The sequence below is a fragment of the Patiria miniata genome, unplaced genomic scaffold (genome assembly GCF_015706575.1).
Source record: "Patiria miniata isolate m_02_andy unplaced genomic scaffold, ASM1570657v1 HiC_scaffold_1, whole genome shotgun sequence".
In the NCBI taxonomy this organism is placed as follows: domain Eukaryota; kingdom Metazoa; phylum Echinodermata; class Asteroidea; order Valvatida; family Asterinidae; genus Patiria; species Patiria miniata.
The window spans coordinates 35,006,492-35,110,239 of record NW_024037047.1 but is presented as its reverse complement, the minus strand read 5'-3'; the positions used below and the strand labels follow the sequence as shown (position 1 = coordinate 35,110,239).

The following is a 103,748-nucleotide window of genomic DNA, read 5'->3' as shown; positions in this document are numbered from 1 at the left end:
GGTGTGTGTGGTGGTGGTGGGTTGGTGGGGGGTGGCGGGGGGGGGGGGGCTGGGCTGGGGCTTGGGGGGTTGGCTAGGGGCTGGGGATTGGCTAGGGGCTGGGGATTGGCTGGGATGCTGGGGGCTGGGGGTGGCTGGGGGGTGTTATATATTACATGTTCAGTCAACACATAAAAATACCGATGTTTGAAGCAGTGAATCGAGATTTTTTTCAATATTGAGTGATGACGTAATTCAGGGAATTGGTCTCAAGTAAGGTCCAGCCTAGTCGTCTTCGACTGAATCGCTTTATCACTGACATTGGCCAACTAAGGATACCCCATTACCCAAACTGGGCTAAATTCGCCACGACACTGTGTATATAGTATGCATGAAAGGCACGTGGCGGATCTACGGGGTGGGGAGTTTAGGGGGTCTAATCATACAGAAAAAGTACATGCCTGCTACACCCCCCCCTCCGAGCTCAAGCTGGAATCGCCCCTTAAATGACTTCCAGTAAACAATCATTTTGATTCGATTGAATATAATTGTGTGCCCTCTGGGCCTGCTTTACTAGGCGTGTCTTGCCTTGTCTTGTTTCTTTTATGTAAATAATTACTGATGGCACTTGTCTGTCGGGGTGGGGGGGGGGGGGTGCCGATCCGCAATTGTGTTGAAGTATAGACTGAGCTGTCATGGGAACAAACACATGACGTTCTTTAACCAATACCTGCCGAAATTTCATGAATCTGCTTTGCACAGACCCCCCCCCCTCCCCGTATAATGTAATCTCTTTCACTTCACTTTATTAGAAGTCCTTTTCTGCTTACCAGCTCCGGGGATAAGGTTTCGGTTGGCAGTAGTCCAGGCCTACTTGAATTGTACAGCACTTGAAAAGTGCCATGGCCTATCGGTTAAAAACAGTGCACTAATGCTCTGGTGTTTCAGAGGCAACAGTGACGTGGGTTCGAGCCCGGGCCGGGACACTTGTGCCCTTAAGCAAGGCACTTGCTTCGTCCTTCGGATGGGACGTGACGCCGTAGGTCCCGTGTGTTGTAAAATGTACAATGCACGTTAAAGAACCCATACACTTATCGCTAAGAGAAGGGGTTCGGCCCGGTGTTTCTGGCAGTGCGATTATCTTCAGCACTTGTAAGGAAGAGGAAGTGTGAAACAAACAGCTCAGTGGAATTCCAGTTCCCAAGTTCCCATATTGAAGTTAGTTCTGCTTTTACTTTGTATTATACATGTAGTTTGCAGCTCCCGATCTCGTGCATAAAGTCATTAAGGTATTTAGCATAATGTCATATCAACAGCACTATATCAAAACTATTAGACACCAACGAATATACAAAACACATCCAGGAAATAAACATAATAGTCGCACAACGGATGTAGTATATGTGTGCTATCATTTTATCAATTTACTTTCACTCTTGATGTTAAATACAGATCTGCTGGTCTTTACTCGAGACGCCCACAAGTTCCTACCCGTGTGAACCAAAAAAAGCAGTACACGACCTGTATAGGCCTAGTCTGTATACAACTTTGTTTTAGCATGTGTGAGCTAGTGTCTCAGTAATAACCATCAGGAAAATGATGAATTTATCACTAATACACTTGAGCCAATTTGAAGTAGATCTGGGTGAACTTTCTTTGTGGAAAAAGAAATACACTCCTTACGTGGGAGAGACTGTCAAGTCTGAAGAATTCAAATTTCCAGAGCTGTTGCACACAATCACCTATTGAGTGGTATTATGTGGTAATCTTTTCAGAGGATTCGATTTTGGTTTCCCGCTTCTGGAGATAAACAATATGCTTTCCTTCGGCTGTGTTATCGTCATCATCTTGGCTGCCCATTTACCACAATCACAGTAAGTTGTTCCGTCCCAAGTGCGAAGAAAATTCTGATAATTTTCTCGATCAAATGTAAGACTCTGGAATTATTGTCAACCCCACTTCCACAGCGGCTGTACATCATTGGTTGGTCATTATATATGCGGTGATATTTTCTTAAATATCACAGCGATTCGATTTTGTTTCAGTGGAATTAGCAATGGTGTTTAAAGTAAGGAGAATTTAAAGTGAGACATTCTTGACGAAAACCTTAAAATAATTAACCGAATTACAAACCGTAATTAACAGAGTTGCGTCGGCTCAAAGTTGCAAAAGAGTGGTGTTAGAAATTCGTATTGTAACAAAACATTGCCGCTCAGAAGATGAGTGTACTGAAGTTACAAGATTACACATGGATTTACTAAAATATCCTCACTATTTTTCTTTTCATTTTGCTGTACGCAAATCTCAGTATTTCTGAAAATAAAAAAATGGACAAATAAAGTTTTGTTGTATTTCCTCTTCACCAGTGTTGTTAGACCACATTTAAGCCAGTGTTTCAACTGCTTTCTGGAAACTTCTATCTATACAAATATTCAAAGGTATAATATTTGTGATAAAAATGTGATAACCATAATTGACTGAAAATGACGTTATAAATTGTATACAAGGGGAACTGTCTGTGAATACGGATGCCCTCAGCGCTACTCAACGAAGTGTGGATTGTTTGGCTGGAAGCGCTGTGCAAGATACAGGTGAGCATGTAAATACGGTTGTCACGCGTGCTGATTATGTGATATCTGTAAAGCAAGCAAACTCGTCTCTGGATCTCTGGATTGTGACCGATTAAGGGGTGTGCGCTGATTAAAAACAACATGGCGCACATGCATGCTGTAAGGTTGGAGTACAGCAACCTCGCCCCCAGTGCTTACTATATTTCAACCTCGTTTCTAATAGTACGACAGTGGTGGGCGCGTACTGCTCAACACCCTGGGGCCGAGGTTGGGAGTACGGTTCTTTTTTTAGTTGCCTTTACAAAACGTGCCCGAATTTGTCTTTGAAATTGAAACGATGTATGTAGGGATCCATAACAGCTGACAATTGAATCAAAATCGTCAGCTGGTGGCTGTCGATCAATCAGTAGCACTTGTGTCGTTACAGATATTGCGTCTAGCATAAACTTTGGATGAGGAAATCTATTATTCAGACGTTCTCCAGTGGGCTCCGTATATTGAAAAACCCGCGTCATTATGACGGAACAACGTTTCATAAAATTGTGTGATTTCTTTTAATAGGACGTGACAGCAATACGCTTCATACGCTTTCATAATTCAAAAATTAGACAACAATTACACTTGATGTTGAACATCCTTGAAAAACAACGCTATTTATGATAGCGTGGCGTGTCCTTCAATATCTGAAAAATTGAAATTCGTAAACCAACGTTTGAATTTGCGAACTTAGACGAACATTTTATATTTTTCTTCGCAAGGCCTAAAGGTCTACAAAAATACGTGGGTGGAGGACAAAATCCAATGTAAAATCTTCCTGACGCAAATTCCATATGTAAAAAAATATTTTTTTTGGACACAACCATTGTTTGAATTTTGCCTAAAATATTTATCTTGAAGTCCGTAGTGATGGCGAGTTAGCGACACACTACACGTTTGAACACGGTTCACTCTTACAAGTTGTACGAGAGGGTCACCTAATATACCAGTAGTGCCAACGCGGGATTGTGAATTAAAAATATAACAAAGCGTGCGACCGGCCATGGAAAAGGGAATCTCCACATTCCATGTATGCATCACCTTTGACCGTACTGCGCATGTTGCTTCAGCGAATGGAACAAAAGAACGCACAGACAAAAAAAGACCGGTACAGAGTGCAGTCTCGCTGGGCAGATCATGTAAGCCCTATGGGGCTATACTGACGCCTGTTCTCATGTAACGATGAAACACCAGCAGAAGTTGCCGGACAACGAGCCCGCCTGACCTACTACAGGTAAAAAATCCTCAAGTATTCCCTTCTTTTTCGTGCGTATTTTTATTGTAAGAATTATTGCTAGTATTGTTTAGGACTAAATAATATGCAGGATAATATACGTGCTGATATATTTTGTAGATTTTATTTTTTTCGACAAAATTAACTTTAGGTTTTCCTGTCCAGTTTCATACCTTGCTCAGTCGGTTATGCAAAGCTTTAAAAAAAATTGCATGGAAATTCGATTTAAATTTTACAAAAGGAACTCAGTTATGTTCAAGAAAAGCAAAACATGACTTTTAGAAAGACTTATAAAGTAATGTATGGCTATTTCAAAGCAAACCACGAATGCTTGAGTAGGAAATATGAAATATGCATAACAAAACTGTCAAAGGTATAAAGCGTCTAAGTAAGAGAAGGGGCAATATGACTTTTTAAAAAATTATATGTAATAAAGATCAAACCAGTTTGTTAATTGGCGCATACGTGTAGATACAATGTCATCTATAAATAAAAGATATAATAAAAATCATATCAATTTCTTAACATTAAACTGATTTTCTCATCGCGAATACAATTGACGTTTAGTGAAATGTAAGTATCAAACTTAGTTGACTTCTGTACTCTGTAGTTCTATTGAACTCTTGTTGTAAATTGATACGCGAATTCAATGCGAACTCGAAAACCAACAAAATGGGATTTGCTTGCATGGACAATTTTGACAACTGGATTATTGGAAAAGTACGCGGAATTAAATGTTCTAACTGCGTATTGGAACTGTATTCGTGCCCGGATCTCTGAACTTGACTTCTTGAAATGGGATGAGCATTTTGTCTGATTGAGTGAAAAGTTGTGAAATTAGACGGGAATATTATGGTTATTTCAGGACGAATCGACTCTGCTTTGCCATCTTACTGGAGAACATCATGATTTTCGTCGGCTTTTTGTAATCCTTCTGGCTGTCAGTTTACCACTCTCACAGTAAGTGTCACTGAATATTTTATTCAGAGTACGCCCCCCCCCCATGAAATCAAACCGTCCGGTGTGATAATAATGAGGCGATTATAATCCACAATAAAATCCTCTTTTAGCTTTTTATATCGTCTCAAGTCCAGATTAATTCCAGTCAGATTTTCTAATTTTGAGGAGATTGACTATGTTGTAAAATAATAACACAGAGAAACGTGAGAAATGATTATTTTGCTTAAATACCCAATGAATGAATCGAAAAATGTTGGTTTGAGAAACACATGGTACTAGTACTATATTGTTGAAATTGTAACTGAGGATGTACTAGTCATTCAAAATGTCCTATAAATGTGCGTACATTCTGAAAGCAAGTACGAATATTTTAGAGTTTGTATTTTGCATGTATATCTTCCTTTCGCCAGTGTTCAGTGTTGAAGACCCTGGAAAGGCCAAAAATAAATAGTTCTGCTTCCCATTACATGACATTCGAAAACAGGTACAGGTAGGTAGGGATTCTTATTTTTTGTTGGTCACTTTTTTTTAATGTACGATCATGGAGGCATCTGCGTGTAGTCAAGAGTAAAAGGTAGAAATTGATGGTTTTGGGTTTTTCTTCTCATTTTCCCCATAAAACAATAAGGGTAGGGGCTGTCAGAATAGTGTAGGTAGGGAAACCGGAAGCAGAACTATTTCTTTTCGGCCTAAAGACCGATTACTTATACTCGGCGCGAAAGCGAACGTGAATTTGTGCAAATTCCGAAGTTGAACATAATTTCGCAGCGAATGTTAATGACGTCAAACTCGCTTTGCATTCGCATTAGGTATGAATAGGGCTTTAGACTAACTTTAGGACTACTCGCTGAAAACAACTCAGTCAAAATATTGACTGATTTTCCTATATAGTTACTGAAAATCGAATAGGAATTTAGTTAAAACATGCAAAGTTTCATGATATGACTAGAAAAACTAGTTGGATTTGATTCCAATTTTAGCTATATAGTCAATAGTATATAGTCAATAATACTGATTGGAAAAATATAGTCAGATTGACTGATTTTTCAGTTGCACCCAGCTGACCCTGAATAGCTAGTCAAATTTAACTGGTATGTAGTCAAATCTGACTTGTGCTTATATTGTGTTCCCCTTGTGTTTTTTAAAGGGGAGATGTATGTGGATACGGATGCTCTCAGCGCTACTCAACGTCGTGTGGATTTCTTGGCTGGGATCGCTGTACCAGACACAGGTAAGCATAATTGCCATGCATTCTCGGGATACACCTGCTATATCTATAGAGGGGACACATTTTCCGGTGGGCGGGGGGGGGGGGGGGTACATACCCTGGAGAGTGACACAAGGGTGGATCGGGGAAGGGGCAACGGGGGTCATCCCCCCCCCCCCCCCAAAAAAAAAACGAACCCAACTTCTTCTTTTTTAAGTGACCTAGCAAAACAGGCAGGCACTGCGTACACCACCATATTTTCTTCAAAACGATTTAGTTAAAGTGGTCAGAAATGGTCTCAGATCGCACCACAGAGCATCTACAATCCACACAAAAAATCGGGCCCCTTAAGCGGGCCCCGAACCCCATGCCGTAATGTTTGGGACCCACTTTTTGGGGGACCAAGCCCCCCCCCCCAAAAAAAAGGAAATTGTTTTCTTGATCCGCTCTTTGGGGACAACATTTAAAAGGTTACCCTGTCCCCGGGCAGATTTATAGAGTCGACGCAATGGACGACTCTAAGTAAATCTGTCCGGGGCAGATTTACGGGGGGTCGGAGGGGAGCAGAATAACCTTTTACAATACTGGCCTTGATTTTAAGTAGATCGATACGGGCACGCTATCAAAGCTACCATGAAGACCCCTTTTAGTGACGGAAGCATAAGGCCAAAAAAAAAAAGTCTCCGGTTTCTGGTATGGAGCTTGCCCCAAAAGTGGTGCGGCGACGCGGCTTTTTTTTTTTTACCTGTTTTTTTAGGGGGGGGGGGGCTTCAAATGTCGGCTGATGACTGCAAATGGTGCCCGACTAAACTTAGTGCAAATATATGGGAGTCCAGAGAGGCCACATAAATCTTATTCTCGATCATAACCCCATCTAAAAACACGTTAAAATTGTGCAGCAGCAGAATTCCAGTCAAACCAGTGAGTTTGGCGGTTTTGAAACATCATCTTGTATGGAAAAAAAAAACTTTTTCATTTTGCCGACGCGCATGGCTACGGCGACGCGCGCGCATACCAGAAACCGGAGACTTTTTTTTTGGCCTAATTGATATTAGCTGTTGTTGAGATATGTTTTCACCAAACGACAGCCACAAAATGATTTCAAAACTTTTTATCCGATGGTCGAGTACACCGAGTTTCACTAGTTCGCATAGATTTTCGGAAGGGAGAGGTCAGTTTTTCGCACGATATTTCTCTTTCACGTCACGTCAGGCAACTTATCAGTTTCCATATATTCATAAGCATAAGTTCTGAGAGCCATAACAGGAAGGAATTGAAGAGATATGGCAATGAACCTCCGGACTCGGGGCTTCCAATTCTGAGCATTTTGGATGATATTGGGCTCGATAGTGGCACTATTTTACCATGTTATGGAGGGATCGTTTTTCAAGATGGCTACTTTTCCGCTTTGAAGAAAATAGGGGTCGTATTCTTTGGGTGAGAATATCTCGAAAAGTCAATGGTCATCCCACCAAAAAAAAAAAAAAAGGAAAGATGACACATTGATCATCATTTTGTCTGTGCAACTTGAATACCTGTTAGAGTTCTGAGTATTTTTTTTTTTTTTATTTGAAGTATGCGCATTTAGCACTGGTGTCTATGGGATTTTTTTTTGCAGGGTTGCACCCTGTAAGCGCCGTGGACGGCTCCTACTAGACTGCGCATGTATGTTTCTCTGCGAGTCGCTCCCATTTTCCACCGGTGGAAAATGAGTGCGCCCTCTTGTGACTCAACAGTACAGTGACCGCGCTCCACGAAACTTGCAGCCAATCAGTGATAAGGCAAGGGAAAGGTCGAACAATCCAATCACATTTTAAAAAGGGGGCGGGGTTTTAGGACAACTAATTAGTGTAAGTGAGATAGTGTGAGTAATGCTAATCAGCACTAAGGGAGATTGGAATCAGCACTGTCGCCACTGACAGACCGGTGCTGATTGGCCAGGGGGATGCATCGGTAAAACCGCTCGGATGACAAAGGTCTGTAACAATACGTTATATTTTGGGGTTGCCTTTGCATCGGGGGGGGGGGGGGGAATACGCCTGTCATTTACTTTCAAAATCACAAATAATTCAAAATTTGTGACTTTAACATGCATAAATGTGGAATTTTTAGTTAGTTTGTTTAGATGTCTTATTTTAACTTCAGCACTTTAAAATCAAATTCTATGTTGGTTGAAATTTTGAAAATAATACAGGGAGAGCGTTTTCAACCGTGTGATAGTATGGTACGCTGACTAATTTTCACCAAACCCAATTACCATTCATAATAGCAAATTATAGCGTTCTAGACAAAACCGCTAGGGCCTAAACGGGAACATTTTTTGGAATGTGTTACAGGCGCAATTTTCCATTTTCCTGGATGTCATCCGTATCTTACTTATCCTTTTTTCCAGGGCCGCGGTATGTCCCTAAAGCAGCGGGTTATACGTCAACTTGTTGGACAATAACTTCTTTCTTTTCTTGCACCAAGTATACGCCTAGTACATGGCAGGTTTATTTTGCGACCCGCGCATTGTACATGCGACTCAAAATCTCGAGTGGATGAGCTGAATATGCTTTTGAGATCAGCTTGTTTATTCTTTTACCACAGTAAGAACAGTTCAGATGCCATCAGATTTTAGAAGTTTACTCCTTAGTTCGCTGACCAGATATCAAATCCATATTTGAATTTGAATTTGAATTTGTGTTATTCCGCATGAAACAATCTTGGGTGTTTGTACTCTTCGATATGCAGGCCCACCAGCACTATAACCTCTTGAACTGTTTAAATCTAATCGTTATATTTAAACCAAGGCTATTTTTGCTCTGTCGATCTTCGCATCATTCATGAAAATGTTTCAATTGTGTTACTCTTTGATAAGTTATTGAAGCTTGAAATTTAATCATTAATTGTATATGTATTGATACCCCTGTTTGCATGTGAACGTTTCACAATCTTCTTAATGTTTAAAACTCATGACATAATTACATTCATTTATTTCAAATAGCTATCGCGCCGTAAGGTTGTAAACAAAGTTGTTAACGTTAAAAAGTGTACACGTTTAACATTAGAGACACACTCTTTGAACAAAATTGGTTCGGTTAACTTATTCCTTATGATGGGACTTGCGGTTTGGCCGAAGTCAATTTAGCGTGATCGGCTGACTGATAAGGTTTACGCACAAAACCCCGATCCAACGAGGTTTTTGTATAGAAAGCTGCCGAACCACATTTTGCGAGAGTGTATCCGTAATGCTGAGCTGCCAAAGTTACCAATGGCATCCCTACATTTTCTCGCGAAAATAGGACCCATATTTGGACCCTAATTTTATCAAATCTGCTCTTAGATATTAGCCCAAAAGCTAGGGAGATGATCCTCGGCTATATTCGCACGATTCCACCGATTTTAAACTAGACGGTCTCGTTTTTTACAAAAAAATTGTGGGGGCACAAATTAACGACTCGCGTAGAAATGTTTGAAACCCTAATCAAAATTATTGCGCCCGCTGTCGGTTTTATTGCGCCACTTCTGATATATCTTCTGTCTAGCGCGCCCCCCCCCCAGCCACCCCCACCACCCCCCACCACCACCACATCGAAAAATATTAGTAATTAAATACTGTTTAAAAATTTGCTCGTTCATTCAGACATTCATGAAGCATATTCAAACTGATTGGATGTTTCCAAAGTGTCTTTCCCATTTGCAAATTGTTTTAAAGCCCATGGGGGCATGCAAATTGTGATTTGGCCGGCGTATGAAAATCGGGTCTTTTTATTGGACAATCTTAAAAGGTAGAACCTAGGAGCCTAGCAGATTTTTTTTATTTCCGTTTAAGAGTAAAGATTTCCCTTACAAAAACACCTAATTATTTTATATTCCCTGACGTGCCTTTTTGTGCGCACCCCGCCCCCCCCCCCATCGCCCATAAATAATAAAACGTCATTTCAGCCGGGTTTTGTTACTTTTGTAGTAGCTTGACCTCCCCCGCCAACAACTAAAACAAAAATAGGCAAAATACTAACAACCTTCCATGGATATCAAGTGTCTCACATCTTTCAAGTTTTATTTATTGTTTAATTCCTTAGTCTTATTGACATACAAATATTTAAACCAATTCATATAAACAAATACAAACGATTCCAAATGAGGAAAAAAGTTAGGCAGAAGGCCAATAAATTTGAGAAATTAATAATCACTTTATACTATCATAGATTATTACATAAGCAACGACTACATGACTGTACACGGTAAAGCCCGGTTTTTGTATTTCGCCATTTCGTGAATAAGATTTTAAAAAGGGAAGATAAAACTTGGGAATGCCCCCCCCCCTCCTAAAAAAATTCCTAGATTATTTTGAAACATTTCAGGACTATATTTTGTCTAATTAAGCTATTATGTGAAAAAAAATATTTGATGCGAGGCAAGTTCAACACTCGATATATATTGCGTTTATCCTTTTTGTGAGGTTAGTTAATTATTAATAAGAAAATGAAAAGACATGCAAAACCACCAAGAAAAAACAATTGTGCATACGAATTAAAAAAATAACAAGTAAAAAAGTGCAATGAAATAAATCACAAAAGGACAAACACAAATGTAATTTGAGTGTCACTTATACCTGTTGCAATGCATTTTGATGGATAGAAGTTCCTGAACAGTTTATTCTTTAAATTTTCCTAAAAATAAACGTTCTTGTGTTTTCTTATAAACATACAATGGAAAAAAGTCACGTTTTAGTTAAACTGACGTCTTGTTAATGACGTTAAATTTAAATAAAGTTACATTTCTTCAGTTTTTAAACAATAAATTAATCCTTTTTGAAATCTTTCAAAACTCTTATGACTTAAATTGGTTTCTAAAATATGCACTTTCAATATCAAATTAAATTTATAGAGCAAAATTCTCCATTGTCAACTGAACAAAAAGCAGATAGAAAACCTTAGGCGATACCTCATTTATAATTTACCGAGAAGATCCAATCGAACGCATTAAAGATAAGGAGTATGAAATTATTAACTAATTGAAGCAATAATTTTGGATGACCCAGGACCGATCAAAGGAATACCCCTTCTCCCAGACATGTCACTGCTTAAAAGCCAGTGACAAATTATTACCCTTACAATAATTTTCAGCAAGTTTCCATTATTGTCCATTGTTAACTGTCTGTTGCAGTATCCGGTTTAAGATTATTTTAGAGGCATAAATAATTTAATGAAATCAAAATTACTTTTCATTTTATTTTAGTGCTGTTGCCTTAGTGTATATGATTTATCATTTCATATTGTGCAAGCTAGTTTTTTTTTAACTCAAGTTTCCGACGAGGGCATCCTTGTCCAGTAGAGCAGCTTCGTCATTGTCCAGGCTCGTCCAAGCTTGGTGGTCCTCATGTCCTAAACATGACAAAATAAGCAAGCTAAATAAAAAAAAAATACATATATTAGAAAATCAAGCCCTGTGGATTTTGTAGGAGGGACAATCCTCATACCCTGGTCTTTTTTCGTTTTCAAAGTAAACTCACCTCAAGAATCAGTAATGGCCAGGCCAGCAGGCGGTGTCAGTCCATCGTCGGTCCTCCCAGCTTACGATGGCTTGAGGCAGGCTCATCCTCATCTCAGCAAGACAATTCCCTCATCAGTCAGTGGTCCTCATTTCTCTACAAGGATTCAAATGACGAAAAAAAATTCTGAAATATTATTAAGAAATATGTGCAAGGAGAAAGAAAACTTCGATTTTTACCCCAAAAAGCAACAACAGTCCACACCTTGCCTCTGTCTAACCACGTTGCTGCTGGGCTAGCCAATATTCTCATTAATGCATTATTCATGATCTCCAATCAATCATTAAACATAAACCCATTCGTGCTGCGTGTAAGATATTTTATCGTTCAGTCGATAAAATTGACTATACCAGCACTCGTTGTGGAAGAACACAGAAAAGCGCCAATCACCAATTTTGAGTTCTGTGGCTAAGAGGAAGCCTACATGTAAACTAACTTCAAGAATCAGTAATGGGAAGCCCAGCAAGCAGGTCATCCGTTCATCTGTCGGTCCTCCTCCCTGCTTCCGATTCCTCGAGTTTCTGTGTGATGAGGCTGTTGGAGCCTTGGAGGGTTGATTTTCGTCCAGACAAAGCAGCCTAGCTCATCCATGCAGTCTCAACTTTTAGATCATCAGTTTCTTTGAAGAAAGCTGCAACTCTTTCCTAAGTGAACAGGGTTACGAAAACACTGGGCCTAGCCCATTTGTTACTGAAGTGAAACATTCCAAAGCATTATGTCTAAGCCTACTTGTAATAAGGCCACTTGTTACCAAATAGAAACTAAACGATTCTACCCATGTTTCCACTATTTACTTTTAAAAACAGACATGATCTTTTTTTGTCATAATGCACACGAACATGTGCCGACACCGATAACGGCAGGTTGCCAATAAGTTGTACCCTTTCACAATGTACTTTTTTTTTTGGGGGGGGGGGGGGGCAATTAGGTCTTTTTGAAGGCACTTCTCGACAATGCCAACAAGATCGATGTTTTTGAAATGCCGCTGTATATAACTGAAATTCAGTCATTTTCTAAACAGATATTTTGTTCATTATGGTGTAATTTTTTTTCTCGTAATTTCGTCAATTTCATTTTCTTTCGCTGCCGTCATTTTCCCACCGTTTGCCAACATTCGCTTTCCGACTTTTTGAGGCAAGTACATGTACATGTATTTACTTCTCTCGTTGCGGATGATTAATTTTTATGCCGTTATTTTCTTCATTTTGATTGTTATTTCCATAACCCATTTTGTTTTCTTTGTAGCAAGAAAAATAATACTGATTTCGGGTATTTTTATTCTCACTAACGTTGTGATGTTTTCCTCGCGTTGTTTTCATCATTTTCCTAGCGTGTAGGCCTACACGTAGAAAGCGGAGTAATTTCTTTTTTCGGAAAAAAAAATTCGCTTACGATGTGATTTCCGATGTGGGTATTATTTATTCCAATACTGCCTAACATTTTAAAGTTGATTTCGTATTTTCGTCAATTTGAGATTTGCCTCTTCAAAACCGTAACATTTTTTGCCCGACGTATTGCAGTTGAGAAAAAATAACACTGATTTCAAGTATTATTCCTTTCAACATCTGCTTCGATTGTGCTTAACGATTTCACATTTTCGTAGCCGCAACGATTAATTTGATTTAAAAAAAAAATAATTTTGTCTATTGTCAGAGACAACAGACGGATACCATTAAAAAATCACACCACACAGAGAGCAATGCACACAAAGGCAAAAAATCAAACATACAACATTTACAATGAAACAAAATACAATCTGTTCTAAACAGAACAAAAACTACTTAGCAAGTTGATAACAGTGTTGGAGCAAAGGCTTTGACCCTCAAGGCCAAGGCCAAGGCCAAGGCTTTGACCCTCAAGGCCAAGGCCAAGGCCAAGGCTTTGACCCTCAAGCCTCGAGGCCAAGGCCAAGGCTTAACCCTCAAGGCCAAGGCCAAGGCCAAGGCCCTGTTTTATGAAATGACCACTGATATAGAACTAATTATAGTCACATGAGTGACACATCATCACGCAAGGGCGGATCCAGAACACAATGTTGGGGGGGGGGGGCAAAGAAATTTTGGTCCACCTCAAAAAAGTGGGTCAAAAAATTACGGCTTGGGCTTCGGGGCCCGCTTAAGGGCCCCGAAAAATTTTGGATTCGAGATGCTCTTGTGGTGCGATTTGAGGCAATTTCTGACCATTTTAACCGATGTTTTTTGAGGAAAAGATGGTGGTGTACTCATTGCCTGCCTTTATTACGACGTTACGGTTTTTTTGGGGGGGGGGGGGCATGGCCCCTTTTGGCCCCCTGGATCCGCCATTATCATCACGAATTGCTCGTTACGAAGAACAACATTTCTTTAATTGCAATCAACATGCTCGCATAGGCCTACACCGTTTTATGACTGCACTGTATCTATTAAAGTATAAGTTCAGGTCTTCAATATGGTTTAACTAAACAAAATAATGATTTACTTCTATATTGACACACAATTCTCTCAAGTGTAACAAAAGGGGGATCCAAGAAACTGATTTGGGAAATTTCTATTTGCTGGCCCAACATGGTCAGAAATATCAGCATTATCTGAAACAGATACATGCAAATCTTTAGCACTTATCAGGGAGATATATACAACCAATCAGATCGATTCCATAGTTATATGCAATTAAAGTGATCATCTCATTAGCCCCACAAGTGTATGGAATATTGTTGCATCAAATCTACTACAATGGTAACAAAGTGTGATGCTACAAAAGTGGAAGTGTGCCCAACACACAAATCTATAGGGTGCTTCCCTCCTCCATGGTAATACGATTAAAATGGTAACAGCAAAATTTCGAACAGATTTATCTGGAAAATGCAAAATTCTATGGGCCTTGAAGAGCCTTGACTCAAAATTGCAAGGCCCTGAACCCTCAAGGCCAAGGCCAAGGCCAAGGCTTTTGCCCTCAAGCCTCGAGGCCAAGGCCAAGGCCCTAAAATCCAGCCTTAGGCAGCCTTAAGGCCAAGGCCCAGCATCAAGGCACTACATCACTGGTTGATAATAAGCAGGACAAGTTCTTCTCAGAACTAATATCTTCTAAGCAGTAGTTATTACCACATGGTGTTACCGCAAAACCGAAACGATACCGATACCCCACCATGCAAAGCCTCAAATCTTATAAAAATACAATCTACTTTTGAGTTTTTTCCCCCAAAAGTCATTCTCTCTGTAAGCATTTTTTTACTCACAGATAAGTTTACCTTTAAATGCTTAATAATGAACCGAGCTTAAAAGTTCTTCACATAATAAAAATGTCTTTTATATAAATTTATGCAAAGTATAATTAACCAAAGTTATGACTTTTGATTTTACTACGATCATTAAAATATGGTCAACTGTCAACTGTGCCCTCACTGCTCACAGACTATAGCGAAGTATAGACAATGCGGCGCTTTTACTGACGCTGTTAATCCCAGATTTTTTTACCTTTTAGTGTTACTATAAGAGCGTATATGTCACCTTAACAGAGAGCTCATTTAGGAATTAGTGTTACTTGTTAACCAACAGTTTTCTCTGTATTAGACAACCAAATGAGTAACTCAAAGGAGAAATATATACTTGAGGAAAACATGTATCTATGCCGATCTTTCCAAATCGGACTCACATAAATGATGTAGATTAAGTTTAAACCTTTACAAAAACACGAAGAAATGTCGCATGCGATAGTAAATATGTCGCATGTCTTAAACAGCCATTTCCCTATCGCTTTGTTGATTACACTTAAGTTGTACCCTTTCACATGCATAACCTGGCTATTTCTGGCCTTTTTGAAGGCAAACTTCTTGACAATGTCACAAATTGCAGTTATTTCCGTGACGAATAATACTTAAAAGATGTGGTGTATGCCTAGAACTCGGGGGAATGCCTTTAACATTGCTGCTTTAATTGAAATTCAGTCATTTTCTTTACATCGATATAATGGAGTTTTTCCTTTATTTCCGTCATTTTTTTACCTTTTTTTTCTGCCGTCATTTTCCCCACCGTTTACCAAAATTCGCTTTCCGACTATTTTAAGCAGTGTAGTACCGTACCGGAAGTGGCTGCCGATTATAATTTGAATTTTTTTGTTAACATTATTTCGCGGGTCATTTTTCCTTAGCAAATTTTTGCACGACATAGGGCCTAGAAGTTTAGAAAATTACCGATTTTCAAATATTAATTTCTTTCGCTGCCGCTGTTAATCTTTTTACCGTAATTTTCGTCTCTTTAATTTCATTCTTCCGCAATCGAATTTTTTTTACTTTGTAGGTAAGAAAAATAACACTGATATCAAGTATTATTTCTCTCACTAACGCTGTGATTTTTTTAGCCGTGTAAAATATGTTTCGTCACTTCACTTATTTGCCGCGTTGTTTTTCGGTGTAATTTTCGTAATTTTCCTGTAACTACCTGTAGAAACAGAGTGCCGGGCTGCGAGAAGAAACTCCACGTACTATGTGATTTTCGTTGTAATTTATTAAGGCTGATTTGATTTTTGTTTCCACGTTTCGTCACACGCGTTTAGTCAACTATTTCGGGTAGGTATCGCAGTAAAGGTGAAAACAACACTGATTTCAGTTATTTTCGGCGTAAATTTCATCATTTTCTCAGCCACTTGTTGGAAGCGGAGAAGCATTTCTGTAAGTAGAAAATCCGCTCATGATTTGATTTTCACTGCAATGTATTTTACACACATTTGACTTTTTTTCTTCAATTTTCGTCGTATTCGTTGTCAAATATTTCGAGAATAGGTATCTCAGTAAAGTTAACCAGTAACAGTGATTTAAGCTATTATTTCTACCAATTATAGCGGTAACTTTGGCGTAAGAATTCGTATTTTCGTCGTTTTCATGTTTTATAATAATGCAAAATAATATGCAGTCTGATTTTAGATCCAATATTCCGCAATTTGGAAAGTGTCCGATGAGGGCATCCTTGTCCAGATAGAGCAGCTTCGTAATTGTCCAGTCTCATCCAAGCTTGGCGGTCCTCATCTTCTAAAACATGACAAAAAGAGTAAACTAGCATAATTTAGAATTAATATTTAAAGAGGAAATCAAGCATCGTAAGAGGTGACATAGTATTAAAGGAATAACAAATTTAAGTGTAGGCCTACATATCCCTGGTCTCTTTTCAAGTAAACATACCTTAAGAATCGGTAATGGCCAACCAAGCAGGCAGAGTCAGTCAACCGTCGGTCCTCCCAGCTTATGGCAGCTTGAGGCAGGCTCATCCATCATAGGGCAATTCCCTCACCAGTCAGTGGTCCTCATGTCTGTAAAAAGATTCAAATGACGAAAGACAATATCCGAATTATTAAGAAATATCTGAAAGGTAGAGCAAGGGGGGGGGGGGGAGAAGAAATTTTCGAATTAACCCCACAAAGCAGTACCCCACTACCAGCACTCTTTATTTGTGGAAGAACATAGAAGAGCGCTAATTCACCCATTTTGATTACGTGTTTCTGCTTATTCTTTCGGTACATGTAACTAAAAACTAACCTCAAGAATTAGTAATGGGAAGCCCAGCAAGCAGGTCATCCGTTCATCTGTCGGTCCTCCTCCCTGCTTCCGGTTCCTCGGGTTTCTGTTTGATGAGGCTGTCGGAGCCCTGACGATGTCTTGAGACAGGCTCATCCTCATCTCAGTAGAGCAATTCCCTCATCAGTCAGTGGTCCTCATTTTGCTGAAACGATTCAAATAACGAAAGGAAACATTTGAATTATTGAGCTGTATTCGTGCCAGGGCTCGAAAGGGGAAAGAAAACATTGAATTAACCCCACAAAGCAAAGCCCTGCTACCAGAACTCGTTTGTGGACGAACCTATAATATTAGACAGAGTCAGATCGCCCATTTAAATTAGTTCTGTGACTTGATTGTTTCTGTTATGGGGAGGCCTACATGTAAACTAACCTAATAATCAGGAATGGGAAGCCCAGCAAGCAGGTCATCCGTTCATCTGTCGGTCCTCCTCCCTGCTTCCGGTTCCTCATGTTTCTGTTTGATGAGGCTGTTGGAGCCCTGACGATATCTTGAGGCAGGCTCATCAATCCCAGTAGAGCAATTCCCTCATCAGTCAGTGGTCCTCATTTTTCTGCAAGGATTCAAATGACGAAAGAAAACATTTGATTTATTGAGCTGTAATTGTGCCAGGGCTAGAAAGGGGAAAGACAACATTGAATAAACCCACAAAGCAAAGCCCCGCTACCAGAACTCGTTGTTTGTGGACGAACATAAAAGAGCGCCAGATCGCCCATTTTGATTAGTTCTTGACTGTTTCTGTTTAGGTAGGCTACATGTACACAAACCTGATAGTCAGTAATGGGATGCCCAGCAAGCAGGTCATCCGTTCATCTGTCGGTCCTCCTCCCCGCTTCCGGTTCCTCGAGTTTGTGTGATAAGGCTGTTGGAGCCCTGACGATGTCTTGAGGCAGGCTCATCAATCTCAGTAAAGCAATTCCCTCATCAGTCAGTGGTCCTCATTTTTCTGAAAGGATACAAAAGAAAACATTTGAAATATTGAGCTGTATTCGTGCCAGGGCTAGAAAGGGGAAAGAAAACATTAAATTAACCCTACAAAGCAAAGCCTGATACCAGAACTCGTTGTTTGTCGAAGAACATTATAACAGAGTCAGATCGCCCATTTTGATGAGTTCTGTGACTTGATTGATTCCGCGAAGAGGAGGCCAACATGTAAACTAACCTCAAAAAAATAGTAATGGGTAGCCCAGCAAGCAGGTCATCCGTTGATCTGTCGGTCCTCCTCCCTGCTTCCGGTTCCTCGAGTTTCTGTGTGATGAGGCTGTTGGAGCCTTGGAGGGTTGATTTTCGTCCAGACAAAGCAGCCTAGCTCATCCATGCAGTCTCAACTTTTAGATCATCAGTTTCTTTGAAGAAAGCTGCAACTCTTTCCTAAGTGAACAGGGTTACGAAAACACTGGGCCTAGCCCATTTGTTACTGAAGTGAAACATTCCAAAGCATTATGTCTAAGCCTACTTGTAATAAGGCCACTTGTTACCAAATAGAAACTAAACGATTCTACCCATGTTTCCACTATTTACTTTTAAAAACAGACATGATCTTTTTTTGTCATAATGCACACGAACATGTGCCGACACCGATAACGGCAGGTTGCCAATAAGTTGTACCCTTTCACAATGTACTTTTGGGGGGGGGGGGGGCAATTAGGTCTTTTTGAAGGCACTTCTCGACAATGCCAACAATTTCGATGTTTTTGAAATGCCGCTGTATATAACTGAAATTCAGTCATTTTCTAAACAGATATTTTGTTCATTATGGTGTGATTTTTTTTCTCGTAATTTCGTCAATTTCATTTTCTTTTGCTGCCGTCATTTTCCCACCGTTTGCCAACATTCGCTTTCCGACTTTTTGAGGCAAGTACATGTACATGTATTTACTTCTATCGTTGCGGATGATTAATTGTTATGCCGTTATTTTCGTTATTTTGATTGTTATTTCCATAACCCATTTTGTTTACTTTGTGGCAAGATTTTTTTTACTGATTTCGGTATTTTTACTCTCAATAACGTTGTGATGTTTTCCTCGCGTTATTTTCATCATTTTCCTAGCGTGTAGGCCTACACGTAGAAAGCGGAGTAATTTCTTTTTCCGGAAAAAAAAATCGCTTAAGATGTGATTTCCACTACAATTTATTTTGGACCGATTTGAAGTTTGTTTTCAGTTTTCGTCATACGCGAAGTCAAGTAAATATCCGGGTGGGTATTATTTATTTCAATACTGCCTAACATTTTGAAGTTGATTTCGTATTTTCGTCAATTTGAGGTTTGCCTCTTCAAAACCGTAACATTTTTTTGCCCGACGTATTGCAGTTGAGAAAAAAATGACACTGATTTCAAGTATTTTTTTTTCTTCAACATCTGCTTCGATTTTGCTTAACGATTTGACATTTTCGTAGCCGCAACGATTAATTTGATTTAAATTATTTTTTAATTTTGTCTATTGTCAGAGACAACAGACGGATAGGCCTACCATTAAAAAATCACACCACACAGAGAGCAATGCACACAAAGGCAAAAAATCAAACATACAACATTTACAATGAAACAAAATACAATCTACTTTTGAGTTTTTTCCCCCAAAAGTCATTCTCTCTGTAAGCATTTTTTTACTCACAGATAAGTTTACCTTTAAATACTTAATAATGAACCGAGCTTAAAAGCTCTTCACATAATAAAAATGTCTTTTATATAAATTTATGCAAAGTATAATTAACCAAAGTTATGACTTTTGATTTTACTACGATCATTAAAATATGGTCAACTGTCAACTGTGCCCTCACTGCTCACAGACTAGCGAAGTATAGACAATGCGGCGCTTTTACAGACGCTGTTAATCCCAGATTTTTTGACCTTTTAGTGTTACTATAAGAGCGTATATGTCACCTTAACAGAGAGCTCATTTAGGAATAAGTGTTACTTGTTAACCAACAGTTTTCTCTGTATGGCTATTTAAGAAGTAACGTCCTTCCGTGTTTTTGTTAAATGGTTTAAGTTTTAATGTTCAAGTTCTTCTGAAGGAAGGGGCCTCTTGGAAATCGGCGCTACTAATATGCACCGAAGAGGGTATCCCTTACAAGTGACACTGCACCAGGCATGATCGCTGGCAATTGCCGATGGCCTAGATTTTATGAATCTTGTTTGGTCTTAAACATTTTATACAATAAAGAAATTATATCGTCGTTGGTGGACAACGCACCAGGCATTGCCACTTTCTGTAGTTGTTTTACTAACTTTGTTTAATTATTGTTTTGAGTAGGGCAGAGTACCAGCCAATGTCCGTATAGAGGGCAGCATTCCAGTTGATCAATAAAAAATCACAAATTACTCTCAATCAATTACAAAATCGACTTTAAATTTGCGAGTGAAGTTTCTTAATAGCGAAAATGAAATAAAATACACCAGTACTTTCAAGTTGAGGGGGACAGTGTTATTTATTAGACTGATTTTTGTTTGCATTTTCATCCTATTTTTTTTTTTTTTAAGAAAACTTCTAAAACTTCCCATCGCACTGCCTGCAGGCTCAATGTGCGCATGCTCGCAGCGGGCTGTGCTTGCTCCCTAATTTTCGTTTGCTTCATTTTCCCTAACACTGTTCATTGCACCGTGCTAAACAGTTCCCTAGATTTTATCACTTCGAAGTATGGTACACGAAATCGCGCGATTACGCAGGTACGCGGATATGCGGATACGCGGGTACGTGGGTACGAAGACCAAGAGGAGATGAACATATTGTTCTTATTTAGGGCCTACTACTATACATATGACAATCACAACGTACGTTCGTGATACATTTAATTTATCACATACGTACGTGATAATATAATATTACGTACTAACGCAATATTAGTATTATTCTTGCGTACATACCTGATAAATAAGTACATATTACGTACGTACATGTATTGCATATGTATTAAAGTGATAATACGTGTATCCTTAAACGAGTAAACGTTGTGCATACGTACTTAATAATTATCACGTGGGCCCTACGTACGTAATAATTATCACGTGGGCCCTACGTGATAATATTACCTACGTACGTGATAATATTCAAGTACGTGCGTGAGTTACGTATGTACGTGACAATAACACCTACGTAATAGTATTATGAAAAAACTAAATAACTCCCATGTCTTCGTACCAAACCGTCTCCGGTCTAGCCAAAAAAAAAAAATTAAAAAAAAAACCACGAGTTTGCCAAACATTACGTATGAATATACCTTATTATCGAACGGAAAAGCGATAGAACGCGGTGCGGAGGTTTCTAAACGCGTATGAGAATATTTCGCCGAATTTAAATGCCTATAACATTATCCTAACACTCCTACAGATCCAGCAGCTGCTTTGCTTTGCGGATGCTGCATAATGCACGCCTGCAGCGTCTGCACTCCTCCCAACTTGACCTACAAACAAAACTAATTAATTGTTTGCATCACTTGCACCAACGTTTTGCCCAGAATGTTGATTAGGTTTTTTTCTGAGACTGAGGTGGGGAACGTCTTTTAACCTTCTCCAGAAAGGGAGTTACATAAGACCTGAAAGTCAATGTGACAATGCAGGAGACACTGTCACAGGTTTATCATTGAAAATACTGGTGTAAATTAGCGAGTTTAATTATTCAGGGACAATTTGAAAGAAAAAAAAATTCCACTGGAATGCTACCCTTCAACTGTTCCACGTGCGAACGCAATGTCACTGCACGTATCAAATTCCTATGCAAATTAACTCACGTGCGAACACAATGTCACTGCACGTAATTATATATTCCTATATGCAAATTAACACACGTGCGAACACAATGTCACTGCACGTGATAAATTCCTATTGCCATTGCATTATTAAGGGAATAAATGTGTGCTCCGGAGGTTTTTATCACTCTGTTTAATACCACTTAGAGTCTGGGTGCTGATAATTACCCGAGCCGGAGGCGAGGGTAATTATCAGCACCCAGACTCTAAGTGGTATTAAACAGAGTGATAAATACCGACGGAGTACATATTTATTCCCATTCATAAATACCTTTTCGGTAAAAAAATAAAATATAATTCGTTCAAAACATCCCGATTTTGTTCAACAAATTCACTTTATGCTTTTTGAATCATCCCTCCTGCAAAATAATGGAGTGTTCAGCTGGCGAGTAAGATGAAAACAACCCTTTTATGGAGATTGACGCGCGCGTATCATGTTCTATGCGATGTCGCGCAGAACGCACCTGGCGCGTTGCGTTTTGAATTTAGAACTATAAAATTCTAACTCCCTGGTAGTGTTGCGCATGCCTACGTGAGGATTGTGAACGTTCAACCAATGAAACGATAAGAGGCACTGGATTTTTAGGAGTCCACATTTTATTGTGACACTGGAAAAGTGTTTAAGACCAGCTAGCCATGTCTTTATCATCCGTTTAATACCGGCCACGTGACGGGCTCTCGACCAATAGGAATGGCTAAACTGTCTGAGGTATTTATGAATATTGAATAAAATAATCATTTTCGTTCAACCTTAATTCTACTGTAATTTATCTTCCATGTAAACTTTTTTTTAACATCCAATGAAATTTAAGGAGTTCTCTGTTTCAGGTGACAAAACTCTCTACTTTTACCAGAGCTTATACACTTTATACACATGTACATTAATCAGAGACATGTAACGTACCTCTTTCTACTCTTGAAGACATTGCCCCTCTTGGTGTTGATCTTGTAGTAAATGGTAACGATGTCTTTGTTAGTATAAATTTGACACAATGCGCACATTCAATAAGAATAAACAATTTTATACCGAGCCAAAATGATAATTTTGAACAGTGTCATGAGTTGCATGCAGTGAGCGTGAGGAGCACAACGACAGTAATGAAGGCCTAGCCCAGCACCGAAACAACAGCTTAAGATAAAGCCCATGCACGCTAGGTCGCTGTACCATGGTGATCAGCGAGGCATGAATGTAACAATAGGGCTGGAGTCTGAGTGGAGATCTTCGAAACACGTTATTTGCATAATGTGCATTCAGCACAAGCCTGGGTTAGAAATGAGAATCGGATGGAATGCTAATGACGTAATCCCGATGGGCAGTTACATTTTGGTCACGAGACTTAATTAGAGGGGTGGCACAGTTTCATACCACTGATCAACCTGAGTTGAAAACAATTGCCTGTTTAAATAAATTTGTGAAGGACGAAAACAAAATGTACTCCACCCACTTTTGGGGTTGATTTTTTTGGACTGAGCGGTTACAGTCGCATCACCGGGGCTCTTGCTGAATAAAAGGCATCTTCCGTTGGTGTAGCAGCGTATCCAGCTTATTATTATTTTTTTTTGGGGGGGGGGGCACATCCGTGCTGAACTTGATGTCGACATGTTTTTTTCACCGGACACTTGGCCTCCGTAAAATCAAATGGGGGGGGGGGGGGGCTGTGCTGGTACTAAGTTTACAAAAATTGGAGCGCTCTTCGAAACCGGCCATTTTATTCCGGTTCTGTATCTGGTGGAATATACTGCATGCATAATCTAATAAGTAGGGATGTAATATGCAGACGCCATGGTGACCGTGCAGATATTTACATGAAGTTGTAGCGTTTTCAGATTATCAATTCTCAATCATCAATTCGTCTTAATGTTTAGTTAAATATCACACTTTAATTATCAATGTTCCTTTTGAACTGTATTAATGATTAATTCTCTTGAATGTATCGCTCATTGTTTTCCTTATATACACATACACCCACACAGAACCTATGCAATGTGTAGTCCCTATACTTTTATACGGAGCAAATGATCTTCACTGCCCACACACAAGTCTTTGGTCAGTTTCTTAGTACAACCAAGTTACTTTCAAGATCATTGTTTTAAGGAACTATATTACTCATTCCTAGTCATTTTTCTGAGACTCAAGGAAACCACGATATGACTAAGTTTCCCCATTCTTAAAGATTTCTTATTCTCAAGACTTCATGTTTCCACCAGTATATAAGTGCTGCTCCACAATTCCAACTCTGTTCCATTTCTATTCTAGTCTATTTCAGCTCACCCAGTTCTCTTTGTCTCAGTTCACTGTAACCGTAGTTCAATCAATCAATGTGTATTAAAATATTGTTGTGGGATAAACGGTCACAGTAAACACAGTCCTCAACCAAATTGTGTATCGACCTATCCATTCCGCAACAAAGTGGGGCCCCTGATGACGTCATCTATGTTAAGAGACAGAAATTCTGACTTGAAAATGCCAATGCTTGGTGCTTGACGTGTTTCCGGTTGAAATTTTTAATGTGCCCATTTCAAGGCCCATTGTAGAGGTTTTAAGGCTCGGGTTTCGATATTCCCCGCTCATATCAGAACTCTCAGGCTATACCATTTGGGAAAACAAATTATCCAAAATTTTAGAGCCAGTTTTGTTTTTATCTCGAGGGGGCCGGCACATTTTATGCTCAAGGGGGGCACATTTATGTCTGCAGGAGGGTGGAGTGTTACCCCGGTTTTGCCGCCCCTGGGCCCGAACTAGGGACAACTAAAACGTACTAAATAATTTATTTCACGACACTGGCGATGATCGCAATTTTTTTCTAGACATTGAAGTTCTACAACATCGTTTTTTTTTTGCGACATGAAATTCACGATAAATGTATGGTGGTGTACGATAATGATCATCGGGAATGCAACGAAATAAACGGAGTTTTTTTCTAATAAAGGTATACGGTGTGTGGGTGGACTATGCTTGACCGATCCAGTGAGCACCGCCCCATGGTGTTCTGACCAATCACAGCCGTGACCGTATATGTTCGATGTGCTCGCACAAAAGTCACGCGCGTATGATGCGCGCGGCAGGAAAATGCAGTGTGGCATTGGATAGGAGCACGAGTTAATTTGCCCGGTGCGCAGTGGGCGGGGTTTACTGAATCGGTCCATTAATCCGGTTCGCCTAAAACGTCATACACCATTAGAGACACACTCTTCGAAAAAGTGGTCCGATTAGGCCCCCAAAAAATAATAAGTCGGTCTCTGGTCAGCGCGTGCGTCGATTTTAATCATGCGCGTCAATCTTCTTTTTTTTCAAAATGTTCCGCGGTAGCTCCAACAGCGCCCTCTATTGCCGCACCTCCTCAAAATAAATAAACCAAAGAGTACCAAGGAATGGGAAATTGCACCAAGGCAAATGATCGAGAGCACCAAGGCAAATTAAGGAGGACACCAATGTACATGAAGACACCAACAAAGTAAAATAGTACCCCACCGGCCCTTGTCTGTTCAATCCAAGTTTGAAGAGAAAAAAAAAGCCGCATCGCCGCATCAATTCCGGAACTTTGGTCTGACCAGAGACCGAAATATATATATATATATATATATATATATATATATATATATATATATATATATATATATATATATATATATATATATATATATATATATATATATATATATATATATATATATATATATATATATATATATTTTTGGCCTTAGCATGGTTAACTTATTCCTTATGATGAGACTTGCGTTTTGGCCGGCCGAAGTCAATTGAGCGTGATCGGCTGACTGATAAGGTTTACGCACAAAACCCCGAGCCAACGAGGTTTTTGTATAGCTTCCGAACCACATTTTGCGAGAGATTGAATCCCGGGACATACCGTTATTTCGTTTTACCGTTTGGATTTCCTCCAAAACAAAAACAGTAAATGAACCATCGACCGTTTTGTCATTTTACAGTTTTATAAAAACAACAAGCGGTATTAAGATAAATGCGGTTTCTCCGTTTTATAAGTTTAGTAAAATTCATCATAGCATAACGATCAGTGATTTTTGTTTTACAGTTTTACACAAATAACTTTGAAAAACAGCAAAACGGTCAGTATTGAATACAGACTGTAAAGTTTCAGTCCGTGGTGCATTTTGTGGCAGATGGGCAAGGGGGTGGAGGGGACCGTGCTTTACACGAATAAGTACATGTACGTGTTACCTCGGCATACATGTAATTAATGTGTGGTATGATTCCTGGCGTGACCCTGACCCCCTTCTCATGCGATTCAGTTCGTGGGGCTTAAAGAGTTGCAAGGCAGAAAGGTGCTTGAAAACGTCAAGGGGACATTACTTTTAATGTGCCCGTAATGAACGATTGTTCGTTGACGCTGCGATTTCCGTCTTAATACAGCGCCCTCAAGCGGCATTTCACTTGACGAAAAGAAGTTCGCGAGAAGAGTTGCGTTTGTATTCTTACATGCTGAGACTGATGAGTGAGAATTACGAATCTTCCTAAATAAAAGTAAAGTATAATTAATGTAGTAGAGGATAGTTTACCAGTAGTAGCGTTTTGAGGTTAATGTTTGAACTTTGTCTGCATACGTTTTGAAAACTGTTGTATTTGCCATGAAGTTTGTCATATCATCTTTTCAGCTGAGCTCGCATTTAATGAAAACAAACAACCCAAAACAAAATAGCCTAGGCCTACTGCCAGTTTTCGTCAACGAATCAAATGCTTTTTTACTTGTTTCTGTAATAAATGTATAAATTGAAATTTGTATGTTTCTATTTTATTTTAATAAAAAGCGTACTTGTATTTACCTTGGACATCTCTGTAACCTTTGTTGCTTTTTTTCACAAAACTATGGTGGCCCTGAAGGGACATCGCATATCGCAAACGTGTGCGCACACGTGTGCGATGTCGCGAAATTTATCGCGAATGTGTGCGCACACGTATGCAATGTCGTGAAAAAATTCGCGAATATGTGCGCACACGTATGCGATGTCACGAAATTTATTGCGAATATATGCGCACACGTATGCGATGTCGTGAAATTAATCGCGAATATGTGTGCACACGTATGCGATGTCGTGAAACAATTCGCGAATATGTGCGCACACGTCGCATACCTTTCAGTAAAATTCCTAATGAACTGGGGAGTTGTAGCAGCTAGTCTGGAGTCTAGACGTACTGTTAGATATAAATAGGGTCTGACTAATAAACCTTCTCGCGCACGCTGTTCCTCGTGCAATCGTTACTACTAGTACTGTCGAGCGCAAACTTGCTACTTGCGCAAGTTTGAAATTTGCGCACGCAAGTTTCAAACTTGCGCGCGCAAATAAAATTCACGACATTGCAAACAAATTCGCATACGTGTGCGCACATATTCGCGATAAATTTCGCAACATCGCATATGTGTGCGCACACGTTTGCGATATGCGATGTCCCTTCAGGGCCACCATACAAAACAGATCCACCCTGTTTTGGGCTGCTGTTTAGTGTTGGCCTGCGAAGCAACTTTTACTAATTTGCAGCGCGAATACTTGCCACGACTGCTCCGCAGAGCGGAGCATCATTGTTCGGGGCCGTATCATAAGTCTGACGCCTCAAAGGTCCGACGCATAAGGCGTCGGACTAGTAATAAGGCATAACATTTATTTATTCAGCCTCATAGGTCCGACACCTCATACATGTAAGTCCGACACGTCATAAGTCCGACGTCGGAAAAACGAAGTGTATGAGGTGTCAGACCTATGAGGCATCACACTTATGAGGCACCGGACCTATGAGGTGTCGGACTATTAAATGGGCCTTTATTTGGTTGGGGGATGCGATTTTGTCGGACCTATTAGGCGGCGGACCTTATTGGACTTATGAGCGGACCCCCATAGTTCTAGGAGTATGGGGGATATGCCATGATGTCACAAATTCACATTCGCTTTTGCTTTTGCGCCGTGTATGAACCTGGCTAAAAGTTGACATTCCATAGCTTGACATGGACGTGAAGTGATTTTGTTGATGGATGTTTCATTCAAAAAGTGAACAACTAGGCCTATTGCTAGAAAAAAAAGTAATTTAAAAAAGGATGCATTTGTCAGGTTGAAACTTGAAAATGGCACTATCTATAAGGGAAATGGGGATCACAACTTAATTTGTACAGATCATCCCTATACCTAGTCCCAGTAACTGGGTCGCTAGAACTCCTTTTTTGACAATTGGGATGGTGGTCTGTCTGTACGACAGACCAACATCCCAAATGCCAAAAAAGGAGTTCTAGCGACCCAGTTAGTGCATGGGGCTACCCTATACCTAGGCCGAAAATTTGGGACTCTCAATATGTGTATCCATCAGATATCTTTAATTGTATGTGTATGACCCGGATATTCGTTTCTTGTACAAGTTTATTTTTACAGCAAGAAAAGGGTAGATGGGTAAGTACATGTTGAGCAAGGATGGGAAAGGATTGCTGAGCTTTGCTTCAGTGAATATCTTCTGTTATTATTTTAATTATTAGGACGATAGTTTAGAATGGAATGAACTGCTACATGTGTAGGAGCTGAGGCTGACCACACTGACCACAATGTAGGGCCTAAGACCCTCAGTGGGTGGTTGTTGCTAGGGGCAACCAGTGGGCCTTCCTTGTACCACTGATCTGATCTAATAAAGGGCAGTGCGCTGAAAGTGCCTGGTCAAACACAGTAGCTTTCAAATGCATGTAATGGTCAAAATAATATTCATGATTATTCCTATCATACAGGTCTGTAACCTGCTATCGGTGTTGCACAGGATGGACTGGAAGTACATCAAGTGGCTGCACAACCCGTAAGTTGACTTCTTGTTTCGATCAAGTTTTTCAGAAGATTTAGATTTTTTAATTTAATTGCCTCAGGTGTTATTACAGACAGGGCTCTGGAGTGCTCTGAAATGTGCAAAACTAGAAATGTGTAGTAAATTGAGACTAATTCCCAGTTCATGCCACATGTTTCTTAAATGCTTTTGGCATGGTTGATTTGATGCAGTACTGAAGCAGTGTTGGACTGGTTGTTTTAGGTACGTGCCAGTCTATTTTCTTGTTTTGCTTGTTTTCAATACCTAAAGTTTTGGGCCTCTCATACACGGTATTGAGAGTCCCAAATTTTCGGACTAGTGATATTATATGCTTTGGCTTTAAACAGCTCACACACAAATGTTCATCAAATCAATTATGCCTGTAAGTATCATACATTCATTGCATGTTTTTGTCTCATTTCTTTCTACTAAGCCATTTGCTTTGGCAATACTGATTGGTGTCCCAATGGAGGGGATTGCACAAGTCCTGACTACTGCAGCGACTGTAACCGAGGGTTCTACTCTCCACGATGCGATCGTAAGTTGTTATGACATCAAGACTTCTTGATATAACTTGAATACTTTGATCATAGACTACTGACATCAGCATGGGCGTCGCCAGGATTTTTTCTAGAGGGGGGCAAAACATTTTTTTGCCAAAAAGTGCTTGTATTTCTCAACACATTCTCGATTTATCAGTTTTAGAGGGGGGCAGGGACATTTTGCCCCCTCCCCCAACTCATTAAATTTACACCACTTTGTCTTCGCGCCTCTTTTTCTTTTCTTCTCTTTTTCTGTTCTTTTCTTCCTTTTTTTTTTTTTTTGCTTTTCCGGGGGGGGGGGGGGGGGGGGGGGGGGGGGGAAGTGCCCCCCCTTGCCCCCCCCCCTCGCAACGCCCATGGACATCAGACTCTTTTCTCAACGGGTAGGCCTATAATGAACAGCAAATCTCTGACAGCCATGCTGGGAGGATTCAACATGACCATTCAGGGAATGGAGGTAGCCAGCCAACTATCTCACTTTGGTTAAGTCAGTTGAGTGGGTATATATAAGGTGCACGTATCCACCAGGACCGGTGCTCAAGGCACTACATCATTATTACCCTGTTCATTGGGCTAATGAAACATTCAAATACCATCTCAGCTCCCTGGGGAGTATACAGCTCGATGCTGCCATTTTGGCCCAAAGCAGCTAAAATCAATCACAATAACCATCTCTGCCCTCACAGGCACCCATTTACTCCTGGGTGGAGAGAAGTAATGAGTGACAAAGTGCCTTGCTCAAGGGCAAACGCACCATGACCCCGGCTGGACTCGAACCCACAGCCTGCAGCTTTACCCGCAGACCACAAATCCAATGCCCTTTAACCCCATGTGTATGGGAAGCGGTCATGGCCGCGGCCGCTAATCCTCATTGGAATGCAGTTGCCAGCTGTGGTATGCCGTGGCACACAGCTAGTGGGTAGTTCCACAGCTGCTGCTTTTGTGCAGTCCCGCTCCCACACAAAGGCTGTGCAGTCATGCGGGCCACTTGCTCTATGTGTGGAGGAATGTCCCCATTACACCCCGTCCTTAAGGGGTTAATAACCATGAGGCCACAGCACTCCACAATATGTGGTGTGTTGATCACTAAAACCATAACTTAATATTCCCCAAACCTTAGCTTACTCCTACACAGGGTTTGGTTTTATATCTAGCTTCAGTATCATTTAAATTAGAACCCCCCTGTTCAAACCCAATGAAAATTAAGCCTGATGTAACTGTAAGATTCGATATCCTTGAGGCAGAACAAGTACCAGTTTTGAGCTTTAGTCTCTCAACTCAAGGGCATACAAATCTCCTCTAACCAAATTAGCCATAAATGGATTCAAGATTTGAAAACAAAGTGTGTTTTTTTAATATCTGAAAAATGTGTACTTGATTGTAAATTGAAATCAAGTCGATTTCAATTTACTGTCAAGTTTAAAGAGTGCCTAAAGAGGGGAAGTGCGGCCTAGCGGTTAGGGTTCGTGACTCATGATCAGAGGGTCCGGGGTTCGGATCCAGCTGCCGGCCCTAGTTGTGTCCTTGGGCAAGCCACCTCATCCCACTTGCCTCTCTCCACCCAGGAGAATAAATGGGTACCGGCATTAGCTGGGGTGTAACCTGCGATGGACTATCATCCCATCCAGGGGGAGTAGAAATATTCTCGGACATTCATGCCACTGAAACCGAAGATAAAGACCTGCCTGATGGGCCATATAGGCTTTTAATAGGCTTTTAAATTTTACTTATAAAGAGTGCCTTGCCCAGCGGCGTAGCCATTCAGGTAAGGCACTCTTAACTGGACAGCAAATTGAAATCAAGTACAAAAACCCTTCGCGTGCGATCGCAGCGAATGGGGTTGAATATATGGGGCCTTGATGTTATTGGGCCGGGGGGGGGGGGGGGGGGGGAGGGGGGGGCGTCCCCTACGGCCACCCTCCCCCTTGGCTTTGTTTCCCCCTGTTTAATCAGTGCATCTTTAATAAACCCATCTTGAATAAACCCACAACCATTGAAACTTATAGGCTAACAAATTTCCAGTGGGTGGGTGGACTGGGGGCAATTTTTTTCCCCCAAACGACATCCGCATATGGGGTGTACGCCATGGCGTTTTGGACTTTACTTCTCTAAAAACATGAGAAGAAAATATAAAATTAGAAAAAAAAAGAAATGAATTTGAATGTAACGAGATTCGGACTTTATTTCCCTTTAAAAAAAAACCCCTCCAAAGCCTCAGATTAGAAAAGAAAAATATTTCGGGTACAAAACTGTGACTCGAACCCACAACCTCGCAGTGCAAAATCATGACTCCATCGACTGAGCGATCGCACTGCTCTCCAAACCCTAGAAAAAAAAATTATATACCTGCGTACGTATCATAAAAGTATTGTAGAGGGCGCTAAACAACCATGTTTGTGGATATGTAGTTTGGGAAAAGAAAATTCACGGACTGCGAGGGGGTGGGGTAACGTTGCATGACCCCTGCGGGCCCCCCTCCCCCTTGGCTATGCTGATGACCTTTTCCTGTTGAGTCACTGCATCCGGAATAAACCCGTAGCCATGGTCACTAATGTAGGCTAACAAGTTGCCAGTGGGTGGGTGGACTGGGAGGGGGGTAACATGTTTTGGTGGGGGGGGGGGGCGTTCCATATGCCCCTCCCTCTCTGGCTACGCCGCTGGCCTTACCCTGTTTAATCACTCCATCTTGAATAAAATCTCACCCATTGTGGGGCGCTGTGGTCCAATGGTTACGGTGTTCGACTCGTGTGCCGTGGTACATGGGTTCGAATCCTGACCGTGGGAACATGGTGCTGGTGCTCTTGAGCAAGGCACTTTACCATTATTGCTTCGTCCTTTGGATGGGACGTAAAGCCGTAGGTCCCGTGTGTTGTGTAATGCACGTTAAAGAACCCAGTAACACTTGTCGCTAAGAGAAGGGGCTTGCCCCGGTGTTTCTGGCAGTGGCAGCAATATGCGCCGCAGCACCTAACAAAAAAGGTGCTACATAATGGGTCTCGTATGTTCATATACTTCATTACCTGTCTTTCATCTTTCGTCTCATAATTTGCGCCAGGAGTGTCATATGGACAGATATGGCGCGGTATAAATGTTCACTATTATGATTATTATTATTATTGCATCAGACTTGGGTGCATGTCTCGATGATTCAGGAACACAATTCTTTTTTTGGTGTTCATAGGGTGTACAGCCATCGCAAATTGCCTTGAAGTGTTCTGCAGCACATCCTCTGACCAGAAATGTGACCGATGTGATGGTGACTACGGCCCAGCGCATGGATCAGCCTACGTGAAGAGTGATGACATGAGACAATGCATAAGTATGTATGTCAACCATAGGTGGCTGTAGTAGAGAGAGGATTGGGGAATGGGGAACATTATTTGCTCCTTGAATTTGAATTCAGTTGAATATGTAGATTATTCGAAACAGACCAGACAAGCATTACATGTACTAGCCAGTTGGAAACTGGGACTAAAGCTTGATCGGGAATAAAGCTGGTCCACTGAATGAGATTTGCACGAACAATTAATGAGCTTTTGAATATTGTGATGGGCGTGAAATTACTGGTTCAAGTACTAAATGACTAGAGACTAGACAAGAATTCTGACTGCATGGAGAGATCGTGCTGTTCTTCAAAGAACAATAATGGTTGTCGGCACACGCTGTGCCTGATGCTTACAATCGAATGCCTCTCTAACGATGAGGTAGAGCACCAGTGTGCGTTGCAATCGAACGTTGAGTAAGACGCGCTCCTTATTCTAGGTGAAGTTCCTCACCGGGCCAGAACCAGTCACGATGTGATCACCGAGCCCTGACTGCATGGGCTCGTCTTTTGTAGCGTTTGGGCGCGTACATAGTGCAAGGAGCCAGCGCATCAATATAAATGTCTCTTGCAATGCTTGATTGGTCATAACCCATTAATCACGATACCCTAACGTCTTGACTTAGAAAGCTAACTCCCTAGGCCTTTTTGCTAGGAAGTAGCCTCAATCCTGCAAAATCCTCCAATTGGCCTCGTGGAAAAATAGCATATAACCTCAATCCTGCAAATTCCTCCGCTATTTCTTGAATACGGTCCATGGAGGGGTGACCACTGCCTGAATCCTGCAAAATCCTCCGGCTATGACTGTCAATAGGCTGAGGCAGAGGCAGTGACATCCTGGAGCAGTGCGGAGGATGTCAAGTATAATCAAGGACTAAATTTATGCACGGCTGAGCATAAACAACACAAGGTCGGGCCCAAGACCTTGACACAGTGCGTACTCCGAAATCAGCAACGCACTTTTGCCATGTAACCTCAATCCTGCAAATTCCTCCAATTTGCAAAAAGGATTTTGGAGGATTCAGGGTGGATAGGGTTAAACTTGTGTACTGGTAAGTCATTTCATTTAACAGTTGTTCTACCATTAGTTTATCATAGGCCCCATTATCAATATGTGGCCAACTGTATTGGCAATTCTTCTCAATGAAATACTAGTTGTTAACTGAGAACTTATTTCTTATCTTACACAAGTCCAATCAATTAAGGTATGAGAAAAGAACCTGCATTTTATCAGAGTGATTACTGGAAATTAATCATGACTGTTATTTTTGTTACAATATTAAGAACATGGTGTGTGCATCATTTTTAGAGCCTGTATATCAATTATTTCTCTTTTCTAAATGCCTATTTCCCAGAGCAATGTTCATGGAGGAGTGACAGCAATGCCTGCTACCCAGGATCCTGCACAAACGGCCAGTGCACATGCAGCAGTGGCTTCTCAGGAACTGACTGCAGAACATGTGAGTGAGAAATCAGTAGAGATTAACTGGTTAGATGGAAGTGGGATCGTGTCCAGCAATAAAATTCTTTTTCACTTTTATTTATTCATTTTGTATTTATTACTTTTGGTAAAGAAACCAAAGATTCTCCAAATAGCGCCCTAGGCACTGTAAGCTCGAAGGCCTGAAGAAACCTGTAGAGAGAAGTGAATGAGAAGAAATTACAGTTTTAGAGGTGGGAGGAAAAAACCCAGAAGAATATTCTGGGGAAAACCCACGGAATCGGGTAGGGACTGAAAACCCAATCTACATATTGGCCCGGGCGGGATTCGAACCCGGGTCACAGCGGTAGAATGCGAGGAAAGCACTGCTCTTGAAACAACCTGACTCCCAAGTTCAATCTCCTTCAATCTCCTTCAATTTCCTTTCAAAGACAGTCTTGAAGTCATTTCTTTATATCTGAGCCAAGGAAATATGTAACCGTCATACAGTAGACCAAGAATGCACTTTGCAGCAGAAAGTGAAGAACACTTTGCTGTCATTTTATGGACAAAAAGGGAGGACGCTTTGTTGCCACTTTTGATGGGACACACGCATGAGCACACTGGTTTATGTGCATATTGAAAAGCATGAGTGATTATATTCCAAATGTGCACAAAGGTTTCGTGTGAGCATCAGTTTTGGCAATGGGTTCTCTGCCAGTCTTGGCACTCTCCCTTTTTTTGCCATTGAGGGGGTACTTGTGCCCGGATCCCATTGCATTATCATCTGTGTTATACTTTACACTGGTATCAATAAGCCAGTTTGTATTCCCAAATAGTCTGGTGCACAGCAGGATTCGTCAATTTTTTTTTTCGGAATAACCGCGGCAGATAAATGCCGACACAAGTGTGAGCCAAATTTCGCACCATAAAATAAGGAGACACACAAATCAGGATGCGGTGGCAATTATGTACTTTAATAGAACAGGTCTGATTGGCATTACACGGTTTCACCAAAAAACCCTGTAAACAAAATACGAAAAATAAAATTAAACTTAAATAATAAAAATCAACAGAACTGCATATCACTTAGGAATTTCATTTTAACAATTGATCATTTACTGATCTCCCCGTTAAAATATAACATCAACACAAATCATGACTTCAATCCACCAGATACATGCACATGATTTTAGAAACAAAGAATCACTTTTCACTGGCCAAAGCAATATTCTGATAGTGCATCAAAGTAACAAAAACACCAGCTGAACAGTTTAAGTTTTTCACTGGGAGTCTTGTTCTCCACCACAATCTGGCATAAAGCACAATTTAGCATAAAACAAAGTAATAAGTACAGAGTACTCAATCAATCAGTCAGTAGACTAAACATACCCCATTCAGCCTCGAGGGGTACTTTAACAACCGTCCCAGGCCAGTGGCACCAAGGCCAAATGGCTGGCTCGCTCAGCTAGCCTGTCCTGCCCCAGGTTACTTCCCACCTGTTGTCTCAAGTCTCACCCTATTATAAGGTCAAAAGATTCACAGGCAAACCTCAATAAAGGTCTAGCTTTAACAAACAAAATACACCAAAATAACATATGACTGGCAAAATGAATCAACTTTACATTGATTTCTTCATCTGACCAATTCACTCAAATCTCTCAGGCAAAACACTCTTATATGACCCACCATGTAAATAGGTTAACTAAACACTTGTCATATTGAGTAAAATACTATGATATAAGAAAGCCACACAATTTAACTATAGCTACAAAGTATAAACCAATAACAACCAAAAGTACCTATCAAGTATCTATAGTCCAATATAGGAGAGAAAGAAAGAATTTCCACAGCAGTGATACTGGAATTCAACCACTGTTACACATATTGTGCCGTATAATCTTAATCACCGGCTTCACCGTAAGCACTTAAAAGCAACAATTATATTATAAACTAGAAAAACACTCTTCCTCCTCGCAATACTCTTATCTTCAGTGATCCAAATAACCATGACTTAAACTATACCGGTAGATAAATCATGAAAACAAAATGATTTCGGCTCTTATTTCTTTGTCGAACTATAAGAGAACTATCACTTATGAATCATCATTAATCTCACTACTGCTTCACTAATAAAACTAAGAGTATCAAAAGAATTTGACATTTACCTTATCGGTTGATTAACTTGGGAAAACCAAGAGCCCAGCGCTTAGCTTTGAAGAGGTGGTTCAAGAGCTGGAACAAGGTGCTTGCATATCAATGTCTGATCTGAAAGTGGCCTGCACAGTCTGGACTTATTGCCCACGCCCAGTAACAGAGGCAAAATCACCCCATAAGGTCTCCCACCCCACGTGACACCAGACCAGTGACCAAGGCTGCATGCTCATGAAATTTATGCCAACTGCGCAATCTTGTCAGCATCCAGGGATCTAGGCGAGACCCTGAGATTTTACAGAACACAACTGGGGTAGATGGGGAAACTCTGGTAGGGAGTGTTTTATCATGTCCAAAAAAAACCCAAGAAACTTCGAAGGTTAGTATGTTAGTAAGATATGGAAATGCAACAGAATATATGAGGGCTAACTACAAAAAAAAATAAATGAAATCAAAAAGGCCATCACATACAAGGAAGAACAAAAGGGAATAAAATACAAGGGGCTCTAATTCACCCGGTTACACAAGGCTATGGGGGACGTGGTAACCAAATCTGCAATCTGTGCACTATTTTTTGTGCAATCGAAAAGAGATGGAACTTTCATCCGCACAAACTTTTTGACACACAAGACACCTAAAAACACTTCGCTGTCCAAAGGTTTTTGCAAAATGTTATACTTCAGAACACGACGATCTTCAATTTTGCTGGTACCCCGCTATTTATGCTTTTGTACGCATACGATGAAATTGTTATCCCGAAAGAAAAATTGGCAAATCTTGATGTGCACATGCGCAGTTGGAATACCAAACTCGCTATTTAATGAACGTTACAAAAAACCCATATTTTGTGGGTAGCAATAAGGCTGTGTCACAGTGGCTACCGCCAGCAATCGTATATGGCTAACACAGCTGAATCCACTTCCCCTTGACCCCTGCATTATTGCTACAATTGTAGCCATAGCCACAGCCTAACTCTTGTCTTGCAGTGGGCAGTAGTCAAGCACCAGTCCTATCAATCATACAGGTGCCTATGGCAAGCAGCTGAAATCACTTCCCCTAGACCCCTGCATTATTGCTACATGTAGCCATAGCCACAGCCTAACTCTTGTCGTGCAGTGGGCAGTAGTCAAGCACCAGTCCTATCAATCATACAGGTGCCTATGGCAAGCAGCTGAATCCACTTCCCTAGACCCCTGCATTATTGCTACATATAGCCATAGCCACAGCCTAAATCGTGTCTTGCAGTGGGCAGCAGTCACGCACCAGAGACCTATGGCAAGCAGCTGAATCCACTTCCCCTAGACCCCTGCATTATTGCTACCGTACATATAGCCATAGCCACAGCCTAAATCTTGTCTTGCAGTGGGCAGCAGTCAAGCACCAGTCCTATCAATCATACAGGTGCCTATGGCAAGCAGCTGAATCCACTTCCCCTAGACCCCTGCATTATTGCCTCATGTAGCCATAGCCACAGCCTAAATCTTTCCTTGCAGTGGGCAGCAGTCAAGCACCAGACCTATCATACAGGTGCCTATGGCAAGCAGCTGAATCCACTTCCCCTAGACCCCTGCATTATCGCTACATGTAGCCATGCATAGCCACATCCTTAATCTTTCCTTGCAGTGGGCAGCAGTCACGCACCAGACCTATCATACAGGTGCCTATGGCAAGCAGCTGAATCCACTTAGCCTAGACCCTGCATTATTGCTACATGTCGCCATAGCCACATCCTTAATCTTGTCTTGCAGTGGGCAGCAGTCAAGCACCAGACCTATCAGAGCACCGTGCCACTTTGGCCGTAGGGACAATAACTCTGGAATCCCCCACAGTCCAGGGCAGTACAGACACTGTCTACACCAACGTACACAACTTTACAAACATCAGAACCAACTGGATAAGTTCGTACCAGCCTACAGGACTACCAGACCCTAGTGGTGGTGGACATCCATACATCCATAGCATTGGACTTGGTGTTGTAGAGGCTAGAGTGACAGCTGTTGTGAATCGTAAGTCAAGTTACAGTTCTCCATCAAACAAGTGCGAGAGCACGATAAGCTCTGGCCCTCTTGCATGAAAGTCTTGCATGAATTGATACAATTACTCACTTGGTCCTGATTGCCCTTTGAAATAAGGATTTCCCATTTTGTTGAAAGTCACAATGCAAAATAATAGTAACCTTCGTAATGCAAAGGTCTGTATCCTGAATCTTAACCCCTGGAGACTCATTAAACTGACACAGGGCCAGAGGCAGGGGTGATGTATAGTCACAGGTAGAAGCCCCTTTTAAAACTTTGTAAGTTCGAAGTGCACAAAAATACCATGTGACTATAACTTTACCACAATTATCTTGCCTCTAATCAGAAAAGTTCATAAACAATCTAATGTCACAAATTGTTACACAAAAGTTTCGGCAAGTATTTAATGTCTTTTGTTTGCTGTTTTGGACAGTTACAGTTTGGTACTTACAGGTTTGTGGGTGAGTTTGGGGGTTCGTTTTTGGTCAAATTTTTTTTTTTTGGGGGGGGGGGGACTGACCAACCGAAACCCGAGTGACTGGTAGAAGCTCTGTTGCCAGAGCTTAAAAATCCGATTCAGATCGAAAGTGATACACCCAGAGACACCTATTAAGTACATGTACCTTCTTTTGACTCATCACTCTCCATATTTGCAGAGTCAACAAAGTGGCATATCTAGGGTCCAGTTTTGCAGTAGGGTATTTGTTGGAGGGGTGGAAGACACACTGAATGGGTACTGATCATAATCAGCTTCAAATATACCAAAAAGGTTTTCTTCTCTTAAAGTCGAGTGACCAAAAAAAATCACACCGTGAAACCACATGGAGAATTTTATCACCACACTGTTTCTAGGTCAATAACCCCCTCATGCACAAGATATATAGGCAGGTCACATGGCCTTTGTGTGGGCCAGGATTGTTTACGACCTGCTCTGGGCGGCACAAGGGGTTGACACAGAGAGATCGGCGGCACAAATGGGTTGGCCACTAAGATATCCAATTACTGCACAAAGGCATTCCTATATGAATAAATTTACAAGCTATTGTTTAGGCCACACGGAAAGCATATTTTGTACAACCTTCACATTTTAATAAGGTTAATATTTTATCTTTAATCAATACCAGAAAATAATATTGTGATTTTATACAAATAATGAATGTTTGTGAGTGCAGTGGTAAGAATAATTTCATGAGGTGACAGATGAAATGTTGACTTTTAATAGCCAATTTATTCAGGTTAAAAACTGTCTGAAAGTTCATCATATTTAATTTATGCAAACTGTTCAACAGGTTGAGAACCATCATATTCAAGTAATCTCGATTTAAAACAGCGCCACCGCCAGCAGCGATGACACCGTGCAATGGAAGTTCTATTCACCGTGCAATGGAACTTCCATTGCACTGTGCGCTGCGCGCCGCGCGTGCGCGGTGCATTGGGACGAATAATTCAATAACATGTGATCAATGATCCACCAATCAGATGACGGGGATTTATTCAGGTGTTGTATAAAAATCAATATTAGGTTTTTGCAGTGTATAAACACTGTATATTCAAGTGTGTTACCTCCCGAGTGAAAGTTGGAAAAATCACTCGGATGGGACTCGAACCCACGACCGCCTGCTTTCTAGCGCAGACGTCTTACCACTCGACCACCGAGCATGCAGGATCGATGGCTGGTTTGAATCTGATGTATGTAGCAGAGGGTACCACAGTTAAACTATTCATAAGATGAATTTGCGTCAGGGTGATGTAAATCAATATTAGGTTTTTTTACCTTTGTGATTTTTTTCATGCATTAGGGGGTTACAGTGTGATATATTCAGTGGGCTCCCAGGATTGTACAACGTCGACAACTGGGAATTCTTTCAATCAAAACAATCCGGCAACAGACCTGGTATCCTGTCAGTTTACATTCAACTTGAACTACAACTCCTGGACACCAGCTACAGGAGATGTGTAAGCCCATTAGAAACACGCAGTGTGATCAGAATGCCAAACATTTTACTTAATGATAACAACTTTTTGCCTGTGCTGTGATGTTTAGAGCAACATTCACATGTTTTAGATAAAAAGTTGCATGAAAATAACCTTTGAAGTAAAGAGGTTTAGGACAGATCGTTGGGGTAAGAGAATACAGTGTATCTTGAAAAATCCAATTTTTTTTGATAATTTGAGTGTAAGGACTCAGCAAATTTCGTTAGCTGCAAAATTCAAAACGAATTTTTGTAATGCTTTAATTCATACAGGTTTATCAGTTGCATTATTATCAAATCTCCAGCCTGTAGAAATAGTTTTGTTCAGAAAGATATTATACATGATTAGGACAGTTTAGATTGTTTCAGAATATACAAGAATTACTCTGTTCAAACATGGAGCAAGGAATAGGAGTTAGAACTCTTCGGCGATTTACAGTTTTGACCATTAACATTCCAATCCCTCGGGAATGTCCGTAGCTACAGCACTGTGACCGCAATCCTGGACCATTCATTGCGTGACTGCAAGCAGCCTTTGAACACGATGATCGTCACCGCCTTTTCAGTTGGTAACCAACAACCTCCCTATATAGTCACGTCACGTCGCTGCTCTTTTAAATTTTTTTTAGATTTTAACAACTACGCAGTTGTTAGATGTGAGTAATGAAATCAAGTTATCGATGTGCAGTTGTTGGCCCTTGAATGCGCTATCTGTTTTTGTTATTTGAAGATAAATCAAATTATTTTCCCAATAAGTTATCGTGTCTTTTTGATTTTTTTATTGGCAATACATCACTTATGAAATATGACATTTTGGGAAATTTCCTAAGGTTTCCAACAGAAGGAATAGAGCATATTTTGTTTGTCATGAAATGATTGTTTCAGTAATGTTTACCACATTGTGGGCCAGTCTTTAGCCAACTCTGAACAAACAGTTTCAAAATCATTCAATTTTGGATGTATGACAATTAAGTGCGCCTGAGTAAAATACCATGGTGCTATCCACAACGCAATGCAAACTCTTTCTTCTAGCATTAATGAGCATGGATCTCAATAGGGTAGTGAGCAACTGAGTAAGCTGGCCGCCAGGTGCTTTCTATTGTTGCTTTCGAGCGCGGTGACGATCATAATCACTTTGAAGTAGGGGAGTTCTGACTCCTTCAGTTCCTTGCTCCGTTGTTCAAATGACAACATTGCAGTGCTAGAATCAGTTTCAATCAACCAAAGCGAGGCTGGAAGGAAAAATAGTCTGGTTCCTTTTTGCACAAAAACATTATCATTCAGTACTGTTATTGGATACAGGGAACATGAACAAAATGGTGGAAGCATGATAAAGGTCTATCATGATCAGCTGTTTTCTTCAGATTGTTATATTTTCATGTCTAAAGTATGTGTGTTTGTTTATATTTCTTCATTTGTATACTACAGCCTGAGGTATGATGTATATTCCACAAGTGGCGGGTACATAAAGCTCTATGATAGGGACAATTCAAACAGCATCATCACACGAAACTACAATGGCAGGACAACCTCCGACTCTTCAACTTTCACCTTTGACTTTGTTGACCCCTACCACTGTGTGGATGTTGGCAGTGGATGCAGAACCACTATGCTGTATGCAGGGAATGATGTTACATCACAGGTTAGTGTGGACCAAACATGATTTAAATCCTGAATGGATATATGGTATGATGGGTTTATGGCATAATAATAATGTAATACTAATGTGGTGCTTATACAGGGTGTTTCAATAGAAAGGAAACCCAACTTTGAAGAACCAGTATGGACAGACTAAATGTTTACTGGCTATAAAACTGGTATCATCTGAAAGCGTAATCTCTGTGGTTTTCAATGATACCTTTTTTACATTTCCAGGGTCATGCTTCACTGAGCGGCACTGTCATGAGATTTTGCTGCAAAATTGCAGTTGGTTCACTTTCATGTCAAACACAATAGGCATGAGAATAAGTATTCATGAAGAAGACACGAGTGTATAAAAAGAAACCAAAAAACCCAAGTCGGGTTGGTTTCAAAACTGGATTTTATTGTTTGTCTTGAATTTCTCGTTTTGACCAAGCCACGTTCAAAACAATGTGCCATTTTCCCGAGGATTAACACTCAAGCCATTTCACAGACATTTCCGTAACAATAGGCACACCGTGCCCATGCAGTGGTTGTTTTTTTTTTTTAAGTGAACCAAGTGCATTTTTGCATTCAGTTTTCAAGACAATGATGCTCAGTGATGCATGACTCAGAAAACCTAAACACGGTATCATTGAAAAGCATAGAGATGACACTTTCAGATGATACCAGTTTTATAGCCAGTAAACATATCGTCTGTCCATACTCGTTCTTTGAAGTTGGGTTTCCTTTTTTTTGAAACACCCTGTATAGTGCTTTATACCAAAGGTCTCAAAGCGCTTCACAATTATGACCACTTTTCATCAGGCCATGAGACCACTTTTTGCAGCAACTCGAGATCAATGCATTCTGGTCTCCACCTTCAAAGGTACCACATTTGTATTCCTGGGTGGAGAGTGGCAATTATAGTAAAGTGTCTTTCCCAAGAACACAAGCACCATGTTCCCTGCCAGCTAGGAACGTGGTGTTTATGCCCTTGGGCAAGACACTGAAAGGGAATGTACAACATTTGCTCTTGCTGCAATTTTCAGTAGTAAGTGGATTTTGGGGATTAGAATGTTATAGCACATATTGTTAAACTGACTTGTTTCACGTTTTGGGCTTGAAGATGCTGGAAAAAGTTAAACCAAGAATTTTTTTCCGATCTAGAGACGTTGATTTGAAGTTGATTTCCAAGGGTGCACGATACCCCCGTCTTCCCACCCAACTATCTTTAAGACCAGCCACGTGACAGGCTCTTGACCAAAGGGAATGGGTAAACTGTCTTAGGCATTAATGAATAAATGTTTGGTTTCATATTCTTCACAGGCAGAGATAATTGTCACCTGGCAAGGCTGGGCAGACAGTCTCGCTGGCATCAAGGAATACGAGCTGCAAGTACGTCAGCTATCTGGTAGCCATGGCAATCAGATGACGGAAGTCTTTGACACTCCAGCTGTTTATAGTGGAGTGACCAACTCTAGTCAGAACATCACTTTGCCCCATGTTGGTGCGTTAAGTTTTTGCAAATCAAGCGTTAAATTTCGCTACCTTGCTATAATATTTTCAAAATCCTTCACAAATAATAAAATTCAAGTTCATTTGAGCAAATCTTGTTAATTTTTATGTTTCAAAATGTACCTTGTACTTTTTTTTCACAACCTAGACCATGTATTGCATTTGGAAGGGCTATTTTGTATTAATCCTCTTTCAAGAAACGTGTTAAGGGAATAATTGTGTGCTTGGCCAGTTTTAAACACTATGTTTAGATAGCTTGGAGTTTGGATGCTGTTAATTACCCGAGCCGAACCATTCATTCATAAATACCTGTAAGGTCAAAAAATAAAAACTTTTCAATCCACAAGTCAAAACAAGTCAAAATTTATCAATTTAGCAACAGTTCTGTTCAATTTCCAACACTTTCAATACACCTTGTAAAGAAGAATATAAGACGAGCTGTATCTTTTCCTCTACATCTGTACAGGTGTGTACTCCATCGTCCTGAGTGTTGTTGACAATGCGGGCAATGTCAAACTCAGCAGACGCTTTGTGTTCTTTGATGACAATCCACACGATGTCACCCTTCAGGATGATTCCTCTCTGCGCGTTGTCTCCGCGACTGCAGAAACCAACTACGTGTGGATGACCAATCTAGACTCCAGTGGAGGGATGACATCCGTGCAGCTTGATTGGACAAACCGATTTATGAATGCACCTCATCACAACCAAGGATTGTTGAAACCAATTGGCTCCTATGTTGCTGGTACCATCGATTCTAGTGAGTTTATCACATTTAGCTTCGATGGTAGTTGGTAAACGTAGAAATTGTACTTGACATTTTTGAAATATTATCATTTAAATGGCGAGGGAAACTGATGATGACAAGGTAATTTAGTAATTTTGTTTATTTTAATTGAACCAAGTTGTTTGCCAATTCGGGCGATTCACAATTCTCAATACAGTGTGCCACCAAGAGTTTTTCATGGAGAGTTTATTATTCCTGGTTCATTGTGGGAGATGCGCGAAAAATTCGCAGCGCGGGACATATGAAATTTTTCGTTTTTCCGGTCAGTACTTTCGTAAGCATATGATTCGAGTGTCTGTTTGTTATAAGATGGAATTTTGCGTCGGGGTGATATAAATCAAATTAGGTTTTGCCCTTCACCGACGTTTAAACACTGTCGTCAGATTCGAACCAGCCAACCGATCCCGTTAGCTCGGTGGTCGAGTGGTAAGACATCTGCACTAGAAAGCAGGAGGTCGTGGGTTCGAGTCCCACCCGAGTGACTTTTTCCAACTTTCACTCGGGAGGTAACACACTGAGTATACAGTGTTTAAACGTCGGTGAAGGGCCAAACCTAATTTGATTTATCTGTTTGTTATTTTCTTTTCTTTTTATATCAATGTGATGTTTGTTTGTTAGACGGCAGATTGCTATATACCCTAATCTATAACAATTCACTTCAAGTTGTCTACTGGCATTTATTCTAATAAGCCATGTTTTGTCGACCATAAATTTGAGAAAAAAAATGGACTCTCCATGACAAACTCTTAGTGGCGCACTGCATTGTGAATCGCCCGAATTGGGAAAGTGCCAACACATACATGACACAGTAGCTCATCATATAATGTGATGCTGAGGTTTCTAGAAGTTGCTGGTTCAAATCTTGCCCTTGTCTGGTTTTTTTGGTCACCTCCTGTTGCACTTGAGGAGGTTGGGGAGGGGAGATGGTGTTCCTGCTTATAGTATGTTATAGTATGGTGGTGTTCCCTAACGTGGCGCACTTCGATGTTTACCCGACTTTCCTCGTGTAATGTTGCCAAACCGCTTTGGTGACAAACCTCAAATTCATGCAATGAAATACTAGTACTTTTACCTTATTAATGCTCGCGCTATTTAACCTCTGTGAACAATTTCGGTTTCATGAAATTTAATCCAAAATTCAAAAACGTTGGCGTCCGGAAATTGGGCACAAATTGGCGGAGTGTTCCCTAACGTGGCGCACTTGAATAAATCTCGGAAAATTCCAAATTGACATTTAAGAATTCCTGTAAAGTTGATAGATTCTGATAAACCATTATTATCTCTACTTACATACCCAAACAGAAGTTTGTCAGATTTTTTTCTTCTTATTTTTCGGGGCAATTTCAAAGGGTTCACTTTGCACTTTGCACAAATCGGAAAATCACGCCAAAATGGATTTTTCTTCTAACTCTCTAACAGGTAGATAAACTTGTGATTTATGAATGGGAGTGTTAAGAACTTTAATAAAATTTCCCTTTCTGTGAAATTTCAGTTAAAACTTTGGGGGCCGCGCCACGTAAGGGTACAACAACAATATTCAAGGGCTTCTAGCTTATGCAGTAAAAAATGCTACACCTGACTACATTTTCCTAGATTATGACCAGAATTTTGGGCGGCGTGGCCGTGCAGCTGTCCCTAACTCCCTCGGTGTGACAGAATTCCGCGTCGTACACGACATCGACCACAGCGGTGGCAGAACCACTGTCAACGTGAGTAACGACAACTCAGACCACTGGAGTAGTGAAGGTACAAACACACAGGCGACCTATGACCTGACCCTTGTGGACGGTGATTCCATTCGGTTCTGGGTGGAGGCCAGAGACTTGGCTGGTCACTTTGTGAGGGACAGTGTGTTGGTTCATGCTGATTCATCCCCGCCTGTGATTGAAAACTTCTGGCTGGTACGGGACGGGGAGGTGAATCTAGCCGTTCATAATTCAGAGGATCTGGATAAGATGAGGTAGGAATTCTATGTTATTTTTCATTAGGTGATGCTAAGATGATCTGTGATTGATAAAGCTATACCTAACAAAATACGAAAAACAATTACGCCCGAAAAATGTTTCAAAATATATGCACAGCTATGCTTAGATTTTACAAGCTTTCAAATTTTCCTTGATTGAGCCGATGCACATTAAGCAATACGTTTTCTAATATTCCTGAGATGATTGCACCCTTTTTTCACATGTGAACCTTCTGATAGGAGCCAGGTAGGTATGAGGGGCCCTACCTATATATAGGTTGCATAGAAAAGCACCTTATTACAAATAACCCAGAACGTCATTTTTTTCAGAGGGCTATTTTCTTTTCATTTTTCCTTAGCGTTGAATTCAGGACATATGACATTCACAGCGGTATACGAACCATCGAGTGGCTTCTCTTTGATAACCACACTGGCACAGAGATGGCACATGGCAGCCAGAATTTGGCGGCCAAGAAAATCAACACGGTAAAACAACTAACTCTTGAATGTAAAACTTTACAGTTGGTTAACAATAACATTGTAGTTTTGTATTTTGTGTCAGGCTCGTATTCCATTTGCAATTGTAAAATGACAGTGTTGTAGTCTAGTACTTTTTTCCGAGTACCGAGTAGGGCCTACTGCCAAGTACTTAGGTTGCCGAGTACAAGAACGAGTATGAGTACTTGTACCTCCGAGTACAAGGACAGGTCTCCGAGTACGAGTACTTGTACTTCCGAGTACCGAGTAGGGCCTACTGCCAAGTACTTAGGTTGCCGAGTACAAGAACGAGTATGAGTACTTGTACCTCCGAGTACAAGGACAGGTCTCCGAGTACGAGTACTTGTACTTCCGAGTACGAGTACAAGTACGAGTACTTGTACTTCCGAGTACGAATACTTGTATTTCCGATAATTGGCCCAGGCCCAGTCAGACCGATATACAGACTCACTCATGGCTAGCTGTTAAATGTGTTTGTCCGGACTTGCACAGAGGAAAATCACGAAACTTTGATTTCTCCACAAGCCAATCAACCATTTCAAACTGATAAAATAAGGCCGTGGTAAGTCAAGCTGTACCATTTTCCCCCCGAGTACTTCGCGCTATTCGAGTATGAGTACTTTGACGGTCAAGTACAATTTTGACATGTCGAGTGCGAGTACTTTTCTGCCCGAGTACGAATACGGTCATTGCGAGTACGAGTACTTTGACATTCGAGTACGAGTACAAGTACAAGTACTACTAAAAAAGTACTCCAGTAGTACTCGAATACGAGTACTGAGTACTACAACACTGTAAAATGATGACTTGGCGCAGGAAAGTTTGCTGTTATTGTTTGCTTTTTTACACAGGATACTGAGGATTGTGATCCCGTCAGCTGTAGGTGTGTCCCACTCGGTGATTGTTACGCAACAGACTATGGCTTCCACCCAACAATGCACATTGGTACCCATGACTATGATTACTACATCACCCTGACGGTGACCAACCAAGCAAGACTAGTTACTACTCGGACAATCAAGGTATGAATAATTTTTTTAAAAATCCAGAAATTCCAAAAGATTATTGTAATTTATTATTATTTATTTAAATTTTTTTCATTGCTCAATGGATATTCCTTTGTTTTCGTGTAGTTTCAAAAAAACTCATTTTACTCTAATTGTGAAAACTTTTTCAAACCAATTTTTTTTCTTATGATTCCCTTGAATGTTTCTCTTCATTTTGCGACGGTAAACCTAACCCCAAATGCCTCTAAACCTGTTTTGCAGAGAGGGGGAAACACTGTGTGGACGTGGGCACGTCCACACAAGGTATCTGAAACCTGGTTAATATGGACATCTGTTGTTCGGAAGTGCACACAGTGAATGTAATGCTTGTCCGGTTCAACATTAAAATGCAGTAATACATTTTCACATTGGATGAAATCACTAGGATTTGTATTTAAAACACTAAATTGCCCCTACAATGATTTAAAAATGACACTCAGAATGATTAAATTGAAAGGTCTTTAAAACGTTAAAGAAAATTGAAAGTGAGAGATCTCATCGAATAATGCAATTCAAACATCATGGGCACATGTGGTCTAGCGGTTGAGCACAGGATTCATAATCGTGAGGTTGTGGGTTTGAGCCCCGCCGTGGCCATGCGTGTTGCGCGCCCTTGAGTAAGGCACTTTACCTCAATTACTCCTCTCAACCCAGGTGTTAAATGGGTACCGGCATTCAATGCTGGGAAGGTAACAGACTCGCTGTGGAGGAGGTGTGGCGATCCCCCCACAGCAGCATATGAGTCTGGCCCAATCACTAACAAAAGAGAGATGGGCACTCCGTTCCTGTTAACACAGGTTCGTCCGCTTTACTTTGCAATCCAAACAATCAACTTGACCAAACCAAACTATCAACTGAACTCAAATCCTAATTGCTGATGAATCACAGATAACGGTGGATGCCTCTGCTCCTCAAGCTGGTGTGGTGCATGATGGGATACCTGGGTCCAGTGAGGTAGACTATCAGGAGGGCAGTGACCTCTCGGCTCATTGGGAGGGCTTCTTTGACAAGGAGAGTGGGGTCAAGTTCTATCAGTATCTGTTTGATTACTCCTGCAGGACCGGCAATACAACAGTCGGCAGTGCCATGAATGATGTAAGTTGCATGTGGGTTGGTGGTTTGTCCTTGATATAAGCAATACTCAGATCTTTAAAAAGGGAATAAATGTGTGCTTTGGAGGTTTTAAACACTCTGTTTAAGACCAAAGAGTCTGGATGCTGATAATTAGACTCCAATCATCTTGAAACGAAGTGTTTAATACCAACCATAAGTATATATTTATGTCCATTCATAAGTACCTTTTCGGTAAAAAAAAATAAAACTTTTTGGTGCAAAAGTCAAAACAAGTCAAGTTTTTCGATCAAAAAAGACCCCTCTAGCTATACAATGGTAAGGTCCTCTGGTAAACAGCATCTTATAGGGAGATGAACGAGCACGTCGCATGTACTGTGTGATGTGGCGCACAACGCAGATGTACTGATGTTGTGTGAATTTAGGACTATGAAATACTGACACACTTGTAGTATATTGCACATGCCTATCCGTGAGGATTGTGAACATTCAACAAATAAAACGGCACCAGATTTCATTGCAGTCAAAATTTCATGTGACACTGGAAAAGTGTTTCAGACCAGCTAGCCATGTCTTTATCATCCGTTTAAAACCGGCCACGTGACGGGCTCTGGACCAATAGGAATGGGTGAACTGTGTTAGGTATTTATGAATGTCCCATTGTGATTCACATTGCTGGGACTTCCAAATATTAATCTGTTACATTGGTTTGGGATAACTTTACAAATTATTCCTCTACTTCAGCAATAATACACTTTTAGATTTTGGGACCAGGTTTAAAAAAACAGTTTTACCAATAATTACGATATCCATCATTTCTTAAGATGACAAAGACAACCTCCACTCATGCCAGTTGGACAGCCCCCTCGCCTGGTCAGTACTACATCACTGTCATCGCTTACAACCGTGCCCTGGAACCCTCGGAGGCCGTCTGTTCTGACGGTGTCGTCATCGATACCAGCCCTCCAGAGCTGACCCAGATTGCTATCAGCTTTGCTCGGATGTGGCCTGGTCTGGCCAAGGATGCTGAGGGTCGGGTGTGGTTCATCAATGAGCATTGCAGGAAGATGGAGCTAATGAATGCGTCCAGTGACTGCAGGTAGGGACAAGACTGCATGAGACTGAAGCAGTTGAGTGTTCTGATAAGACTCACGCTGCTTAACACAATCAGCTATACTATATATTTTTATTATATTTTTTTAATTACTTCTGGTACTGAAACCAAGGATTCCCTAAATAGCGTCCTATGCACTGTAAGCTCGAAAGCCTGAAGAAACCTGTGGAGAGAAGCGAATGGGAAAAAATTTCAGTTTTAGAGGTGGAAGGAAAAACCAAGAAGAATAATCTGGGGGAAACCCACCGAATCACGCAGGGACTAAAAACCCAATCCACAATTGGCCCGGGTTGGATTCGAACCCGGGTAGAAGGCGAGGAAAGTACCACTACGCCAACCTGACTCCCATGTAATGGATGTACAGTCGAGTCTTGTTATAACAAACTTGTTCAGACCTAGCCAAATTGTTTGTTATATCAGAATTTTGTATTAAGAGGAACATCAGTCCCATTCATTGTGCACATAACGGCACAGTCGGGACCAAGGTTTTATGTTTGTTATAACCAGAATGTTGTATTAACAGAGTTTGTATTAACGAGAGTCGACTGTACTTGATAAGTTTACTTGACCTTATGTGTTCACATGAGTTTGGATTTTCTTGCGCACAGTTCCATGGCTGCTCTGGTAGATGATTTGTCAGTTTATCCTGAGATAGCTGGTAGCGACAACTCTTCAGCAATACTACAAGGAGACCAAGACTGTCTGTGGATTTCACCCATTGAGCAGAAGTCCTTCCTTCCGACGGACAAACACGTACGTTTCTCTGTTTCGGGCCTTAATTCATGAAGCTGATAAGCCTTAAAAAAATGGGTTTGCTGAGAACCAGTCACTAGCAGTACTAAGTGTATGACATTTTGGATGGGAACCTATAAAGCAAATAGCTTCTATGCTGAGCAAAACATATAATGTGCTAATTAAGCAGCTCCGAGACATTTGCCCCAGGTGGACACTTTAATACAGGTATCTGGATATTTCACAATGTGGGTGGTGTTAAAGTTCTCTGATGTAACATTCACATACCACGAAGATGAGGCTGATGTAAATATGGGCTCTGTGCCTCAACAAAGGAGGGCGCATTTTTACCACTTTTGAGAGCCCCTTGGACAGGACACCGCATGTGCGTACTGTACTGGTTCGCTCGCGAAGTATGCACGACTTTAGCCCAGGTTGGACTCCGTTGTGTACACGCAACGGAGTCCAGGGTATGAATCTCTCCTGCCATAGCGAAAAAAATTATAACACATTTTTTTCATATTTTTACCAGACGGAGGAAGCTGAAATGTCGCTTACATATTCCTTGTGTCCAGAATTGTGTCTGCGCTGGGTTTACAAAAGGCAAATATGTCCGCAGACGGCGTGTTTACCGAAAATAAACCGCAATTCCACGCTTTCGTTAAAAACATTTTTAGTACGAACTCCCTGTGTGAAGATTACGCGCGCGCGTGTGCATGCACACCTAGCACGCTGCCGCCACGGCAGCAAACAGCACGTGCGTGTACTTCACGCGGAGAGTTCGTACTGAAAATGTTTTCAACGAAAGCAATCTTGCGGTTTATTTTTCGGTAAACACGCAGCCCGCGGACTTATTTGCCTTTTCTAAACCCAGCGCAGGCACAATTCTGGACACAAGTAATATGTAAGCGAAATTTCAGCCTCCTCCGTCAGGTAAAAATATGAAAAAAATGTGTTAAAATTTTTTTTGCTATGGTGGTGGATTTTATACCCTGGACATCAGTCGTAATGCAATGAAGACGTCGTATAACGTGGGCTAGCACGACTTATTTATCCTGAATGTGCACAAAGCCAAGCCATAGCGTCTTCGTGTGTGAGTGTCGGGTATCGTCGGCACGCGAATACGTTCAAATTTATCTTGCGATGGTCTTCCAGACTAATCACCGCCCCAAATAACTTTGGATCATTCGAAATGCACAGTGGATGGACCGGGAACCAGTCTAGGTCTCCCCCAACTCTCCTTTTCTGGCCTTTGAAGGGGTGCTTGTGTGCAGACTAGGGCCCATAGTCAATGCAAAACAGTGTGTTGTAGTACTGTATGTGATATAGTACTGAACAGAAAAACTGTCATTACATGTAGTATTTTTGAATGGTATTGATGTCATGTTATCAATGGCAGGTGACCATCTCATGGACTGGAGGGGATACCGAGAGCGCCATGTACAACTATGAGATAGGTCTGAGCAGTGACCCCTCAAACCCGACCCCTGACCTGGTGACCTTCATGTCAACATCAGGTCATGATCACTTTGTGATGTACCATCCTCATATCAGCCAGGGAGCTGTGTTCTTTCTGGTTCTGAAGGCCATCAACAAGGCTCAGCTATCTACATCCAAGGTGTGAAATGGACTGAATGTAACAATTAGCCATAGGCTGAATTACTGGCTATGGCTTGTATAAAGTACAAACATGCCTATGGGAGTGGATTAAGCCACTTTCCATTTACACATAGCCGGTTAATTCAGACGCAACCAAGACTGAGTATGAAAGTTTAGTAGATGGACAAACAAACCTGTGGAGATTTACGGATCACTCCATTCATAGTTTTGATTGATAAACTTGTGCCACTCTTTGACTTTCCCTCTTCTTAGATTTTGGGTTGTCTGCTGATTGCTCAGATAAAAAGTCAACGTGTTGTGAAGTTCAATTGTTAGATTGCTGCTTTCTGTAATGACCCCAACTCCTTAGGCATTTTTGCCAGGATGTAACCTCAATCCTGCAAAATCCTCCAACTGCCTCCATGTAAAAATAGCATACGTACAGCCCCAATCCTGCAAAATCCTCCGTTATTTCTTGAATGTGGTCCTTGGAGGGGTGACCATTAATTGCCTCAATCCTGCAAAATCCTCTGGCAATGGTCACCCTGTTGAGGCAGAGCCAGTGGCATCCTGGAGCAGTGTGGAATATTTCAAGTAAAATCTAGGCCTAAATTTATGCACGGCTGAGCAAAAACAACACAAGGTCCGGCCTAAGACCTTGACACAGTGCATCTTCTGAACATGCTGCCACACACTTTTGCCATAGCCTCCATCCTGCAAAGTCCTCCCATTTTGCAAAGAGGATTTTGGTGGATTTGGGAAGGTTATGGGTTAAGGGCTGAGTTCTTAATACTTTGTATGCATACATGATATTGTAAACAGCTGCAAACAGCTGCAGAATTCTCCTATATGTAAAGAAGACTTCTTCCAGACTGAGACGTACAGCACTGACTTATCTAATTGTATTGTGACTTGTTTTCAAAGTTAGCTATATGAGTGTGTGATCCAGAACCAATTGTGTTTTTGTGAAGCGTATATTGAAAGGGAAGGAACCACGTTGGTTTGTCCAAGGAGCAGCAAGCAACAGTTTTAAAGATGACAAGAGAAGAGAGCATTTGACAATATGGATAACCATAGAATTGTTCAAATTTTGTTTCTTTGCATGCTGCAGGTGGTTGGTCCAATAGTAGTGGATACTACTCCACCCATGTTTGTTGGGCATATCTCTGTCCATGTGGAGGATGAGTATTTGATTGCTGAATGGGGAGATGGTGGCTTCATTGATGATGAGGATACCAGCCTGAGATACCAAGTTGCCATCGGTGAGTCAATCAAACCTAGGTAGTGTTGATTATTAGTCCATAGTGCCCCGCCCATGTTTTTGGGTGTGTCTCTGTCCATGTGGAGGATGAATACTTGATTGCTGAATGGGGAGATGGTGGCTTCATTGATGATGAGGATACCAGCCTGAGATACCAAGTTGCCATCGGTGAGTCAATCAAACCTAGATAATGTTGGTAATTGGTCCAAAGTGCCCCGCCCATGTTTTTGGGCGTGTCTCTGTCCATGTGGAGGATGAATACTTGATTACTGAATGGGGAGATGGTGGCTTCATTGATGATGAGGATACCAGCCTGAGATACCAAGTTGCCATCGGTGAGTCAATCAAACCTAGATAATGTTGAATATTGGTCCAAAATGCCCCGCCCATGTTTGTTGGGCGTGTCTCTGTCCATGTGGAGGATGAATACTTGATTGCTGAATGGGGAGATGGTGGCTTCATTGATGACGAGGATACCAGCCTGAGATACCAAGTTGCCATCGGTGAGTCAATCAAACCTAGATAGTGTTGATAATTGGTCCAAAGTGCCCTGCCCATGTTGTTGAATTTTTGCCCACGTTGTGCAATTTTCTGAATTAATTGATGATAATTATTGTATTTTGTTCCAGGGAGCAGCCCAGGTGGCACTGAAACTCTCGATTTCCAGAAGGAGAAAGCCTACAGAATTGGTCCATGTTTGTCCCGAACATCATGTGCTGCATTCTCATTGGATGACCTAGACTGGCATCTCCATGGTGATCATGAGTACTACGTGTCAGTCAGAGCACAGAATGGTGCTGGGTTAGCTACAGTGGGGACCTCATCTGTTTATAGACACATCGTGCAGTTGCCAGCTCTGGGTGTTGTATTGGATGTTGCACCCCCTGGCGAAGAGGTGCATGTGGATTTAGGGGTAATTATGACCAATTCAAAGCTACCTATCTTGATTCTTTACTTTACTTGTGAGTGTTTTTTTCACTCATTTGTTTCATTAGTTTACAATCATTTTTGTATTATCACTAAGTTGCCTCCAAAAATTTCTTGAGAATGCCTTAAACTCACTTTAGTCATAAAATCACAACTTCAAATAATTTATCTGAAAAATTGTATTCCTTTGTGTGCACTTGGAATATAAAGCATTAATTTAGCAACAATGCTTAGGAATGATGTGGCAGTCATTGGAGATGTAGTACATTTGTGGTATGTTTGTAATGACCACTTCAAACTAAATTGGAATTGAATTTGAAAAAAAAATCTGGTACACTTGCTCAAAATGCTTGGCCCATTTTAACTTTGACATCTCCAGACCAAAGATACTGTTGCTATGTATCAAATGAATTGGGGCAAGCTCTTGCACAGTTATGCAAGAGACGCTCAGCACCAATATATTGTTCACAATGGGTGAGAATGGCACTAAGACACCAGACCATTCTGGAGCTGGGGGATGCTAGCATAAGGCTTGCTCCGAATCACGTGATAAAGTAACAGTCTCTTTGGGGAGTGTGGCCTTGCGGTTAGGGTTCGTGACTCATTATCAGAGGTCAGAGGTTCGAATCCAGCTGCTTGTCATATATTGTGTCCTCGGGCAAGCCACTTCATCCCCACTTGCCTCTCTCCACCCAGGATAATAAATGGGTCCCTGCATTAGCTGGGGAGTAATCTGCGATGGACTAGCATCCCATCCAGGGGGAGTAGAAATATTCTCAGTCGTTTCATGCTAGTGAAACTGGAGATAAATGCCAGCCTGATGGGCCACATTGGCTCTTGACAGACATTACATTTTACTCTTTGGTCTGGAGAAAATGTGCCAAGCATTTGAGCAAGTCAGCTTACCAGATGTTATTTAAATTTATATAACCGACATACATATCCTTGTCATTTGATTGGTGGAACTCACATCACGTGACATTTGTTATTACTGCCATTCACGCCGGGGCTCAAAAAGTACTATTCGCCCATGGGGAATGGGAAATACTATTGAACAGTTAGGATCGATGCTTGTTCCATGACGCAGTATTTGTGTGCAAAGGCATGCTGGTGTGCGCGTTCAGCGTTGCGCGTAGCGCGTATTGTTCCAAAGATCCAGCTCTACGGGGTTGGGTTCAAACATTTTCGTGAAGGGGTGGTTTGGAAGAGAGATATAAATTTTCCACCAATTTTGTGTTGAAATAAAAGTTCAAATATCAAATGACAAAAGATATGTCAGTTATATAAAATAAATACTGAGTGGTAAAATCTGGGCTTTTCCAGTTCACTCGGCTTCGCCTCGTGAAATGGAAAAGTCCAGATTTTACCTTGCGATAATATTCCTCCCATTCCACGCTGAGCCACTCAATATTTATATATTAACTCGCAAATGGCTTGTGAATGGAGTTATGGCGTCAAATGAAATGATTTCATATTTATGAATAGCAACCTGAAAAGAAAAAAAGTTGGGAATTTAAATTCATTTCCTGTTACTGACTGCCAGCCTATTGTCTCAGTAACACAAATGTCTCCCATAACAGGTGGCCAAAGACATTGATGTTCAGATGAGCACCACAAGCATCTCAGCTCGTTGGTTTGGTTTTGAGCATCCTCATCTTGATATCAACTATGAGATTGCCATCGGATCAGAAGGAGGTGCCTCTGATGTCAGCGATGGTTTCATTGATGTCGGCAATGCAACCTTCTATCAACTGGATGGACTAGATCTCATTCCACTTATGGTAATTGGGACATGAATTCATAATAGTTCTAAATGCATTTTCCTGAAATATTTGGAATTTGAAGTTTCAGGCTCTGTTTTTATCCCCCTGGCTTTCAAGTCAAACGGGGGGATATTGTGATCGTGTATTCCTTCTGTGTGTCTGTGTGCATTTGTTTATGGTGTATCGAGGACACGCATGTGTAACATCATCCATGAATTGAGGACAGGAACCAAGTTGAGGACTCCTCGGCTAGAAAACATGTACAAAATCAAAGAGAGCTGTTGCAAAAACGTTGAATGTAAACGAAGGAAAAGGGAAGAGGAACAATAGAAAATTCTTGATTTACACCATAAACAAACGTGTGTGTGTGTGTTCCAGTTTGGTTAGGTTCACTGTAAGTTCAGTCGTCAATCTCAACCAAACTTGATATGTGGTTATTGCTCATGGTATCTGGTAAAGTCGTTAGACTCAGGCAACAGGTCTTGACTTCCAGGGTTACTCTACAGGCCATGATTTATGTCCATATCTTTCTCTGGTGTCGTGAAAGTTAAGTTTTGTATGTAAAAGACCACTTCATAGCTACACAGTTGTCACAACACTGCCTGACTAATACAGCTGCCCAACAATTTCTTTTGGTATAATCTGGAAACCTATGCAGTGAGTAGTACATTCTGTTCTCTTTCTTTCTGTATAATATAAAAACTGCGAGCATGCCAGGGGGATTGTGCAAGTTTCACTTGCAGTATTTTTTTTAATTTACCTTTGCAAGAGCCACTGACATCTCCTTATACCTTTTTTTGTTTGTTTCTGTTTTCTGTATACATTGAGGTATGTTTTTGTATATTACTGATAGACCTATTATGTGACCATCCGTGCTAACTCTGAAGCTGGTAGTGTCAATGTTACCTCAGACGGTGTCAAAGTCATTCAGGAGGGTCAGGTACTGGAGGGAGCTGTGATCAAAGATGGACTCGGCTGCGATCAAGATCAAAGTAAGACCCGTGGTTTTTATTTCTGTGGTGCGACATTTTTGCTGAAAGGATCTTGCAATGGCTAACATTTACTTGGATTTGAGCTTGATAGGACCTTTCGGATCCTCTCTCATTGCTAAATGTGTTTCTCTGTCCCTGATGTTGATTAACCATCTGAGTGTGATAAAACCCTCTCCAGAACTGTCATTCACAGTGTCTTGCCTCCTTCTTGCAGTGTCTTTGCCATCAGAATGGTGTCTTTGCCTCCAGGATTATCCTGGAGGCTATTGGTGTTTAAGCCTGTCAGGATGACATCACATACTAGTCATTAACCATGAGCATCTCAGGTTCTTATACCATCCCTCAACATCCCTCTCATTTATCTCTTAATCCACAGTTTCTTGCCGCCTTCTTGCAGAGTCTTTGCACCAGGATTATCTATAACTCATCTGTTGCTGTTCAACTCTGTCAGGATGACATCACCTACCAGTCATCTACCATAGGCATCTCAGCTTGTTATACCATCCGTCAACATCCCTCTCAACTATCTCTTAATTCACAGTTTTTTGCCCCTATCTTGCAGTGTCTCTGCCATCAGGATTATCCATCATTCATCTATTGCTGATCAACCCTGTCAGGATGACATCACCTACCAGTCATCTACCTTAGGCAACTCAGCTTGTTATACCATCCCTCAACATCCCTATTTACTCACAGTTTCTTGCCCGTGTCTTTGCCATTAGGATTATCCAATCACTCATCTGTTGCTGATCCATTCTGCCAGGATGACGATGACATCACCTACTGGTCATCTATGCCACTCGTCTCAGCTTGTTAGATTATCCCTCAACATCCCTCTTTGCTCACAGTTTATTGCCTCCTTCTTGCAGTGTCTGTGTCTCTTCACTCATCTGCTGCTCATCAACCCTGTCAGGATGACGTCACTTACCAGTCTTACCTCACTCATCTCAGCTCATTAGACCTTCCCTCGACATCCCTCTTCAATTTCATCAATCCTGTCAGGATGACATCACTTACCAGTCTTTCCCCACTCATCTCAGCTTGTTAGACCATTCAACATCCCTCTTTACTCACAGTTTCTTGCCTCCTCCTTGTAGTGTCTGCACCACCATGATTGTCTCATCACTCATCTGCTGCTCATCAACCCTGTCAGGATGACACCACCTACCTGTCTTACCTCACTCATCTCAGCTCGTTAGACCATCCAACATCTCTTTGTACTCACAGCTTCTTGCCTCCTTCTTGCAGTGTCTGTCCCACCAGGAGTATCTCATCACTCATCTGCTGCTCATCAACCCTGTCAGGATGACATCACATACCAGTCATCTTCCATAGGTATCTCAGCTTTTTATACCATCCCTGCACATCCCTCTTTACTCACAGTTTCTTGCCTCCTTCTTGCAGTGTCTGTTCAGCCAGGAGTATCCCATCACTCATCTGTTGCTGATCCATTCTGCCAGGATGACGATGACATCACCTACTGGTCTTCTATGCCACTCATCTCAGCTCGTTAGACCTTCCCTCGACATCCCTCTTTACTCACAGTTTCTTGCCTCCTTCTTGCATTGTCTGTGCCACCAGGATTATCTCATCACTCATCTGCTGCTCATCAACCCTGTCAGGATGACATCACTTACCAGTCTTCTACCTCAGACATCTCAGCTCGTTGGACCATCCCTGAGATGCTGCAACCCTTTGTGACTGGCGTCTTCTGGGCAGTTGAACAAGAAATTGAAATATACCTTGGTAAACCTGAAATCATATGCCTCTGAGTTTTACCACAAACGTGTTATCCTTACTGCTTTCATTCGATAGTGTTGGTAATGTACTTTGCCATGTTTTAAGGGAATTTTGGAGAGTTTAAGAATGTAGATCCGATAGAATTGATTTAGATATTCAAATTATTGATAATGTTATGAAGTTCAAAGCAAATTGTTAAATACCTTTTGTTGAATATTTTTTAAATTTATCATTCAGCCAAAAGAACCACTGTAAGCTACTGTTTTAAATTTGTGTCTTAACCTACAATCACTGATTTCGAAATTTATGTTACCTTTTTAAAACAAATTATATTTATTTCCCACAGATGACGAGAACACTACGATGGAATGGATCCCAGTGATTGATGATCAAGATCTTGGCATGGCATTCCAACATGTTGGAGCTGGGCTAGGGTTGCATGGTGGAGGTCATTACAGATCAAAGGTAAGAGTCAAATATCGTCATATTGAAACATGTTGGCATAAATCATCCTCAGCGAGGAGGAGGGGGGGGGGGGGGAGAGATGAGTGTCTGGCCAAATCCTGAAATGGCTCAGCCATGGAAATTCAGAAGGGGGGGGGGGCACTAGACACCATATGACTACCACATTTATATCTTGAACATTTCGTCACCATTTTCACGAAGAGGCGAATTTAGTATTTCACTGTCTGAACAAACATTCGAGATAATCGCGTTCAAAGTTGGTCCTTTTTTATTTGACAATTTGAAACTGAAAAATGCGTAAAATGTGCAAGATTTAGGTATTAGAGGAAAGAAGAGCTTCTAATCTTCCTAAATGTAGCAAACTTTAAGAAAAATAGGTGATTAGTTTTGCAGAATTAATCTATTAAGACCAATTAACAAATTCGCCCCTTCGTGAAAACGCTAAAGTGACTACGCGCAGATTTCGCCCTTCTGCAGTCTGAGTCAATGCATTTTTTGTACAGTACGTGCAGATTCTGCCCCACTGCGCATGTGCCTTGAAATTCGCCCCTTCGTGAAAACGTTTTATTGCACGCGCATGGAATTCACCCCTTCGTGATATACGCGCCATTGTATTACAATGTATTTATTTACTGAAAATGTATTAATACCATACAGTGCGGAACTTCGCCCCTTCGTGAAAACGCAAAACGGCACTTTTTGCAAATTCGCCCATTCGTTAATTAGGTTAATTAAGATTTTAATCAATTTTTTGAAAGTATAGCCTCACTAGGTTGTAGATATTGATATATTTATTCAGTTTCACCAAAAAACCAAATTTCGAAAAACAGACGATTTTCATGAAATTTGCCCCTTTGTGAAAACGGTGACGATTTATATCTTACGCAAACTTTTGTGCTTGCGTCTTTTACCCTTTTGACTGTTGAAAAGTTAAAAGAAACCTCAGAATCGACATTTCTTGGTTTTCTCACCACAGAGATATTGGGTGGTTTATTTAATGGCACACTCCCCCTCCCCTTTTTTTCAAAGGGGGGGGGGGGGGGGGTGGGGGGATATGCCCTCTTCCCGCATGGGAATTAAGTCCTTGGTGAGACATTGCAATGTGCGGTTGCTAAAAATCTCATATACGGTTGGGCATGACAAACCGTATTTAGGTGAAGTGTGAGATTCATTTTAAAAAAAATGATACATTTTAAAATAAATTTGGTCATATTCTGGCAATTTATTTGGCAGGTTCAGTTTTGCCACGTTAACGTTTGCTTCAAACCCGTTGTCACCGATGGATTCTGGGTATTATCCCAACCTCCTGAGGTCGGTCAGGTCACAGTCAGCGACGTTGAAGCTACGCCAGGCGGGACGGAGATCCGTGTGGTCTTCCAGCCTTTTGCCCACGATTTCGTCCGTCATGACGACCCGCGGGAACTGATGGATTTCTATGAGTGGAGCATTGCTGAGGATGGTAGCGATGGAGCCTTGCTGAGTCAGTGGACAAGAATCCAAGATTTGGTGGTGACTGGGGACGTGGTAAGTTCTTGTAGCAGAAGGGAGTGGCAGAGATTTACTGAACCCAAAGACAAAGAATATAATAGCTGATGCAGCAATCCTAGATAATAATAATATAATAATAATAATTCTGCTTATATAGCGCTTTCCATCGTATCGACGATCTGAAAGCGCTTTACAATTATGTACAGAAGAATCTGTTAAAGGAGGCCATGGTGCATGGTCACAAATTGAAATTAGTTTGACATTCATCAACTGAAGGCCGGGTTTACATGTATGTTGGATGACATGCATACACGCAAAGGGTTTGCGGTATTGGGAACGGATGATGGATAAATATGTAACGAGCGAGACCAGAAATATATGTCTGCAACCCGCTGGCAGCAAGAGAGGCCGGAAATATCTGGGTGTGCTACGCGCAGATGACGGCCTGAACCCGTCTGGCATCGAGGTTTGTGAAACAATCCCACGCCTGGGTCTGGTTAATGCCAAAATAATCCTGGCACGAGCTGGTTAATAGGTGATAGGGTGGGGTTCTTTGTGATTGTAGAGTGCCTCTTTTTTATGACAAGATGGCTCATAGATATTTGATTTTCGTTCAGGTGATGACGTGTCTGGAATTGTAAATTTTTTTAAAGGCCTGTTCCAAGTTCAGCATTTTCCAGTGGTCGACTGGTAGAATGCCATGGTCCAGTGGTTACGGCGTTTCGAAGGTGCGTGGGTTCAAAACCTGCCAGGAACATGGTGTTTGTGCCCTTAGGCAAGACACTTAACTACAATTGCCTCTCTCCACCCAGGAGTATGAATGGGTACCTGTGAGGGTCGAGGACCGATTGAGCGCTTGTATCAGCTGCCTCGGGTCCCATGGCCTGATGAACGGGGTAATAATTGTAAAGCGCTTTGAGATCGTTGATGCGATGGACAGCGCTATATAAGCACAATTATTATTATTATTTCAATGCAGTCATGTGCTTACTTTCAAATGAAATGAACTTTTTTTTCTTCATTAACACAAAATGTTTCACTACCCAACCTTAACTCTTGCATGTCTTGCTGAACAGGCACGCTTTACAGCATCTTACAGTGGATCCTTAGACCTAGATGTCTGTCTGCAGTTATCAGTGAGAGGCTACAATAAGGCTGGTCTGTCATCCATCGCTAGCACTGAGATTGTGGACTGTGATAACGTGCAGCTGATTGTCCCTCATACTGTCATTGATGCTGATCGTAAGTACAAATTGACTTACCCCCTGGTCTTTCTGCAAAACCAAAGGTTTTTTTAAGAAGTATTTCAAAGTACAGATTTGCAGCAGTTGATAAGTTATTAATTTACTGCTGAAAATGGTGAGGAAATCAGAACATGCATGAAGTCCATATTAGGGTCATTTTTTGGTCTCTGTGTGACATAAAATTGGGCTTGTCTGATTTTTGAAGCTTTACCCTTGCTAACTACACCTGATAGTACTTTCAATGACTCGTTAGGTTAGGAATTTTTAACTCCCTACCGCAGAGTTTAGTTTGTACTTGCACAAATTGTGTCAAAATATTAGGTAGGGTCATCAAAGTTTGGTCACGTGTGACATCAAACATAAAAACGTAATAATGTATTGGGCCCATATTGGGGAAATATACATGTACATGTATACACTTTTCTCCTAAGTTCTAAGGACACACACACAACAATACTAATTTATCTTTTGTGATTTACAGAATGCATAAACAATGTACATACTTTGCTTAAGTGGGAACTGTTCAGTGGTCGCGTTTGTGACATTTTGATCGGTCACGTGTGTGACATTTTGTTATTGATATATATTGTATGTTTAATGATTTTACATCATTGTAAAATTACGTTTGAATTCATACCATATAGGGTTTACTTTTCTAGTATGTTTGACGTAATTGATATGTTTATTTTTTCTAGTGCCTTGTATGTCGTTGTTGTAATTTATCACAAAAGTGATCCAGGCTTGGTAACAATTTGGGCTCTCTCGGTGGATCTGTATCGTCGATTGTGCCATCGGTTAATCACTGTTTCTTGTTAAGGACATGTGGAGGATTGTTTTCAGAAAGAGAAGTAAAGTCTGTGATTTCATACGAGATTGACCAATTGTGCAAATGCAATTCTGTGTGATAGAGTGATAGCACAAGTCCACCGATTGCACCTAACAATAACATTAGGCCAAAATGTGGATATCGCAATTTAAGGAAGTCCTAAAGACTTGTTACCTACCAACAACCTGTTACTTTGTAACTTTTAAACAGATGAAGTCAACATGGAGCAGAATGCCATATGGCCGGAACCAGACAAGAACTACATCTCATCTACGTCCTCATTATCCGCAGTCTGGCCCACATTACGTCATAGGGCCTACGTCTGGGCAGCCATTGAAGACACTGGATCATTTGAAAACTTGGATGATGGTCTGCAGTATCCTTGTGATCACCCAAGGAGCATCACCTGTGGAAGTACAGGTAGGAAAGATTACAAAACAGTGAAACCGTGGATTCAATATAAAGTGCACCAAGGACACAACTAAATAAGACCAAGAAACCAGGGTTTGAAATTAGCGGTAGCCTGTTAGCCAAATGCTAGTCAAAACAGCAGCGAGCTTGTCAAAAAAAATCATTGGGATACGGCAAAGTTGAAAGGACAAGAAGAAATAAATCATGAAATTTAGAAAGCAAACCTGTGAATTTGTGTATAAGTTTATCAACTGTTTTAAGGATTAAATTATTAGATCTTTTTTTTTTATAAAACACTGACAGAATTGCCTCAGAATAAATGAAAAATCAGTTGGAAATGGGTAAAAAACGAAATTTACTTCGACCTATTTTCGTTCCAAGGTCTCCTTGTTGGATCATGTCTGTTTTCACATCACGTACATGTGTGACAACGAAAATGATAACGACGCGAAGGTGTACCTATATACCTACATCCGATGGATCACGTTATGATACAGTTCTTATCAAAGGTCATTTAAGATAAGTTTGTAAATGAAAATAAATCCTTGAAGATTATTAAAAAAAATTGTCCGTCCAAAAAGACATTTCAGTCTCCTGTTTAAGCTTAAATTTTTTCCCAAGTGATCCAGTTCCACGAGTCCACACGGAAGTTTTCAGAAATTAGAGGTCAATTTTTGGCAAATATTTCTCTTTCACGTCATGCAATTTTTCAGTTTCCATAAAACCCGAGGGTGATTTTCTTGAGAAATCATTTCTTAAGAAATCAATGCAGCAAAACTATTTAAAAAACTCTGGCTTTGACACGTTAATTTTCCTTTTCGAGGGGCCTGAAGCACGTCACCAGAGGTCAACTTTCACGCTCTATACACGTTTTACTTGTATGCACATTGTTGTTTATGAGACACTCTGTAAATGACAAAAAAAACAAGGGGGCTAGAGTCTGTTTTAGTAGCCCAGCTAGCTAGTGAAAAAAAAGTTATTAGGTCGAACCCTGCCAAGAAACATAAGTTTTTAAGGTAAAAGGTGGGAAAACACAAGACACATTGTCAATTAGAAAAGCAAAGTTATCCTCGTGCAATATGGCTATTTTCTCTGATGCGAAAAGTGATAGTTTTGTTACACCTGTATATCTTGTAGATAAAGAGTTTGTCAACGTTCCTGATTTGGTCCTGCATCATGGCAAGCGTTATCGCATTTGCATCCATGCTGATGAAGTGACATTAGAGCATGAGCTTTGGAATGAACTGTTGCCTGCTGTGTCCAGGTGTAGCGATGGTGTTGTCATAGATACGACCCCACCGACCCCTGGCTCTGTATGGATTGGATGGGACCAGCATCAAACCTATCAAGTAATTTCTGTAATCATTTTTTCCTCTTTGTTTTTATCGCTCCAGCTTTTAAGCCAGAAAGAGGGATATTGGGATAGCGTATTCCGTCTGTGTGTTTGTGAACATGTATAGCTTTACGATAGAAGACAGACACACAAAGGGAGAACAAAAGATCCTTTCAGTCCTCGAGCGTTGGGTCTTTGTTGAAAACGGTCCTTGATCGTACGGTTATGTGCTTTGTCTATTGGAGACTGTTATATTACAGAGAAAAAAGGAAACACAAAGCATTGTCCTCGAGTGTATAGAAATTCACGACTGTGTGTCTGTACATGTGTGTTTCATTTTGGTTAGGTATAAAACTGAAAAGTGCTGTCATATGAAAAGTCAGACTTCACTCTCAACCAAACTTGGTGACAATAATCTTTGGGTAGGGGGACTTCAGATGACTTGAGACATTTCAGGTCAAAGGTCATCTGGGGGTCAAATGAGGTCATCGTTGATTTCGGTAAGGTACACTGAAAAGTGTGCTTACTAACCGACTGTAGAAATATAGGAAATCCACCTTCTGACCAGTATATGTCAGACAATTCCAACTTTTTGACTGGGTTACCTTTTAGGAAACTGACGTTTACTTATTGCTGACATCACACGTATTTGAAAAAGTTCTAGGTATAAATGCTGGGTATTTTTTTTAGCACTGTTCATTTTTTTGAAAGAGATTTTTGAGGAACCATAATCTTTCTTTGATTTTAAACCTTACCTTTCTATGTTGTGTGTTTTCAACAGAGTTCCAGCTCAGAGTTAGTCCTACAGTGGGAGTCCTTCACTGACATTGAGGAACATGGTTTGGCTAGTCATCACTCAGGGGTCAAGTACTATGAATATGCCATTGGTAGGAGCATACATCCACAATCGTTTCATTCTGTATTTTGTGGTTTTTGCACCTGACTGTGGGGATATCACTGCGATAAATGCTCTTGGGCCAATTGCGATATTTTCATGGCAGCTCTGGACCCTCTGTTCTACTTTTTATTTCCAAAAGTCACTTTCATCTTAGGTTTATTATTAATATTATTATTATTTATTCGGCCAAGATTTGCAACAAACATATGCAGAGAATATGACAATGTAACTCTAGAGGAGACAAGATTACAAGTATAAGAAGTCATGAAACAATACAAGTAAGTGTAAACAAAAGCAAGGAGCTATGAATAAAGGCAGCAATGATAAAAGGCAAGGTTGCTTCAAAAGAAGAAAAAACAAGAACAGAACAAAACCCGAATTAAGATGGCCAGGATTAATAAAAGTGAACTTAGACACACTATGTCTTGAAAGCCTATCAATCCAATCCTAAAAGGGCACACGGAATAAATATTATGAAATCTGTGAACAGAGCAATAGTTAATAAAACAACACACATTCATAAGTACATAAAAATACAAAACTAACAAATTTAGGGCAAGTTTGGCAGTGGCAGAATTAACCACTTAAAAGCATGGAACAAAAAAGCTCTAAATAAAATAAAAGGTTTAGTTTATCCGTGTGAAAATTACTTTTAATTCTTTCTTTGTAACGTTACACAATTGATATGTTGCAGGTTCGATGCGAGGTGGCAGTGATGTGATAGAATTCACTCGTGTTGGAATCACTAACAGCGTTATCGTACACAACTTGAGATTACAGAATGGACACGCATACTTTGCCACTGTTAGAGGTAAACATTCAATACACGTCTTCTCCAAAGGAGGAAAGATGGGCATAGGTGCTTTGATTTTAATGTGTTGTTCATGTTGTGTGTGATTCAAGTCAATTTCAGATCTTTCAGGTCAGGCGTCATAAGATCTAAATCTTTCTGGTGAAGTGTTATATATCTGTGGTAACATGATCATGGTCACAACCAATCAAAAATTAAATCTATCTGGTAAGGTTTTGCACGTTTGTAACAAATACGTTTTTTTGTACACTGGCATGTCACGTACATTATTCCTTTTGGCCAATGTTTCTTTCCTTTATACGTTTCTTTTGACTGATGTTTAATTTTCCAATCAGCGACTGACTTTGTTGGTCTGTCATCACACGCCATGTCAGACTCAATCACCATTGATATGTCGCCTCCTGTCTTCAGTGCTGATCACTCACTGGACATTGGAGGCAGCTTCATCCGGTCTACAACTTCCATCTCAGCAAGGTAGAGTAAGACATTCTCGTTTCGTCACCCTTCTTAAGAGACAGGCATGTCGATTATGAAACAAAAATGAAGAATATTGCAGGACAAGTTCTTCTTAGTTTAAAAATGTGAAAAGTACATTACAATAATTAGGGATATAGCTTCAGTTTGCGGTAACACCATGTAGTTGTGTGTACTTTCACTGAGAAGAATAGTTACGATAAGAATTGTCGTGCTAGTTCAAAAGGAACTTGTCCTGCTTATTATCTACTTTCGCTAAGGCCAAACAAAAAAAATGGTGTGTTTACGGTAACCCGACCGACCTGGAATTTTTTTGGCCAAATTGCCGACCTCAAACTTTTTATTTCCATTTTGAAGGTTGATAATTGACAAATTTCAAACATTTCAAGTACTTTTAAAACAAAAAACATTGTCCACACTTGAATCTGACCATGATTTGACACAAACATACCTGTGTTAAACGTATGAAAATCGCGACGATCTCAAAACTTGAATTCTCAAACTACGAAGTACGATTATTTTTGCACAAACGCATCGGGGTAAGCCTGGCTGGCCGACGGACGGCATGGTTCTCCCCGGCCCCACGTACAAACGTGCGTACTGCGTATTGTCCCGATACGCTGGAATAGCGGCTGGCACGATACGCCGACAAGAAAATGCCAATCACATTTTTTAGCCCCTGATACGCACAATATAATTATCATACACGCCATTAAAATGCACAATTTGATCGTCACATACGCCATTATTTCAAAATCTTGACCAAAATCCTGTTTTTCCGATGCATGTGTGATCAAATTGCACACGATGACGTGTTCTGTCGACCACCAGCAGCACCCAGCCAACATACAGCATGGTACACTGGTTCCCTTCGCCAGCTAACGGAATCAATGCTATGATGAAGGACCGGAACCAGTGACTACTGCCTCTCTTCGGTCCATACTTCGGAGCATACAGCATGATGATGTAGTGGGCCGAAGTTGGATCGTAAAAATATTACCAAACAAACATCGCTGGAGAAAGAGAATTTCTGCGAATTAATTCACAGAACGTGATCTTTACTTTCTGTGTATGTGTTTTCCATTAAAATGACGAGATTGCAAAGCTCGAACTTGTGGCGAAACATCGTAGCGTGTTTCTGCAGTAGTGCAAGATTTTCGGCCACGTGGGCCGTGAGCACGGCGCAATGTTCGGCCAGCCAGGCGGAATGTTGGTGGTGCCAGCGGCCGTGATGTATGTTTTAAGCATAAAATGGAATCACCGACCTTAAATATATTTTTAATTAGGTGAGGCAAGTTTTAATCAAAATTATCAAGAGATAGCCAGTCTTGATAATTTTCGTGGCGCAAATGAAAATAATCCAGGCACAAAATAAACATGATTCCTTGCTCTATAATTAGTACGAATGATGCTCCATTAATCAGCACCCCAAAAAAATTGACGAAATAATTTTTCGACCTACTAACGCTATTTTGAAAGGCATGTAATCGGAAGCAAAAGTTGTTTTTTTCTCCACCTTAATTTCTTAATTTGAAACTTACATGTAAATGTAATTCATACTTTTCTAGTTAGGAAGCAATGAAACACAGGTTGTGAAATGTTAATTTTTTTTAAGTTAACAATTTTGATTTTTTTTCTTTAATTACAAAAATATTAGTGACCTACAAGATCTCCTCTGAAATTCAAGGACAAATCTTAAGATAAAGACCCCCAGATTTGCTCTAAAATGCAACAGAGAGCTTCTAAAGTTCAAACATTTTCGGGTTGTTGAATCACAGCAAATGTTTGAAAAAATCCTGGGGAGAACCCTGGCCGACGATACAAATTAATTTGGATTGAAATGTATCGATTGAATATCTTCAATGCTTGAATAGTGGTTTTATACAATTTTTTGCGAAAGAACACGCATGGGCATGCAGAACTGAAATGAAAATAAAATTACAAAACAAAATTATTTCCCTACCTACCTACCTACCTGGATTTTTTTCAGGCCGTTACCGTAAACACACCATTTTTTTTTGTTTGGCCTAAGTACATTGGAAGGTGGTGGGACTTCTCGCAATTATCTTCACTGAGGCCGAGTGAGATAAGTTTGCTGGTCTCAACGTTGCAACCGGCCTGCTCTTGGCAAAAGTAGATAATTCGTCACCATCACAACGAAGTGACACTAACATCTAAAAATCTGTATTTTGCGATTTCAATTTTTTTTTCTAATTGGTGATTATTTACACATAATCTGTCACCTCAAGAAGTTACTATTCACAGAGTTAATTATTTTTGTCAAAATAGTAATTAACATTAATTAACATTTGTAACTTAATGGGTCAAAACCGGAAAATGCGTTTTCACGACGTGCACTATACCATTCATTCGCGTGTAAACAGCCTGCACACTACGCGTCAAAAACGGATTTTGCGTTTTTACGATATCTGTAATATCGTGATATCTGTGACTCACTTCTGGAATTTTCACAAACTAACACTAAGCCCATAGCTAATACACACGGGTGGCTTCACTTCGTGAAAACTCGAACACAGCGTTATCTGATTTTTGAGTTTTCAGGAAGTGTACTGATGACTAATTAGTCTGATAACTCATTAAAAGTTATTTTGTTCAATCAAAATCAGACATTAACGTGCTACTCAAGATCCCAGCTTTCAGACAATGCAAATAATTAATTTTCAGGCTAAAACGATATTTCAAAACATCAACTTAAGTCACTTGTATCTCGAAACACACATTTTCCACTTTGCGTGGGTTAAGGTCACTTTGTGGTGACGGTGACGAATAAGCAGGACAAGTTCCTTTTGAACTAGCAGGACAGTTCTTATCGGAACTATTCTACTGAGCGAATGTACACACAACTACATGGTGTTACCGAAGCAATATTGATACTCCACCGTGCAAAGCCTAAAATCTTAAAATAATAATAATAAGGCAGTAAAAACCCATCACATGACTCGGTGAGAGGTATACCCTTTGTGACCCTAGCAATTATCATAAACACAGTGGCAGTAAGCCAAAATGAAGTAGTTAAAGGGAAGATACAACATTTGCAAACATCACAAAACGAAATGATCAAATTATCGCGAAATACCTTACTTGATTGTTAGGAAATGATTGTCTAAAACATCCTGTAAAATCGTGGCTCCTGGTGTGCTGACATTTTCAAGAAAAATGGTATTTTTCCAACGCTGGTCGGCCGACCAGTGTTGGAGAAAACTGGCTATTTTTCAAAAATTGCTCCGAATTTTTCATAATTCGCTATTCCGTATTTTCTTTGCAATTGATTACACTGTGAAGAGGTACAAGTCTGCTAGACTAATTTTCTGATCTTACAATTCCCCAAGTCTATTAATTGCTCCGTTTCATCTTAAGTGGGGTCAGAGAACCAGACTGCAAGAACATGATTGGTTTTCTTGGTTATTCCAGCAACTACAAGCCCAAACGTGAAAAAAAGTCATTTTAACAATATTTGCTGCAACATACCAATCCTCCAAATCCATTTATTTCTGAAAATTGCAGCAAAAGCAAATGTTGTACATTCCCTTTAAGGATGCATTCCCGGTGTGCTCGTTTCGAGAGTCACCTCGAAAAATAGATTTGTTTGTTCGATTACAATTTTCTTAACATTATAAAAGTATCTGTTACTTTTGAATGATATATTCAATGAAGAAAATCCACCGATGCTTATTTATTAAATTATTTCTTCACATAAGTTGCATTTTCACACCAGTTTACTTCTTTTATTTCTTTCAGTTGGAAGAATGTCTTCTCAGACAAGGAGAGTGGTGTAGCATATTATGAGTGGGCTGTGGGTTCACATCCAGGTCATGCAGACATCATGCCATTTACTAGAGAGAATACAGAGATAGGGGTCAGTGACCCTTCACGACCTTTGCACCTTCAAGAAGGTCACTCATACTTCATTTCTGTGAAGGTAAACTGTCAGAGATTTTATTGTTTGTGTTGGCCTAATACAAGGGTGATAACAGATCTAGATTTGCAATGTATATTCATAATCACAACTACAGTGGTTTTTCGAAGTCCGTGGTTTATGTGATTGTTCTTTTTTTTAGGCCATCAATACTGTAGGCCTGATCACACTGAAGAGTTACGGAGCATTTACAGTTGATGCAAGCCCGCCATTGGCTGGCCATGTCTTTGATGGGAACCCAGCGGAAGCCCCGGCCAATCACAGAGACCGAGACTTCCAGGAGGATCGCAGAGTGATCAGGGCATTCTGGGAAGGGTTTCATGACCCGCACAGCGCTATTGTTGGTTATTCCTGGAGAGCTGGGATGTGTCCAGGGTGTAGCGATGTTGTGACTGAGCAGCATGTGGGATTGGACACTGGTAAGTATTGAATAATATTTGTTTAAGTAAAGATTGACGAGGCTTTGTCTCTGCTTTGCCACTTGTCAGCCATGTTGCAGGGGATCAACCGTGACTGTAAACAACCTGCCAGTGTTGTACCGGTAGTCGAGTACTTTTTTCTGAGTACCGAGTACTGCCGAGTACTTAGGTTGCCGAGTACAAGTACGAGTATGAGTACTTGTACCTCCGAGTACAAGGACAGGTCTCCGAGTACGAGTACTTGTACTTCCGAGTATGAGTACGAGTACTTGTATTTCCGATAATTGGCCCAGGCCCAGTCAGACCGATATACAGACTCACACTCACGGCTAGCTGTTAAATGTGTTTGTTCGGACATGCACAGCGGAGAAAAATCATGAAACTTCGATTTCTCCACAAGCCAATCAACCATTTCAAACTGATAAAATAAGCCCGTGGTAAGTCAAGCTGTACCATTTTTCCCACAAGTACTGCTATTCGAGTACGAGTACTTTGACGGTCGAGTACAATTTTGAAATTTCGAGTGCTAGTACTTTGCTGCCCGAGTACGAGTACCGTCATTTCGAGTACGAGTACTTTGACATTCGAGTACGAGTACTACTAAAAAAGTACTCGAGTAGTACTTGAGTGCGAGTACCGAGTATGAGTACTGCAACCTGCGCACACACACACGCGTTCTTTGTCTTCAATCATAGACCCCCTGCTGTCCCTCTTTTGTTTGTACTTCACATTTTTAGGAAGACCTCCCATATGTTATGTACACGCACATCAAAAGTGGACCTTCAGTCAATCATGGACCCTATTTTGTCCTCTATTGTTCAAGGTCCACGATTTGAATGTGTTTACATGTTGACCCGCATATACAGAAAGGGTTTATGGGACACTTGTATTGTTCTCCGTTTATCCCTATTTAGACTTTACCTTGTAGAGCATCGGTAGACCCCTTTGTGCAAGTACCCAATAAGGGCACTTATAAAAACATACACTATGCTACCTTTGAATGTCATCCTATTCAATTCTCATCCAATGGAATGTGTACCAATGGACTTGGATTTATGTAGTCTAGAAATAATGATAACCCATCTAAACATTGATGTCCATATATTTCTTCGCAGATGTCCTTGCTGAAAACCTGAACCTAGTGCCTGGTCTGACCTACTACGTGACAGTGACGGCCTGTAATGCTGCTAGCCTTTGTACCTCAGTGACCTCTGATGGTGTCACGGTGGATGACTCTCCCCCATTGCAGGGGCGTGTCTATGATGGTGGTCCTGGGGGTGACGATATCAGCTACCAATCGTCAAGGTGAGCCACAAATACAAAAACTTTCTAAACTGGAGAAACCCCAATTGCCCAAATCATTGAAAGTCACAGTGCTTAAAGCAAGAAACAATACTGATGCAGGCTGCAAGGCGGGGGCAACCAGTTGTTTCGATTGAATTAGGATGCTCGATTGAAACATGTTCATCTAGATAGCTCCACTTCAATTTAAACTCATTCAACTGAAATTGATCAAGTCCCATGTTAGCAGTCTCCTTGTAAGTCCATCAGTTCTGGACAGGGATAGGTGGTTAGTGGTTCATTTGAGTTTTATTTTAAGAATTTGGACAAGTGTTGGATTTGAACCTGTGACCGACGGGATTCTGTACTGGTTGTTTGCTGCCCTTTTTGGTAGCTTTTTAAATTGTAGTGTGCTGTTTAGGATCTGAAGGAGTAAATTACGATATGTTTGCATTATCAACATTTCATTACTTGAGGTGTTGTTATGATGTGTTCCGTGTTCTTGTATTGCATGATTCATTAGGCGTCAGTTGCAAGCCCATTGGTGGGGCTTCCATGACCCTCACTCGGGCCTCTCCCACTACGAATGGCGCGCTGGCACAACTGCAGGAGCTGCAGACATTCTCCCCTCTACACGCATCGAGCTGTCAGAAGATGCTCTGATATTCCTGTCAGCAGCTGACCAGATGCCAGTTGGCACTGATATCTACATCACAGTCCGTGCCTATAACCGGCTTGGTATGTGGAGTCAGGCTACATCTAATGGGTTCCGTGTGGACTCTAGCCCTCCTGATGTAGTGGATGCACCCGCTGTGGATGAGACTCAGGGGATGGCTGTCACAAACACTCAAGTAAGAAACCAAAATGATTCACAATTAAAAACGGCCATTTTGTTTTATTCTTCACCTGAGACGACCCTGTACGTGCATTGAATTGAATAGACTATTAAACCATTCGCGCTGAAGGCCTTGTATGTACGCAAAAGTTTTGTTGTATTCGGAACGGATGACGGATAAACATGCAGGGAGTGAGGCTGGAAGTTTCTGTCTGCGACCCGCTCACAGCGAGCAAGGCCGGAAATATGAGTGCGCGCTGCCCGAGGGTGATGGTTTCAACCCCCCTGGCTTGAGGTCGAGTGAAAATACATCCCGCACCTCGTTCCGTTCTTGTCAAAATAATCCTGGCGTGAACTGGTTAAGTAGAAAATAAGCAGAAGGAACATGTAGCAGGGGAAGTGGCGTTTGCTCTCAATTTTTGACAATTTTAGATCTCCATGATAAAATTTAGCAATAGAAACTGACAGATATTAACCATACCTAAGTACACAAGAATGTCCATAAGTTATCCTTCCTTTTGACATGTTTCCATTTAAAAAAAAATTGAACAAAATTTGGAGCAGGTTTGAACCTGCAATCGTCAAATTGCTATTCGGTGCTCTACCAACTGAGCAATCTTGCCCTATATTGGTGGTTCCCCATTTTCCCAATATCTTTGTTCAAAGGGGGCTTGTCAGAAGCCATAAACCAGTATATGCCATGTTGCCAGGGATCACACCAAATGTCATGATGCTAGCAACATTAGCAATGCTGCAAACATGGGAAATATATGGGCATAACTCAGAGAGGATGCAGCTTGTTATAACAAATATTCAAAAAACCATAATTGGGTATTTCTCCATGATAACTAACTCTAGACTCATGGGACTGAAGGATTTCCATGCCCCCTATTTTCAGAGACATATTCTGCATACAAGAGAGGATAAAATTAGAAACCTTTTGTGTTTATGTTTAACCAGTTAGTGCCAGAGGATGTGTAGGCCTATACACGCAAAAGTTTTCCAAAATTCAGATTGGATGACAGATAAACCCGCAACAAGCAAGGCCGGAAATATCTGTCAGCGACCCGAGGCCGAAAAATATCAGGGTGTGCTACCTGCACATTTGGCCTGAACCCGTCTGGCATCGAGGTTCGTGAGAAGTAATCCCGCGCCTGGGTCTGTCACTGTCAAAATAAACCCGGCTTCAAACTGGTTAAACAAGATTAGTCCTGCATTTATCCGTGATAAAATTGCTTTTGGGTTTTTTGCGATTTCAAATCTCTGTTTGAAATTAACCTGTACAATTCTTTGTTTAGGTTCTGCGGGATCTGATTCACTTTTCCTGGAAGTTCAGTGACCCCGAAAGTGGTATTAAAGACCAGTATGTATCAGTCAGCACACATCACAATGGAGATGTGAATATTCCATCAATAAAGGTAAAGTTCTTATCGGTAAAAAAATATTTATGGGTTGAGATGGGAGAGGTGAAAATGAAAGTACAAAGAGTGAGCTAAGTTTACCAAATAAACCAACATAAGGGACCGTGACCATTCAGCCCCGGTATGAAAAGGGCCCCCCGGTAAGCTCGTCCCCTCCCAAGAAGTAATTTCGCACCGTCCCAGCTACCGGCCCAGGAGCTGATCCGGTTGCTAATCAGGAACTCCTCTATCCTGGGGTCTATTGTTTGCAAGTATTGACACATGTAATATATCCCAGAAGAAACCCGCTTGTGGTTTTCATCTCTCAGCGCGAAACAATAGAACACTTTCGTCTGCACAGATCCCTGCCATGCGGTGTCGCGCACAATGGGACCATAAATTACCAAGGCGTTTGGAAGGATTTTATCTTTAATCGGGTAAGTCTGCTATTGTTCTGCTCTGGAGGTTCTCTGGAGGGCAATAAATTGATGCGCCTGACTGACTTCAAAACTTCTGGTCAGACAGGACCATGTACCGGACGAGACTGGGCTGAAGACCGGACTGGCTCTGGACCAGACGAGGTACCGGGGGGCCCTTTTCATACCAGGGCTGAATTGAATGGTCACGGTCCCTAAGCAATCAGTCTAGGTAACAACTTTTATACATACAGGGTGTATCAAAAAAAGGAAACCAAGATGTAAATGTAAATTAAAAAACTATAATAAACGTTTTCGAATATTAAGTTTAAGATTATGTGAAACGCCAGTGTGTCCTCTTTCCAATGATACCTTGATTGTGTGTCTGTGGCCACGGATGACTGAGCATTCGTTATTCTGTCATGGGTCAAAACCTGTACTGGGCCAAGTTTTATCTAGCTATTAAGATTGCTGGCTGGTTTGTTGTGCAAGGGTTGAAATGGACTAGACGTCATGCAGAGCTTTGGGTGAAAAGAGGTGGTGGCCACGTTGAAGGCATTGGGCCATGAGGGGTAAACTTCACGTGTTAAAATTAAATAAATGTGATGCGATCAAGCAACATGAGTCATTTGTTGGGAATTTTCATTTGGAGATACAGGCCAAAATAGGGCCACTTCATCACATCACTCCATCACATCTCTTGGTGTTCCGACTTCCATAATTTTTAAACTAAAGATGGTATCAGCATGCAGTTTTCACAGCAGTAATGCTGAGATTGTGCTCTTTTCAAATCTGTAATAAAAAATTTTTTGACCGGGGTCGACAAACGACTCATTTAGCTTGATCGCATCACAAATTGTTGTAAAGAAAAGGTTGCATTCTTTCTTTAAATTAAGCCGTTCTACTTGCCCAGAATACCAGTTACCCTTTTGCACAAACTTGGCCCAGTGCAAGATTTGACCCTTGACAAAATAACAATGAATGCTCAGTCATCCGTGGCCACAGACACACAATCAAGGTATCATTAGAAAGAGGACACATTGGTGTTTTACATGATTTTTAACCTATATGGAAATATTCATTAGATTTCTTTTTGTAGTTTACATTAACATTTGGGTTGCCTTTTTTTTTAGACACCCTATACAGCCGTTCCACCTTTTTGACAGTTGGAAGGTCGATCATCTGTCACTTCACATTCCGCTGTTTGTCAGAATTGGATCGCAGTGTATGTTTATTGGCAGCAACTTAAAGCCAGAGTCCATCATTTGTAATTGGTGCATTTTGTTCGTTTGAAGCAACGAAAGTGCTCAAAATCTAACGAAGGATACTGAACAACTAACCTGATGAAGTTTCAGCTCAGCTTCAGCTGTATATTCCGAGAAAAACAGCATTCTAGGATCTCAATTTCAAATCAAAAGTTGCTAAATCATGTTTTGAATTGTTTTGAATTGCAGCTTTACGCGATGTCGCGCACTGATCCGACGAATTATAGCAACCGCGCGCGCCTGTGCGTCGCTGCGCCAAATAACAACGGACTACTAATTTAAATTTTCCTACGGTGCTTCTTAAGACGCACCGTTGGAAATGCCTCCTTTCGTCGATTTCTTCAAAATGAGAGCTTGCCAGAAAGAATAATTTCACAGGGAGTTTAGTCCCCTTACTATCTTTCAACCAGTATGTTTTTCAACAATAATTACGCCAGTTACTTTTTTGCATAGCTGCAAATGATGGACTCCGGCTTTAATGGATCTGATTCTTGTATCATTTGAAGATTGCAGGGAGTGAGTTGGACTACACCTTCACCAATCTGACATTACATGAAGGCAGTCGTTACATCGTTACCGTAGTGGCTTGTAACTTTGCTGGTCTCTGCACACAGGCCAAGACGGAACCCTTTTTGGTAAGTGACATCCACTTCACAATCCCTGATCATAACCACACATGTACCTCTCCACCAACTTGACCTTTCATGACATTTTTAGTACTTCTACATTTAATCTCCGGTAGACATTTCCGTCCATCAGAGTGATCAATTCAGTTCTTTGAGTTGCCATACACACATGCCATAGTGCTTATCTCTGTCGTCATCAGTCGTCATTATTACCATTAGTGTTATTTACAATTTAGAGGTAAACTTTTGATCACATCACTAGAGAATTTTGTACCTGAAATTGTTCGACCGAAACTTCGGTCTCCATCAGCAGGATGAAGCGGATGTTGCATCCTTGATCTTACAGACACGTGATCCCAACACCACGTTATAGACTCCTGGGAGTTTGTACCCCCTCCCCCCGGTCCCGTTTCAGAGAAAGTTTGTAGGCTCTTACGTAGGCTGCCTCCTTCACCCCCCTTTCGAAGTATCATGTGTCTCTGTCTAAGATGTTTACTTTAGATATGTCTGCAGTGTTATTGTTGTCTTAATTTATCCCCACCCATAATCCTTTTTAATTAGTTCTCTCATTAGTAAGATGGCACTGCACCATCATTTCTTGTATCATTTCTCTTCCTCAGGTTAAATAATGAAAGGTTTGTGGAAACACCATGTGCGAATAATAAGAGATGATAATCACAGGATGCAACTTCTCACTTCATTGACTTCGCCTTTTGCTACTTAAGTTTTCACTTTCTTAGAGTTTAGGCACTCTCCTGAAGACGGTCAGAGCATACTGACCGGAACGTTGAGTTTATACCTCTGGTTCTTTTCAGAACCATTCTCTTAGTTGAGAAATTATTCGCACATGGTGTTTCCGCAAACCTTTCATTATTTAGTATCTCCACCATGCAAAGCCTCAAATCTTACTTCCTCAGGTTGATGGCAGCCCACCTTCTGTCGGGACGTTTGCTGTGAGCACAGAGAGTGCTGCTAACTTGGAGCGTCATCACATCATCTGGATTGATCCAACTGAACCGGCTGAAACTACTCAACCAAATGAACCAAGTACAACTGTGAGTTTATGATATAACTGTTCAGTCTTTGACAGTTTTGTAGAATTTTCATAGCATTTAGCTTTCAATGAATAAAAGAAGACAAAACACTGAATCACTGTTGCTGTTTTTTATTGAAATTCTTGTGAAAATTCGTACTTTAGAAAGTACATCTGTTGTGTTTAAATGAGGAGATATACAGGAAATTATAATTGAAAAATTGTTTAGGAAGTTTGTTGAAGGGAAAGCATTTGACAGACTTAATTAAAGGGAATATACATCATTTACTTTTGCTGTAATTTTCAGAAATGAATGGAATTGGGGGGTTGGAAATATATAGCAAATATAGTTACACTGACTTTTTTGAGGTTTTGGGTTCGAAAATGCTATAAAAACCAAGAAAAACAATCATTTTCCTGTAGTCTGGTTCCCTGACTCCATTTAAGAAGAAACAGAGCAGTTTACATATATTGGGGAATTGTAAGGTCAGGGAACCAGTCTAGCTGGCTTGTACCCGTTCAAAGGTGTGTAATCGATTGCAAACAAGTGCGATGGTCAACTGGGGCCAGTATTTGAAAAAAAGCCAGTTGTTTCCAACGCTGATCGGCCGATCAGCGTTGGAAATTGATACAAAAATACCACTTTTCTTGAAAATGACAGTATACCAGGTGCCATGATTTTACAGGATGCTTTACACTGTCATTCACTAACAGTCCAGCAAAGTATTTCAAAATGATTTGGTAGTTTTATTTTTTGATGTTTGCAAATGTTGTATTTTCCCTTTAAGTATAGTACCAGTTTTGGTTTGCTGTTCGCATGTTGAAATCTCCAAGTAGCAACGGCAGTTTCCACGTGAAACTCAAGTTCCTCTAATCAATAATAGGATGTCTTGTGCCCTGGATCAGGGACTGCCAGAATCACACAAAGAACACAACTGTCCCTTGAATCCTGCTAAAATGTTTGTGAATGTGAATTTTCTTTGAGTTATTGTGGTATGATTCATACAGGGTGGTTAAAAAAAAAGGACACCCACATTTGACAGCAATTTTCACTTAAATGTTTAAAAATTATTTTTAACTGTCGATTAGTAGCTATTAAAGTACTGGCCTTTAAGCAAATATGACGAAGAAATCATTGCATTTGCACTTTTTGTCGTTGAGCTATGCTAATTTGAACATTTCATGTGCGAAACCTGTTTGTCCACGGAGGTATACATTCCCTTCGCTTGACTGAGCTCAGCTATCAGAGCTTTATTTAAAAGGGCATGACATGTGATTGTTATGTTATGTAATGTTATGCAACAGTGAACTTAAGCCGACAGCTCATTGAGGAGATGATCTTAACACTGACATGAATAATTGGACGGCTTCAAAAAAGTTGCCATGGCAAAATTTGTTTTGGTGGGAAGGTTTGTTTAATTTTTATGAACTACGAAAACGTCCGTCATATTTACATAGAATAATCCGTGGCCAAGACTGATTTTGGTGACTTGTATTCAAATTAGCATAAAATCACTATTTTTACAACTTTTACTAAGCCCTTTTCACCATGCATAGTTAAAGGCCTATACATTGTACTTTACTACTATGTGATAAGATATTTAAAATAAGTTCATTAAGTTGGTGACAATTGCTGTCAAAAGTGAGTGTCCTTTTTTTTTAACCACCCTGTATACTAACCTCCAAAACAGCCTGGAACAGACAACGCCACCGACTCAATCAACTCTACCACGGAGAGTCCACCAACCACCCCATCTCCTCCACGCCACCACTCTGGCTGGATGACGTGGCTTGAAGACCCCCGTACATCCACTGGTTCCTTAGCCCTTGCCTGGCTGGGATTTGCTGATGTACACTCTGGTATCAGCCACTACTTGGTCTCTGCCGGACGCACGTACAGCGGCTCTGAACTCACTCCGGTACCTTTGTACTTTATTTGGATTTCCAAGTCCAGCATTATATGGCTGTTATTGACAAATGAAAATTTTTCAGATAATTGCATAAATACTTCAACATCTGCCCCCAAAAAAGTTTTACTCATTTGTTGACCATTTTATTCAATTGTATTTGATCTTTCATTGATGTGTTCTGTTTGTTGCATCTCTGGGCAAGTTTGCACAACAACCATTAGTCAACCAATGGTTGGTTGGTATCAAACAGGACGCATGCGCTGTGACATTAAAGTGCGAACGACTGTAGTCGAACCATCGTCAACATATGGCGGTCACAAGTTGTTTGGATTGTTTACGTTCTTTGACCTGTTGAATGAACTGGTAGATATCTCCGAGGCCCACCAGCGGGTAGTACAACTCGCTACGTTTAACCTTTTGTCAATGGTTCCCTCTGCATTTAAGTAGCGAAACGAGGCTACTGATAACCAGTGATGCGACCAGCCCCAGTAGGCTGGTTCCAAATAGTCGATGAGCGTAGTCTAACCATCGTCGAGTAGACAGAGTTCGAGTTAACTTATTCGAACTATGGTTAACAATAGTTCTTGCACGAACTTGCCCTTTGATTCAGTTTTCTATGTCAAGTTTTCTGTTGTATTAATTGCAAGAATCTGAAGCGCTCTTTGCTCTAGATGACTCTTTTGAACAATCCAATTCTGGTTTTGTGTGGTTTTCAAGAATGTTATATTTTGTTCAGTTTATGGAACTCTTGTGTGTCAAAAGTGAACTAAATGAATTTTTTTTCCCTAAGAATGGACTGGTCCGTGTAAACCACAGCAATGACGGCATGTCATTGGACGAAGGCATTGCACAGACAGCCATCATACCACTAGAGGGCAGTATAACAGACCCATCTCATCCGTATCTCTACATCTCCATCTGGGCTGTTAATGGGGTACTGAGTTGTAATTGTTGTTATGAACCTGTACAAATGTAGATCATATTTGGTTGGGAAAAGTGTCAAACCTCTGATTTGCAAGTGTAACATTCATTTGAAATTTTACTCGTAATTGGTCTCTTCATCTGGAGCCATCGTACAATTTTATAGATTCAGTTCAAATTGAGATCAGCCATTTTGGAAAATATTTGACATTATGAAAGGATACATACCTTTGAGGTCTCTATTAAAATAATCATGTATGAACTGAGGAGAACATGTGGAGTATTTACATTTTTGATCATATTTTAAAAAGTGAAACAAATCACAATATTTTTATTAACATTTATTCTCCATTCAACATGAAACAATACCAAATGGTGAAAGCCGAGGTTTATCAACTCCAGTAAGGCCCAAAAAAAAAAGTCTCCGGTTTCTGGTATGGAGCTTGCCCAAAAAGTGGTGCGGCGACGCGGCTTTTTTTTTTTTTTACCTGACTTTTTTGCTTCAAATGTCGGCTGATGACTGCAAATGGTGCCCGACTAAACTTAGTGCAAAATGTACGGGAGTCCAGAGAGGCCACATAAAGCTTATTCTCGATCATACCCCCATCTAAAAATACGTTAAAATTGTGCTGCAGCAGGATTCCAGTCAAACCAGTGAGTTTGGCGGTTTTGAGACATCATCTTTTATTGAAAAAAAAACTTTTTCATTTTGCCGACGCGCAGGGCTACGGCGACGCGCGCGCATACCAGAAACTGGAGACTTTTTTTTTGGCCTTAGAGGTAGAGTAGATCATTTGCAGCTATCCAAAAAGTAACTGACTGAATTGTTGTTGAAAAGGTTACTTGGTTTAATGATAGTAATGGCACTATTAAAACTCCCTGCGAAATGATTCCTTCTTGCTTGCTGTCATTATGAAGAAAATAATAAAAGAAGGTCATTTTCCAAGGATGAGCCAAATGTCACATTTTGCAAGTGTTGACACGACGCACACCTGCGCGGGGTTGCTAGTATTCATCGGCTCAGTACGCGACATCACGTATAGCTGCAGTAGCCTGAAAGAGAACGTGTGCCGCATGCTGATTTCGTGCGCAATTTAAACATGACTCAGCAACTTTAGAATTGAAACCGAGATTATAGAATATTGTTTTCTCTGAGTGCACAGCATTCATAGAGCTAAAACTTCATCAGGTTAGTTGTTAAGCACCTGTCTTTCGATTTTGAGCACTTTTGCTGCTTCAAACGAAAAAATGCACAAATGACAAATGATCTACCCTACCTTTAAGATGTTAAATGGGCAAAACCTAATATTGATTTACATCACCTCGACGCAAATTCATCTCGTGAAAAGATGTTACTGGTCACAAAAACTTTGTCTCATTCTAGAAAGAGGTTTGCTTGTAACGTGATCAATGAAAGTATAAAAAAATAAACTACTTTTTGAATTCATATTGTTTTTAATATCTCTTTAGGTTGGGATACCAAGCAGCCGCCATCATTCCACTTTCGAAGCCTCTCCTACTCTACCAGACGAGGGCTCCCTTGTCCTGCTGCGACGTTGCTTGCCAACAACATGCAAGGGCCATTGTGCGTGTGCACCCATTGATAGAGCATGTAATCCAGACCAGTCTTGCACTGATGTCACTCACAGTAAGTTTAGGTGTATAGGCCATTCCATATTCACTCCAATCAGAGGTCCTATGGCGATTGACTCAGATTTTGCTTTAAAAAATCTAGAAGTACCTAACACAAGCACAATTTAGGCCTCAACTCCTTAGGGTTTCTGAGATATGGCCTTCCAAAGATGGGGTGCCATCTTTGTTGGCTGCCTGCATAAAGGGCAGGGAAGATTGGAGACGCCGAAGGGGATCCGGCCTGCGGGCGACATGATGACATAATGATGTGCCACGCCCACTTTCGCACACGCGTAAATTTGTTGGTTTTTTTGGAGGCCATTAGCTTGGAAATGAATCAAGGATTTGTGCTGAAAATTGCTACCAAGGGTAGCAATTATCAGCACAAATCATCATATGAGTTTAAAATCTTAAATCATTTGTTTAACCTATACACCGTATTTACTCGTTGATGAATCTGTGACACCATAGATTGTTGGGGTGGTTGCAATGGCGACAGCCCCCCCATGAAACCTTGTCGCCCCCCCAGTCGCCCCCCCCCCCCCCCCACTGAGATTTTGAGTTTCTAAAAAAATGATCATTGATCTACATGACGCCCCCCATGAAATGTTCCAGCGCCCCCCCCACTGAAAAATTCCTGGCTACGCCACTGGGTGGTTGAGGGGTGTATAACATGTATAAGAATTGACAAGCCGGGCACTTTTGGGCGGTACAGAGACAAATGGGTTAATCCTTAGAACTAGATGAAGATCCAAGAACAAGGTTCTCAAGTTACCCTCAGTCTGTCATATGGGCTTCATGCACGAGTACCCTTTCAACGGCCAGAAAAGGAGAGTTCAGGAGACCTAGACTGGTTCTCGGTCCATCCACTGCGTATTTGGAATGATCCAAAGATATTGGGGGCGGGATTAGTCGGGGAGACCATCGCAAGTTAAATTTGATTGTATTCACACGCTGACTACGCCTGACGCTCACGCGAAGACACAGTGGCTAATAGCTTTGGCACGTTCAGGAAGTCGTGCGTACTTGTGCGCTAACCAGTATAGTACAGTACAGTATGCACATGCTGTGTGTCCTGTCCACGGTGCTCTGAACAGTGGCAAAAATGCGCCCTCTTTCGTTGGCGCACGGCGCCCATAGTCAAGCTTTATAGTTAGCAGAGACGCTTTTTTTCACAGTGTACTTCCATGAACCAAAGCTGGAAAATAACATGCTAACTGACAAAGTTTGACACGTAGAAAGCAAACGGATATTTTCTGAGATGATGAGATGACAAAGGCATGAGTTTTAGAGGTGTGAGCATACATCTTTAAAGAGAAAAGTGATAATCATCCGTTATGATAGTAAGAAAATGATGACATGCAACTTGATAACTATTTAAGCAGGATTCAAACCAAACTGTTATTTTGATTGTCTTGACCCATTCTTTTACGATGACTTGCAGGTAACCCCAACACTGAGATAGAAGTTCTAGATGTATTGGATCTGATGTGTGATGATATCAATAGCGTGATTGATATTAATGATACCGCCACTCAGTATATGGCTGCTGCATTATGGCGAGTCACTGAGCAGAAAGGACTGGATATTAAGTGGTGAGACAGTATGTGCTCTAAATCGATTATCGAATTGATATCTTTGAACTATTTACTATGTAATTCTTGAGTGACTATGCATCTTTAGAAATTGATACTTGGTAAACTTTTACCCAGTTTAATAGTGGTGGCCACTGCTCCTTAAAGGGGTTTTTGATATGTCGTTCTATGATCGACGTTTATGATATAATTGCAAGATTGAATTTTGAAACAAATTTACTCAGGTCTGTAAGATATTGCCAACAACTTTACTTCATGTTTTTCGAAACACCCCTCTAGCTGTGCTATGGTATGGCCCTCTCGCGAGAAGTAGTAAACAACTCCTTATATGGAGATTAGCGCGCGTGTACTGTGGCGCAGAACGCAGCTGTGCCGTTGTATAGTGTGAATTTAGGACTATGAACTCACTGACTCACTGGTGGTACATGTATTGCGCATGCCTACGTGAGGATTGTGAACATTAAACCAATAAAACTGTACTGGCACCGGATTTTAGAGGAGTCCAAATTTCATGTGAAATTTCAGCCGGTCTTTATCAACCGTTTAAAGCCGGCCACGTGACTGGTTCTCTACCAATAGGATTGGGTAAACTGCCGTAGGTATTTATGAATTTATAATATTTGCAGGTTTGAATGGAGCATCGGTGATGACTCTTCATCAGATCCTGTGGGAGTCTTTGATCCAGTTCAGGATAGGTTATGGTATGATATTGGACAGGACAACCAAACTATCATCACGCTTGATGAAGGTAATGAAACCCATCCAATTTATAATAAATCGACATTATAAATAATGAAGAAAAAACAGGGTTTTTTAATAAATGTTGTAAAGAATGAATATGATGGTAATTTGGTATGGTATCACATGTACTACATTGTGCAGGGTGAATAAAAAACGAAACGTAAATGGCAGGAGCAATTTTTGAATGAAGTTTTGCCTGTAGCACTTTCAAAATCTGGGATATGAAAACCCAATTAATGCGCTTTCTTTGAGTACAAAAATCATTCAAATCACTCATGTACTTTTCAAGTTATGGAATTTTGAACACAAACACTGTTTTAAATCTAGGATATGAACACCCAATCAATGAGCTTTCTTTTAGTACAAAAATCATTCAAATCACTCATTTACTTTTCAAGTTACCAAATTTTGAACACGACCAGCGTTTTAAATGGATCCACGGATCACAGAAAAAGGTAAGTGTTCTTTCAGCAAAACTATAATTCACGCACAACCCTATGAGAATCGCTTTTGTCTTGCTGTAGGAATATACGTGTTTGCGATCCGTGGACAGAACTTTAAAACAGTGTTTCTGTTAAAAATTTGGTTACTTGAAAAGTGCATGAGTGATTTGAACTATTCTTGTACTAAAAGAAAGCTTAATTACTGGGCTTTGATATCCTAGATTTGGAAAGTGTTACAGGCAAAACTTCATTCAAAAGTTCGTCCTTCCATTTGGGTTTTGGTTTTTTTTACTCACCCTGTATTGCATTGTATCTGTTCCCTGATGAATTGATCCATAATCCATATATTGCTCCAGCGGTTTAGGGCACAACAGGGACTGATTGGTTATTAAAGTTTCTTATAAAATGAGCAGAATGTCACCCTGACCTTGCTTTTTCCCCCTTTTTTTTGTTGTGTACAAGAAGCAAAGAAACTAATGTTAATATCTGTTATAGATCACAAGATGGAGAAGGGAGTCACATATCATGTGTTCATCAGGGCCTGGTATAATCCTACTACATACGCAGTGTTCAGATCAGATGGCATCACCCCGGATATCACACCACCAAAAATATCAACAGTCAGAGGCACAAAGGTAGGAGAATTAGAGAGTCAGATTTCAGAAGAGAATCTGACAATATCTGCCAATTGACCTTTTGTTTTGTTCTTTAACGGTGCTCTTTCTAATAATGGGAGATCATTGAGGATACACAAGCCATTATTGCAGTTTTATCAAACCTCTTCAACCGATCATTCCTTCAGTCTTGTTAAAATACCTGAATATATGTTTTTGTTTCCAGATAAAAGATCTTGCCAGATCTGATGCCAGGAAAGACACTGATTACTTGACGGATCCTAACGTCCTCTTTATCTCCTGGGAGAGAGTGTTTTTAGACGACGCGATGTCCCACTACCAGGTGTCTCTGAGTACCTACCCAGGAGGTAAGTACACTCAAATCTCACCCAATCAACTCAAAACTCGCTTTCTTAATATGAGTCACCCTTGCTCATTGAAGTCGAAACATTTACCAGTAGGACTAAAGGTTCCATTTATGATACCTTATTGTCGTGTTTTGCATGACAGAATGTTAGAGATGTAAACAACTTGTAACATATTCTTAAAGCTACAGTCCATCATTTGCAGCTATCCAAAAAGTAGCTGAGGAAATTATTGTGGAAAAGTATTCTTGGTTTAAAGCTAGTAATGGGACTAAACTCCCTGTGAAATTATTCTTTCTGGCAAGCTGTCGTTTTGAAGAAAACAATGAAAGAAGGCCATTTCCAACTATGGGTCTTAAGACACATTTTTGAATAGATTTCCATTAGTAGTCCGTTTTTAATTTGGCAAAGCCGTGAATGAGTATGCACAAGCATTGACAGGACCCACAAGCGAGTGCGGTTGCTGTAATTTGTCGGTTCAGTGCGCGACATTGCGTAGCTGCAATCGGCTGAATGAGAACATGTTCCGAATTCGAGCGCAATTCAAAACATGACTCGGCAAATTTTGATTTGAAATCAAGATCCTAGCATATTGTTTTCTCGGAATTTATAGCAATCACTGAGCTAAAAGTTCATCAGGTTAGTTGTTAAGCACCCTTCTTGTGATTTGGAGTACTTTTGTTGCTTCAAACGAAGATAATGCACAAATTATAAATGATGTACTCTACCTGTAATTCATTTTGGTTCTCAGTTGAAGATGTTTGTCAGTTTGCTGACCACACCTTCCCGGCCAGTGTGTCCTCCACACAGTTCACCAATCTGAATCTAAAGAGTGGACTGCGATACTACAGCAACGTACGAGCGTTCAACAAAGCTGGTCTGCACACGCTCAAAAGCAGTGATGGCTTTGTGGTGGACACAAGGAGGCCAGATGCAGGCCTTGTGTTCGATGGAACAGGTGAATAGTCACCTTGTTTCTCCTTCACCATGTACAGTTAATGCTTCATGGATAATGGTGACTCAAAAGCATCTCTGAACAGCTCTTGTGCTTTGTATTTCTTTGCACAATTCCTTGTCAGTGCCTAATGCATCACTTCCGTAATCACTTCTGTAACCACACTGACACAAAAGTCTCTTCACTCAGGAAACAATCATGTACCAGTATGTAATTGTTGTAAAGTGTCTTGCTGTTGGACACAAACGTCATGAGTCTTCATCAAAAGCAACACACATAGGATTGCAGTTGTGGTAAGATTGAAAGACCTCTACCCTGATGGTCCACAAATTTTAAAATATCTGTGTACATCATCTCTGCTAGACATTTCTACACTCAAGCAAAGTATGTAACACTGACAATGTTAACCCTCCTCCTGTTTGAACAGGCACAGACAGTCAAAAAGTCCATCCACTTAAGCATAGTGTACCAAGTTACATAGACAGTCACAGCCAGTCAATCCTGCTTTATGTAGGCTGGGAGCTCTTAGCTGTTAAAAACAGTCACTTGACTAATTTTGATTGAATTTACGTCTTGGCACAGAATGAATGTTTGCGTAGGAAGGTTTTAATGTATAAATTTGAATATAGACCATTGAATTGTTGCGGCCATCTTCATTTTTCCCCATTTAAATGAACGTAACCGAAGCAAGGTTGGAAGGAAAATTAGTCTGGTTCCGTTTTGCACAAAAACATTATCATTCAGGACTATCATTGCATACAGGGAACATGACTGAAATGGTGGCAGCATGATAAAGGTCTATAGAATCTGATGCTGATATCCAAAGAGTAAATTTTCCATAGCTAAAAGCAGAACAAACCTGAACTGAGGTTTTCTGAACTTTACTTCTTTGTTGCAGATCTTCATGACGTGGAATACCAGAACTCTAGCACATTGATCTCAGCCTCCTGGCATGGCTTTGTGGATCTGGAATCCTACTTAGACCATTATGAGTGGTGCATTGGACAGACCTCTGGCCCAGCAGATGATGGCATTCTGCCCTGTACCAATGTTGGAATCCACCTGTCTGCCTCCAAGACTCTAGCTGTGCCTCTCACAGATGGTAAGGTTTTGTCTATCAAACGTCTCGGATACTCGATGTCCTGAATGACCACTGCGAGAAGCCTGTCTCTAACTTCATTTTGACTATTTCTGGCTGAAAGATATAAATTCTTTGACTCTGAATATCCGCAAGTCTGTGTGGAAATTTTAATTGCTAATACCAGGCAAACTCATTGGCTTTCTGTGGAAAGACGGTGCTTTTCCCCTTAGCAGATTTAATCTAAAAGATATCCTTCATAATCTACAATGCAGTTTTGAAGGATTCATTATAAATTTGTTATTGTAGATCCCTGAGCTGCTATTGTAACATTTGGCATGATGCTCCTTGAAAGTTCAAGTACAAAGAATTTCCCGGCTTAGTGGAGGATTTTAGAGGATGGTCAGACTGAGTTTCCTAAATTCCTTGAAAATCTTCAAGGAAATGGGGAAAATGGTATTCTGTAATTGTGCAAAACAGGCCTGTATTATCTAAGATATTTCCGACTAATAGTCTTGTGAAAAAGTTAGGGGAGGTGGTGTGCAAACCATCTGAATCCCAAAGCCTAAAGATATGGACCAAATACTTGTCTCCTGGTGACCAATAACTATGAATTTGATTCCTATTTTTTATCAGGCATCCGATATTACTCCAAGATTTCAGCCATCGACGCAGCTGGCTTGCAGTCTGCATCTGTCTCTTCAGACGGGTTTGTGTCGGACACTACACCCCCTGAGCCACTAGCACAGATAAATCTAGGGGATAACTTGATCCAGAATCCATCATTTGAAAGGATGCAGGAACCAGACATAACAGGTGAATCAAAAAGCCTGAGAGTATAACATTATTAAGTTTATTCATATCTTCATATTACTTGTTTAAACAGTTTATTTCATTAGAACAAAACTGAGAGAAAAGAAGTTTTGCTATTTCAAACCTAACTTCCATAATAGGTTCTTCTGATCCAATTAAGCAAATGTTTGAAACCATCTTGTTGATCTCTTTAGATATGGAATATGAATATACAACAGTGATTGCTGAGAATGAGACATTAAATGAAGCCTCAGGTACATCTGATCCAAATCACGGCAATGTCTCTGATACTTATCCCACTTCTGCCACCAATTTGTCAACTGAAGAAATGTCATCCACAACCAGTGTGCACGTTACCGATGGCAAACGAGGTGAGGTACTAGTTCAGTGGGATGTAGGATCTGACAGCCAATTTGCTGTGGTCACTTCAGGGAAGAAGATTGCTCAAGATGGTCATTCCTTCTTGTCTCTTCATGGCTCCATCTCCCAAACCTTCAACACAACACAGGGAAGCCACTACCAAGTTGTGGTCTTTGCGAGTCACCCGGTGCCATCCCACAATCCTTTGCTGAATCAGGAGGGTCGCATCGAGGCCCCAGGATTGGATCGCATCTTCAGGTTGTATGACCGGCCGGCACACAGTCACTCAGACCAGAGTCTGAGGTCCATCCGATGGCATCAGCACAGATTTTACTTCACAGCCAGTGGAGACGTAGCAACACTGAAAATCTCATCTGTAGGAAAATCAAATGGAATCCTATTGGATAATGTTCAGGTGAAAAGAATCTCCTATAGGCCCAGTATAGTTAATTTTGTAGGTTGTAAACACATCCCCTACATTGTTTTAAGCCGATGTAAAAAAAAAATCTTTGAAACTTCATGATTAAACAGTTTCCATAAAGTCATAGCTAAATTTCCAAATTGATCACTTACACCTTGGATGTACGGATTAATATCAAAACTTCTGAACATCAATGTTGCTGACTCATAAAATAAACTATTAGTTTAATTACCGCATAGATCAAGATATACCAAGTACCCACTGATCGTACATTCTACTACTGTTTAGTATCATCAATTTGTTCTAATATAGGTGTGGGATCTCAATCCATTTCCTTATAACCTGCTCATACATTCCATTTGATTTCACCATTTGATCTGACCATCCCATTTCTTGTTTAACACAGGTCAGGCAGATTACCACTTGGCCGAGTACCGGTGGAGGGTCTGTAGAGGTACATACCCAGTTCATTCACAGCTGGTCGTCCATCCAGGCCAAGTGGCATTTCATTGACCCTGAGAGTCCCATAGTCGACTACACCTGGGCCATAGGTAGGTTGAGTCTTGGACTTATATTTGTCTGCAGTCATTATACCATGCTGTTGGCTGCAGTGTGGACATTTCTGATACAGGGCCCTATTTCATGTTGCTGCAAAGCACACGATTGTCTGCTAGTAGAGCCTCCATCTATTTCATGGGATCATAATCAGTATTAACAAAAGCATGCTTAACCCCAGTGGAAAAAGTTGCTAAAATCAGTGACGGAACAATATATATCTCCATGCGCACATAACGGACCATTTGCACATGCACGCTGTGAAATAGTGTTTAATCTTAGCACAATTTTCTTCTATAGGCTAGTAAGCACAACTTTTGTGTTAGCTATTAAACAGCGACATCAAATTGGGCCCTGCTGTTTTGTTGTTATGCAGTATTCAGTATGACATGACCTTGATGTTTGTACGCATCCGTTAATTACTCTTCTTTTTTGGGTGGTAAATTTGCCAGGTACTTCCAAAGGCGGCACCCAGCTACAAAGCTTCACATCAGTGGGTACACAGACAGACGCTATCAATACTGACGTCAGGATGGCACATGGCTCCTACGTCTACATCACCGTGATGGCAAGAAATGCAGCTGATCTCATCAGCATAGCAACCTCTGTCTCCTTACTGCTCGATCTAACGCCACCCGTGATTCATTTTGTCAAAGATGGTGGCGATGCACATGGTATTTTATATTACAAACTGACATATCCACTTCACATCATGTCCACTATACAGACTTGTATGACTCGTGACTCAGACTCACATTTACCGTGACTCCCAATCTCAGTGACTCGGACTCGGACTCAAGTGACGATCACAAATGACTCGAACTCGGGCTCTGACTCAACCCTGTGGACTCGGATTTGGACTCGGACTCGACCAATTACCAAAATCACCTATTTTTTCAACAAAATAATAACAAATTATTTTGAAGACGATCCTCTCCTAAGCAAGCGATACAGTCTGTGCAGTGCAGAAGAATCGGATCTATTACTCTACATAGACAGTACGTGCGGCTGGCTTGTTTGCGACATATTGATCAATTGATCGAAACATATACCCCAGCGTCCACACTTGATATTGTGTAAATGCAAACTTCAAAGTGTTCGGTGCCAGATTAACCTTTTTCAGACACTCGTGCCTTTCCTTAGTTGACACACTGCGTATACAGTGTTTTTACGGTGAAGGGCAAAACCTAATATTGAACTTAGTTGACATGTTATACATGTATTTCCAGTGCTTAAAATTAGAGAAAACCTGTGAAAAAATTGAAACATTTAAACTGTGAGGTTTTAGCAGTACCTCAAAATTTATTTCCAATATATATTTGGTGACTCGGACTCGAACTCGGACTCGACCTTTGTGACTCGGACTCGACCTGCATGACTCGGGCTCGGGAGAGGTGACTCAGACTCAGACTCGGACTCGATGATTAGTGACTGGAATACAAGTCTGCCACTGTAACACATGAAATTGTAGGAGGCAGAAAATAGTCACAACCTCTATGCAGAAGTACCCTCTAAATGGTTACACTGAGAGGGTTAAACAGTCCTTAGCAATTGCATACACATGCAGACAGTATACACTATACAAATATAACATGGTTTGAGGGTGGACAGTCGATATTAGCTTTCCAAGGTATTGGAAGTTGACAAACTAATTCCCGACTATCGACTATCCACATGAAATAAACCATGTTATATATTTGCTTTATTATACCTCATACATATTCAGTTGCCGAATTTTCCCGTTGCAGTATGCACCTCATGAGCTCACCATACAGTAACCCCTAAGAGTTTATACTGCATTGTGGACACCTTTTTTTTAGTACAGGAGGCATCTTTATTGTCCACAATATTCTCCAGTTCAACATCATTGAGCTCGGGGAAACACTAATTAACATTTACACATGCAACCATCTTTTCATGTGTAGCTAGAGCGATGTTCCCACGTGCGTATTACACCCGTGCGACAGTTCCACGATTGCTTCGTAAAGCGCATGCGTAGTTGACTGTCGCACAAGTAACCCATGCGACAGTCTACTACCATTCATTCATTCATTCATTCATTCATTGCGGTTCATTACACAAAAATATCAAACAGCAAGTCAAAAGACTAACAATGTCTGATTTACAAGTTAAAAACAAATTTATACAAGAGTAAAACAGTAATGACAAAATAAAACAGAAAAAGTTGGCTTACAAACAAATTGTTACTACAATATTGCATTAAAAATACAATTACACATTACCGTGTGTGTGAATACTCGCACGCTAGGTAAACAGCAAAAATAGCTTCTGGCACATGATGCTGAATGGACCAGTGAGAATTCGGCCCTCGATCATGAATATATATGAGGTATGGTAATATGGACTTGTGCACTCTTGGATGAAAATTCGTTGTTCATATACTCCATGACATATGCTTATCAAACAGTGCTTACATGCAGTGTTTCCTGCAGAAGCAGCTCTTGTGATTGGTCACACAGTGCAATCATACTGTTCTTGCATGGAAACTATAGTTTCTTGGGAATAAATATCTTATAAAGTTTAATTTGCCCTTGACAGATATTGACTTCAGTGCAGATGATTCCTCTTTGACCTTCAGTTGGTCAGCGTCTGACCCTGAGAGTGGAATTGACCACTGTGAGTGGGCAGTTGGTAAGTTTATATCTCCCGTTTTCAGAATGTCGATTTAGATTGGATTTGTACCTTGCATGAGTTGGAAGGAATCTGACTAACTTTGAAAACTAGACCATCAGTGTGTTTCTTCCCTTTCTTCCCAGGATCAGAGCCTGGCCTTGATGACATCCTACCAAGCTCACCATCGCCTGATGCTGAGTCCAGCATCACCACCAGTCTGTCCCAGGCCATGGTTGAGGGTCAGCGCCTGTACGTAACCATCACATGCTACAATGGTGCTGAGAAGTCCTCATGGAAATCATCAGACGGTGTTACCATAGTTACAGTGCCTCCTAGCTCATCAGCAGCAGTCGTCAATCTGAAGACCATGTCAGAGACTCAATATGACACACGCGATAGGTACCAGTCACAGAGAGACTCTGTCAAAGCATCCTGGGATGGATTCATGGACCCATTTGGAATTCAGTCCTATGAGGTCAGTGTTCTGTGCGTAGATGCAGTGTCAAAAAAGGTCAAATATCAAGACTAAGTTTGTTCGCAGCACATCAGCCAGTGGTGTACCATTATTAGGTCTACAACTTCTCACAGAACTGTATTCGAGTCACCAAACATCGAGTCTGAGTCCAAGTCGCCTCTTCCGAATCCGAGTCATGAGTCACTTTTAAGTACTATTATTGGAATTAAATTTTGAGGTACTGCTAAAACCTCACATAGATTTCTCAAATCAATGTATCGGATAATCAATACAGCCACACGCGCTGTGTATGTACAGTAGTTGCATTTCTTCTGCACCATTCTGACTGTATGGTTTGAAAAGAAACGGGTTATCTTCAAAATGTAATTATATTGTTGGAAATGTAAGTGGTTTGTGGTAAAATTGGTCGAGTACCGAGTCACACAGGTCGAGTCTGAGTCCGAGTCATTTGTCATCGTGACTCAAGTCCGAATCCGAGTCATGGAAAATGGGACTCAAGCTCAACTTGAGTCCAACTTAGTTGGACTCGAGTCTAAATCTGAGTCACGTGTCGTACAACTCTAAGGGTGTATACAAAAGATATTAAAGTTATGAACTTAAACAGTGTGAAAGTGGCTCCATCTTAAAGGGTGGTGAGACATGCCCTTGGTCCACCTAACTGAGAACATTAATAGTCATTTTCCTTCATACGTTCCCGGAGTCAATGTGAATCCCTCTCACACATCTTACCCCTTGATTCGAGACACATTGACCCTGAACATACGGTTAAAGTGGCCCGCTAAAGCCTACCCATGTATTTGGCCCTCAGTGACCCTGAACACCTAAGCGAGTGTGACCCGCTAAACCACTAGCCAAGAACCTGTCAACCAAAAATCTCGCAGCTTGCAGTCATATGATGACAATGACGCCGACCTGTATTTAAGTCTACAGGCAGAAAGTGTAGAGCTTCAACAACTTGAACAAGAGTTCAATTTCTTGAATCTTTGTCAAAGGTGTAGTGGGGGGGGGACAATATTTTCTTAATGCTGTCCTTTTCCATTGAAATGGCCTTTTTTTCATCGGCACTTGCCCCCCCCCCCCCCCCCCCCCCCCCCCCCCCCGTGCAATTCTTCTAAAATAATGGGGGGGGGGGTAAGCGTCGGAAAAAAAAGGGCACTTCAATGGAAAAGGGCAGTATTTAGAAAATATTGGGGGCCTGCAGTTTTAAATATACATATCTGCTCCATCACACTATTCTCCCCTTTATTGAACCCTTTCTCCTCTCATCACATCAGTGCCATCTGAGTGACCCCAACGCCTACAACCACTGGACACCTTGTGGATCTGCATCAGAGACCCACCTTGATTGGTCAGGTCTTACCTTGGATGATGATGCAACCTATAGCCTATCAGTCAGAGCTGTCAATCATGCTGGTCTGATCAGCCAAGCTATCACTGGCAACATCACCATAGAGTCTACCAAACCCCCAGGGGGAGGTACGTATACATACACGTAGCTCAATCATTTCTAGAAGATCAAGAATATTTTCCAATTTTAAGAAGAGCACACAAAAGTCTACAGTTTTATTATGCATTGTTAATCAGGGTAAAATGTATTCTATACACTATGATAGAGACGGCAGAAAAGAGGGGAACCTAACAAACTCTATGCATGTCAGCATTCTACCTAAACTCTGGTGACTTGCAATGGCTTATTAACTCCTGAAGCAAAGTGTTTGTTTTCTAAAACAATTACCAAATATGTGAGGGTCATTACATTTGTTGTTTCCCTCATGACTTCCACACAACTTTGTTTTTACAAGTTCACCTGAGCTCTAACCCAGCAATCTACATTTTGAGAGTTTCCTTCATCTCACAGGTTTCGTATATGATTGTGTCTTTATAGCGCTAAGCCTGCTCAGTCATTCCTGGCTTGGAGATGGGAGGGTTGATCTGACCTGGGATGGCTTGTTCTCTGCCTCCTCCTCCTCCTCCTTGGTGTATGAGGTATCTCTGGGTACCATCCCAGGAGGTAGTGATATCATGCAGTGGGTGGAGACCATGGAGATTGGTATGCGTGTCTCGCCGCTGGCTCCCTTCACTGACTACCACTTGACATTGACGGCCATCAACGCGGCCGGCTTGTCACAGACAGTCACTAAGATCATCAGTGTGTAGAGAATTCACAGCATAACAGATTTTAACCAATGTTTTTCTATAGTCTTTCCTTAAAAATGTTTACTCAGAAAGCATTGACATATACACAGACACTTTAGCTGTTTGAGAGTTGTGTGATTTTTTTTTTATAATAGAAACTGACATGTCCCTGATAGCAAATTCTATCGCAAATGAAATGCTTGAACAAGAACAAATTCTGCAAAATATTTAACAAACTTCTGTACATTCTTTCATAGCTAGTGTCTGAATTGAAAATTCAGTCCAGATGATTAAAGAGTTGAAAGGATGTGAAGCTTTGACCGTAGCGCTGCCTATTGGTATATGGGTATAAATTTAGGATCCAGAGTAATCTTGTAATTTACCATTGAACTATCATTATGAATAATTTCGGATGAATTTTTTTTGGCCTTTGGCTGGTAGATAATGTTGTAAGGGAATACAGAATTATAAAATAAGTAATGTCAGATAAGTAATGTAGAAGGGACAGGAAAAAGTTGGACCCCAAATTTATAGAATGACCAATGTGGCTTGGAATTTTCAAACTTTGGTTAACCATATCATAAGACCCAAGTCAAGCTAACAGAAAGGTTATCATTTTCACTGTCAGATTTTGTGTTTTGAATATAAGGAACAAGTCCACTCTTTTCTTCTGAAAAGGGTATGTCTTATTTTAGCTAGTAGATAACAGCTTAAATCACGTGCTGGGCTCTGGCCTGGTGCGACTATACCTCATGTCTTGGTTGCGTGTGGAAAAATATGCAATTCTTGGTCATGTGTTAAGTTGTGTATTTGCTCATAGATTGTGAGTAGAGCTAGAGAAGAGAGGGGAATGGAGGGGAATGGAAGGGCCTGCTGAGAACAGACAAGTACCGTCCGTCGTAGTCAATCATAAAGAAATTACTTATTTTGTTTTTGGGTATAATTTGGGATAAACTCGCGTTTAGGTGTGCTGTGGTGTGTTAATATAATTTGTCTTGGCTTGCTGTGTACATAGCAAAGTTCAGTGCCATATTTTCAAGCAAGCATAGTGCTTATTAGTGCTGGTTGAATCACAGAGTTCAGGGCCGAGAAATAGGATACATGGTCTAGTGTCCGCGTCTGTACAGGGGGCACCCTCAGAGCAGAACAGGTCCAACTTCCAGCAAAGTAAGTTAATTATAATTAATACTTCTTAATTGTACACGTGTGGATGACGTTTGTGGTTGACGTTTGTAGGTTACCAATTAAAACTGTTCTTAGCATGAATAAATAAGTATTAAGATAATAGCCTAAACGTCTTGTAGATGTGATTAAGGAATAGTGATTAAAACAAGCAATACATTGATTGTTCCTGCACAGAAACAGCCTGTCCATTGTCCTTTATCATGTCCTAATTACTGCATGAATCCCAGATGTTAACAATCAACTACAAATCGGTGGCAAATTTTGATCAGAAGGTCTACACCTACGGCACAAGGCTGATCGTACATATAGACTAGGAGCTAGGTTGAGTTTAATTAACAATTTGAGCACAAAAGGTTTGTTGGTACCAATGGATTGCCCGTTGGGGGTAATTCCGAAATGGCCATTCTTAAGTTGCCCTAGGTCGGATGGGCTGGGTCAGGAGACCAAGGTCAAATGTCAAAAGTTTCGAGTTTACATGTCGTTGGGATTGACCCCCTGATACCAAAAATGCTACTTAAGAACGGAAAAGTCGGATAAAGTTATTTATGAATGATTTAAAGATTGTATTTTTATGTTTCATATTATATACTGTATACGAATGTACACGTACTATCCTGGCAGCTCCTTAGGCCAATTTTTTGGCTAAAACTGTGCCCAAATTTGTGATAAGAGCATGACATACGGCGTGCAGATCCGAAACGGTCTGAGAATCATTTCAGAGGTCGACCCACCTTGAAACCTGCCGATTTGGGGGCGGTGAAGGGGGAATAATAAATGAATTGACTTTTCTGAAAAAAGGCAGAAATTCATGGCCCTTGAGGCTTCTTTCAAGCAACTTTTAAGACATTTAATTTTTTTGGCCAAAATTGAAAAAAACGCAAGGGGTTAGCCTTACATTTTGAGTCAAAATCGGCCCAAAATTGACTTTTCTCAAAACAAGACAGAAATTCATCTGAATGCAAGGGGAACATCAATCAATAATCTAACACACAATTTTCAAAATTTGGGTAAAAATCGTCAATTTTTGAAGAAAAAACTTAATTTTTTGAGCGATTTTACCTTATTTTTTCGACAGAATTTCCCCTTCAATAGCACATTTGTCCAGCAATCGATTTGAAATGCGTTCTAGGGCCCTTAAGGCATCTGTCTAGCATTTTTTAAGACATTTCTTTTTTTGGCCAAAAACAAAAAAAACGCCTTACATTTTGAGTCAAAATAGGCCAAAAATTGACTTTTCTCAAAACAAGGTAGAAATTCATCTGGATGCAAGAGGAACGTCAATCAATACTCTCACACACATAATTTTGAAGATTTGGGGAAATCGTCAATTGATGGAGAATTTTTAAAAAGTTTTTGAGCGATTTTACCTCCAGTTTTCGACAGAATTTCTCCTTCAATAGCACATCTGTCCAGCAATCGATTTGAAATGCGTTCTAGGGCCCTTAAGGCATCTCTATAGCAACTTTCAAGACATTTCATTTTTTGGTCACAAACGTAAAAAATGCCTAACATTTTGAGTCAAAATCGGCCAAAAATTGACTTTTCTCAAAACAAGGCAGAAATTCATCTGGATGCCAATGGAACGTCAATCAATACTCTAACACACATAATTTTGAAGATTTGGGAAGAAATCGTAAATTTTTGGAGAATGTTTTTTTAATTTTTGAGCGATTTTACCTTCAGTTTTCGCTAGAATTTTCCCTTCAATAGCACATCTGTCCAGCAATCGATTTGAAATGCGTTCTAGGGCCCTTAAGGCATCTCTCTAGCGACTTTCAAGACATTTCATTTTTTGGCCAAAAACGAAAAAAAACAAGGGGTTAGCCTTACATTTTGAGTCAAAATCGGCCCAAAATTGACTTTTCTCAAAACAAGGCAGAAATTCATCTGGATGCAAGAGGAACATCTATCAATAATCTAACACACACAATTTTCAAAATTTGGGTAAAAATCGTCAATTTTTGGAGAAAAAAAAATAATTTTGTGAGCGATTTTACCTTATTTTTTTCGACAGAATTTCCCCTTCAATAGCACATTTGTCCAGCAATCGATTTGAAATGCGTTCTAGGGCCCTTAAGGCATCTGTCTAGCATTTTTCAAGACATTTCTTTTTTTGGCCAAAAACGAAAAAAGTGCCTAACATTTTGAGTCAAAATCGGCCAAAAATTGACTTTTCTCAAAACAAGGCAGAAATTCATCTGGATGCCAATGGAACGTCAATCAATACTCTAACACACATAATTTTGAAGATTTGGGGAAATCGTCAATTGATGGAGAATTTTTAAAAAAAAATTGAGCGATTTTACCTCCAGTTTTCGACAGAATTTTCCCTCCAATAGCACATCTGTCCAGCAATCGATTTGAAATGCGTTCTAGGGCCCTTAAGGCATCTCTATAGCAACTTTCAAGACATTTTATTTTTAGGTCACAAACGTAAAAAAATGCCTTACATTTTGAGTCAAAATCGTCCAACAATTGACTTGTCTCAAAACAAGGCAGAAATTCATCTGGATGCCAATGGAACGTCAATCAATACTCTAACACACATAATTTTGAAGATTTGGGAAGAAATCGTAAATTTTTGGAGAATGTTGTTTTAATTGTTGAGCGATTTTACCTTCAGTTTTCGCTAGAATTTTCCCTTCAATAGCACATCTGTCCAGCAATCGATTTGAAATGCGTTTTAGGGCCCTTAAGGCATCTTTCTAGCGACTTTCAAGACATTCATTTTTTGGCCAAAAACGAAAAAAAGCAAGGGGTTAGCCTTACATTTTGAGTCAAAATCGGCCAAAAATTGACTTTTCTCAAAACAAGGTAAAAAATTCATCTGGATGCAAGAGGAACGTCAATTAATACTCTCACACACATAATTTTGAATATTTGGGCAAAAATCGTCAATTTTTGGAGAAAAAGAATTAATCTTGAGAGCGATTTTACCTTAATTGTTTTGACAGAATTTCTCCTTCAATTGCACACATCTGTCCAGCCGTCGATTTCAAATGCGTTCAAGGCCCTTAGAGTATCTTTCAAGAAACTTTCAAGAAATTTCCTTTTTGGCCAAAAAAACAATGCAAGGTGTAAGCCTTACATTTAAGTCAAAATCGGCCAAAAATTGACTTTTCTTTAAACAAGTCAAAAATTCATCTGGATGCAAGAGGAACATCAATCAATACTCTAACACACATAATTTTGAAGATTTTGGGGAAATCGTCAATTTATGGAGAATTTTTTTAAAAAGTTTTTGAGCGATTTTACCTCCAGTTTTCGACAGAATTTTCCCTTCAATAGCACATCTGTCCAGCAATCGATTTGAAATGCGTTCTAGGGCCCTTAAGGCATCTCCATAGCAACTTTCAAGACATTTCCTTTTTTGGCCAAAAAAAAAAGAAGCAAGGTGTAAGCCTTACATTTTAAGTAAAAAACGGCCAAAAATTGACTTTTCTCAAAACAAGGCAGAAATTCATCTGGATGCAAGAGGAACATCAATCAATACTCTAACACACACAATTTTCAAAATTTGGGGAAAAAACGTCAATTTTTGGAGAAAAAACTTAATCTTTTGAGCGATTTTACCTCCAGTTTTCGACAGAATTTCCCCTTCAATAGCACATTTGTCCAGCAATCGATTTGAAATGCGTTCTAGGGCCTTAAGGCATCTGTCTAGCATTTTTCAAGACATTTCTTTTTTTGGCCAAAAACGAAAAAAACGCAAGGGGTTAGCCTTACATTTTTTGTCAAAATCGGCCCCCCCAAAAAAATTTGAGCGATTTTACCTTAATTGTTTTGACAGAATTTCCCCTTCAATAGCACATCTGTCCAGCAATCGATTTGAAATGCGTTCTAGGGCCCTTAAGGCATCTCCATAGCAACTTTCAAGACATTTCATTTTTTGGCCAAAAAAAAAAGCAAGGTGTAAGCCTTACATTTTAAGTCAAAAACGGCCAAAAATTGACTTTTCTCAAAACAAGGCAGAAATTCATCTGGATGCCAATGGAACGTCAATCAATACTCTAACACATAATTTTGAAGATTTGGGAAGAAATCGTAAATTTTTGGAGAATGTTGTTTTAATTGTTGAGCGATTTTACCTTCAGTTTTCGCTAGAATTTTCCCTTCAATAGCACATCTGTCCAGCAATCGATTTGAAATGCGTTTTAGGGCCCTTAAGGCATCTCTCTAGCGACTTTCAAGACATTTCATTTTTTGGCCAAAAACGAAAAAAAGCAAGGGGTTAGCCTTACATTTTGAGTCAAAATCGGCCAAAAATTGACTTTTCTCAAAACAAGGTAAAAAATTCATCTGGATGCAAGAGGAACGTCAATCAATACTCTCACACACATAATTTTGAATATTTGGGCAAAAATCGTCAATTTTTGGAGAAAAAGAATTAATTTTGAGAGCGATTTTACCTTAATTGTTTTGACAGAATTTCTCCTTCAATTGCACACATCGGTCCAGCCGTCGATTTCAAATGCGTTCAAGGCCCTTAGAGTATCTTTCAAGCAACTTTCAAGAAATTTCCTTTTTTGGCCAAAAAAACAATGCAAGGTGTAAGCCTTACATGTTAAGTCAAAATCGGCCAAAAATTGACTTTTCTCAAAACAAGGCAGAAATTCATCTGGATGCATGAGGAACATCAATCAATACTCTAACACACACAATTTTCAAAATTTTGGGGAAATCGTCAATTTATGGAGAATTTTTAAAAAGTTTTTGAGCGATTTTACCTCCAGTTTTCGACAGCATTTTCCCTTCAATAGCACATCTGTCCAGCAATCGATTTGAAATGCGTTCTAGGGCCCTTAAGGCATCTCCATAGCAACTTTCAAGACATTTCATTTTTTGGCCAAAAAAAAAAAGAGCAAGGTGTAAGCCTTACATTTTAAGTTAAAAACGGCCAAAAATTGACTTTTCTCAAAACAAGGCAGAAATTCATCTGGATGCAAGAGGAACATCAATCAATACTCTAACACACACAATTTTCAAAATTTGGGGAAAAAACGTCAATTTTTGGAGAAAAAACTTAATCTTTTCAGCGATTTTACCCCCAGTTTTCGACAGAATTTCCCCTTCAATAGCACATTTGTACAGCAATCGATTTGAAATGCGTTCTAGGGCCCTTAAGGCATCTGTCTAGCATTTTTCAAGACATTTCTTTTTTTGGCCAAAAACGAAAAAAACGCAAGGGGTTAGCCTTACATTTTTTGTCAAAATCGGCCCCCCAAAAAAAATTTGAGCGATTTTACCTTAATTGTTTTGACAGAATTTCCCCTTCAATAGACCATTTGTCCAGCAATCGATTTGAAATGCGTTCTAAGGCCCTTGAGGCATCTTTTAAGCAACTTTCAAGACATTTAATTTTTTTTGGCAAAAATTGAAAAAAACGCAAGGGGTTAGCCTTACATTTTGAGTCAAAATCGGCCAAAAATTGACTTTTCTCAAAACAAGGCAGAAATTCATCTGGATGCAAGAGGAACATCAATCAATACTCTAACACACATAATTTTGAATATTTGGGAAAAAAACCCACAAAATTTTGAAAAAAAAAAAAACTTTTTGAGCGATTTTACCTGAATTGTTTTGACAGAATTTCCCCTTAAATAGAAGATCTGTCCAGCAATCGATTCGAAATGCGTTCTACGGCCCTTGAGGCATCTTTCTAGCAACTTTCAAGACATTTAATTTTTTTGGCCAAAATTGAAAAAAAATGCAAGGGGTTAGCCTTACATTTTGAGTCAAAATCGGCCAAAAATTAAATTTTCTCAAAACAAGGCAGAAGTTCCTCTGGACACAAATGGAACGTCAATCAATACTCTAACAGATAATTTGGAAGATTTGGGCAAAAAACATCAATTTTTGAAGAAAAAAAATTTGAGCGATTTTACCTCTAGTTTTTGACAGAATTTCCCTTCAATAGCACATTTGTCCAGCAATCGATTTGAAATGCGTTCTAGGGTTTATATCTTCTGTCTAGTTTGTCTTCTTTTCATAACCAATCATCTGGTCACAATTCAATTCAATGCTCCAATTAATTTTTGAGATAGCGTGTCGACGTGGACTATCGTTCCTGTGCAAAAGTAAGGCAAATGTTCTGTTTGGACTGCCACGCAGCCCATCGCCTAGTTTTGCTACGTGTCGCGACACAAGATAATGTTTAGGGAGAGAAAAACAATACTTCGTTTAAATCTTCAAACCAGTTTGTCTTCTTTTCATGACCAATCATCTGGCCACAATTCAAGTCAATGCTCCAATTAATTTTTGAGATAATAGCGTGTCGACGTGGACTATCGTTCCTGTGCAAAAGTGAGGCAAATGTTCTGTTTGGACTGCCACTGCAGCCCATCGCTAAGTTTTGCTACGTGTCGCGACACAAGACACTGTTTAGGGAGAGAAAAACAATATTTCGTTTAAATCTTCTGTCTAGTTTGTCTTCTTTTCATAACCAATCATCTGGTCACAATTCAAGTCAATGCTCCAATTAATTTTTGAGATAGCGTGTCGACGTGGACTATCGTTCCTGTGAAAAAGTGAGGCAAATGTTCTGTTTGGACTGCCACTTGAGCCCGTCGCCAAGTTGTTCTCCGTGTCGCGACACAAGACACTGTTTAGGGAGAGAAAAATAATATTTCGTTTAAATCTTCTGTCTAGTTTGTCTTCTTTTCATAACCAATCATCTGGTCACAATTCAATTCAATGCTCCAATTAATTTTTGAGATAGCGTGTCGACGTGGACTATCGTTCCTGTGCAAAAGTAAGGCAAATGTTCTGTTTGGACTGCCAGAGCAGCCCATCGCCTAGTTTTGCTACGTGTCGCGACACAAGATAATGTTTACGGAGAGAAAAACAATACTGCGTTTAAATCTTCTGACCAGTTTGTCTTCTTTTCATGACCAATCATCTGGCCACAATTCAAGTCAATGCTCCAATTAATTTTTGAGATAGCGTGTCGACGTGGACTATCGTTCCTGTGAAAAAGTGAGGCAAATGTTCTGTTTGGACTGCGACTGCAGCCCATCGCCAAGTTGTTCTCCGTGTCGCGACACAAGACACTGTTTAGGGAGAGAAAAATAATA

At 40.5% G+C, this 103,748-nt stretch overlaps 1 protein-coding gene and 3 long non-coding RNA genes across 5 annotated transcripts; 3 read left to right on the top strand and 1 right to left on the bottom strand.

Annotated features, from left to right (window-relative positions):
- The first annotated feature begins 4,740 nt into the window (after nucleotides 1-4,740).
- LOC119722451 lies at nucleotides 4,741-8,001 on the top strand. The gene is made up of 3 exons (XR_005270449.1): nucleotides 4,741-4,779; nucleotides 5,927-6,010; nucleotides 7,605-8,001. It is a non-coding gene; the product is annotated as an uncharacterized LOC119722451 (long non-coding RNA).
- Nucleotides 8,002-10,535: 2,534 nt separating this feature from the next.
- On the bottom strand, nucleotides 10,536-22,953 carry LOC119729241. Of its 2 annotated transcripts, XR_005271205.1 has the most exons (4): nucleotides 17,029-17,089; nucleotides 16,675-16,802; nucleotides 11,484-11,618; nucleotides 10,536-11,355 (listed from the first exon to the last, which is right to left on the bottom strand). It is a non-coding gene; the product is annotated as an uncharacterized LOC119729241 (long non-coding RNA). The 2 variants fall into 2 exon arrangements; XR_005271206.1 differs by lacking the exons at nucleotides 16,675-16,802; nucleotides 17,029-17,089 and adding an exon at nucleotides 22,720-22,953.
- A 3,287-nt stretch (nucleotides 22,954-26,240) lies between these two features.
- LOC119729236 lies at nucleotides 26,241-29,075 on the top strand. The gene is made up of 3 exons (XR_005271204.1): nucleotides 26,241-26,316; nucleotides 28,553-28,617; nucleotides 29,057-29,075. It is a non-coding gene; the product is annotated as an uncharacterized LOC119729236 (long non-coding RNA).
- Nucleotides 29,076-32,346: 3,271 nt separating this feature from the next.
- On the top strand, nucleotides 32,347-96,147 carry LOC119729229. Its single transcript, XM_038201811.1, has 51 exons — nucleotides 32,347-32,484; nucleotides 33,843-33,947; nucleotides 37,810-38,067; nucleotides 39,876-40,032; nucleotides 41,478-41,691; nucleotides 42,999-43,179; nucleotides 43,654-43,947; nucleotides 45,568-45,934; nucleotides 46,297-46,423; nucleotides 47,287-47,457; nucleotides 48,370-48,576; nucleotides 49,377-49,651; nucleotides 50,275-50,419; nucleotides 51,798-52,016; nucleotides 53,109-53,259; nucleotides 53,888-54,171; nucleotides 55,766-55,966; nucleotides 56,802-56,940; nucleotides 58,522-58,686; nucleotides 59,027-59,145; nucleotides 60,379-60,669; nucleotides 61,710-61,875; nucleotides 62,914-63,123; nucleotides 64,252-64,463; nucleotides 65,229-65,334; nucleotides 66,040-66,156; nucleotides 66,492-66,630; nucleotides 70,390-70,570; nucleotides 70,710-70,986; nucleotides 72,102-72,291; nucleotides 72,791-73,118; nucleotides 74,401-74,520; nucleotides 76,690-76,818; nucleotides 77,727-77,864; nucleotides 79,534-79,761; nucleotides 80,543-80,686; nucleotides 82,144-82,321; nucleotides 83,750-83,900; nucleotides 84,527-84,648; nucleotides 85,580-85,719; nucleotides 85,925-86,066; nucleotides 86,815-87,021; nucleotides 87,917-88,120; nucleotides 88,733-88,912; nucleotides 89,104-89,684; nucleotides 90,097-90,241; nucleotides 90,698-90,919; nucleotides 92,805-92,897; nucleotides 93,023-93,354; nucleotides 94,629-94,830; nucleotides 95,240-96,147. The coding sequence occupies exons 1-51, from the start codon at nucleotides 32,469-32,471 to the stop codon at nucleotides 95,509-95,511; spliced, it is 9,942 nt and encodes a 3,313-aa protein (XP_038057739.1). The 5' UTR covers nucleotides 32,347-32,468; the 3' UTR covers nucleotides 95,512-96,147.
- Nucleotides 96,148-103,748: the final 7,601 nt, after the last annotated feature.

Excerpts from the sequence above, each read along its gene's own strand:
- LOC119729229 (XM_038201811.1), top strand. Across the intron at positions 43,948-45,567 it reads TGCTGGTACCATCGATTCTA|ATTATGACCAGAATTTTGGG; the intron begins GTGAGTTTATCA and ends ACATTTTCCTAG. Across the intron at positions 47,458-48,369 it reads TTACTACTCGGACAATCAAG|ATAACGGTGGATGCCTCTGC; the intron begins GTATGAATAATT and ends GATGAATCACAG.